A 144,179-nucleotide genomic window follows, 5' to 3' on the forward strand; every position below is an offset into this window, starting at 1 on the left:
AAATGAGACAGCAGAAAGAGAAATCAAGGAATCAATCCCATTTACAATGGCACCAAACCATAATATACCTAGGAGTAAACCTAACCAAAGAGATAAAATAACTGTACTCTGAAAACTGTAAAACATTGATGAAAGAAATTGAAGATGACACAAAGAAATGGAAAAACATTCCATGCTCATGGTTTAGAAGAATAAATATTGTTAAAATGTCTATATTACCCAAAGCAATAAACCCATTTAATGCAATCCCTATTAAAATACCACCAGCATTCTTTCACAGAACTAGAACAAGCAATGTTTAAATTTGTCTGGAACTACAAAAGACCCCAAATAGCCAAAGCAATCTTGAAAAAGCGAAACAAAGCTGAAGACATCACAATTCAGGACTTAAAGTTATATTACAAAGCTATAGTCATCAAGACAGTTTGGTATGGGCACTAAAACAAACACATAGATCAATGGAACAGAATAGAAAACCCAGAAATGGATCCACAATTCTATGGTCAACTAATCTTTGACAAAGTAGCAAAGAATATCCAATGGAAAAAAGACAGTCTCTTCAAAAATGCATTGAAAACTTTGGACAGCCACATGCAGAAGAATGAAACTGGACCATTTTCTTATACCATACACAAAAATAAATTCAAAATGTGTGAAAGACCTAAATGTGAGACAGGAAACCATGAAAATCCTAGAGGAGAACACAGGTAGCAGTCTCTTTCACATTGGCCATAGAAACTTCTTACCTGATTTATCACTTGAGGAAAGTGAAATAAAAGCAAAAATGAGTTATTGGGACTTCATCAAGATAAAAAGCTTCTGAATAGTGAAGGAAACAATCAACAAAAGTAAAAGGCTACCTATGGAATGGGAGAAGATATTTGCAAATGATCTATCTGATAAAGGGTTAGTATCCAATCTATAAATAAGTTATCAACTCAACACCCAGAAAGCAAGTAATCCTGTAAAAAAAATGGACTGAACATATGACTAGACATTTTTTCCAGAGAAAGCATAGAAATATAGCCAACAGACACATGAAGAGATACTCAACATCACTCATCATCAGGAAACCACAAATCAAAACTACGAGATATCAACTCATACCTGTCAGAATGGCTAAGATGAACAATGCAGGAAACAACAGTTGGTGAGGATGGGAAGAGAGAAGAACCCTCTTACACTGTTGGTGGAAAGGCCAGGCTGGTGCAACCACTCCAGAAAACACTGTGGAGGTTCCTCAAAAAGCTAAAAACAACTACCCTTCAAGCCAGCCATTACCCTACTAGATATTTACCGAAACAAACAAACAAAAAATGCTGACTGAAGGGATACATGTTTATAGCAGCATTATCAGCAATAGCCTAGGACTTTACCTAGGGATGCCAGATATACTGTTATTTGTTGTTATGGCAATTAAGAGTGAAACGTAAGTATCAGTATTTTCTAGGACAAATCATTTAAACTCAAACCAGGAAACTATGTCGAAATGTATGAGTACAAGAGATTATTAATATTGGTATTAATATTGGTGTTAGTTTCTTAGGGCTTCCATAACAAACTGCCAAACACTCAGTGACTTAAACAATAGAAATTTATTTTCTCACAATTCTGGAGGCTAGTAGTCTGAGACCAAAGTGTCAGCAGGCATGCTCCCTCTCAAGGCTAGGGAGGGATGTGTTTCAGAACTCTCTTTTATCTTCTGGTCATTCCTTGGCTTGTGGCAGTAGAACTACAATTTTCATGTATTTCACAGTATGTTATCCATGTCCAAATCTCCCCTTTTTATAAGGACATCAATCAAATTAGATTAGGGGTAAACCCTTCTACAGTATGACTTCATCTTAACCAACTGTATTTGCAATGGCCTTATTTACAAAACACGTCTGAGGTACTAGGAGTTAGGACTTCAGCATATGGATTTTGAGGTTACATATTCCACTCATAACAGGAAGCACAAGAACTAAGAGACAGTATGTGTCTTACAGATACTGAGGCAGAAGAAATCCAGAAATAAATCTTGAATTGGGTACAGGGGAAGTGGTTTGTTTAAATACTAGAGAGATAGCCAAGGCAAGGGATTAAAGTTGCTAATTTTTAAGGATGGATTAGACATAATAATATACTCAGATAGCAATAATTTAATGTTATCCATCTTTATATTATTTTAAAACATCTATATATTTAACTTTGCTGTTTAAAGTATATCTCCTAGTTTGATTTAAGCAGTACACATGTATATGTATTATTACATAAATATATGGCAAGTATTTTTTAAGTAGAAAAGTACTTAAAACTACTAGTTATAGTGACTATTTAGAAAGATTTTATTTATTTATATGAGGGAGAGAAAGAGCTTGAGAGAGAGAGAGAGAGATCATTAGTGGGGGGGTGGGTAGAAGGATAATCAGGGTCCTTACTGAGAAGGGAGCCTGATGTGGGACTTTATCCCAGGACCCTGAGATCATGATCTGAGCTAAAGACAGACACTTAACCAAATGAGCCACCCAGGTGCCCCTAGTGACTTTTGAAAAAGTAATTAAAAAATAATTTCTAGTTATTGTTCTGGGACTAGCGTAGAAAAGAGCAATTATTTTGTTTTAAATATTCACATAATGTATGTTTTCAGACAGGAAAAATCAAAATATGTGTAATAAATCATATGGAGAAAATGAAGGTAAGAATATGGTTTATTTTAGAAAAATTGACCTTCAGGTTACCAGTGAAGGCAGTGTCAGTTCAGATTAAATGTGGAATGAATCCCATTATCCTAGTTATCCTAGATTCTGTTTCCCTTCTAGGTTCCATAACTGCACACACAATCATTTTTAAAGGGTTCTATTTTGGTCTTTACATCTTGAACTACCAAAAACATTTACTTTCCTTTAAATATATAGTCAATTTTGAAACAAAAAGAGCAAAATCTTACACTTGAGAAAAGCTGCTAAAATACCAAAGTGAAACTAAGTTTAACTAAAAGGGATGATTTCTATAAATATAAAAAGAAGGCTGTACTTACATTGGAACTGCTACCATGATGGTTTTACTTCTTCACTGTAATCCATTAATTAGTATATTACATGAACATATATTTAAGTATTTTCCATTTGAAAAACATTTGTGGAATGAAGGCTTCCTTTGAAAAGATGAGAGAACAAGTGTCATTTGACACCTAACTGTGTAAACAATACACATCACAAAGAAATTCCAGAATTCCAGTGTTTGTAAATGAAGAAACACTAATTTTGACATTATCAGAACTATCCCCTACAAATACCTTAGAAGCTGATGGCATACATTTCTTAATTAAACTTTTAATTAAATTAAACTTTTTAATTAACATAATTTCAAGCTAAGAAAAAACTAAAAATAATAAACATGCCTACGCTTTTTACTAAATTTATCAACTATTTACATTTGCTCTGTATCCTTTATCATTCTGTCTTTTGATACATGTACAAATGTCAGCACCTATACCATAATATATCAAGAGTTATATAGATAAATAGAGAGAGAAATGTTAAATTTTCTGAACTGTTTGAAATAATTTGGGAAATCATGACCATTGTGTCTACATTCTTTGGTATGTATTTCCTAAAAGCAAAAATATTTTTAAAAAATAAGCTCTATTTTCAAATTTTTAAAAAATCAGGAAATTGAACTTTGTTGCAATATTACCTATTCTACAATCCATATTCAAATTTGCTAAATTGTTGAAATAACTAAAATAATTTGAAGAGCAAAATAGGAAATTGGTACTAGTCAGTTTCATAGAAATCCATTTGCTTGGATTTATGTCCTAAATAACATGGTTTTTCTTTTTATTTTTTTTAAGATTTTTATTTATTTGACAGGGAGAGATTACAAGTGGACAGAGAGGCAAGCAGAGAGAGAGAGAGGAGGAGGAAGCAGGCTCCCTGCAGAGCAGAGAGCCTGATATGGGACTCCATCCCAGGACCTGAGATCATGACCTGAGCTGAAGGCAGAGGCTTAACCCACTGAGCCACCCAGGTGACCCAACATGGTTTTTGAAAGTGGACTTTTAAGGGATTGGGCCTGACCAGATAGGGTTTTGAAGATTTTGAAGCACAGACTTCTTTGAGGTAGGGACACAGATGTCTTGGCCTTGTGACCTCACTAATAACTGAAGTAGACAAATGAAACACTGAAATACTGCTAGGTTAGGTTTCCTATAAGAAGCACTTGAGACTTAAACCCATACGCAATTAATTTATTAAAAAGTGCTTAGGGAAAGAAAGAGAGTGAGAGAGACAAACCAAGAAACAGACTTAACTGTAGAGAATAAACTGATGGTTACCAGAGGGGAGGTAGTTAGGGGAATGGGTGAAATAGGTGATGGGGATCACGAAGGGCACTTGTGATGAGCACAGGGTGAAGTATGGAAGTGTTGAATCACTATTTTGTATACCTGAAACCAATATTATACTGTATGTTAACTAACTGCAATTATAAAACAAACAAACAAAAACTTTAAAAATAAAGAAGTGCTTACAGAAGTAACTGGTGAGGGGCACCTGGGTGGCTCAGGTCATGATCTCAGGGTTCTGGGATCAAGCCCTTCTTTGGGCTCTCTGCTCAGTGGGAACCCTGCTTCCCCCTCTCTCTCTGTCTGCCTCTCTGCCTTCTTGTGGTCTCTTTCTCTATCTGTCAAATAAAAAAAAATAAACTCTTAGAAGAAGAAGAAGAAGAAGAAGAAGAAGAAGAAGAAGAAGAAGAAGAAGAAGAAGAAGAAGAAGAAGAAGAAGAAGAAGAAGAAGAAGAAGTAGTAGTAGTAGTAGTAGTAGTAGGAGGAGGAGGAGGAGGAGGAGGAGGAGGAGTATTGGTAGTAGTAGTAGTAACTGCTGAGGGAGTAACAGTAACAAGACAGGGAAGGATAAAGAATAATTCCCAGCATCAGCCTGAGGTCATAGTGAATTCTGCAACATAAAGCACATCTTAGAGTTCTTCTGACTACTAGAAAGAGAGTTGGAATTTTAGATTCAACTATCAATAAGTCATTTACACCCGAATGGGTGTAAACTCCCAGGCACTTCCAGCTCTCTCTGGCTGAAGGAGAATGGGGTTCCAGGACCAAATGACAAATCTCTGTAGATGATTGCAAGTGTCAACCATTAGAAGCAAAGCCCATAGAACCTGTAGTTGAGATCTGAGGGCATTTGGATGGTCAATGACAGTGTTGGTGCTAGTGCCCCTATGAGACAGAAAGGAAAACTGAATAGTCAGCTCCTGTCTTATGATTACTAAAATTCACGTTGTTAGTGTTACACTTCCCACTTGACTACTGGAAAGATAATTATACTTCATGATAGAAGATTGGTAGGTTAACTATTATCTCTGAATTGGAGAGTGGGAGTTGAATATGTTTTTACATGTTGAAATACTATTTTACAACTTTTCACATTGTATCATTTAATCATTCAAATATGTCACTTCTGTTACATCTAGCTCCAAACATTTTTTAGCATAAATAAGAATAGAATTGTTTTTACATATTTATATTCGTTTTCCATGGATATGTTGTTGAAAAGTTAATTGTACCTCCCTCTAAAGTATGAATAATCAGTGATTAGTAGTTCAAACATAAAGAAATGTTATTCAGGAAGGCCTAGGGCCAAATATTCCAGGTTGGTCAGGTGGAAGGTCCAGAATGCTCCGTCATTTTGTTTGTGTGTATATAAAATAGAACCTTGAAAGGGGTAGAGGCTGTCACATCTAAAATATAGCTATGAGCCCTGTGTGGGTAAGGAGAAACTAGGCTTTGTTTAGGTGGGAACTGGATAACTCTGCAGGTAGAAGCATTTCTTGTAAGTTCTTTGGCACTTGAGCTAAAACTTAACACTAGTATCTGGTTTATCAGGTTAGGTTGGCACCCATGGAGGGAGGGTTCAAATAGGTGTGACCAAGAGATGACGAGGTCAATATGTTCCTGTCAACATTCAAAAACTGAGTGTTCAGATGAGAACTAATCTTAAAAATGTTGTTTTTAAAATAATTCTGGTTATTTTTTATCAATTATTGATCAATTATGAATATCTGATATGGGGGCACCTGGGTGACTCAGTAGTTTAAACATCTGCCTTTGGCTCAAGTTATAATTCCAGGGTCCTGGAATTGAGGCCCACATCAGGCTCCTTGTTCTGCTGGGAGCCTGCTTCTCCCTCTGCCCACCGCTCTGCTCCCTCAGCCCAAACCACTGAGCCACCCAGGCTCCCACGTGTACACACACACTCTCTCTCTGTGTCAAGTAAATAAACAAAATCTTTAAAAATAAATAAATAAATAAATAGAAATCCCATATAATGCTTTAGGTGCATGGTGGTGATATAATGTTTAAATTGTAATGTCCCTTGGTTGAGTTGTGTCATCGCTGCCACCATGTTCTAGGACATTTAAATATATGGAAGTATTTGGGCACCGTAAATGGAAGCAGAAAACCAACAGCTGAGCTAACTTCCAGCAAGGGCATTTGCCTTTCAGGAAACCAGAAGTCTATAACACAGAAGTAATCCAGACTGCTGAGTGTTAATTATATAACACTGAATAATCAATTTTAAGCACAATGAAGAAAAGATGAACAGGAGTAAAGTCACAGGGCTGTTTTTAGGGTGGTGATAGAAGGCCTCTCTGTGGTGGTAACATTGAATAAGGAACCAAAATAAAGTGAACTTAGGGATATGATTATCAGGGGAAAGGTGTTTCAGGAAGAGGCAACCACGTACAAAGGTTCTAAAATAGCAGTATGCTTGTTTTGTTGGAGGAGCAAAAATGAGACCAGTATGATCCAAGCAGAGCAAAGAAGAGCTAGAGAAATATGCAAGAGATCATAAAGATAAATAATTGATTTATGTGAAACTTAAAGTGGTATGAATTTTCCATCTCAGTCTGAGTGAGTAGAAACTATTAGAGAGCAGGCATGGCCTGAAATCTTTAAAATCATCATACTGGCAGTGGTGGTGATTTTACTAGAGCAATCAATCTGGTTGTTGTAGTGCCTTCGATATTCACTGGATATTGGCCTTGGGAAAATTCATAGAGACATTTGAAATTCAGTTACATCATTAGAGAATTTTCAGAAATATTTATTGTAGTGTCTTCCTACACTACAAATGAGAACGTGAGATCAGATAACTTTGTCATGTATAAAGCATCAAATCAATACTAATTGTTGAGAACTGTATAATATTCTTTATACAAACCACCAGTGAAATCCAAGAAATAGACTAATTTTAACTGGGAAACACATAGGACTCAATATAGTTACTTCCAGCTAAACACCATGTTTATTAATATTTTCCCCTAATAGAGCATAATTTTCAACTAGGATATATGAAACATATATTTCACAAATAAATCTTTTATTCATTAACGCTTCTTTGCTTGTTAGCAGTTTACAAATTTAAGCACCAGAATGTTTGGCTTGTCAAGAACATAAGTGCAATTCTAACACATGAATCTACTAAGTTATTAGTTTTAAAAATGAGTTCAAGGATGCCTGGCTGGCTCAGTCGGTTATGCATCCAACTCTTGGTTTTGGCTCAGGTCATGGTATCAGGGCTGTGAGACTGAGCTCTGGGTCAGGTTTCACACTAGGCATGAAGGCTACTTAAGTTTCTCTTTCTCCCTCTCTTACCCCTGTTTTCCTACCTCCTGCTCTCTCTCTCTCTCTCTCCCCTTCTCCCTCTAAAATAAATCAATAAATCTTTTAAAACAAATGAATTCAGTTTTTCAAAACTTTTCATAGCACCTCAGTGGATCTTAACTATGCTTTAAGTGAAAAGTTAAGGTACTTACAACATTCCTATTTTAGAATTTTTGCCAGTGTAACAGTTATTAAAGAAATTTGCAATTATTTCTGAAAATGCTGTCTTTTTTACTTTGTAAATACTAACTTCAACATCTTCCCAATAATAAATTAAACCCGTAAGTGTAATTATAAGTGTGTTATTAAGGTAAACAATAAAAATGAGTCATAATGTTCAAAAATGGTACCAGTCACTTTGAGGAGTCCTTGATTGACCTCTGCAGAGTAAGTGAGGGCCTGGCAAAGAGACTATTGTTCAGTAAAATGAGTTATTTCACCTACAGAGACAGCATACATTTGCCAAACAATGTAGGTGGGTTTTCACCATTTCCTTTCATTTTAGCAATCAATTTGAGAGCTGTACTAAAAGCAGTATAAAGTTCATTGTCCTCTGGCACAGAATCAGGTGGCACATTTAAATTTGGCTGTGTTATAAAAATCATGTAAACAATAAATGCTTTTACATGAAAATATGCCCAAGGTAAAATGCTTTGACTAAGTTTTATAGTGAATTAGAAAATAGAGAGTTTTTTTTAAATATTTTAAAATTAAAACTTTCTGATTAATTTGGTGGAAAGGATGTAATTTAAAAGATTCTACATGAATCAGTTACACTTGCCTATATCTTTAACTTCAAAAATTCACGTAGGTTTACTACTTTTTTTTTTCAAAAAAATGTATAAAAGAATAGCTAACATTTTTCCAGCATATATTTTGAGGAATCACTCTCCTAAATTGTTATGCACATTATCTCAATTAACAGTCTCTTAGAGTTGGTCACAGTATTATACTGTAATATAGATAAGAAACTGAGGCATTGAGTTGAGTTATTTTCTGAAGATCTCACAGAGAGTAAGTTGTCATGCCAAGATTCAACCCCAAGAAATTTGCACACTAACTGTATATCATTATGCTTGTGAAGAATCATGGAAAAATGTGAAGTAAGGACCAACATGTGTATTAGACTTTTCAAATAATTAGATTTCTATTGTCAAGGTGGTATGTTTGAAAGAAGATAATGGCTTTTTGCTTATAAAATTGGCATGATTTTTCTTCCAAATCCAAAAGAGGGCTGGAAATCATATAATACAATCTTTCTGAAAGGAATTTTGGCAAACGAATTAAAAGCTTTATAAGAGGCATAACTTTTGACCCAGCAATTCATCATTTGGAAAAGTAATTATAGATTATCAATGGTCAGGGGAGTTGGAGATAGAAAGTCATGAAGGTGGATTGCCTAAGGTAAAAGCACTGGTTTCTGTGTTGATTCTGTGAAGAATCCAGAAACATAAACCCCAGATTAGGAAGGATACAAAGTTATAATTGTGCCCCCAAAAGAAAACACAGTTGTGTTCATACACAATTTTTAATTGAAACAATGTATTAACTGCTCAGAGAGAAATTGTTTTAGACTGAGGCCATAACCTTAAAGCCATTCAGATTTCCTGAAGGACTTCATGACCTGATTCTTAATCCAGTTTGCCCCCATTGTTTGAAACTGAACAATGTAATTTTAAGATACGACCTTCTTAGATCAATATCCCTTTTAGCAAATAAGGCATAGGATTTCATTCATTTCTAAGGTTCTCACCAGTCATCCACCTATTGAGCAAAAACATTGAAGTTTACACAGGAGAACTCTTCCTGGTCTTTGGCTAACCTGGATACCATAATAGATTGGATCTGAGGCTTTGGTTCCTTTTCTTCCACTTTGGGGCATATAATTTGGATCTTGATACCCTAGGGTACCTTGATGTCCCTGCATGTTCTGCAGTATCTCCAAGAGCTCTAAGGAAGCAGAAGGGTAATCTCAACCAATTGCAAAATTACTATTACTAAAATATACATTTACTGTTACTCTAATTTGATTATGTTTTTAGCCTTCTTATCTCAGGGGTAGCCTAACTCTACCTTTAAGCATAATGTTCTTTATGTTTCCTTGAAGTAGTTGAGTATGAAACTTCCCAGGGCATCAGAATTTGTTCTTCACTCTATCTGTGTTATCCATCCTTTGATATATTAATCGGTGAATCCCTCACTTCTCTCAAGACTTAAATGTCACTTTTCTAGTAAAAATTTTATAATGATACCATTAGTGTTAACAAATATGTAAATTTCATTACTTTCTTGAATAGACAGAAAACCATAGTACCCAATTAAATTACAGTCAGGTGTGACAATATGACAAATTTTGGCTTCTGACTTAGAAGAAATAAAGAGTGTCATGTTTAGAGGCAATCATGTTACAGGGGCAATGACCAGTAACCCATAACCAATACGGCGACTTGCTCATATCCATTCCAGCAAACATGAAAGTCATGTTGTTGGAATGGAGCCAGAATTTGGATCCTTGTGTCACCATTCAGGAAGAAGTTGCCATAAAGAGCTGCCAGATCACAGAAATTTACATGAGTCAAGAAGACACATTTATATGTTAAACCAATTAAAACCTGAAAGCTAATTTTTTTACTGCAATTTAGCCTACCTGATATACTTTCTTTAAACACTCAAATTAAAATTATAACCCCTTTCCCAAGCATTTTCTCATCTTCCTCCCTTTTTATTAATTTTGTTCATAGAATTTATCATCTAACATATCATGTTACTTAAGTTTTATTTTTTAAATTCTTGCTATCGCTATCACAGCATTACTCAACTTTAGCTACAAGAGGACAGAAATTTTTATCTGCAATGTCTCTGCTGTATCTGCAGCACAAAGCACGTGTTAAATAAATCTTGTAGAAAAATAAATTACTAAGAAAGTCTGAATTGATTTAAGATTTAGAAAATTGAGTTTGCACTTCTGACTTTTGACTATTTTTCTTCCTATGTTTATATATTTTTTAAGAAAGAATAGTTATTATTTATCTTTGCTGCATAATTCCTCATAGCTTGAGTAAAATTCAATTAATTAGATGGTGTTCATGAATCAAGAAGTAATTTGACAGTTCCTTTTTAAGTTATTACTATTGATATGGATACTGTAATTATTGCAATTCAGTCTAGTCATATGAACGAGTCTTAAATTTCCCTTCTTTGGGTTTCATCCCAAATTCATGATTTTCCACATTTATTCATGTTTTCAAATCCTTAACATTTATTCTATGATAGTGTGAAAGTGTATAGAAATTCTAGTTTATTGAAAAAAAATGAAAGTTCTGAGTTTAAAAAAAAATGTTGACTCAGTATTCATCTTTCTCATATACTTTCTTAGAAATGTTATAATATTCAACTTTTAATTTATCCTTAGAAGAGACATTGTTTATGAGAGTATCTAAACTGCTACATATTTGACATATTTCTTACTTCCTGCAAGTAAAACTTTGTGAGAGAACTTTGTTATATACAGTTCATTCAATTTTATGGAAAGAAAAAAAAAACAGAAAACATAGTATGAAAAGACTTACATATTTCTAATCATTTACTGCATATTTTGGAGAGAAAGCACTTGTCTTCTAAGAGAGTTATTACATTATTACCAGTTTGTCCTACTCTTTTTTTTTTTTTAAATCCTGGGTTCTTAAAGACATAGAATGACATTCAAAAACATTTTATCAGTAATTACTGTCATGGACTTTGTAGAAACTGTATAAAAATAAGGCACTTATTTTTACTTTTTGAACAATTTTTCCTTTTAAAACCAAAACAATAGTTTTAGTGAATTACATCATTTCGGTCTGCTATGTCTGCTACTTTTGTCTTACTCTGTCTTATCCTCATCTTGGGGAAGACAATTCAATAGCTATCAGACAAATATGTTCCTTGAGAAGATCACCTCTCTCCCTCTCTCTCTTTCTTTCTATATCTATCTATCTATAAATTTATATACATATGCATATTTATACAGAACTATATAGAAATAGAGATATAGACAATGGTATAGGTATATATACAACATAATAAATTATATACACAACATAATAATACATACTGCATAGTATATAGTAACAATATTATATATTATCTATTACCATATTATTTAAATGAAACAGTATTTTAAGATAAAAATAAATATAATTATTAGGTATTTTAACCTGTGAGTACATGAATCAAAAGGACAATTAAAAAATGGCTTTTATTGGGGCACCCGAGTGGTGCAGTTGTTTAAGCATCTTGACTCTTCCTTTCAGCTCAAATGCTGATCTCATGGTCGTGAGGTTAAGCCCCATGTTAGGCTTGGTGCCCAGCACAAAATCTGCTTTATATTTTCTCGCTCCCTCTCCCCCTCCCCCGACCCATGCATGCGCATGCTCTCTCGCGAATAAATAAATCTCTAAAAAAATGGCTTTTATATTTGATCCAAAACTATGATCTTTCTTTTCTTAAGTAAAAGTAAAATATGTTTGGGCGCCTGGGTGGCTCAGTGGGTTGGGCCGCTGCCTTCCGCTCAGGTCATGATCTCAGGGTCCTGGGATCGAGTCCCGCATGGGGCTCTCTGCTCAGCAGGGATCCTGTTTCCTCCTCTCTCTCTCTCTCTCTGCCTGCCTCTCTGCCTACTTGTGATCTCTCTCTGTCAAATAAATAAATAAAATCTTTAAAAAAAAAAGTAAATTATGTTTTTATGTTGAACATAGGTAACTACTCGATTAATACTGGATCATTTTCCTCCAGTTTTATACAGATTTATAATAAAATATTAAGCTTATGTAATATCAACACATGGACTTGTTTTACACATGCTCAGTTCCAGTCACTTAAAAATTACATAATTTAACTATATGTGATTAGCGATAATTACATATAGCCATGATTACATATAGCCATTATAGGATAATTTGATATTTCAAAGAATTGCTTTATCACTTGGAAAATGCATTTTTTAACTTTCTACATCCTCTCTTCATTTACTTTAACCAAAAACGGCCAATAACCAAACTCTCTGAAGCATAGCGCCCCCTTACTCATTCATCCATAAGCGAATTTCATATTATTCAGGAAATAAAGTTTTTCTCCATGATTTCAGTCACCCCTTAAAAATGTTTCTCTTTCTGTTTTCTGCATAGGATTTTATTTAATTATACCACTTATGTTTGTCTTTAATTATTTAGATTTACATTTTAAGAATGTGATAGGTGGAAAAGAGAAAATGCTGGATTATATAAATGTGTAAAGAGAACCTAACATATTATTTTGAGTATAGACAAAATACCAGAACACTTCTATATTGTTAAAACTACCAAATGATGAAGATCCTATAGGTGGTTGTCATGGTGTGGGGGCTAGGGTTTGGAATAAAGTGTTTTGGTTGTCATGGTGTGGGGGCTAGGGTTTGGAATAAAGTGTTTTGTTTTGTTTTTTAAACATTCTATTTATTTCAGAGAGAGAGAAAGAGAGACACACAAGCAGGGGAGAGGGCTCCCCACCAAGCAGGAAGCCCAATGCAGGGCTGGATCCCAGGACCCTGGGATCATGACCTGAGCTGAAAGCAGACACTTGCCCAACAGAGTCACCCAGGCATCCCAGGAATGAAGTGTTTTAACATGGTTAGTTCTTAAAATATATATCACAGAACCTCTGCAATATTATGTAGTATGCTTAATAGGAAACTTACTTAACTCAATATATTCATCCAAATTAATGTCCCTTTTAATATTTTCAGGAGCAATGAGATTTTTTTTTCTATATCTTAAGACTTACTTAGAAAATACATCTTTCTGTGTAATTCTGACTCTAGAATCTGTTAGTTTTCACACACACACACGAAAAAAACAAATAAAGGAGTGGAAAATGCAAAATATATTACAAACAAAAACAAATGAACCAAATCATGTTTCAAATAAATTACATAACTACCATGAAATTCATGGAAAGGTATTAACACAAGTGATTTTTTAATCAGCATTTGGATGGTATATCCTCAGGCTAAGAAAAATGAACTCTAAAAATATTGAACCCTATACTTAATACACAGAGTCATAGTTAGAAATTCTGAAACTACTTTTTGGATATTCAATGATTGAGTGATTATGTAAATTTACTGTGGATAATTGGAGCTTGGTTTCTCACTGTGGATATAGAAGCTATAAATATATAACAGAAGGATAGAATAAGCCTGGCTGTTGATTGGAATGGGAAGAGTCAGTATAAGCTCATGTGTTTATGCAGAAACACCTACTGATACATATTCAGATACAAATGTGTATAGGCATATTAAAGATACATATAGTTTTGAATACAGATTGATCCATAGATTCAGATATATCTCCATATTTACATATATATGTGTGTATTTATGTATACATGTATGCAGACAGATAAATATATATTCAATCTAGAGCAATGATTTTCTATTGTCTATGAACTCAACTCATGCCCAAGTCATGGTTGGTACATTGTATCCTTTGCTGAAAAGAACTGTTAGTCCAGTGTGCCTAGGTAGCTCAGTTGGTTAAGCGTCTGCCTTTGGCTTAGGTCATGATCCTGGGGTCCTAGGATCCAGCCCCAGGTCAGGCTCCATGCTCAGCAGGGAATTCGCATTTCCCTCTCCCTTTGCTCCCCCCACCCCCCGACTTGTGCTCTGGCTTTCTCAAACAAATAAATAAAATCTTAAAAAAAAAATCTGTTAATCCTTGGGGAAAGGCCTGATTCCAGGACAAGGGCAGCAAAAGTTCAAGATGAATCTGGAATCTCTTGTCTGGAAAGCAAGAAAGTGCTAAAGGAATAAGAGGGACAAGCCAAAAGATAGAAAAAGGAGCATGAAGGGTCTTACCTTCAATATGGGGCAATTGTGCCACAAATAAAGGGTTGTTACCTGCTAAATAATTTTAAAATCTTTGAGTCCACCCTGGTATAAAGAAATGAGAAAGAAAAGCCCTTCTTCACAGTACAAAAACAGACATAAATAAGCAAATATTAAAAGAAATCATTAAGAAATCACTACTTCAAAAACACTTGTAATAACTTACTTAGCCAAAAATCATCATGTAATAACTTATTTAGCCAAAACACTGTTGTAATAACTTATTTAGCCAAGAATCAGTTTTCACTAAAACTGTGAAAGCTTGAAGATTATGAGTTTATTGGTATAGGATTAAAGTATCTTGTCCAAAAATAGTTGTGAAATACAAAAAGAAATAAATAGTAACTCTCCACTAAAGAAATATCTCCAACCCTACCTTCATTATGTGAATAAAATTAACAGCACCAGTACTGAATCATATGAATTCCGTGAGTTTCCTGACACAATGAACTTTTAGAAAAATAAATATATATTGAACTAAAATCTATATTACTGAAATTGAGTGAAGTTATATTGAGATTTTCTTAATATGAAATATGTGCCACAGTATAAAGAATGTTCGCTGCTTTTTTATGGTTATAATCTTACTTGCACATTATTTGCCAAAAGTGTATCACTAGATCTAAAAGTGAGGTAACATTAGAAAATCCCAATGTGTTTGTATATATGTAGGGCATGAAATTAGTTTAAAATCGCACCATTTTAGGAATCTAGATAAAAAATTATATTAACCCTTTGACTCTTCTCAAAACTTTTCTCTGTGTCTTCAATTCTTAAAGTTAAAAGAAAGTATTGTTAGAAAAAAAGAGAACATTTAATATTAATGAAAGTTCAATACACATACACATTTTTAAAAAACCTTTTAATCAATTTTTTATAGTGAGATAATAATGTTTTTACCTTCTGCATTCTGACTGGTAAGTGAAGTTCATTAGTTATTTTGAATTCATTTTTTTTCTTGCAAAATATTATTAAGTGAAGCCAACAGTAACTATTACATGCTGCTATTAACTCAATTACCAGCCCTTCCCCTGGAGACAGACTTTATGGTATATTGTCTGCTTCACATGTAACAGAAGGCAATATTTGTATTCTAAAAATTACTTAAAATAGATTACCGTATTGCCAACACCGAGCATTTATTCCCATTCTGCTAGCCAATAAATGTTAAGATACTTCCACATATTATGTATTTTGCTTTATCAGTAGTCCATCACTAATAATATGTATGCCGGTCTGAATGGGCTCGGTTACACAGTAGTAATAAAAGACTGCAACATCTTTAGTGATTTTAAAAAAGCAAACACTTAGAGTGACTGGGAGGCTCAGATGATTAAGTGTCTGCCTTTGGCTCAGGTCATGATCCCAGGGTTCTGGGATTGAGTCCTGTGTTGGGATCCATGTTCAGTGGGGAGGCTGCTTCTATCTTTACCTTTTGCCCCCTGCTCCTGATCTCTTTTTCACTCTCTCCCTCTCAAATAAATAAGTAAAAGCTTTTAAAAAAGGACAAACATTTAATTTTGGTGGAAAAAGCATAACTACCACAGTTTTTTTTCTGAAAATTTAATTTTTAAAATTTTTTTTCTGAAAATTTTAATTTCTTCCTTAAAATATTTTATCATGTTTATAATGCTTGTAATAGTTTATGTGCATCAGTCAGTATACTTAACTGAATTCAGTGGTCTTCATTGAGTGCTATTCTTTATGCATTAAAAATAATGAAGTTTTGGAAAAAGTAGAGTTATTGTTCCTTATTTACATTATGACAGAAATGTAAGGTTAAATTTTAATGATTTTGATTAACTTATAATTGAATATTATTTAATGTAATATTTAATTATACAGAAGATGAGCAAGAGTTTACTAGTTGAGTGGATTCTAAAATGGTTATATTCATGCATATAAATAAATCATTAGTATGTACAAATACAATGAATATGATTGATTTTTTTCTCATGATAAACACCCTTCTCTTTACCTTAGAAAGCAAAGCTAGTGAAGCATTTATAAATATCCATATAAATCATAATATACATTTTAATGATATTACTCATGAGATTTTATGAGTGAAAGCACTCTAGATATTACTAATAATTATTTTTACTTATTTTTAAATTATCATTTACATTTAAGTATGATATATTACAAATATTATCTTCCAGTAACAAATTAGTTTGCTAGAGCTGCCATAGCAAATACCACAGATTGAGTGGTTTAAACAATACAAAGATGTATCCTTATAATACTGAAATCTATAAGTCCAAGATCCAGATGTCAGGACTGGTTTCATTCTGAGGGCCTCTCTCCTTGGCTTGTAGATCCATTTTCTTCCAGTGTGCTCATGATCTTTCTCCTGTGTATGTCTTTGTCTTGATCTCTTCCTTTTATAAAGATACGAGTCACATTGGATTAGGGCTAACCCTGATGACTTCATTTTAATTTAATTACCTCTTTAGATGTCTTATCTTCAAATATAGTCACATTTTCAGGCACTGGAGGTCAGAACCTGATCATATCAATTTTAGGGGACACATTTCAGCCCTTATCAGGTAACCAGAGTTATTAGGTTGTGTTATTTTAACTAAAATATACATTAATGTAGTTGGGCAAAGTTATATTAGGATACTCCTACTATCAATTAGGTGCCATGAATAAGAAATATTCACTGTTTTGTTGTTTGTAATCTGATAAGGAGATTTGTTGTAGGGAAAGATGTACCAAAAGGCATTTATTTGTGGAGTTATGAGTTGTGATTCCAGAATTTTTTTTAAATTTAAATTCAATTAGCCAACATAGAGTACATCATTAGTTTTTGATATAATGTTCAATGATTCATTAGTTGAGTATAACACCCAGTGGTAATCACATTGTGTGCCTTCCTTAATGCCCACCACCCAGTCACGCCAACCCCCAACCCCCTCCATTTTGCATTCCTATTTGTTTCCCAGAGTCAAGAGTCTCCATGGTTTGTCTCCCTCTCTGATTTTTTTTCTCATTCAGTTTCCCTACCTTCCCCTATTGTCCTCTGCACTATTCCTTATATTCCACATATGAGTGAATCTATATGATAATTGTCTTTCCCTGATTGATTTATTTCACTTAGCATAATGCCCTACAGAATTTCTGATAACCATGTCTATCCCAATTTGGGTTACCTGGAAGAAGACCTTAAGATGTAAATTAGCATAAAAAAAGATGTGGTTTTTATTCTTGTTTTGTGACCACTAACATACAGCTTAAAACAATAGAAATTTATTCTTTCGCAGTTCAGAAAGCCAGAGTCTGAAATCTAGCTATAGGTAGAGCTGTGCTGTGTTGCCTCCAGAGTTCCCAGCTCTAAGGGGGTATCCATTCCTTGCCTATTCCAGTTTTTGGTGTATGTTGGCATTATGGGTACCTCTCTCTGCTCTATCTTTATATCACATTTGCTGTGTCTGCTTATGTCAAAAAAGTCCCTCAACTTTTTCCCCAGCTCTATTGAGATATAAATGACATATAACATCGTGTAAGTTTAAGGTATATAATAACATGAAACAGTTAAAAATAGGATTAATTAAGAATTCTTTCATGTCCTTACTTGAGAATATATTTCTTCAAAATAGTTGCCTATTTTTATTGGATTATTTGTTTTCTTATTACAGAATGTTGAGCTATTAATGTATTCTAGGATTAAAACATTTATCAGATATATTATTTGCAAATATTTTCTTTTGTTTTTACTTTCTTAACATTGTGTTTTAAAAAACAAGACGTTCTTAATTTTGATAAAATCCAATTTATTAATTTTTCCTTTATTAATTATGCCTTTGATGTCATATCTAAGAAAATTTTCTAAACATAAGATCAAAAAGATTTCCTCTTACATTTCCTTCTAAAATGTATAGTTTTATGTATAAATCTCTTATCAATTTTGAGTTACTTTTGTCTATAGTAAGAAGTATTGATTATGGCTTATGGCTTATTTTTTAGAATGTGAATAATTAATTGTTCCACAAATCCTGTGTTCCAAAATTACTTATGAATTGCTGTTGCACCTTGTCTCAAATCAATTGACCACCTAAATATGGCCAATACTTATGGACACACTATTACTTTTTAAAATATAAAAAAAAAAAAATTTCTGGAGCACCTGGGTGACTTAGTCAGTTGAGTATCTGACTCTTGGTTTCAGCTTAGGTCATGATCTCAGGGTTCTGGGATTGGGCCCTGCATCAGGCTCCATGCTCAGCAGGGAGGTTTCTTGAGATTCTGTCTCTCCTTCTCCCTTTTCAATCTCTCCCAAATAAATAAATGTTTAAAAACAAAACTTTACCTTCTTAGCTCACAAGTAGTACAAAAATAGGCCACAACATAGATTAGACCTACTGAATATAGTATAACTGACAGAAATTATATATATTTAAGTTGTGTAAGTTAATGTTTGATATACATGTATATTGTAATATAATCACTACAATCAAGTTAATTAACACATCATCACCTCATATAGTTATCATTTTTTTTCTTTTTAGAGGGGGGCATGTGGTGAGAACACTTTGGATCTACCCTCTTAGCAAATTTCAAGTATACAATGTAGTATTGATTAAAGTGATGTTACTATACCTTGTTCTACAGAACTTTATCTTGCATTACTAAGATTTTGTCCTCTTTGACAAATCTCTCCACATGCCCCCATGTTCTCTAGCCCCTGGCTACTACTATTCTACTCTTTGCTCTATGAATGTGACTATTTAAGATTCTGCATACAAGTGAACTTATGCAGTATTATCTTTCTGTGTCTGGCTTATTTAGTTTAGCATCATGTCCCAGCTTTATTCCTTTTGTAAAAAGCAGGATTTACTTCTTATTCAGCCTAAATAATATTCAGTGTGTGTGTGTGTGTGTGTGTGTGTGTTTGTATGTGTATGTGTGTGTTTGAAAGAGAGAGAGAGAGATCAATTGATGGCCACTTAAATTTGTTTCCATATCTTGGTTCTTATTAATAACTTAGAAGAACAGATATATCTTCAATATAATGATTTAATTTATTTTGGTTATAAACCCAGAAGTGGAATTAATGAATTATTTAGTAGTCATATTTCTATTTTTTTTTTAGAAAACATCATACTGTTTTCCATAATGGCTATACCAATTGACATTCTCATTAGCTGTGTACAAAGGTTCACGTTCTCCACTTCTAAATGCTTTTTTTGCATTTCTTTAGATGATCGTATGGGTTTTTCTTTCATTTTTTAATATAGTGTATCACATTGATTGGTATATATTTAATTATCCTTGTATCCTTAGAATAAATCCCATTTGGTCATGGTGTGTGACCTTTTTAAAATGCTGTGAATTTGGTTTTTTGTCTCATCGTGCATTAGGGGTATTGGCCTATACTTTGCTTTTCTTTTATTGTCTTTTCCTGGTTTTGGTGTAAGGGTGATGCTGGCCTCATAAAATGAGTTTGAAAGTGTTCCCTCTTTTTTTATTATTTAGGAAAGTTTAGGACATATTGGTATTAATTCTTTGAATGTTTGGCAGAATTTACCTGTAAAGCCATCTGATCCTGGACTTTTTTGTTAGGGTTTTTTTGATTACTGATTCAATGTTACTATTTATTATGGGTCTGTACAGGTTTTCCTTCCTTTTTGATTCAATGTTGGTAGATTACATGTTTCTAGGAATTTATGCATTACATCTAGGTTATCTAGTTGTTAGTTGGCATAATTATATTTCATAGTAGTCTGTAAAGTCTTTTTTTCCCCGAGTCTTCCATTCTAATATTTTTAATATCTAAATTATTTTTTTGAGTCTTCTCTCTCTTTTTTTTTTTTTTTAGTCTATTAAGGGTTTATTGATATATCTTTTTACAAGGACAACTCTGAGTTTTGTTGATTTTTTTAACATGGCTAATATTGTTATAAATTTTGTTTTTCTAGTCTTTATTTTATTTATTTCCTATCTAACATTTCCTCCCTATGCTAACTTTGGGCTTAGTTTGTTCTTCTTTTTCTAATACCATGAGATGTAAAGTTAGGTGAGGGCTTGTGAATGTTTATATGAACAGTGTCAAATATATCTCTGTAATATTAAAAACCATGTCTGGATTATTTTATTTATGATTTTTCATTAAATATAAGCATATGAGTTTCCCCTTTCCCCTAATAGTACAAATTTAGTCTGACTGACTTCCCTTTTTATTAAAATATGACCCCAGTTTCTACTTAGTTTCTCCTGATCATTCGACCACATGATTGTCACCACAGGACTCAAATTGTTAACCTTCCTTGACAACATATTGAAGGAAAACAGGGATAGAATGTTAGAGTTTCTAACCCTCTATTTTAGAGAATGCTTTGATAATATGATTGAACTGCCTAGAAGTAATTTATATTTATCATAGTACTTAACTTGTTTTTATCTCTTGAAAGAAGGTATATTTTTCCTGTCAGAATCACACATTAGATTTGTCAAGCCATTGATAGAATTAAAAAAAATCATTTTCACTAAAAATAAGTAGAAGCATTCTTTTCTAAAGAAAAGGAAAGACTAAAATTCATGGTAAATTTGAACAAATAATGCAAGCTGAAAAAGTCATTCACTTTTATTTTCTATAACCTATAATTAAGTGATATGAATTCTGGATAATCAATTGATTGGGAGACTACTATAATCATCATGCCTTAGCTTTTCCTCCTCCTACGTGAATAATTAATACTCTTGAAACAAAAGCAGGACACTGCAATGATGATTTCAAATACTCTTCTATTGTTAAGATACCTAGCATAGCATAAAAATGATAAACAAAGCATGCAATTGAATTTAAATCTTTTATTTTTTGTATTGTACAGAACCAAGTATTTAAATTTGCAACTAACTGAGGAATTTCTCATATCATTCACATGTAAAATGTTGATTTTTCTTTAAAATTGAACTATTCTGTATAACAGTTCTTAAATATTGACAGTTGTTAATCTTTTAATATTTATATTGACACATATAATTAAGTTTTCAGCTTTTTACATTTCTGTATGATTTGGCTGTATTTTGCTTGATCAGTAGTTCAGACAACTTAAAATAATTTTATATGAGGAATCAGCTAAGTTGTTTAAATCACTGAGCTATTAAGGCCAAATCCACGTCCCTGACCCCATACAAAAATATGTTCTTCTGTGCACAAAGGCAAGATACAATGGTATGTCTACATATTTTCAAAATTCATGGTGATTACTAGAAAAACAATTTCAACTCTAATTTTTAAGGAAAATGAGCAAAAAAGATACAAGTTATAAAGACTTAAGAGCAAACTGGTAACCAATTATGGCCCTTTTTATGTTGCTATAATATAAAAATATAGTTCATTGAAGACTTTTTTTTCCCCCTCAGTAATTTACTTTTTCTCAATGCAAGGAGATAGCATGTCATTTTCTACTACTGTTTCTCAATAGAAAGTTGTGTATTTAGGACAAATGTAGAAGTTTTTAAGACTATAGGAAGTTTTATTTTAAAGATTAATTTTATTGGGTTTCAAGGGGGTGGAAGAAAAGGTGAGGTATACGAAGAGACTAAAATGCCTAAAAAAAAAAAAAAAAAAAAAGAATGATTGAATGCATGAGAGACAGGAAGATGCAAGGTTCACTGAAAGATTTCTAATAGATTAAAATAAGAAGTGCAATGAAGAAGCTGAGGGAGACATCTTGAGACTGGATTTTGGTCACGTGGCTCTTCAGCTTGATGTATACTTTCTTACACCTCAACAAACATGACAGCAAGAGAATTGAAGGTTGTCAATAGTCTCTTGGCTTCTAAAACATACATTCAAGTATCAAGCATGTAGTACTTGAGTCAGAAACCTTTTGTTTCACTTAAAAAGTATATCAAGTACCTATCATGCCTTATAGCACTAAGAAAAATGCACAAAAATTTTGTTTTTACTTCAAGGGCTGGGAAAAATAAGCCTATCAATAAGCTATGTAGTGTGTGCGATGATAAGTCTGGTGAAGAAAAAAGTTAAAAGAATAAAGAGTGATAGGGGAAGATGGATGTGGGGAATTGTTTTTTTAACAGATTGACAAAAGAAAGCTTCTCTAAGGCAATGTTTAAGCAAAGTACTTGAAGAATGGGAGATGCATATAATTCCAGGACCAGATGTTTCTGGAAAGAACATCAAACACAAAGTTACTTCAGCAGGGGCTCCTCTGGTAGATTTTTTTTTTTTTAAGATTTTATTTATTTATTTGACAGACAGAGATCACAAATAGGCAGAGAGGCAGAAGAGGGGAAGCAGGCTCCCTGCTGAGCAGAGATCCCAAAGTGGGGCTTGATCCCAGGACCCTGAGATCATGACCTGAGCGGAAGGTAGAGACCCAGCCCACTGAATCACCCAGGTGGCCCTCCTCTGGCAGATTTGAGGAACATATTTGAGGGCTACACATCAGACCTGAGTGAACAAGAGAGTGATTAAAAGTAAGGTTGGACAGGTAATGCGTGTGTCAATTTGTCTGAAGACTTTTAGCTTTTGCAACAGATTGTGGTACAAACCTTGGAAGAAGTGATGGATGCAATGACAGAGATGGAATTTCAAACTAGCCTAGAAGAAGGGGATTTTTGAAATCTTGTTGAATTTAGCTTGGGCATTGAAGGTGTAGAATCTAAGACAAGAAAATCTAAGTTTTAGAAAATAAAATAAAATAAAATAAAATGTTACTGATGTCCACTGCACATGTTTTCCTGCTGGTTTATTCTTGCACACCCGCCCAAGAACCATTCTTATGATGAATTAGGCATTTATTATTTATCTATATTTTAAAATATGTTTATATTTTAAACAACATATACAACTTTTAAACTTTACATATGTTCTTAATTTTAACTCTATGTTCTATTTATGTAACTTATTTATGTTGATATATATAGCTATAATGTATTCATTTTCATTTTTCCTGAGGAATCTTTTTTTGAACACATCACAGATAATTTACTTATACCTGTGTTGAGGGGCATTTAGGTTATTTCTAGTTTTCCACCAATATAGATGATGTTGCTATGGACTGTTTGCATCATCTTTTTGTTCCCAAGTGCAAGAGTATGTATCTAAGAGTGTAAGAGTGTAATTGTTAAGTCTAGGGCTATGTGCATTTTTAAACTTACCAATTCAGGCTATATATTTCTCTACACATTCATTTCACCAATGTACTTTAAACTCCACCCTCTAGGACAGATACATTTTTCTCAATCAATGTTTCTGAATGGGTTCAAGATTATAAGTAGAGGAGACAAATTCACAATTTTCTTAACTGTCTTGTACATATCGTATCATTCCTTAAGCATATCATTCCTGACCTTTGCCCACCAAGTGCTTCTTAAACCTTCAGTAAGATCTATTTTTTGAGATCCCATATGTCTATGTAATGAATGTGTAATGTAATGAATGTGTATTATATTTGACCTGAAATTCTTTAGTCTTTATATGAATGTAACTCATCCCCCTAAATATTTGATTTGTCTCATAATATGTGGAGAACACAGCAGTTTGCTATATTTTGAAATATTCCCTAGGTCATTCTTAGTAAGTATTTCTTAGCAATTTTTTAAATTGACATAGTTTATTAGTTTGAGGTGTATAACAATGATCTGACAATTATATACATAACAAATGCTTACCATGTGGTTACCATCTGTCATCAGACAAATTTATTATAATACTATTGACTACATTCCCCATGTAGTACTTTCCATCTTCATGACTACTTATTTTGTAACCAAAAGTGTGTACCTCTTAATCTCCCTCACCTGTCTCACCTATCCCCCGACTCTCCTCTTCTCAGGCAACCACTGGTTTATTCACTGTATCTGAGTCTGTTTCTCTTCATTGTTTTTGTTTGTTCATTTGTTTCATTTTTTTAGACTCCACGTAGAAGTGAAATCATGTGGCATTTGTCTTTTTCTGTCATCTGACTTATTTCACCAAGTATAATATGCTCTAGCTCCATACATGTTAGAGCAAATGGCAAGATTTTGATTGTGTAAATACCATATCTTCTTTATCCATTCACCTATGGATGGGCACTTAGATTACTTCCATATCGCAGCTGTTGTAAATAATGCTGTAATAAAGATAGAAGGGCACCTATCTATTTGAATTAGTGTTTTAATTTTTTTTTAGGGTGTGATTCCTAATACAGATTCCCTCTGATGAACTTTAGGTTTACCAATTTATCTGTCTTCTCTGTTGCTCTTTTGGCTGCCCATGTGGTGTCCCTGGGTTCTATCAGTTCCCTTTCTCCGTTCTTATATTACCTATGTTCAGATTCACTTATTTTTATCAAACCCCTTGTATTATGCAACATAAATTTTAATCAAATGCTATTCTTTAAGATCATATAATACTTATAGAAATATAATTTATCTTTGTATTATATGTCGTCCCCAGCGGTAGTGACTAATTTTATATAGTAAATAAAACCTAAACTGTTTTGCCAGATAATTTTATTTTACTTAAAGAGATAGATCAGAAGAAATAGAATAAATGCACATGCAGATTATGCAGGGAGGTAGATGAGTCTATTTGATCTAAAATAGCTTTCTGAGATTTGTGAAATATCTGAAGGAAATGATATTTCATAACCTCTTTAATATTCAAGTCTAAAACTGACTTGGATAGATTTGTGATAGTCTAGTCAGGATGGAAAATATTTTACATATGTAGTATTTGGAAGGTTCAAAATCAGGAAAGTTTAAATTTACTTAACAAAGAAAATCTTAAATCAGATGTACCTAAGATGGGTGATTTGAGAAAAAAAGATTACAAGATCATGGAATAGATAGACTTGAAGAACTCAGTTAAATTACATTTAGAACCAATAAATAGAGAAAATTACTTTTAAAAGGTGTTAGTGTTGAGATCCTCAAAATTTTATTTATTTATTTGACAGAGATCACAAGTAGGCAGAGAGGCAGGCAGAGAGAGAGAGGGGAGGAAGCAGGCTCCCTGCAGAGTGGACAGCCCGATGTGGGGCTCGATCCCAGGACTCTGGGATCATGACCTGAGCTGAAGGCAGCGGCTTTACCCACTGAGCCACCCAGGCGCCCCAAGATCCTCAAAATTTTAAACCTGCTTTACTTTGCTTCTGATCAGTATGTTAAAAAAATTCAATTTCTATGAATAAAGAATGCATCCTAATAACACTTTCCAGAAAATCCTTATCACCAGATCCAGAATTGTTCCAATATTTAATGCCAATGTAGTGGCAGCAACTGAGATAAATAATCTGTTGTAGAAATTTTAATGAATATTTATAGCCAAGTATTAGATAGTCTAAGTAGACTTCTGGTTTCAGATACTCACTAATACTGTAGTCAATAGATTATAATTGGAACCGTCTACTGAATAGCATATGCATATTTCATAGTATTATTTTCTTCTCTGGGTATTAAGTGTGAGGCTTTGCCAGCACATAAATTACATTCATTCCTGTGAAGACAGTAGATAGGTTTGTAACCATTTGACAAACTATAGGTCCATTTTCTTAAATATGAATTAAGAACTCACCAGGTAGTCATCAATTCTTGATACCAAATCTCAAGGCAAAAGACACAATCAACAATATCAGTAATGAAATTTCTTTTAAAAAGTCTAGAGTTTTATTTTCTCTTATTTTGTTAAAACAGGTAAGATTTATCATTGGTATTTGCCTTGTGCTAAGATGACAAGAATGTAAGCAATCTTATATATTGTATTTTCCTGTGTACAAAATCCTTCAACTATGTTTTGAATCTGAACTTTTAAACAAGAAAACATTGATATCTATGAAGATAACATATTAATCCCAATTTTATAGCTATTTCAAACTAGTTTTATAACATGAATTATAGGTACAAATTATCAATTAAATTCATGTTCTTCACATTTTAAGACCTGATAAAGGTCTTAAGACCTGACAAAGGAAAACTGTGAGAAACATCTTCCTTTAGCAGTGATATTATCAAGAATGGAAAGTAGAAAACTTTCTCAAAAGGAATTGTATAGTTCTATTTAAACAATTTATTTTGTATCTGTTTTTTAATAGAACCATTTATTTTATATTTGTATTAGCCTTTTATTTCTGCTCTAACATATTATTGCAAATTTAGTAGTTTAAAATAACACAAATTTATTTTCTTACAGATTTTGAGGTCAGAAGTCAGAGATGAGTCTTATGGGACTAAAATTAAAATGTTGACTGGGTTGCATTCTTTCTAGATGATCCAGTGGAAATTTCAGTTTCAGAAACTACCTATATTCCTTGGCTCATGGCCTCTTTCTCCACCTTCCAAATCCATCATTCCAACCTTTACCTCCTTTCTCATAGCTCCTGTTTCTGAGTCTGATAATCTTGTTTTTGTTGTGTGTGTGTGTGTATGTGTGTGTGTGTGTGTGTGTTTTAATAAAGACCATTGTGATCATAATGGACCCACTCAGATGATTCAGGATAATCCCCCCCATAATTCTTAAATTAATCACATTTGTAAATTCACTGTTGGTATGCAAAGAAACATGTTAGGATTGTAAGGATTAGGTGAAAAACATTTAAGGGGGCTATTATTCCACCTACTACAGTATCTGGTATCTGGGATGGCTCCAATATGTTCATGACAACTGGCAAGGTGTGTGTGCACATGTGCATATGAAGCAAAAGCAATATACCACATTTGCCTTTCCATAACTCAGCAGGCATTCATTGAGGTCAATAAGTGTATTGTTATTCATAATAATAGAAAATGGTTAGCTGTCCTCAAAGAACGAAATGTCTACCTTGTCATTTGTTGCAAAAGAAAGACTGACAATTGAGCAGTACTTTATCTTTAATATGTATGGATATTTTTAATGTTTTATGGATATGTTTCTTTTTATTCATTTTAAAGAGTGAATTTTCTATCATCTTTTTGAAACACTGAAAATATTTGGAGGCTCTGCCTCTTTACCATATCTAGGGGCAAATGATTACTTTTAAAGCACTGTGGCTTTTACCTTCAGAACTAAAATTTCCTTGATAAGAATTTCTGTTGTCTTTTTTCTAGTCTTCAACCCTAAATGATTCTGTTTTGGAAAATGCTAAAAGTCTCTAATTTTAAAATTGGTTCCTTAATGCTATTTTTACCAAAATCTTTGCAACTACTTAAAACATCCTGCAAAGCAAACTTTGCAAGTGATATTAATCTCTGTTCTTTTAGGACTATGTCAGTTGCTTCTCAAGAAGTACTTTTAGGAAGATTTAGGAAGTCCTAACAAGGTAGATTTCTAAAGCAGTTTTACTCATTGGTGGTTTATATTCTAATTTTTTTTATTAAATGAGGGAAACATACTTCACTAAGCTTTGATCTTCAGATACATTGTATTTTGCCTTCAGACTGCTTCTCTTTTCAACGTAAATCTTCCTTATATATTTCCAAATTTGAGTGCCCTGAAATGCGTGTTACTTTTATTTTACTATAGATGGACCTATGAGATTTTTTTTAAATGATTGATTAATTTCATCTTGTATGAATTGCATTTCTCATGAAAGTAGTCCTTGCAGTTTATTGCAATTTGATGGTATCTGTTTACCTTTATACTTTCAAGGTGTCCACTGAATTTGACAACAAACGAGACATCTCACTACTTTAAGAAAGAAATAGCAAAGATTGTAATAAGTAAGGCATCCCAATAAAGAAAACACCCTGCATTTTATTGGTTAAAAGATCAACTGCAAAGTAGTAACACTGATTTTGTTTTTTTTTAATCTGGAGTAAGAAAGTATAAGAGAGAGAATAATGAAGGAGTGGGGTAGAGTTGGGAAGGAGCAGTGTGGGGAAACTGGGTTTCTTTGGTTGGCTATTTGACATTGTTTAATTCAGTTTGCCTTTTTAAATTTTGTGCTTGATTTGTACTGTTTCATTGTAATTTTTGAGTGAGGAAGATATAAATCATGTTTAAATTGGTATTAATAACAAACTAGATGAATAAACTATTCTTAAATATTATATCTGTAGAAATAAATAACACACCAACACATAAATTCAGAGAAGTTATTATTATTTATTATTAACATCACATGAAAGTAGATTCAGTGAGTTTCCTAAAATTAGCGGAGATGGGACAGGATGCTGCAAGGTCAAATTAACTGACCTTCATATTTCTATCACAACTGCAAAATAAATGTGCAGTGAGCAGTACAAGAAACTTCCCTGGGTTTGAGAGTCACAATGAAGTTGGAGGTCTTTGGAACCTTGTGTGAATTCTAGCTACAGCAGTATTTTAAAAGCCCAGTCTGCCTCTCAGAAGCTAAGGAAATAATTCCAATAGGACTGGCAAATCAACATGTGATAATTAGTATTTATATTAATATTTATAAATGTTATAAACACAGAAATAAATGCTTCTGTCATCATTTTAGATTCCTGCAATAAAAGGTTTTGTTAATAATTTCTAATAAGCAATAGGGTGACCAAACATCCAGGTTGACCCAGGTCTGTTCTAGCTTTAAGACAGAAAGTAATATATATAATATAATAATTTATATATAATAAATGCATTATCATATATTATATATACATAATTAAAATTTATCATTTTTAATCACTCTGAATCATTAAATCCCCTATTTATAATCTCTTAAATGTCACAGATAATTGCTCGAGATTACCAGGGTCTAACCCTAGGTCTAAGTCTCTGAAACAAACTTGTATTGCTGCCACTTTCATCCAAGAGAGTAAATAATGAGTTTCCTAGGGATATGGTTATTTATGGAGATATAATTTTTATATCTCATAAGGCATCATTGGAGTAAAAACAGAAACAAAAACAAAAACAAAAGAAGGAAAAAGAACAAGAGGCTGCAGCAGCTTGGTTTGCTACACTGTGTATCACGATGAAGAACAGGAATTGTGAGAATAAAACATTTTTTTCTAAGCATTCTCTCTCTGTGGCAGCATCACTCTGATTCATACTGCTATCATGGTGGGAGAAGGTGACCTGAAGGCACATTTGTGATGCATTGGCTGTGCTAATTTGGAACTTCTTTGCCTGGTATGCAGTAATGATATAGAGTTACAGCGACTTGGAGTTCCTTAGAGATCTCACCATAGAAAAATGGATATCATTTGAATCTCGGATGCACTCATCCAATTTCTCTATTGTTCATTAAGCAGCACTGGTGGTGAGTTATAGGGGGAACGTCTATAAATATTAATATCTTATGTCGTTACAAGTAGTAGTTTGCAGCTTATTATTCTCAAATATTTTTTAGAACTGGAATTCTACTAAAGTTTTTAAAAAATTGTTCAAGTATAAAAGCATTGAAAAATTGATTAAATCAGATGATTATCACCGGTAACAATAGAAGTTACTTTACAATTAATAACATTTTTAGTCTTTGTTTCAATTCTTGCTGAATGTTCATCATAGTACAGTGAAAAATTACTATAACTTTTGGAATCACAGAGGCTCAAGTTCAAAAACTGACTTTTCAAATCAATATTTTAAACAATAATATCATTTCCCTAAGCCTCAGTTTCCTTAACTGACAAATGTTGAACTATTCTTAGGATTTACTTTGAAGATTACATGAAAACATATTCTAGGCATAAAGCAGGCAGCAAACGCTCACTCTTTACTTTTCAAATTTGCTCAAGACTCACTGACCAAAAAGAGAATGATCTTTCATCATCTGCTTACTACATATGTGAATTTTCTGAGGTTGTGAGATTCCCCTTGCTTGGGTTGAGATAGAAAGTGTTTCCTCCCTTAAGACATGGGCAGAAGGGGGAGATCAAGGGTAGTCTTAACCCATGAGATTATTGCTGACTGTCCTCCCTAATCATAAGTATTTTCCTGACTCCAGACCTCAGTCTTTAGGGCTATAATAAATAAGGTTGTATTATCTTTTCCCTAACTCTCTTATATTATCATTTTCATGGATTATTATGCAAGAAGTATGCACAAATATATTACAAAGTCTAGCATATCACATATAGATAGGGTATATTATTATACTTACCCTTAAAAGATAACAACTACTCTTTGCTCACTTCCTAGTACTTGCATAAAGATTAAGAAGCTCTCTGAAATCCTGAAAAATACTCTTCCTAAATCCCTAAAAAATAAAAACAAAAAAAAAAACACCACAAAAAATTGGACTGTTTAAACTTATTCAATCAATTCTAGTTTTTATAAAAGGGGTAGTTATAGCACTTAACTTCTCAATCTTTATAGCTAGATTTAATTATCTATGTGATAGAGATAACAAGATTACAGGATGGTATGAAGATCAAATGAATTATTGCTTTTAAAAATCAAAAGAGGGTCTTGGTTTCTAGTACTGGTGACTCACTAGCAGCCTATACTAACAGTAGAGATAATATAGGTTTATTCATTTTTATTTTCAGTATTTCTTGATTCACATTTTTATAGAAAATATTAAATATTCTAATCTTTCCCCTGGAATTATTTAAAATAATATTATTTACTCTAGGTAAATTGGCTCCATGTAGTAGTTAAATTATTTATACACTCCAACCCAAACCTCAAGCTTAAACTTTCTGCTTCTATATACTGTTGCTATAACACATTCTTGGTTTCTGGATCAATTAAGATTTTTTTGTTTGTTTTTTGTTTTGTTTTGTTTTGTTTTTGACTCTTACTCTTATCAGACAGGGTGTAACATGACAAACTACATCCCAGAGTAAATAAGAACTTCTGGATGAATGAAAGCAATTATAAATTTAAAAAATTATTAAACTCTAATTTCACCACGTTTTTACCTACATGATTTAGTCAAAGGGCATACAGACTTGGACGCTGGGTAACTAAACCAGCATATCTGTCTCCACATCTAGCTGAGATATGCCCACCTTTCATTCTTTCTCATTTCATTTCCCCTCACTTTTTAATGCCAGCTGATATACAATGATCCCATAACTTTTAGTGCTAGTGGGATTGGACCCACTGTGCACTCATAATGAGAATTTTAAAATGAAAGTCATTATTGGAAAAAAACGATAAGTGAATGGAGAAACAATACTTAATCAAAATTTCTCAAGAAGCAGAAGTATATTTTATATTGATTCTTAACTTTTGTAGTTATGTCTTCCATTCTAATACTGACTTATAAAGTTGAAATTCCTTCCCCTCTACATCCTGTTTCCTTTTGTCTTAGACTTTCCACTCTTCAGTCTCTTCCCAGCTCCCTGGTTTCTCTCTTAAAATCTTAATAACTGCTTAATTTTTAAAAATATATGGATATTGATTCTTTTAAAATTGTGTGAATATATTTGACAATCTCATGCTTTCAAGTAGAAAAGATAATACTTAGTTTGTGAGTATCTCATTCTTGTCACCAAAATTTCTAGGTATCCCTTATATGAAAAGTAGAAAATTCCACTGTTAAGTTTTTAATATTTTCTTTTAAGTATAGCAGAAGCATACTCCCTATAAAGTTATCCTAGATCTCAGTTGCAGGTGAAGGTCTTATACCCTAAATGGTAATATCAGAAAAAAAAAAAATCTCAACATTCAGATTTGCAGTAAAGTCTAATGGTAACAGGCTCATCTGATTCTGTATTCTCTTGACATCGTTTTCTTAATCAATGATGCAATCTTTTTACAGTGTCACCAAGCATGGAATGATGGTACATCTGATTTTCCCAAAGGATGCTAACATTACAATTACCAAATTGACTAAGACTTTTAGATGTGTTTGATTGTCATTCTATTAATCATACAGTATTAAATGTATACTACAAACTATTTTATTATGCAGTTTCTTATCCTATGTGTTTCATCCTTCTCGTGATGTTGAAACAGCTATTTTATTCACTTCTGAGTTCATTTTCCATAGTATTTTGTTTCGCTAGCTTGTTTTTTTCTTTTATTGCCTCCTCATTTATATTCCTTTTTTTAAAAAAGATTTTATTTATTTATTTGACAGAGAGAGATCACAAATAGGCAGAGAGGCAGACAGAGAGGGAGGGGGAAGCAGGCTCCCCACTGAGCAGAGAGCCTGACGTGGGGCTGGATCCCGGGACCTTGAGATCATGACCGGAGCTAAAGGCAGAGGCTTAATCCACTGAGCCACCCAGGTGCCCTCCTCATTTACATTCTTCTGATATATAGTTTAGATATAGATATAGTATAGATCTTTCTTCTGATATATTGTTTAATGATTATTTTCTTTTGCTTGCACCTTATTTTTAAAGATTGTATTTATTTATTTGAGAGAGAGAGAGAGCATGTGCATAAGCAGAAGAGGAGGGAGAGGGACAAGCAGACACTGTGCTGAATGCAGAGCCCAATATGGGGCTTATTCTCAGGACCCTGAGATCATGACCTGAGCCAAAACCAAGAGGCCAAAGTTTAACTGACTGAGACAGTTCTGGTGCCCAGAACTTTATTTTTTAAAACACTGTCATGTCCTGATTTCTTTAAGTCTACCATTTTCCTGAAATAAAATGTTCCTTTTTTATAGAAACCTCCCTTTCAAAAGATATTACATATTTAAAATTACTAATATTGAATATTACATATAATGCTTATCTTAACAAGAAAGTATTAGTAATTTTACTGTTCAAAATAGTCAAATCAAGTATCATTTTATACCTATTAATCTATTGTTATTCTTATTTCTACTTTATTATTGATTTTTATGGCAGAAACAGAGAACTTTAATTTTTCAGAAATCTACATTAAGTACAGATAACACTTCAAAACATGTGCAGACTGAATAAAGACTTACATACACATTGAGGCCACAAGTAGAAAATGTCTGGGAGGAATACCTGAGTGGCTCAGTCAGTTAAATATCTGCCTTCAGCTCTGGTTGTGGTCCTGGGATCCAGTGCCACATCAGGCTCCCTGCTCAGTGAGGAGCCTGCTTCTCCCTCTGGCTGCCACTTACCCTGCTTGTGCTCTTTTTCTCTGACAAATAAATAAATAAAATCTTTTAAAAAAAGAAAAAAGAAAATGCATGGGAAAAATCACTTCATTCTCACACCAGTTGTTTATTTGGAGGAAATCAATTTGGGGGCAATGTGGGGGAGAACTAATTGTAAACATTGTTTTCATGTGAGATTTCAGCAAAAATTACTTGAGACAAAAATGTATTAATCGTGGCACAAATTCAAACTTGTTTTTTTTTTCTTTTACCATTGTTCCAGTTACAAAATTTTTAAATAATTTAATATTCTTCTGTTCTTAGTAAATCTTACAATAACAAGCTAAATATCACAACATAAATCTTCTGAATTCATCCTCCTTGTTTATTGAAAGAATATATATATTTTTTTAATTAATTTTTTTATTATTTTTTTTATAGACAGGTATTTTTAATCCCCAAGGGTACAGGTCTGTGAATCGCCAGGTTTACACACTTCACAGCACTCACCAAAGCACATACCCTCCCCAATGTCCATAACCCCACCCCCCCTCCTAGCCTCAGCAATCAGACAACAAAAGGAAATTAAAGGCATCCAAATCGGCAAAGAAGAAGTCAAATTATCACTCTTCGCAGATATATGATACTATATGTGGAAAACCAAAAGACTCCACTCCAAAACCGCTAGAACTTGTACAGGAATTCAGTAAAGTGTCAGGATATAAAACCAATGCACAGAAATCAGTTGCATTTCTCTACACCAACAACAAGACAGAAGAAAGAGAAATTAAGGAGTCCATCCCATTTACAATTGCACCCAAAACCATAAGATACTTAGGAATAAACCTAACCAAAGAGGCACAGAATCTATACTCAGAAAACTATAAAGTACTCATGAAAGAAATTGAGGAAGACACAAATAAATGGAAAAATATCCCATGCTCCTGGATTGGAAGAATAAATATTGAGAATATGTATTGTTTTATAAAATTATTGAACATTTTCAGATTAGAAGGGAAAACAAAGGTTAAGAATGTTCTATATGTATACTTTACAAATAGGGGGAAAAGTCTGGAAGTGGTTAAGTAACTTGCCCAAAAGTGTGTCTAGCATGCCAGATAGTTTGATGTCAGATTCAGAACTCAGTAACTTTTTACACATCCTCTAGATGATAAAATATATGCCTTATTACATCGAGGCACCTAAATCAGAAGGTAATTCTGAACACATTTCCCCAGCTTGTTCTGAAAGCTTTAAAATGAACAGAGATCTAAAAAAGCCAAATGTTGCTTATAAAAATTAGAGTAGGAATCCAGAATTACTTCCCTGTTTTTTTTTTCTTTTGATCTATATTATCCTCATATACAAAATTGGAGATATTGCACATTTTTATACTGTAAACACCACTTGAGTTGCATGAATAATAATGAACAATGTCCTGAAAGGAAGACTTTCTCATTTCTCATTTCTCATTTCTCTTCATCTAAGGAAAAGTGTCTTTCTCTCTCGTTCTCTCTCTAAAATGTGCATATGTGTTTATATATGTGTGTGTATATATGCATGTGTGTATATCCCATACATACATATACATGCATACTTGTGTACTCGTATTACATATTCAAGTACATATACATGCATATTTATGTTATGAACTTGTATGTGTCATGATAATATATTTATGTACCTACAGACATTGAGACTTATTTTCAGAGATTATCAGACATACATAAATCAGTCAATAAAATTGAGAATAAGAAATATGTGTGTGCGTGTGTATGTGTATGTGTTCATAGTATTTTGCCTATTTAATCCTCAATCACTATCTTACCCTTTATCCTTATTCTTATTAAATGTTTATTTTGTTATCTATGAAGTCTTGATGTGTGAGCTCAACAAAGACAATTTCAGGTTAAATTTTCCCATTAAGCAATGTTCACAGCCTTTGAGTATTTTTATGATCTCTAGGACAAATTACATAACAACATTATGTATCTCATTTTTATTATGGAAATTACATGTTCCTAATTTTAAAGGTGTTAGTTATGATTAAATAAATCTATGTATTTGCTCAAAACAGATTTATTTAAAACACTTATGAAGTATACAAAATAATATAGAATAATAATATTCATGCAATGATAGTCTAAAAACTAAAAACAAAACAAACAAACAAAACAAGATTAATGAACCACTGGCTGAGGTGAGGGATGATCCAGAGTGACATTAGATAAGAATATGAATATAGCAATAATTTAAAGACATACTGGCATAAGGAAAGGCAGTCAAATAGAAAAAATGAATTCAGAAATACTCTCATATGTATGATAATGATTGCATTGACATCAAAACAGGGAGAAAAACTTGGATGGGTTAACAAATCATACAGAATTAGTTGGTATATCATTTGGTAATCATATTCACACGGATATTCAAATAATACAAAAGTTGCATTCTTTTGTCATTACATGTACAACACACCCACACACAATATTGAGATAACAAATAACAAAATATGACAATAAAAATACGTGGGTTTGGGAGAAGGGGGTGGGATTGTGGACATTGGTTAGGGTGTGTGCTTTGGTGAGTGCTGTGAAGTGTGTAAACCTGGTGATTCACAGACCTGTACCCTTGGGGATAAAAATATATGTTTATAAAAAATAAAAAATTAAAAAAAATTATTTTAGGATAATTTAGAAAATGTAATTTAAAAATAAATTTCTATTAACAAATCAAAAAAAATACAAGTAAGTTGATAAACAATCTAAGGTAGCTCTGTATGTATATGTTTAAAACATGCAAATAATACAAATTTTAAAAAATATTAAAAATGCGGTAAACATTTGAAAGACAAACAAGAAAATTATGTAATATGTATTAGAGAAATATTTAATTTCCCTAATACAAAAAAATCAAATCAAAATAAACAAGATCAACTTAATATTTAAAAAATCAAATTATGTCAATAGAATTGTCAAAAGAAAAATAAACATGTACAATAAATAATGTCCAATAACCAGAGAAATACACATAAAAACAATAATCATGTATATTTTGTGCCCATCCGTTTGATAAAGATATAAAGACTCAAAATACCCTGTGTGAATGAGAGTGACAATGTACACACTTCCTTGGAGAAAGATCTGTCTTGGTTTCAAGAGTAGAGTTTGACAATAGCATACAATGTGTGTGTGTGTGGTGTATGTTTGTGTGTGTATACACATGTATATACACTTGCATATACATATGTACACACACACATATATGGTAGCCATGATATATGTTATTTAGACAAAATAGTTACAGTAAAAATATTAGAGTTTCATCAAATTTATACAAATTGGTATTCTAGTATATCCATTAATGTTAATATTTTCATGGATGTCGACTAAAATATTAATGGTAGCTATTTTAAGGTAGTAAGATTTACTGTCACACTGTTAAATTCTTACTGAAAATACTTGTTTTCTGAAAATATTATACCGTAATTATAGTTCTTCTAAATTCCTAATTACTTTTTTCACAACTTTCAGGTATTGTCTTGATCATTGCTGGAAACTGGTTGTTATAATATTGTCTCAAGTTCATTTCTTTATCAGTATACTTAATATTTTATTAGTCTGGATCAAAATTAGAGTTCCAATCTTATTCTTTGGCTTGATAACTTTTCTTTAAAGTATATTCAAGTATAGTTTCATATAAGAACATTTAAAAATGAGTATTTCATACAAGCAAGAATGTTCAAACAATAAAGATTAAATGAGAAAATTGGTGCATGTGCTGGATTATTTATTCAGCATAATTTCAGAAAGAGTCATTAAATAATAAAAATAAGGAATATTGGGGCTCAGCAAAGCCATTATTACACTAACTACCAATAACTCTTCTCACTTTTCTTCTTACTTTTGCTTCTTTTACAAGCAATTTAAACAAGAAATGAAGTCAATATAACTTTTCTTAAAAAAATAACAGCATAGTAGAAAATATCATACAAGTTTATGTATTTTAACCATCTGATTTTTTTTTTAAATTTGCACAGAACTGGAGTGTATATATCATCTTTACTATATGAGAGTATAACTAAGTAGAACATGTTAGCTTCCTTAAAGCAGTACGATCTTGGGAGAATAGGTACACTTTAGTTGAGATACAACTGAGTTGACCTCAATTCTGAAATTAATTTTGTATGAGTTTATTTCCTGGCATTTTATTTCACAAATGAAGTTGAAAACTACCTGGGGTAGTGTGGAGGGTCACCAGGGCAGGCGTTGCCTGCAAAGAGAAAACTGCAGGAGAACAGTAGCCAGTGGGTGTGCCAGGAGAAGCAAGTTGATTATGAAATCAGTGTCCACATATTTTGGAATGATTTCTACAAAAAAACACGAAAACGGGTTTTTAAAGGGCATTGATTTTTTATCAAATTCCCAGAGCAGGCACCTAGCCCACACCAAAATCACTGGAAGGATTTGTTCTCAGTGAACAAGAGGAGTGAAGTACCTGAATGTCAGAGCAGTGACAACAGACCTGGTTTAAAAATAGAACACCACAAGTGTTCTTCAGATAGCCTTGCACATAAAACACGGATGCCTCCTATGGAAGAAAACGTAACTCACAGACTCAATCACCTGGAATCTGAGGACCAGAGGGATGATGTCCTCTTTGATACAGCTCAGCTTCCGTTTAAAAAAAAAAAGGTCAGTGTCTGTCTGATAATTTCTGTGTGAGAGGTGATGGTACTAGAGTTTATTTCTCTACACAAGATGAGCTGGATACACTTTTCCCTACTGCTGGGCTGAAAAGCTTCAGAACCTGGTACATCTCTGGTTGCGAGTAAACCAAGGGAAACATCTGAGAATGTACTGAGTTTGGAGTCGGTGCATATATGGCAGGCCTCTTCTGTCCAGCCCTGACTGAGAGGCAGCTGCTCTGGACATGTTATGAGTTCATTGAAGCTTTTTAAGAAGAATATTAAGAAATGGTGCCTTGCTGATGTTGGAAAATTCAAGGAATCAGACTTGAACTTTGAACTTGAAAAATTGCTTTTATCCAGATTCTAATAATTGTGTTTCATCTTTGTGAAGCCCCTTAATATATACTTAACTCAAGCTTTTTTTTTCTAACTTTGAGATTTTAAAGAATCTTTCTTGCCAATTTATCATAACTGAAATGTTCATGGGAATCATGAATTTAAAAGACATCAAAAATTTATTTCCATATGAAAGGATTATATATGATAAAGTGTCCTTTGTCAGTTGCATTAAATTATTTTGGAGCTCAAATACCTGGACTTGGCAGTTGATACATACAAAGGTTTGAATAAGGTCTTGCTAGGTGAAAAGCACGTCAAGAAGAATCATCTTTCTTTGGATATTTTCCTGACTCAAAAATACTACTTTAAACAGTATCAAAACATGTCCTTGTTAAGTATTTATTTGGTCATGGTGCCCTCTTAACCTTAGTCCTGTGGAATTTTAAGCTCCCTTCCCCTTGTAAGTAAACTCTTTCTAAAAAAATTAAAAGGATCTTGGACACCTGGGTGGCTCAGTCAGTTAAGCTGCTACCTTTGGCTTGGGTCATCGTCCCAGGTATGGGGATCAAGTCTCGCATTGGGCCACCTGCTCAGTGGGGAGCCTGCTTCTCTCTCTGCCTCTGTCTGCCACTCCACCTGCTTGTTCTCTCTCTCTCTGATAGATAAATAAATAAGATCTTTAAAAAATAAAAAGTTAAAAGGATCTTCACTTTAAGCAAAAAAAGGTAAAATAAAATAAAAAATAAAATAATTATATACTATACCAATATATCTCAGTATAAAAATATTTTTACAATATTTTTTATACCTTTATATAATCTCTGTACATCAACTATTAGCCAAAAACCAATTAAGTTGTTTCCGTATATGTCTAATACCTATTTGAGTCATGTGTTTACCAGGAGCATATGAGTCACCCTGATCCAGAAGTAAAATCCATTCTCTAAAATTTACCATTTCTCTTTATTGAGTGGTCAGCTAGAGAATATTTTCATGTTCAGAGATACTGTAAGATAAAACCATATATTTTTTCTCATATGAAAAGATACCCTACTCTTAGTGGAAAAAAATAGGGAACTCAAAGAACATACCCATTTAGTATTCATCTTGAGTCTCCTTAAATCCTAAAACAAGATCGAACAAATTATTATTTCTTAAATGTTTATATTTAAATGCATAAATGAAAATACATTAAATTGAATGGATTTTAAAGAAATGAACTAATCCAGAAATGGAAGCCAAATTTGCATTTATAATTGTTAATATTCATTAACACTGCAGTGTGACAATGCATTGTGTCTGAGGTTCAGGGGAAGCTGCCAGAGAATTAAGTCATTGCATTTGTTATCAGTAACTATGTATATTTATACTAAGTACTTTTCAAATGCTCAGAACAAAGCAATTTAGCCATTTTCTTCATTTTAGAAGCAGAAAATTAATTTATTCTAATTATCAACTTCTTATGCTGGTGGTATAAAGGATAAAAGAATAATAATTAAATTGGGTTAGCATTTGGTGTGCACAATGAGACAATTGAAGAGGAATTAGTTTCTGTGAAGGATGAGAGACATACGGAAAATTACTGTGGAACACAAATTTAAAATGTTATAAATCAATTTAAAGGACATTTGATTAGTTTGTCAAGAGGTTTAGAGAGCATGGTAGAGAATCAGAAAATATGAATAGGATCAAGCTTAAGTGTGTACGTGTGTGTTTACATACCAGCAATATGCGAAACTTATTAAGTTTATTCATGATTAATGCAACCTTTGAAAAGTAAACAAAAATATATAAGACTATTTTAAAAACTAGGACCAAGACTTTGACTCCAACAGAATTTTTTTGTATACTCTTTCCTTTTTTTTTTCAATATTTCTAACCCATTCAAAGATTTTACATTCCACTGCTGTTTTCCCATGTATTGTGAAATGTTTTTGAAAAATGTCATAAACTTCAAATTTACTTTTATCCAGTAAAACTCAGTTTGTTTGAAGCTGCATTTAGTATTAAGAATGATAATCACCAAAAAAAAAAAAAAAGAGAGAATATAATCACAGATCTGTAAAGTTCTATGTGCCTTACAGTTACTTACTCCAGAATACCAAGTTTAAATTACACTTAATATCGTTCATCTTGAGTATGAAAAAGTTTATGGGTCCATTCAAGAGTCAGAAATCATACCAGTAGGCCGAAGAGGATAATTTTTTTTTTAAATATTTTATTTATTTGAGAAAGAGAGAGAGAGATCACAAGTAGGCAGAGAGGCAGGGGAGGGGAGGAAGCAGGTTCCCTGCTGAGCAGACAGCCTAATGCTGGGCTCCATCCCAGGGCCCTGGGATCATGACCTGAGCAGAAGGCAGAGGCTTAACAAACTGAGTTAACCAGGCGCCCCCCGAAGAGGATAATTTTTATAGAAAGAAATTTTAACTAATAACAGGGAATCAGCTATTAGGAGGCTAGAGAGAACTCTAAACAGAGAAATAGAAATATGGGGAGCTGCCACAATCTCTAGGGTTTAGGGAGAATAGTAAAGAAAGAAGCAAACGTGAAACAAAGAGGGTCTTTTCTACACACACATACAGACCCCACTTGAGAGGGTGGGGCCCTGGTTCACCATATGGTAGAGAGTTTTGACCAACTGCAGCAGGTCAGAATTACCAAGTGAGGAACCCCAAATCGGATGCTGCAGGTCTCTGGGAAACAAGAAGGCAGCTGTCAGTGAAATTTGAAGACAGCAGCTAAACGCCACACTGTAGAAGACAACAGGAAAGCAAAAGAACTGGAAGAGAAAGCCCTTCCTCTTTGTCTCTCCACTCCTCTCTACTGACAGAACCTAACACTGTGGCAGTGAGCAAAAGGAGATTTAAGTGATGAAGTGATGCCGCCCCAGTATTACCCATCAGGAAAGAAAGGATGGATTTGGAATTGAGGGGCAGTTGATGCGTAGCATAGAGGTAAAGGATGGAATGTAAGCAGTTTATCGGAGTGTATTTGCTGGACTCCAATGGCTATTTGGTTTGTTTTTGTTTGTTTGGTTTTTGTATGGACGCCATTTGCTTTGAAGTCTAATGCTATTATTTCTGGCCTCTCATTTAAGGGAGACTTTAGTGTATGAGGAATAGTAGAGTCTTAACAGCACATTAATTTTCAGTGAAAATAATGTTATATTGCACTTCATCACACATTATCTCAAATATGTGTAGAATGCATTCTTATCCTGATTTTCTCAATGAAGAAAATACAGTTTATGGAGGCCAAATAACCATCCACAGCCTTAAAGCTAATTAGAAGTAGAGTTAATACTTGAGAAAAAAACAAAAAGGTACTTGCTGTGTCTTTTGATCATGACAATTTTTAGTTCACCCATGGAGCCTCTGCTATATTCAATGACTTTCTAATGCTCAACCAACTGTTTTAAGGGCAAAATATTAGTACGAGAGCTCATGCTGCTCAGTCTTTGCCTAGGCCCTTTTTTCATTCTGTCTTCCACTCCTGAAATACTGTGAGTGGCGTGTGCTATATAAAAGAGACAAAGGAAGGGGCAGTAAAAGAACCAATATGAAAATACTCTGCACAACTTAAAAATATACGTATCACAACCATTATTAGGTTAATGTTTATTGGGTATCTGTAAAAGTTGTAGAGTTAACATTTTTGTAAATAATATTCTTTGGGGCAAGGTTTGAGCTTTTTTTTTTTTTTAAAGATTTTATTTATTTGTTTGACAGAGATCACAAGTAGGCAGAGAGGCAGGCAGAGAGAGAGAGAGAGGAGGAGGAAGCAGGCTCCCTGCCAAGTAGAGAGCACAATGTGGGGCTCAATCCCAGGACCCTGAGATCATGACCTGAGCTGAAGGCAGAGGCTTTAACCCACTGAGCCACCAGGCACCCCAGGTTTGAGTTGTTTAAAATAAAATCCAAGCTTAGCTGTTTGACCCTAAAAGTAAACAGTGCGATAATAAGCATATGTCCAAATGGAAGTTACTGAAATGTTTGTATTTCTTTTTTTTATTCTGAGTGAAATAAGATCTATTAAAGTTGACTTCTGGCTAGAATTATAGTTTTATAAAATACCACAATAACAATAAAATGAAAAGAGAGTCTACTTAAAAAAAAAAAAAACAACAACAACAAGTCCTCTGTAAAATGGAAAAAAGATTTCTGTTTATCATAGGTGAATTATAGAGCATACAAAAGAAAGAGATTGTGCATTAAGATATTGACAACAGTTATCTAGGAGAATTTGTCCAAATTTTCATTGAAGCTCTGTTTATTTTACTAGTTAGGGCTTTAGGTTATTGGCATATGTTACTTCCTTTTGACTTTATTCTACCAATTAATCTATTTCTGTCATTTTGTCCATTCATAAAACCCATTTAGCTATGTTAATGTAACTTATTCAGTCATTGGGTTTTCTTGTAGTAGAAACAGAACCTGAAATGATTTTCCTTTAAGGATGATTATATACTTACATTACATATTAACTTATACTTTTTTATATTCAAATTTCTTACGAACATGATAATCTAAACCCAGTTATCTCTCTTATTTCCTATCACTATCACGTCAGGCACTAAAATCCAACCAAGAAGACTTTGTTTCTTTTTTTGAACATAAAAGCTTTACACTTGAGTTTTAGATATACTGTTCTCTTCTGGAATGGTCTCCCCTCAATACTTCATCTGGTTAGTTCATTCTCATTTTGTAACTTTCTGATAAAGTATTATCTGCTCCAAAGTAGTTCCTTACTACTCCAGTAGAGAGGAAACCCCCTTAAATACACACACACACACACACACACACACATACACACACACACACACTTCTCTCAACCCTGTTTTTAAATTCTTTCTCATCAGTATCCAAATCTTTAAGTCAAAAGTATTTTCCATTTTACTCTAAGTACTACACTTCTGACATACTGGAAAAAAACAGAAGTACCCAATTCATTTTAGAGTTTAGAAAGATCTTATTACATAGAAAACATACTGTATCAAAAGTAGAATCTAATAAGATTGAGAAAATGTGGTTCATAGACACTGTATAAATATGTAGGTGTTTTGACATAATTTTTACACCCTTATTATTGTTGATTCAGTGATTGGTATTATGTAGTTAACTTGCTCTGTGTCCTTGGAAAGAAGGCATTCAATTCGCTGATTTGGGTATATTTGTATATTCAAGTATTCCTCTTCCTGTGGTTTGTCAATAGCAATATTTGCAAAGTCGTCACTATTTCCTAAAATTTCTCTCATTTCTCTTATTAAAAATGAGTTGTACAAAACAGTTTCAGTCACTCAGCAATTTTGGACTCATTAACTTCTAGGCCTCCTTATTAATTAACAGCCTATTTTTGTATCATTGCTAATCCCCTAATGAATTCAAAACAATTCACATTCTTTAACCACTCTGCTAACACAAAACTTTTGCTTCTTTAATTGTTTCATCCTTGGAAGCTTTTCTATTTTCTTTGCTGTTTGAAAAATGCAGACTTTTTTAACCTTAAAAATTTCAAAGAACTCATAGTAAAAATATCTTTTTATTTTAACAATGACCTAACAACAACTGGAAAAAAAAAAAAAAGAAAGAAAGAGAGGGATTTATGTGCTTTAACAGACAGTTCATTAACATTTAAGGGTTGTCTGGACAGATTCACTGACTTCATTATTTGATAAAACTGACATAAGTAGGGTGTCTGGGTGGCTCAGTGGGTTAAGTCGCTGCCTTCGCCTCAGGTCATGATCCTGGGGTCCTGGGATCAAGTCGCACATCCAGCTGTTTGCTCAGCAGGGAGTTTGCTTCTCTCTCTGCCTCTCCCTGCCCCTCTGCCTACTTGTGCGCTCTCTCTTTCTGAAAAATAAATAAATAAAATCTTAAAAAACAAAACAAAACAAACAAACAAACAACAACAACAACAAAAACAAAAGAAAACATGACATAAGCAAATAGAGAAAATAAAGACAAAGATACAAATGACAGTAAAGAAAAATAATTTTAGGTCTAATCTAGGTTTGTGGTTGGTTGAATTTGTATTGAATGAATAAAGAACTAGGTAAACAGGATAAATACCTTTTGACTGTTTGATTTGCTCTCCCAAGAATCTATAAGTTACTGAACACTGAGGAACCATTTACAATGTGCAATATATACCCACTTTCTAAAGCATCATTCTTTGGGCATCTGGGTGGGTAACTTGGTGAAGCCTCTGATTTCATTTCAGGGTCCTGAAATGAAAGTGATTTCAGGGTCCTCAGATCTAGCCCTCTGTCCAGGTCCCTGCTCAGTGAGGAGATTTCTGGTCCTTCTCGTTTTTCCCCTCCCCCAGCTCTTGCCCTCTCTCTTCACCTTGATCTTTCAAATAAATCAATAAAATCTTTAAAAAAAAAATAAAGCATTGGAGCGCCTGGGTGGCTCAGTCGGTTAAGACCTCTGCCTTCGGCTCAGGTCATGGTCCCAGGGACCCAGGGTCCTGGGATCAAGCCCTGCATCGGGCTCTCTACTCAGCAGGGAGCCTGCTTCCTCCTCTCTCTCTCTCTGTCTGCCTCTCTGCCTACTTGTGATCTCTCTCTCTCTCTGTGTCAAATAAATAAATAAAATTAAAAATAAAATAAAATAAAGCATCATTCTCTTTCTTGCTTAACAATAAGCTTGGCTGTTAGCCACTTACGAAATAAATGAGAATAATTCCGACCATTTAATTACTGTTAGAGGGGATGATTATATCTCAACTCATGTTTTTAGGACTTTTTATTCTTTTAAATTCACAGTCTTGCAGGTTTGTTCTTATTGTTGTTTCTTCACGAATATCACTGAGAAACTCTCTGATACTACCTTCTTTTCTACAAACATTTCTATTAGCTACACTTGGTGAGACAATAAGGGAAGTGTTTAGTATTTACATTATATATGTTAATTTCATAAATTTATGATTGAACTTATTTAATATATAAGACACAACTGAGCTCTTGAGGACCAAAATGTCTTAACTGGTGCTTTTGTAGAGTCCATGACCTGATCAGTTTGATTTTAATTTGGCACCACTGTAAAATATAATTACATTGTAGTAAAATTATTTTTTTTATTTTTGTTTTTATTTTGTATTTTTTTTTACTTATCATACATAAAACTGATATGTTTGAAAGAAGAGCACAGTTTTATGAGCCTTAAACATGTAAGGGTTTCTTTAACCATCATCACAATACAAAATATTTCCATCACTCCATAAAATTCCTCATGTAGTCATATCATTCCCAACCTCTGGCAGTCATTGATTTTTTCTTTGTCATTCTAGTTCTATCTTTTCAAGAATGTCATATAAATGGAATTAAACACTAGGTAACCTTTTGAAACTGGATTCTCTCACTCATAATGCCTTTGAGTCAGGGTTTAGGCAAGAGATCTTGGACATGACACTAATAGCACAACCAATAAAAGAAAAAAATGATAAATTGGACTTCATAAAATTTTTAAAATTTGTGATATAAAAGATACTGCTAAAAGAATTTTAAAAATAGCTACAAACTGGGACATATTTATAAATTATCTGACAAAGGATTTGTATCCAGAATATTTTTTCAACAGTCTTGAAACCTGATAGAAAGAATCATATAACTTATTTCAAGTGTGGGGAAAAAAATACCAAAGAAATAGTTTTTACTTAAAACATTTTATGACTCAATGTTACAAAATAATATGGAATGCAAATTTAATTTTTAAAGTGTTTTTTTTCTTTTTTCCAACTACTGACATTTTTTGATATTTCTGTTCAACTTTTCTTCATTCATAAAATAAGACCCTTCATTTATTTTCTGAAGCATAGTTGAGCATCTGAATAAAGGAAACAAATATTAGGCTCACTTTGCATGCTTCAGAAAACTAAGTGGCATTATTTGTTAATTAAATGCACAAACCTAGAGATGTAGTCAGAAGACCTGTATTCTGTATAATAGGAAGATCTTAAAAGCTTTTAACTAGTTATACTATTTCTAGATTTATTCTCTTTCAATGTATTCATACTTCTAATATATCTTAATCTATAGACATTATGATCTGTTATTATTTGTTTTCTTTTTAGTGCTTTATATTTAGAGAATTGTAGCTATTTCTTCTGCTGTCTGTTTTTACCAACCTATAACCACTTGCACTTTCCTCTACCTCACTTTTTTTTTAATTTGAATATAGTTGACACACAAAGTCATAATAGTTTCAGGTATATGGTATGGTAATAATTATACGTTATGCTATGTTATGCTATGCTCACAAGCTACCATCTGTCACCTTATACTATTACAATACCATTGACTACTCCCTATGCTGCTCCTTTTATTCCCATGATTTATTCATTCCGTAGCTAGGAACCTGTGTCTTTCATACCCCTTCACTCATTTTGCCTATCCCCTCACCCTCTTCCCCTCTGGAAACCAGCAGTTTGTCCTTAGTGTTTATGGGTCTGTTTCAGCTTTCTGTTTGTCGGTTTATTCATTTGTTTTGTTTTTAATTCCACATATAAGTGAAATCATATGGTATTTTTCTTTCCCCTCTGACTTATTTCACTTCACATAAGACCCTCTAGGCCCATCCATGATGTCAAAAATGGCAAGATCTCATCCTTTTTTATAGCTGAGTAATATTTCATTGTATATATACCACATCTTCTTTATCCATTCATCTTTCAATAGACAGTTGGGTTTCTTCCATATCTTGGATATTGTAAATAATACTGTGATAAATGTGTAGGTGCTAATCATCAGATAAAGACAATCAAAACCAGAAAGAGATAATCATTAAAGAGAGAGAGAGAATCACTTTATATCTGCCAGAATGGCTAGAATCAAAAAGAAAAGAAATAGCAAGTGTTAGTAGGTATGTGGAGAAAAAGGAACTCTTCCTGCACTGTTGATGGGAGTGTAAATTAGTATAGCTACCGTGGTTAACAGAATGGAGCTTCTTCAAAATATTAAAGATAGAAATACCATATGATCCAATAATTCCACTACTGGGTATGATGATTCTTAATATATAATATGTACAATATATACATATCACTTGGAAAATTTGTAAATAGTTATTTACTTATTTCATGTTTGACCATTTCCATTAAGGAGATTAGTTCACTGAATCAATCTATAATGGCCCTCCAGCATCAAATACTTTTAACTCTGACATTCACTAATTACTCATAGGATTAAAAAATACCACTAGTTTTAATCATAAAATTATATTTTAAAATGAAAATCTATATGCACTTTTATATAACAATTAAACATCCACAATTTGGCTTACCAATCAAAAGTTTTCAACATTCTGCTCTTATTCTCAAATCTTAGTGCTATGAGTGATTGAGAATTTACTCTATTTAAGTGGATTTTTAAAAATGGAATATAAAATTTAGAAATGTATTGAACTGGTTAATACTTCAGGTTAAACTATGAATCTTTCATAAACTGGATTAGAGGGTCATTTTTCCCCAAGTATACTAATTTTATTTAGAAAATATTAGTGACAAAATTAAAACTGAAAAATTGACTAGAACAAACTACTTCACAGTGTAGAAATAATTACTCTATGGTTTTGTTTATGAAATTTTCCTGCAAATACTAATCTGCATGTCTGTGGCTAAGATCCCAGAATAGTAATTCACTCATTTGCATTAATGTTCTATGTGGAATATATTGATTCTGGCTCTAGTACAATAGCAAAAATAATTATAATATATGTACATTGAACATTATAACTAACTCACATCTTGTCTAAACTAATCTAGTGTCAAGTAATAAGGTTATCATTTGTCAGACCCAATTAAAGCAAAAATATTTTTGTAGTTGAAAATCCAGTGTAGGTATGCATGTAAACTGTATACATTTGCACACTGTTGTGGGTGTTGGTGAGATATGGCCATAGAAATATCCTAAACTGACATAAATGGAAACTCACAGGCCTAACAGAGCAGTGACAGGGTAGAAGATCTTGTCTCCTTATAAACACAGTAAACCGGGGTGCCTGGGTGGCTCAGTTGGTTGAGCGTCTGACTCTTGGTTTTGGTTCAGGTCATGATTTCATGGCTCTTGAGATCAAGCCCCGAGTGGGCTCCAGGTTCAGCATGGAGTCCACTTGAGATTCTCTGTCTTTCTGCCCTCCCCCGGTACACACATGCTCTGGCTCTTTGTCTCTCTCTCTAAAAAATAAAATCTTTTAAAAAATTAAATAAAGCACAGTAAACAATATAGGGCCTTGGCCTAAACATTTGATATTGTAAAGCAAATAACAAATAACCCCTTTTTTTTTTTAAGATTTTTATTTATTTATTTGACAGAGAGAGAAAGATCACAAGTAGGCAGAGAGGCAGGCAGAGAGAGAGAAAGAGGAGGAAGCAGGCTCCCTGCTGAGCAGAGAGCCCGATGCAGGGTTCGATCTCGGGACCCTGGGATCATGACCTGAGCCAAAAGCAGAGGCTTTCACCACTGAATCACCCAGGTGCCCCCCAAATAACAAAAAACCTTGAAGAGAGTCTGTTACGTTCCTTTTTTTGTTGCTTTTTTAACAGCATCATTCTTGAGCATGGACTAGAGTCTTTGGTTCAGCCTCCCATGGAGATAGTTTCCAAATTGCTATTCCAGTAAATAGAGCCAAATGGAGAAGGACTGCCTTACTACGGGGGGTTAGAATTTCTGGGGCAGTGCCAGGGAAAAGAGAATGAGAAAGAATCCTGGTAATCTGCTCAGAGGCTCCTCTCAATGCTAGCCTGAATTCTGAACTGCACATGTACAAGGTTAGACTGAAAAAGAACAAGGAACAGCAGCTGGTAGGTGGGAAAGAACAAAGATTTCAGAGGTAATGCAAAGCTGAAGAGACACTGGAATTCTGACCTAGATAGAACAATTAATTTTCCAAAATGATTTATTATTTAAAACACTATCTCATAATTTATTAATGAAAAGCAATAAAATATATTTTGGAACAACTGGAAAACATTAAATATTGATTGGATATTAGCTGTTAGGGAATTATTATTAATAATATTAAGTGAGATAATGGAACTGTGGTTGTTAAAATGCCCTTATTTGGGGACGCCTGGGTGGCTCAGTTGGTTAAGCCTCTGCCTTCGGCTCAGGTCACGATCCCGGACTCCTGGGATCTAGTCCCCCGACGGGCTCCTTGCTCGGCAGAGAGACTGCTTCTCCCTCTGCCTCTGCCTGCCATTCTGTCTGCCTGTGCTCGCTCTCCCTCTCTCTCTGACAAATAAATAAAATCGTAAAAAAAAAAAAAAAAAAAAAAAAGCCCTTATTTGGGCCACCAGGGTGACTTACTTGGTTAAGCATGTCTCTGGATTTCAGCTCGAGTCATGATCTCAGGGTTGTGGGATCTAGGCCTACACTGAGCTCCAAGCTTGGTGCACATCTGCTTGAAATGCTCTCTCTTCCTCTTCCTCTGCCCCTCTTCCCTGACTCTCTCTCTCTTTCAAAATAAATAAACTTTTAAAAATAAGAGAGTAAAAAAAAAAAAAATGGCCTTATTTGATATGTAAAGAAGCACTTATGAGGAAGTAATATGACTAGGAGTTTAAAAAAATAGTAGAAAAAAAATTTAAAAAAAATTAAAAAATATTAGAGCAACATAAAAAGAAATTGAATAAGAAGGATAAAACCATATAAGGGAAAAAGAAAGGAAGGGGGAAAAGCAAGAAGAAAGGAAAGAAAGGAAGATAATTGTTTGATAGTTTACAACAACAGTTTCTTGAGTTTGCTCACAAATTTGTAGATAAGCTGTGCTGTTGTTATCTGGCTCAACTCAGCTTAAATTTGATGTTATGTTGGTAGTTGGCTACAGTTCCTCGAATGACTGGATGGTCTGGGATGGTTTCACTTGTTCTGAAAGTTGGCGAGCTATTTGTTGGTCTTGGTGTTCCTGCATTTAGCCCCTCATCCTCTACCAGTCCAGCTCAATTTTGTCTGCACAGTGCTTTTAGGGTTCTAAATACAGCAAAAAAAGACAAAGTCCAATACGCAAGCTTTTGTAAAGGCTCTGCTTGGGTTATGTTAACTAAAGTCCCCTAGGGCAAAACAAGTCACAGGTGAACCCCAGATTCAAGGCAGAAACAGAATTGACCTCTTGATGAGAAAAATTACAAAATGGGATGCTAAAAGGTTGGGAAGATTACATAGTCATTTTACATTTGAAAGAAATGGAGGTGGAAAGGAGAGAAAAAAAAGGAGAGATGAACGGAAGGAAATGATAAGCAAGCGTGGCATAATGCTGGTAACTTGAATTTTGGGGTGGGATAGAGTCTCTTCTCCTGCCTACTTTGTGTATTTTGGAAGACTTTTAAAATATAGAAGTTAAGAAAAAGAAGAGTAATCCAACAACCATTTGTTAGTATCTAGCAGTTTTTATTAATTTCCCTCAATCGATCAGGTCCACATAAGTTCCATAAATTCCAGAAATATTACAAATGAGTGAATCAGAATAAATTAAACTTGCATTCTTATATATCATTCTTATAGCTATGTATTATAAATATTGCCATAACAGACAGCAAGAAAGATATCAACTAAAATATTTTCCAAATGAGCTGCCTCTGTAATATTTCTACCAAGTTCACAGGCCAAGTATATACCTGAGAGCTACCTTTGGTAGTAAAATAATAATCTGAGGAATATTTATATGACTTAACATTCAAAATTTTAAGAAGCACGTTAGGGTAGAGAAGTATTCACTGCATTTGACATCTTACTTATGCACCTGATAGTGCAGGGAGAATAATGTTCTTTTCTCTACAAGCTGTTGATCCTAGAGGAATGAACTGTCAGCAGCAGAGAAATCTGTCAGTGAAATAGAAACATTAAAATGGAATGGCTCAGGAAGTTACATATGGTAATTCTGACTGCTTTGAAAAATTGATACCATATTTCTGGGTAAAATGTATCATCGACCTCACTAAAATAATGATGTGATTACATAAGGAAGCATTACTTGTAATTAAGTGATTAATTCACTATAAACAGGATTTTGAAATACTTCCCAATATTCAACTATAGTTCAAATTTTCAGTACTAGAGCAGGGCAATTATTTTCCAAATATTTTTTTCTCACGATCGGCTTCCCCTTTCCTGGTTCTTAGACTGAACAGAGCAGGCTCTTGCTGGATTTTTGAGTTTGTTTTATTTTGTTTGTTTTTTGTTCATTTGTTTGTTTTTGCTTTTTGTCTGTACCCACTGCTATCTCCAAGTGGTTGGATTTTCAGCTCCAAGTCTGAAGATAGAAAGCACAAGGAAAACGAGGGAACACACCACCAAGTCATTTCTTGGGTCCCCAGTCTGACTCCTTGTCAGAGTCCTTGGGGTTTATTTGTACTTATTCCTGAAAAATAGGGAAACTTACAGTCTACCCCATCTTTCAAGAAGTGGAAGTATGTCCTATTATTTTTAATCATTGCTGCTTAACAAAATGAAAAGATCAGGAATATAGTGATTTTAAGTGTCAGTTGAAATTCTGTGGACGATCCACTTTCCCTAATCATGTGTCTCATGCAATCTATTCCAAAATTTAAAGTCTCATGGGGAAGAGACAGACAGCATTATGATTATAATTCACATAGCCTCTATATTCCTAATTTTCTTTACATTATATTTGTCAATAAAACATAAAAATACTAAAAAAATTGAATATCAAATATTTGCTAATGAGAAATGTAAAGAATCTATTTTTAGTGAAAACTACCTATCTAAAATAATGTGATTCTACCTTCTTCCTTATTTCTGATGTTTTTCCACTGATGGTTTTATTATAATTTTCTTCATCTGTATCTACTGAGGTCTCAGTGCCAAAAACAGCAGTCTGTTTTCAGGTGTCAATAATAAGGCAATGATGTCCCTAAATCTAGTATCTAGAGCCTTCCATAGAGAAATAAACAACAACAAAAAAACAGTGATTATCAATTTTTTTAAAAATATATGTGCATGTGTGTCCAAGTATGTGTGTGTATGGTTTCTGTGTATATAATATAGCTTGTCCCAGGTGGCTTCAGGCCAGGCAGAACTAACCAAAAAAAAAAAAAAATGCATTTAGCATTTTGGAAGTTTTGAATGAAGCATATTATGTGTTTATGAGAAATATAACAAATTGATAAATCTCAAGGAGGAGATGGAAAACCATATTTTAACTTCAGAGGAATGAGCGAAGATGAAGACATTTACTACAATTTTAAGAACACCAATCAGGAAATTTCTCAGTAGGAAACCTTGGAAGTCAATAAAAGCAAATTAACTACTGGAATGACTCTGTGGCAATCTGGGGAATGCTAGTTTTACTTTCACCTCTAGAAATGAAACTTTTTTATAAACAACAACAACAAAACTTTTTTACACATACTGCACACTCACACTGATGGAGAGGAAGAGAAGTTAATCGGGTACATTTGTCCATGTATGGAAGTGTTTTCCCATGAAGAGAATGCATGATTTAAATAGACTTCAACAGCTATATTTTTCTGTAATATTTTTACTTGGCAAAAGTTAAATATTGAAATGAGTATAATATTTGCTTCTATATGGTTTGGAAGAGTCAAAAATTAAAATAAATTCAAAGAGCCTTTTTTTTTAAATTAAATATTTAATTTATTTATTTGACAGACAGAAATCACAAGTAGGCAGAGAGGCAGGCAGAGAGAGAGGAGGAAGCAGGCTCCCTGCTGAGCAGAGAGCCTGATGCGGGACTCGATCCCAGAACCCTGAGATCATGACCTGAGCCAAAGGCAGAGGCTTTAACCCACTGAACCACCCAGATGCCCCTAAAGAGCCTTTTTTAATGATAAATCTCACTAGGGGAATTGATGTCCATTTACTTCTTACCTATTAGTGTACTGAAAGACATCACAGAAGTTTCTCTTAGATGGTATCTTTTAGTTTGATCTTTTTTTTTTCTTTTTGAAGATTTATTTGAGAGAGAGCACACATGTGTGAACAGGTTTGGGATGGGCAGAGAGAGGAGAGAGAGAGACAATCTCAAGCACACCCCCACTGAGTGTGAAGCACCATGCTGGGCTTGATTCCAGGACCCTGAGACCATGACCTGAATTGAAACCAAGAGTCAGAGGCTTAACTGACTGAGGTGCCCACATGCCCTAAGTTGTTTTTTTTTTTTTTTTTTTATTTTGAGAACTTGATTTTTTTTTTTAATTTTTTATTTTTTACAAACATATATTTTTATCCCCAGGGGTACAGATCTGTGAATCACCAGGTTTACACACTTCACAGCACTCACCAAAGCACATACCCTCCCCAATGTCCATAATCCCACCCCCTTCTCCCAAACCCCCTCCCCCCAGCAACCCTCAGTTTGTTTTGTGAGATTAAGAGTCACTTATGGTTTGTCTCCCTGCCCCTAAGTTTTTAAATATTCATAGCACAAACATAATTTGAAAAATTAGTATGCTTTTGTATTTAATCATTGTTTTTACTCCTGATTTATACCTAAGCCACAGACCTATATCATACATCCCAAAATGATAAATATGTTTATAATTATGATATAAAATACATTTATATACAATAATATATATATATTTTATATAATTTTGATATATATAATATATATTGAAAGGAAGAGTATGCATATATAAAAATGTGTTATATATTTTTATATATCATATATCATGTTATATATATAATATATATTTGAGAGAGAGAGAGAAAGAGAATGTGTGCACATGTGAGTGGGGGAGAGGAACAGAGAATCTTTTTTTTTTTTAAAGATTTTATTTATTTATTTGACAGAGAGAGAGAGATCACAAGTAGGCAGAGCAGCAGGCAGAGACAGAGAAGAAGCAGGCTCCCTGCTGAGCAGAGAGCCAGACATGGGGCTTGATCCCAGGACCCTGAGATCAAGACCTGAGCCGAAGGCAGAGGCTTTAACCCACTGAGTCACCCAGGTGCCCCAGGAAGAAAGAATCTTAAGCAGACTCCACACTGAGCGCAGAACCAGACTCAGGGCTCCATCTCACAACACTTCACCTGAACCAGAACCAAGAGTCAGGTGCCTAACCTATGCCTTGCAGGTACCTCCCCCAAGTCGCATTTTTAATTATATTTAGTTGAACCAGAATTTTGAGTATTAGACATAAATATTCAAATTTGGACTAAAGCATAGATTTCTACACAAGCTATGTAGTGCGTCTAACATTAAATACCTTAATTAAATACTTAGTAATAAATGATAATGAAGATTAAGTTGTTAACAAATTATAGAAGGTGACAATATATCTTTCTTCTTTTTTTAAGGTTGTGTTTGTTTTGTTTTCTTTTGTTTTAAGATTTTACTGTTAAGTTATGTCTGCACCCAACATGAGGCTCAGCTTTGTAATCCAGAAATTGAGTTAAGTGCTTTACTACTAAGCTAGCCAGGTGCCCCTTGCTTTTCAATTGAAAACAAAAAAGCGAGTTCAAGACATTAAATTTCCACAAATAATTTACACTAATACTCCTTTCAACATTTATAATTCTTAGAAAAGATAAAAGGAGAAGACATGAAAAAGAGAACATCTGTACTAAGGTATATTAAATGTTTTATTCTCTATTGGTTCTTACTTCACCAAAGCAGTGATTCATTTTATGATATATTGTTTATGTGGAAACATAAGGTAAAGGAATAAGAATCAAAAGATATCATTGTTAATATAACAGCGTGATATAATGGAAAGAATTGGGAGTCTGGAATCTGACAGAAATGAATTCAAATTCCAGCTCCTTTCTTACAAGCCCCGATATTATCAATAGATTACTTATCTTTTATCAAACCGTGGTATCTACATTAGGAAGAATAATAGCTGACAGGATTTTTTTTTTTTGAGGGGAAAACGTGATGATTCTTGGTTATTTTATTTGACTCACTGATGAATATAAATAACCCCAAATATATTTGTTGCTTATTAACTTTAATAGACCTGGTAACTATTGTCATTGTCATATCCTACTTCTTTTTAAATTATCTGTTGCTTTTGGTAATTTAGAGTTAGAAAAGTCAAATTATATATGAAAGAAGCTAAATCAGCATCATGGAATATATTGCTTTAGATTACTTAGTGTACTTCCCATTGAAATTACAGGCTCACTACAATAAAAATAATATAATGCGGAAGTTTTTTAATTAAATGAATATCTTGACTTAGAAATGTAGAGATCTGTCAATGCATTCAATGTTTCAGTTTTGCTTTCCATCTGAATACAACCCAAAATGAACTATTTATATAGTTCTGTAAATATACATTTAGTGTTATTGCTTATCGTTATAACCTGGTTAGTTTTCTACAATATCAAAACACCAAAAATAAGCTTTTCCTTCAATTAAAGTAATCAAAGTAAAAATGCTAATGACCACAAAAACACTTTTTAGATAAGAAAAGGAGTTCTATAATACTTGTGTGTATTTGAAGTAACATGTGACTATTCTGATAGTTTTGAAATATCTAGAATTAGACAAAAACTAAGTTTGCATTTTGAATCTGTTAACAACATGGAATTGAAAAAAAAACAGAAAACAGAAGAAAAATAATTGATAGCAGCATTGCAGAAGCTGAACAAATGCTTTATCACTAGTACTACACATATGTATTGCTGACCAAATGGAAAAGAACAAGGACTGAATGCAGAATTTATTTTTCTATTTTTTTCTGATATAACAAAAGAAATCCTTCTGAGCCTAAGTTCTACAACCAACTCAGTCCTGGAAGCCTATGTACTATTTTTTTTTATAGAATCTTGGAAGGCATAAACACATAGAATTAAGTAATACTGACTTATTCTTTTACATTGGGGTTCCCTCCACCTAACCATAATATAGAGCATTACTAAGACAAGTTGACAATTAAGATAAAATATGAATAAACAGGTGAACACATGTATGTATTACATTTCGGATTATGAATGTCTATTCATTTAATTACAAATTGTATTAAAATTATAAAACATTAATATGTCAAAATGTAGATTTCAGCAACACTAAATTAATAGTGTGCTGAATAATTTAATTAATAAAGTAAATAATATATTTTAAATTAGTGTGGTTTGTAATAAACCAAAGTAGATGCTTTAAAGAAGAGGAAGAATGCAAAATATTTTAGGAAAATGGATTTTTTTACTATTTTTAGGTTAGGACTATTTTTTAAAAAAGATTTATTTATCTATTTGATAGAGAGAGAAAGAGAGAGAGTGAGAGCTCGTACACATTCCTGAGTGGGCAGGGGGGCAGAAGGGCAGAGGGAGAAAATCACATGCAGACTCCATGCTGAGCACTGAGTCGTCATGGGGCTCCATCTCACCACCCAGGTGATCATGACCTGAGCCAAAACCAAGCGTCAGACACTTAACGGACTGAGCCACCCAGGCATCCGGGGGGTTACAATTATTTTATTACATGTATCTTGTTTGGGAAAATTTTTGTATTACTATACAGAGTCCAGTCCAGTAGTGTTTCCTAGAATGTCACAGAGGAAGCAGAATCATTTCTGTGATCCTGAGCTGGACCTTAGAAATAGGCCAAATGGAGAAAAACAGAGAGATTCACAAGAGATCAATTTCAACACATGATGACCAAAACTATGTTCTTACTTTTCTTCATCTCATTTTTCCAACATATATGGCTAGTCAACTTCCATGATTCACAAATGACTCCTAACAGTGTGTGTTGTGAGCATCATATCCTCACATGCACTTAATAGTATTTTTCTAAATTTTAGGGAATATAAGGAAAACATAGAACTTTAATTTGGGTTATGGAAAAGTAAAGTTGTTTTTGTTTTGTTTGTGTGTCTGCTTTGCAGTAAACATACGTGATATGTTGTTAAACTGTCCCAGCAATCCTGTAAGAAATTTAAAATTTTGCTTAGTTTACTAATGTTGGAATTGATTTTTAGAAGATATTGTCCTGAGATATTAAGCCATGGAAGTAAATACTTGAAACTATGTTTGGTTAGGTTCAAAGTCCAGATTTTCTTCTTAAACCTTGTGGCTGCCTGTTTTTATTTTTTTTTAAATGAGATGCAAAAAAAAATATGCAAGTATATGATAAACTAAAAATCTTCATTTTGGTCTTTGTTTCTTCAGTATAGGTAATATGGAACAAATATTTATGTATTTTAAGTGGACATTGGGAGATGCATTTAAGGGTTTTTTTTGTTGTTTTTTGGGGGTTTTTTTGCATTTAAGGTTTTTTAATGGAATATTTTTTTGATTTCTGTGGAATTAATTCAAAGGTGATTCTATATATAATCTTTCTCTGATTCTTTTAATCTAAGAAAATATAAAATTTGAGAGGTAAATTTTTAGTTCTACAGAAAATATTACAAATAAGATTATTATTCTCTTTACATCCCTGTATTCAGTTATTTTTTTTCAAAGATTTTATTTATTTATTTGACATAGATCACAAGTAGTCAGAGAGGCAGAGAGAGAGAGAGAGAGAGAGAGAGAGAGGAAGCAGGTTCCCTGCTGTTCAGAGAACCCAATGTGGGGCTTGATCCCAGGACGCTGGGATCATGACCTGAGCCAAAGGCAAAAGCTTTAACACACTGAGTCACACAGGTGCCCCTCAGTTATTATTTTAAAAAATATTTCAAAATGTCAATTATGTACTGGAAAACTGGTGAATAATAATAGACGTGGTACCCAGTCTCATGGTGCATACTATCTAGCAGGAGAGATGCATGTGTATAAAATAATAATGGAAATAAATGTAAATTTACAGCATTATGGTGGAGAGAATAAAAATACAAGTAGTAATCTGATGTTTTTAATTAAAAAATACTCAAAAATCAACACACATGCTTAAACAACATACAGCATTATAGTTTTGAAAGTACATTCTAGTAAATATTATATAGATTTTACACACACACACACACACAGATATTCTTTGGTTTATAAGACAGGACAACACCACAAGGGAATTAGTACAAATGCAAAATGAAGGGAGTCAAATTACTGAGCCTTCTGACAATAAAATTGAAAGGCCAGAGAGATGAGGAGGAAATAGTATTAAGTAATGATAGTAATTGTAAGTAGGTAAGCAGAAATTAGTAGTTACTAGTGAGTTGGGAGAAAAAAAAAAGAATATGTCAGCCTTTTTTATCTCCCAGTATGGTGGTATCAGTCTTCACTGCAATATTGTGAACCATATGTTTCTTCAGTCCATTAAACTGAAGCTTGACAATCATTTTTTAAGATATTATCTGAGTATGGTTGACACACAATGTTACGTTAGTATCAGGTGTACAACATAGTACATATACAAATACAACATAGTATTTGTATTATTCAACTTCTCTACATGTTATGCTATGCTCACCACAAGTTTAATTACCATCTGTCACCATACAACACTATTAAAATATAACTGACTCTGTTCATTATGCTGTACCTTTTATTCCCATGACTTGATTCCACAACTGGAAGCTTGTATATTCCAGTCCCCTTCACCCATTTTGCCCATTCCCTACCTTACCTTCCCTCTGGTAACCATCAGTTTGTTTTTTGTATTTATAGGTCTGATTCTGTCTTTTGTTTGTTTATTTATTTGGTTTTTGGTTTTTTGTTTGTTGTTTGTTTTTTTAGATTGAGCATATGAGTGAAATCATAGTATTTGTATTTCTCATTTTGACTTATTTCATTTAACATAGTACCCTCTAGCTCTGTCCACATTGTCACAAATGCCACAAACTCATTCTTTCTTATGGTTGTGTAATATTCCAGTGCGTGTGTGTGTGTGTGCAAGCGCATGTGTGCACGTGCGAGCACATGTGTGTGTGTGCATCTTCCTTATGCATTTATCTATCGATGGACACTTAGACTGCTTCTGTGTGTCAGCTATTATAAATAACGCTGCAGTAAATACAGGGAAGTATGTATATTGTTGACAATGTTAAGACTGAACAATATGAAAAAAGAGGATAACAACTGCATATAGTACATACTTAAGTACTGTAGTTTATTTATCCAAGCATTGTTTTTTTTTTATATTTACTCTGTGTTGGAATCTGTGTTAGGATACTGTGCATGGGCTACTTTGGTGATAAAAATAGATGAACTCTTTGTCCTGTGGATCATTTAGTAAATACAGCTGTAGTTGATGAAAAATGACCAAAAATTAGTGGCTAAATAGTAGGATGAATCACATCTTCTCTTGGCATTCTTATAAGTGACTGCTTCATCCTGTGCAAATAAATGAATGAAGTAGTGGGTGGAAAATATTTAGGAGATGGTTGAAAAGGAAGCTATGAGTGACTAATGGGAATGGCCATTTACAAAGGAGTAAATTTTATTTTTAAAAGCACTGTGATTAGCAACTTTTAAAGGAGTGAAAAAGAGAGCCTTATTTCTTATGTGATATCAAGGGTGGGTGTGTTTGCTTTTCTTTGCCAATGCCAACTGGATGAACTGCTGCTTAGTTAGCAGCTTAGCAGCACATTATATTAGAAATGTTTACTACATTATATAAATTCTCAAATATCTTCTTTTAATTCTTCAATGTTGCGATTTTGTCTTTTTGACAACTTTAACTACATTTCCTGGATCTTCCAACAGCTCTTCCTTTGTTTCCTTTTAATCAGCTCTTCCAATTCCGTTTAAATGTCATACTCAGTAATTTTACCATCTGCTTTACAAACAGTGTATTTTATTTTTAAGATGTTATTATCCCTTGAGATAATTTTATTTCTCTCCACAGAGCTCCTCAACATCATTCAATGTTCAGGACTCCCTTGATGTAGTGCTTCTTTTTTATGTATTTTCATTCAGTATCTGCTCGCATCATGCTCTATATTCAAAGAGCACACGCAGTCCTTGTACAATATGTTGAATATATGTACTGTGTCCTGGTCAGGAGGCTAGAGGTATATTATAAGGAGAACAATAAACATCTGAACATTAAGACACACTTGTGGCTTACAGATGACCCTGTATAATATCTGTTATCTGTTGAATGAATAAAAATGTTTTTGTGCTTCTATCCCCAGGCAATTAAAGGAGATTAGAAAGTTAATTGTACTTTTAGCTAATCATTCATTTTATTATATTTCTGGCATGTAACAAGTCACTATTCATAACGCCTTACTAACCTTTGGTTTGTAGAATAATTAGTAAGTTTCTTTTTTTTTTAAGATTTTATTTATCAGAGAGAGGTGGGGAGAGAGCGAGCACAGGCAGACAGAATGGCAGGCAGAGGCAGAGGGAGAAGCAGGCTCCCTGCTGAGGAAGGAGCCCGATGTGGGACTCGATCCCAGGATGCTGGGATCATGACCTGAGACGAAGGCAGCTGCTGAACCAACTGGCCACCCAGGTGTCCCAGTAAGCTTCTTTTAATCTAAATTTCAGTCATACTTCCCATAAACCAATGAGATGGTCTGCCCTTGACGTGCTTATCCTTAGATAAGCATGATTGAGAAAGTCTTACCTATATCTGTCTGCCTGTCTATCTATCTATATCTATCATATTACACTTCTCTCTAGGAGATTCTTTAATAGATTAGAATAATTATCTTGAAAATATGAACATATAATACCTCTTTTCTTGGTTTCCTATTATACACAGGAAATTTTATTTTAGTGTCTGAACAATCATACATTCATGTCAGTGCTTGCCAGCCTATTTGCCCTAAATGTCAGCTTCTTCATTTAATCAACTTGCAGAAGTTTGATTATTACCCCAGAATTGTGTTTCTATGAAAATCTCAAATTTCCCATTAATATCTTCCCATTAATATCTTCTAAGGGCACTATCTAAAATTGTGTGTGTGTGTGTGTGTGTGCATGTGTGTATAACATATCCATATAATGTTGCACAATTCAACTCTTGCATTTAAATTTATCTAACTTTACATAAAAATTTCCACTTCTGAAACTTCTCCACCATCATGAACAACCCTTCACTTGGATTTCCTTTTTTGTTTCATTTACATAAAAGAAAGTCATTTAAGTCCAATCACAAGAGGTTTAATAAAGGCAGAAACAAAGGAGGAAACCAGATTGACATGCATTGTAAGATGCCTGCTTAGCAACTAGGTTGACCATGTCCCTAGCCTACTGGTTCATTCTCATACAGAAGCTTCCTAAAAATAAATAAATAAATAAATAAACAAAACAAAACAAAAACCCAAAAATAACCCCATATCAATGACCTCTGGAGTCACTTGCAAATATCTCAAAGCTGGGAATGATAAGTCTGCATTTGTCAGGTTTCTATGATAAAATACATGCCATTGTATAGAAACATTATATTTCACTTCTTATCCAGTCTTTCTATATTATTTTTATCCCGAAATAATTTTTCCACTCCAGGTAGAACTTTTCCTTAATTAAAAAAAGAAGTCACATATCTTTAAGTACTTACTGGATAGTGAAAAGTTAATGTGGACTTCAAATCTCCTTCATAATTAGACTGGAGTGCATCTTATAAACAATAGTAATCTTTTTTAAGGATTCTATTTATTTATTTGAGTGAGAGAGAGAGTACAAGCTGGGGGAGAAGAAGAGGGAGAGCGAGAAGCAGGCTCCCTGCCAAGAAGGGAACCCAACAAAGTTTTTCAGTAATCCAGATACTGTTCTTTCTTGAACTCAAATACTGCATCTACAGAGGAATAAATCAGAGTGCTAAGCTATTTTTTTTTCCTGAAACATCTGAAGCTCTACATGGTTACTTTAAGCTCATAGCTTTTTATTCTCTATCAAGTTAATTCTAACTTTATATTAACTTTGTATCTGCTGTCAAATCAGTTTCAGTTACTATCAGAATGATAGTTTCAACTGTGTTTCAAAATCCCATGGCAAAATTTTGTTTTCTATTTCAAAAATGAATGATACTTGTTTGGATCGTCAACATGACTTCCAAAAAGAATGCATCCAGTATTCACAGCAGTATAAATTACTAAATAAAAATCATTTTCCTGTTGCTTGCTTTCACTTGTTTTATGAGAGACTAAGTACATTGGCCAATTTAACCAAGTTAACACTATGATTAAAGTATTTAAATATTTATTTCTCTGCTTCCTTGATGGATAGCCTCCTCCTTCTGCTTTTTATAAGGAAGATGATGACCAATGTCTGTGCTGTATAGACCCCATAATAGTCTTAGAATTCATAATACAAATATAGTAATTTAAGACTACACCTCCACACACACTTAGAGATCTATTATCAATACTCAGCAAACTTCCAGATCTGTGTTACATTGTTTGCCTCTAAGCCAGTGACTTCGACTTTTTTTTTTTAAGAGTTTATTTATTCATTTGAGAGAGATAGAGAGAAGGAGAGAGATAGTGAGAGAAAGCAAGAGCAGGGAGAAAAGGGAGAAACAGACCCTTCGCTGAGCAGGGAGCTCCATGCCAGGCTAGATGGCCTTATCCAAAGGCAGACACTTAACTGATTGAGCCACCCAGGCACACCAGTTTGTTTGTTTGTTTGTGTTTTGTTTGTTTTTATAAGAGCCAAACTGTTTACTCAAGAATAAAATGCTAAGTGAGATCCTGAGTGGCTCAGTCAGGTAAGCATCTGCCTTTGGCTCAGGTCATTTGCTGGAGTCCTACACCACTGGGCTCCTTGCTCAGTGGGGAGACTGCTTCTCCTTCTGTTCCCCCTGCCTGTGCTCCCTTTTTCTGTCTCTGACAGATAAATAAATGAAATCTTAAGAAAAAGAAGAAAATTTTAAAGGTAGATTCAATAAATGTCAAATGGTTATACACCGGCATCTCTGGTTCTCTAATTAGAGGTGGAGAGTTAGACCTAGATGGGCCAGAGACAGGGCAGAGCCTTCCTCTCCTTTATCTAAATATACAATGAAATTCTAGTAGGGAAAGCAAGCAAACAAACCAACCAACCTGCTTCCTAACAGCACAGTTTGAGCACTCTTGCTCTAGGTGTTTTCATGGCATAGAGGCAATATCTGAAAACTCATCTTGATGTTAGCTTATGTAAAAAGGGTAATGACATTTTCATTGTTTTTACTGCAGATTGCTCATCAAAGACTCATTTTATCAAGGTGGATAGCGAGATATTCCAAACTCAAATATAACTAAAATAATGAGTTTTCATGTATTTTTCTTAAGTGATAATTGCAACATGAAAAGACTCAAATGAGGGGTTGTTTGTTTGTTTGTTTGTTTGTTTTTAACGTAAAACAGTTTAGGTTAGGTTTTCAGTGAATACTTTTTATTATTGAGAGTATGGCCATTCTTCATATACAGCAACAGTCAAAGCTTTGTGGCAAACAAAATACACTTCAGGTAGAATAAATGGATTTTATGTGAGTGCTCAAAAATGTGACATATGTAAGTGTAAACTGATTTGACTTCTTCAGGTTGAATTGCAGGTCTGTATAAAAAATCAAGTATTTAGGATGAAGTTAGGGAGGCCAGACAGAAGGATTAAGATCATCATGCCCAATGATACGTGATATTAGTCTAAAAAGGGATGGAAATATTGAAAAAGAGCACCTTTTCAGGTCTTCATGGCTTACTTTAGTGTTGCTGATAATTTGAATTAAAGTATACCTTACAACTGAGGAGTTTTCCAGAAGCACATTAAAAAAAAAGAAAAAAAGGAAGCAGGTAGAGAGAGGGAGAAAGGATAAGCAAAAAAGTGAGTACAAGAATACTTCACAATAGGGGCACCTGGGTGGCTCAGTGGATTAAGCCTCTGCCTTCAGATCAGGTCCTGATCTCAGGGTCCTGGGATCAAACCCTGCATCAGGATTTCTGCTTAGCAGGGAGCCTGCTTCCCTCTCTCTCCACCTACCTCTCTGCCTAGTTGTATTATCTCTCTCTGTGTCAAATAAATAAATAAAATCTAAAAAAAAAAAAACACAACTACTTCACAATAATCTACAAATCATTCAAAATATGAGAATGGTAGCAATAATATCTGGTAAGGAGAAAAAGCAGGAAAGGTCAGAAAATAAAGGAAAAGGCAAGAAATGTAATATAGGAGAAAATAACTCTAAATGCTTTGTTTTCTTTTTTGTTTGTTTGTGGTTTGTTTTGTTTGTTTTGTTTTGTTTTTAATTAACACAAATTTGCTTCAGGGGTACAGGTCTGTGATTCATCAGTCTTACACAATTCACAGCACTCACCATAGCACATACCCTCCCCAATGTCCATCACCCAGCCACCCTATCCCTTCCCTCCACCCTCCCCCTCCAGCAACCCTCAGTTTGTTTCCTGAGATTAAGAGTCTCTTATGGTTTGTCTCCCTCCTGGGTCCCATCTTGTTCCATTTGTTTTCTAATTTTTGTGTTGGCTGGTGATTGAGGAAAACCCCAGAGAAGAGTTAGCCAGATAGCTGGCTGCTTGTTTGTGAGTATCTTTGTTTTTAGCTAATGTGCTACTAATGCCTTTGGTTTCCTTAGTCTTGGGCTAGGGTTTTCTACTCAGCAACACATTAGAATCAGGGGAGGATCTTTTAAGCATTCCAAGAATGAACCTCCTATCAGGTTCAGGGGTGAGGGTAGCATTCAGGGGTGGGGGTAGAGCAGGACAGTAGCTTTTTGTTATTACCATTTTAAATTCCGTGGGTTATTATAACATGAAGCCAGATGCAAAGTTTATAATCTAAGTAAACTAAGGCAAGTATTGAACTGAAATTATGAAGTGACTCTAAGCCTTTTTATGGTGCTTTAAATAGGGTCAGTCACTAAGCTAGAAGCAGTAATGGGAAAGGAAACTAGATAGAAAAGTTCAAAAGCTAAATAACTATGGTAGAATCAAAGAGATTAAAATATATTACATGTTAAATACTGCAGTCCCATTGTCAGACAAGAAGCTGACATCTTATCTATTGAGATTTGTTTATATCCTTACAGATTAAAACACAGTTTCTTCTACCTTACCTCTTCCTTGTTCTCTACTGCTGCTTTCTAACCAGTGACCACCCCTAACCTCCTCAAAGTGTTTTACTTTTGAAGTTCATACCTTTAGACTATAGCACTCTTGCTATAGATCATTACATATCTTTCTACTAAAAATCCTTCAGTAATTTCTGGACATGTCATAGTCCAGCCATTCTTCATTTGCAAATCCTTGACCCTGTCCTCTAATCCCAGTAATCCAATCCTAGTTCCTAACAATGTGCACTAGAGAATCCTGTGGGTTGCTTTTCCAAAACTGCAGGAGTAGATCAGAATCTCAAATCTTCTACCATTCTTCCTGTTTCGGATTCCACAATTCTGCCTTCTTGTCTGTTCACTGTTTTCCCTGTTCAGTCCATCATCAAGACTTCATTTGAATTTGAGCCTTATTCTCACTTATTCAAGAATACTGATTCTTTTAATATTTGCCTGTGTAACCTTAAGCATCAGTTTTCCCTCTTTACTGCACCTTCATCAAGATCATGCTAGGTCCCCAATTGATTGTTAGGCACAGACCAGTTGGAGAGTGTTATGTAACTTGATCAGATCCTATACAGAGTAGAATGTTAGTGATAGAAACTGTCTAATCACTAGATGAGTATTCTATTTACTGTACAAGACTCTGTAACTTCTGAGATCTTCATTCTTTTACTCCTTTACTTGTAGCTTATAAAGTGCCAAAAGAAAATTTTCATCATACAAAATTGATAAATGTAATGGAATTTTTAAAGGTCAATTTGGGTTTGCCTGATATATTAATCTTATCAGTTCCTCTGTTATCATTTAAAAAAAAAGTGATAGTCAAGAAGATTTTAATAGTTATTGATTTTTGTGTATAGAAAAGCATACAATTTCTATATTTTGCTAAGTACTGTAATTAGAATTTTCATTTAACTCTCATAGGTTACTTCTTGTGGCTACATAACATATTTAGAGTTTGGAAAATAGAGCCTTTCATTTGTCACAGAAATAATTTTTTTGCTATAATTATTGTAAAGTTTATTAGAATGTCTCTCCCTTGTCTGAGGTTTAGAAATATGAAGTTTTATTTTTCCTAAAAAAATAAAATCAAGGGCCAGTTTCAGAGATCAGAGTATAGCAACTCTATCATTTAAAAAAGTTTTTAAATCATTTTTTAAATTTATTTTCAGCATAACAGTATTCATTATTTTTGTACCACACCAAGTGCTCCATGCAATCTGTGCCCTCTCTAATACCCACCACCTGGTTCCCCCAACCTCTCACCCCCCCCACCACTTCAAACCCCTCAGAATGTTTTTCAGAGTCCATAGTCTCTCATGGTTCACCTCCCTTTCCAATTTCCCCCAACTCCCTTCTCCTAACTCCCCATGTCCTCCATGCTATTTGTTATGCTCCACAAATAAGTGAAACCATATGATAATTGACTCTCTCTGCTTGACTTATTTCACTCAGCATAATCTCTTCCAGCCCATCCATGTTGCTACAAAAGTTGGGTATTCATCCTTTCTGATGGAGGCATAATACTCCATAGTGTATATAGACTACATCTTTCTTATCCATTCGTCCGTTGAAGGGCATCTTGGTTCTTTCCACAGTTTGGCGACCATGGCCATTGCTGCTATAAACATTGGGGTACAGATGGCCCTTCTTTTCACTACATCTGTATCTTTGGGGTAAATACCCAGGAGTGGGTATTGCAGGGTCATAGGGAAGTTCTATTTTTAATTTCTTGAGGAATCTCCACACTGTTCTCCAAAGAGGCTGCACCAACTTGCATTCCTACCAACAGTGTAAGAGGGTTCCCCTTTCTCCACATCCCCTCCAACACATGTTGTTTCCTGTCTTGCTAATTTTGGCCATTAAAACTGGTGTAAGGTGACATCTCATTAATTTGAATCTCCCTGATTCAAATCACTGACTAGTGATGATGAACATTTCTTCATGTGTCTGATAGCCATTTGTATGTATTCATTGGAAAAGTGTCTGTTCATATCTTCTGCCCATTTTTTGATATGATTATCTGTTTTGTGTGTGTTGAGTTTGAGGAGTTCTTTATAGATCCTGGATATCAACCTTTGTCTGTACTGTCATTTGCAAATATCTTCTCCCATTCTGTGGGTTGCCTCTTTGTTTTCTTAACTGTTTCCTTTACTGTGCAGAAGCTTTTGATTTTGATGAAGTCCCAGAAGTTTATTTTGGTTTTTGTTTCCTTTGCCTTTGGGAGACATATCTTGAAAGAAGTTGCTGTGGCTGATATCAAAGAGATTACTGCCTATGTTCTCCTCTAGGATTCTGATGGATTCCTGTCTCACATTGAGGTCTTTTATCCATTTTGAGTTTATCTTTGTGGATGGTGTAAGAGAATGGTCGAGTTTCATTCTTCTACATGTAGCTGTCCAGTTTTCCCAGCACCATTTATTGAAGAGACTGTCTTTTTTCCACTGTATATTTTTTCCTGTTTTGTCGAAGATTATTTGACTACAGAGTCGAGGGTTCATATCTGGGCTCTCTACTCATTAAAAAAAGTTTTAAGGTATCTTTGTTTAAATCCTGTTTTGAATACCCCTATAGCTATGAACATCTGGGTGGCTCAGTCAGTTGAGCATCTGCCTTTGGCTCAGGTCATGATCCCAGAGTTAGACAGAGCCCACATCAGGCTCCCTGCTTAATGGGGAGTCTGCTTCATTTATCTCCTCCTTTCTTGTGCTCTCTGTCACTATCTCTGTCTCTCTCAAATAAATACATAAAAATCTTGAATACCTCTATAATTAATATAAAAAATAAAATGTTTTTGATTAAATTAAGATATCAATAACTTTATGAACCACAGCACCTTTCTGGATTTTAATAAAACAAAATACACACTTTTATAACAGAGAATCAAGTGCCAATGGTCCACAAAATTAGGTAAATTTTTGTAAGACAGTTCTGTTATCATGACTTTACTTTCACGTTTATCATAAGCCTTACAGAAAACTTAAATCTAGGATAAGTTGTCATTTTAAATACTCAGAGTACAACATAAAGAAAACTCTGTAGTAAGTTTAAAATATGATATTTTACTTTAATTTATAAAAAAGAAATGAGATGGGAACATTGTAGTATCTGTTCTACAACCTTATAAATCTGACTTGGTTTTCTGCTCAACAATTACAAATTTGGCTAAGTTATTTTCTTTCTGAGCACTGCATTTTTTAACTATAAAATTACAGTTTTTCTTATAAGAATTTATTGTAATTTAAATTAGAAAATATAGTAAAAGTACTAGGGGCTTCTGGGTGACTCAGTTGGTTAAGTGACCAGCTCTTGCTTTTGGCTCAGGTCATGACCTCAGGGTCATGAGATGGAGCCCCACTTGGATTCTGTGCTAAGTGAGCAATCTGAGATTCTCTCTTTCCCTCTCTGTCTGTCTTCCCCCTGCTCTCTCTCTCTCTTTCTCTCAACTAAATAAATAAATAAAATATTTTTCTTAGAAATATAGTAAAAGTACTTAGCTCAATAATTGGAACATAAGGAGAGCTTTATGAGGGTAGTGGTTATAGTTTTTAATTCAATAATTTATGTAATATTTCAAGGGTTCAATGAATAAGCTCATAACCTTGTAGCTTCTCTCTTTGCTTCATATATATGATCACCCTGAATGTTTCAAACTGTCATCTTGCCAAAGTGCAGACTTCAGCCAGCATTCTTTTAGTAACAACAAAAGAAAGATTTTTACTGCCTCTTGGGCTTCAGTACCTTTCACAGAGTGTTTCAGTGGCCTCACAAGAGAAGCCCATTGGTCCTGTGGCTTTTCTGTTTGAATAAATGGGAAGCCACAGGAACCCACACAATTCATTCCACACTGTTACCTCCAACCTTTTGTCAACACTTTTATATAGTTTATTGATTGGGAAAACAAGTGAAGCAGAGAAGAAGAAATAAAAACATACTTCTTGAGTCTGTATAGAAACGCATTACATTTAACCCATGTCCACATATGTGCTTATGGTATATATGCTCACATTTATCTACACATATATAAAGCAAATCCATAATACAGAAAATAGAAATGCACTTTAAGCTTCAGAATTTGAGGAAAAATGTTTCATAAATTGCTTTTGGAATATTCATTTGGGTGAAATACAAAAAATACCAGAAGAAATTTAAGATCAAACTGAAAATTGAAAAAATAAACAAATTCTGAGTTATCTAAGATAAAGCTCTGTTCATATCTCAAGTTTTATTATACTTAGAAGTCTGATGGACCAGGAGCGAGAACTAAATAAATTATAATATTAACTAAGGAGACAGATAGTTCAAAATGAAGTCACCCTTAATATTATCTGTCCAACCTAAACTGTGAGCTTGATAGACTGTTAAAAATAATCATAAATATGCTAAACACAAAACATGGAAATAATTGAAGTCTAACCTGAGCTGATGATACTAAACTTGATAATTACAGAAAATCCAGTAAAATATTAAGAAAAAAAAAACCCAACCTAGTGAGAGTTAAGTATTGTTCTCATTCTGGTCTTATCAAGAAAGCCATAAATATTATTTTGTAATGAAACTGCAGTTACTAGGTTTATGTTCCTTTCTCTCCAACATGTTACTACAGAGACAATAACAGAGAAGATAATCCTAAGCAACCAGACAAGAAGAAGAAACATAATAGGCAGTGGCTGACTGCTCTAAAAGCATAACTATTCATCAGGAGAAATACTCTTTAGTTAAATTCATGAGAGATAGAAACTTAATTTCCTGTTTCAGAGGTGGAAGAATCCCAAACTAAAACATACTAAATGTAGATGAAATCAATATCATTAAAATAAACATATTGCTTATATATAGCTCTTATTTTGAGACTCTATAGAACATGTATGTGAGTCATATGCCCCTATGCCATAATTGATGTCCCTACAGACTATTCAAAGAAATCCAGAAAAATTAAATCGTATACCATAAACAAAAAAAAGTTAATTTGAATATCATATAACTCCACATAATCATTATTAGTGGCTTCAGCTTGTAGCCCATCTGTGCAATAAATCTGAGTTTCTACTCTACAAGAAATGTTACCTCTGTACTTTTGAGATACCTTGTCCAGTTCTCCTCAGATTTCCAAACACCCACCTTAGTCCCACTGTCACTCATCTTGCTTTTGTTTTCCTTTTGCTCAGGAAGATTTTGAAGTACGTTCTACACTGTCTCTCTGAGTTCTAGTTGTGTGAAATGGCTCCCTATTTAATAATGCATCTTTTGGGGCACCTGGGTGGCTCAGTGGGTTAAGCTTCTGCCTTCGGCTCAGGTCATAATCTCAGGGTCCTGGGATCGAGTCCCACATCAGGCTCTCTGCTCAGAAGGGAGCCTGCTACCCTTCCTCTCTCTCTGCCTGCCTCTCTGCCTACTTGTGATCTCTCTCTGTCAAATAAATAAATAAAAATATTTTAAAAAATCATAATGCATCTTTTATTTCTTTCATTCTCTCTAACCTCTCAATTCCCCTCTCTCTTCCTGGTTCTCTATGAGATTACCTCATGCACTACTAGTTCACAATTCCTTTTTCAGGGTCTGCTTTTTGGGGACCCCAACTAAAAACACATGGATTTCAATTAAATGTATAAAAGATCCTCAGCACTGCTGCAAAAGTTAATAGTTACATAACAATATATATTCAAAAAAATAAAGTTTTTGTGATCTTTGTTAACTAAAGTAAAATTATCTTGTCTTCCACAAGCTATCATAGTGAATATAAGGAAAAACACAAATTTCTTAAAATGTTAAAAGAAATTAAACTTTAAATATAATGCAAGGGCACCTGGGTGGCTCAGTGGGTTAAACCTCTGCTTTCAGCTCTGGTCATGATCTCAGAGTCCTGGGATCGAACCCCGCATCGGGCTCTCTGCTCAGCAGGGAGCCTGCTTCCTCCTCTCTCTCTGCTTGCCTCTCTGCCTACTTGCGATCTCTGTCAAATAAATAAATAAAATCTTTAAAAATAAAATAAAATAAAAAAATAAAATATAATGCAAAATCACATATACTATCATTTGGTACTAGATATCTATATAACCAAACCACTTGCTGAATAAGTGAGTACCTTTAAAATTGCTGATGGTGGCTGCTGAAAATCATTTACATAAAGCTATATAACTTACATACTGTCAAAACTAGCTTTAGCAGCAAACTGAGAAATGAAGCTTTGGGGCTTAAAACCACCATTAGTATCCAGATCAATCTTCCAAATATTCCTTTAATTATAAAATGTATATGTGTTATCTATATGTATGTATACACACATACACACACACAATATGTATTTGTTAGAATTATATATACATTTGTTAGGATTGAATTCCCTGGTTTCACTTACTTTATGGGCTATGCTGATGATTGGCCTGCCTTTCATGGTTACCTCAGCATGTTTGATTTTCAGGAATTTTTACTCAATGTTATGAATCAAATGAGATTCTTCCATAAACTGTTTTAACAAGAAGTTGTTAAAGTTCAGTGTTAAGTTCAGTCCATATTAAGTAGAAGTTTACAATTAGGTTGCTAGTGCTGTCAATGGTTTTCTAAATACAAAAGGAATACGAATAAAATATTTAAGAGCATAGCAAATCATGTAATACACATTTTTATAAACTTCTAAAATAGTCCTATATTTGCAGAAAAATTATGAAGATTATACAGAATTCCTATATACCCATCACCTACTTTCCCTGATTGGTAATGTCTTACAGTTGCATGATATATCTGTCACCACTAATAAACATGTGGGTCGTATTATTCTAACAAAACTCTTCATGTTATTCAGATTTCCTTAGTTTTTGCTTTTTTTGTTTCAGAATTCCATCAGGATAACAAGTTACAGTTAATCATCATATCTCCTGAGGCTCCTCTTGGCTGTGACACATATTCAGGTATTCCTTATTCTTGGGCTTATATTTTGGCTGTGATGGTTTTGAGGAATGTTGGTCAAGAGTTTTGTAGAATTTCCCTCAGCTGAAATTTTTAAAATGTTTTTCTCATGATGAAAATGAATATTTGCAATATCATAGACAATGGAGAACTTTGTAAAGGAAGCACATAATTAAAATCTTGCTGACGCTGTGTTTATAACCCAGGATGGATGAGAGCAAAAGAATTGTAGGAATGGAGAGGTAAAGAAAGCTAAAAGCAAAATATGGATGTCTTGTGTGATTGATTGGTGTACTGTAAGGTAAAACAGCATATCTCCAACACAATTCCAAAAACTCAGCATAAAGCAGTAATGAGTAATAAGAAGGTATTTGATTCTAACCAAACTCAATACGGTTTAATTTTAGATCATTGTGATAAACCAATCTCTCGATTAGCTGGTGTCACTCATTAGGAAGTTTAGGAGTACCCTCAGAGGAACTCTATCAAATGGCTCATCCTGCCCCTCCTTTCTATTGGGTAAACAAACAAACAAACAAAAAACAAAAAAAACCTCCTGTGCCAGAATCTATGTGGTAGGTCCATTCAACACCTCACTCTTCCCATGGCAGGCTAAACAAAAAGATGAGGGGAGAGGATTTTAACTTAAAAATGAGTGTACAGTGCAAAATCAGCAAACATTTGAGGATACTCCACACTGTGAAAAAGGGACATCAAAATCTAGCAATAGGATGTCTTTCACACATAAGGGAAGCATTCATAGGGCAAGCAGGAAATGGCTTTGAAAAAGTAAGGATTCATGAATTTTTTAAAAGAATCCTTGGGTGTTACCTCTTGGTTTATTAACTTTAAGACATGTTTTCTAACTAAGAAAAAGAAAGCATTGTAATTAACTTTATCATTTGGAAATACAGGATTTTTTCTTGAGTCCTGAATTAGAGAATGGAATTTATTTGATGACAGTTTTTTTATTAAAAGATAATTTCTCACCAATTAGATAATTTCATTATAAAAACTCATTTCTTTGCTTTTGTTTCTGTGCTATTGTTTTTAGCTTTTGAACTTTCCAATTTCTTAGATTTCAAAAATTAAAAGCCTCAATAAGAGGGGATTCAAGGTTTTGTAGGGAAAGGAAAAGCAGTTTTCCCTCTAGCGTCTAACTTCTCAGCCTGGATCTCTGTAACAAAAGACAGATTAATAAGAGAAAAAAAAGAAGTATATTAACATACATATTTTATATCTACTTGGGAGAAACTCAGAGAGTAACTCAAAAAGATGGCCTAGAAGTCAAGCTTATAACATCTTCAGAAAAGAACAATAAGTGTATAGAAAAGTGAAAGGATAAAGAAAAGCAGTTTTAGGTCGCCACGGGCAGCAAACTGAGGGATGGTAATTGTATAGAAGGACAGTGATGGAGTAAGGTTTGTTTGCAGACTCTTCTGGTGCTAACTCTGGGATAAGAGTCCAGAGTCTCCCCAATAAAGGAGAATTCATATCCTACCTTTAAACAGAAAAAGGAGGAGGAGCGGAGAGAGAGCTTTTCTTGTATTTGCTGCTTCTTAAGTTGCCTTCAGCTCAAAATAGTATGTCAAAGAGGCAGATTTGGGGATAATATATTCTCATTTCCTTCAGTCCTTTTTTAACAAAATAGATTAATTAAAATCAGAAATAAACTCAAAGTATCTGCAAAAGAGTAAGGTCATAGCTTCTTTCTTCCCAGAAATTTTCTTCTATCACTTATACATTGAGTATAGATCCAAACTTTGACCTGAGTACATCCAAGAAGGGAAAACTGGAAGCTACTGTCATACTGGTGATATGTGAAATAGAGATTCTTATTCAGTCTTCCCAGTGTGTGTGCTAGCTTGATAGATGGACCATAGCTGAAAAGCTGTCACTTTTCCTTAGCTGCTTAATAATTATCCAGTCTCAGATGATTATAGCATTGTTTCCCTGTTTCTGGCAAAAAAAAAAAAAAAAAAAAAAAAAAGAAGAAGAAAAGAAAAAAGAAAAAATACATTTGTTTTGGCTGGAGTTGAGATTAAAGGAGTATTAGATTGCTTGCTGATATCTTAGGTAGGATCCTGGTATTTTCTTAGTTAAAAATGCCATCTTACTAGGACAAAGAAAAAGGAGAAAAAAATAGCCTTGTGGAAAGTTCAAAATAGCAAAGGCTAAGATTGGGAAGGGCAAGTTAGGGAAATAAGGCCTGAGAAATAATCTTACCAAACTATACTTGGAGAATGCTAACTTGTTTCCTTGAATTAAAAAGGAATAAAAAATCGAATTAAAGTTGCTTTATATGTAAGTAAGTTTAAGTCAAATAAAAACACTTAAAGACATCTGCAGTTTGCAAAATTAAATGTGTGTCTTGGGCTAGTTACTTAAAAAATGTTATGATTCTCAGTTTCCTTAGCTTCAGGAAAAAAGGTCAGGCCAGCCTGATACATACTACACACTGAGTATATATTTGTTTAATTAATGTATGATGACTTAAAGCTTTCTACATTATGTTCAAAATCTAGCAGTTTGTAAATTGCTTCCATCTTCTGGTTTAGTTTGTTTTTGTCGATGATAGTTTTCAATATCCATCTCTCCCTCCCTCCTTTTTTATTTTTTCCTTTAAATCTTACAATTCTATTGAACCTCTGGTAATCACAAACAGTTGTCATTTCCTCAAGTACATATTCTGACGATGTGGTTAAAGAGGAATGGTGATGAGGACACAATTTTGTTTTTTGTTTTTGTTTTCCTGATGTATCATCTAATAAAACAACAACAATATTAAAAACATAAATCTTTCTAGCATTTGTTATAAAAAATGAGTTTTCTGTATATGTCCAAATATCAATTATAACTTCACACTTGAAAATAGTCATTAATGCTTAGAGATAGTAGAAATGAAAAAATGAGCAATGTTAATACCAAAAAATATGTTTGCCTTGGTGGATGGCAAAATGTAGAAGGAACTACATTAGGTAATCCTGAGACTAATTTGCAAAAGCTTAGAAACTGAAATATGATGTAGCTTTATGACTTCAATGCTATTTGGAGGTTAGGAAGATCAGTCTGTAATTCAGAGCATAGCCTGGAAGTACTCTGTAAATATTAGCAAAAGAACTTACAGCATTCTATCAATACAAGTATGTGACATAATTCTCTAGAGCCAGTGAATTTGGCGTGAGGTCTACTTAAAACTAAGTGTGCTAATCAAATCAGAGCTAATAAGTCATGGAATACATTCAGGGCTACACAACTTACGGTATTTTGTTGTTTTTCTCCAAATGGTTCCTTGTTGATTTAATAAAACTAAAAGCTTGATTTTCTTATTTCTTAAGAGTTTATCAGAGACAATGTTTAACTAAGAGTTAAGAAGTGTTGCTATCCTTCAGGGTTAAATACAGGCTGCCTTTTTTCCAGATTCAAGGCACCGCTGGGACAACCATAACCTTGACTCAAATTGTAGCCAATAGCTTTACTTGAGCTTGTGGAAGAAATAAGAATGTTCTACACTAGCTCTCCAGAAAAGAAAAACATAGACATGGTATAGAGAGTTTACCCATAATCTCCATCATCACCTTAGGCTCTCAGATGAATGAATTAGCTTGAAAAGAGGAGCGCACTAGTCTAAAGGAATAATTTCAGTATTTTATAACTTGCTACAAAAATAAATGCTTCTTTATGTTTATTATCTTTCATTACGATCATCAGAAGATTTATGGTAGAAAAACAGTTAGAGGCTTTTCATGAAATGATGTGATGCACCAGACAGAAAACTCAGGTTCACTTTGTATTACATTTATTGATACATTTCTCCAAGATAGAGCTTGTGGTAAACTGAGTTAAGTACAAGACTGTGGAGTAAATGATTATTGTGTACACTGTACCCTATGGCTTGCAGAGAGTTTATGTATTTTACATCTAGTTATTATTTTATTATATGAAGGTACAGAACTTCAACTTGCTGAGAATATTTGTTATATTGACTGTTACATTACAATTGATTCCTGAGTTAATTATAATTACTGCAGAGCAGATGATGTGTAGAGTTTTATTTCAATCAGTTTTAATCCTCCTTTATATTGTATTGAAAAAATACTGATTATTAGATATGTGTGTTAATGAGGATATATTTTTTTAATTTTTAATTTTTTATAAACATGTATTTTTATCCCCAGGGGTACAGGTCTGTGAATCACCAGGTTTACACACTTCACAGCACTCACCAAAGCACATACCCTCCCCAATGTCCATAATCCCACCCCCTTCTCCCAAACCCTCTCCCCCAGCAACCCTCAGTTTGTTTTGTGAGATTAAGAGTCACTTATGGTTTGTCTCCCTCCCAATCCCATCTTGTTTCATTTATTCTTCTCCTACCCCCTTAAGCCCCCATGTTGCATCACCACTTCCTCATATCAGGGAGATCATATGGTAGTTGTCTTTCTCTGCTTGACTTATTTCGCTAAGCATGATACGCTCTAGTTCCATCCATGTTGTCGCAAATGGCAAGATTTCATTTCTTTTGATGGCTGCATAGTATTCCATTGTGTATGTATACCACATCTTCTTGATCCATTCATCTGTTGAAGGACATCTAGGTTCTTTCCATAGTTTGGCTATTGTGGACATTGCTGCTATAAATATTCGGGTGCATGTGCCCCTTTGGACCACTACATTTGTATCTTTAGGGTAAATACCCAGGAGTGCAATTGCTGGGTCATAGGGCAGTTCTATTTTCAACATTTTGAGGAACCTCCATGCTGTTTTCCAGAGTGGCTGCACCAGCTTGCATTCCCACCAAAGGTGTAGGAGGGTTCCCCTTTCTCCGCATCCTCGCCAGCATCTGTCATTTCCTGACTTGTTGATTTTAGCCATTCTGACTGGTGTGAGGTGATATCTCATTGTGGTTTTGATTTGTATTTCCCTGATGCCGAGTGATATGGAGACATTTTCATGTGTCTGTTGGCCATCTGGATGTCTTCTTTGCAGAAATGTCTGTTCATGTCCTCTGCCCATTTCTTGATTGGATTATTTGTTCTTTGGGTGTTGAGTTTGCTAAGTTCTTTATAGATTTTGGACACTAGTCCTTTATCGGATATGTCGTTTGCAAATATCTTCTCCCATTCTGTCAGTTGTCTTTTGATTTTGTTAACTGTTTGCTTTGCTGTGCAAAAGCTTTTGATGTTGATGAAATCCCAATAGTTCATTTTTGCCCTTGCTTCCTTTGCCTTTGGCGATGTTCCTAGGAAGATGTTGCTGCGGCTGAGGTCGAAGAGGTTGCTGCCTATGTTCTCAAGGATTTTGATAGATTCCTTTCTCACATTGAGGTCCTTCATCCATTTAGAGTCTATTTTCTTTTTTCTTTATTTTTTTTTTAAGATTTTATTTTTTTATTTTGACAGAGAGAAATCACAAGTAGATGGAGAGGCAGGCAGAGAGAGAGAGAGGGAAGCGGGCTCTCTGCTCAGCAGGGACTCGATCCCAGGACCCTGAGATCATGACCTGAGCCGAAGGCAGCGGCTTAACCCACTGAGCCACCCAGGCGCCCCTAGAGTCTATTTTCGTGTGTGGTGTAAGGAAATGGTCCAATTTCATTTTTCTGCATGTGGCTGTCCAATTTTCCCAGCACCATTTATTGAAGAGGCTGTCTTTTTTCCATTGGACATTCTTTCCTGCTTTGTCGAAGATTAGTTGACCATAGAGTTGAGGGTCTATTTCTGGGCTCTCTATTCTGTTCCATTGATCTATCTGTCTGTTTTGTGCCAATACTATGTTGTCTTGATGATGACAGCTTTGTAATAGAGCTTGAAGTCCGGAATTGTGATGCCACCAACTTTGGCTTTCTTTTTCAATATCCCTTTGGCTATTCGAGGTCTTTTCTGGTTCCATATAAATTTTAGAATTATTTGTTCCATTTCTTTGAAAAAGATGGATGGTACTTTGATAGGAATTGCATTAATTGTGTAGATTGCTTTAGGTAGCATAGACATTTTCACAATATTTATTCTTCCATTCCAGGAGCATGGAACATTTTTCCATTTCTTTGTGTCTTCCTCAATTTCTTTCATGAGTACTTTGTTGTTTTCTGAGTATAGATTCTTAGCCTCTTTGGCTAGGTTTATTCCTAGGTATCTTATGGTTTGAGGTGCAATTGTAAATGGGATTGACTCCTTAATTTCTCTTTCCTCTGTCTTGTTGTTGGTGTAGAGAAATGCAACTGATTTCTGTGCATTGATTTTATATCCTGACACTTTACTGAATTCCTGTACAAGTTCTAGCAGTTTTGGAGTGGAGTCTTTTGGGTTTTCCACATATAGTATCATATCATCTGTGAAGAGTGATAATTTCACTCCTTCTTTGCTGATTTGGATGCCTTTAATTTTCTTTTGTTGTCTGATTGCTGAGGCTAGGACCTCTAGTACTATGTTGAATAGCAGTGGCGATAATGGACATCCCTGCCGTGTTCCTGATCTTAGCGGAAAAGCTTTCAGTTTTTCTCCATTGAGAATGATATTTGCGGTGGGTTTTTCATAGATGGCTTTGATGATATTGAGGTATGTGCCCTCTATCCCTACACTTTGAAGAGTTTTGATCAGGAAGGGATGCTGTACTTTGTCAAATGCTTTTTCAGCATCTATTGAGAGTATCATATGGTTCTTGTTCTTTCTTTTATTGATGTGTTATATCACATTGACTGATTTGAGGATGTTGAACCAACCTTGCAGCCCTGGAATAAATCCCACTTGGTCGTGGTGAATAATCCTTTTAATGTACTGTTGAAATCTTTTGGCTAGTATTTTGTTGAGTATTTTCGCATCTGTGTTCATCGAGGATATTAGTCTATAGCTCTCTTTTTTGATGGGATCCTTGTATGATTTTGGGATCACGGTGATGCTGGCCTCATAAAATTAGTTTGGAAGTTTTCCTTCCATTTCTATTTTTTGGAACAGTTTCAAGAGAATAGGAATTAGTTCTTCTTTAAATGTTTGGTAGAATTCCCCCGGGAAGCCGTCTGGCCCTGGGCTTTTGTTTGTTTGGAGATTTTTAATGACTGTTTCAATCTCCTTACTGGTTATGGGTCTGTTCAGGCTTTATACTTCTTCCTGGTTCAATTGTGGTAGTTTATATGTTTCTAGGAATGCATCCATTTCTTCCAGATTGTCAAATTTGTTGGCATAAAGTTGCTCATAGTATGTTCTTATAATAGTTTATATTTCCTTAGTGTTAGTTGTGATCTCTCCTCTTTCATTCATGATTTTATTTATATGGGTCCTTTCTCTTTTCTTTTTGATAAGTCATGCCAGGGGTTTATCAATTTTAATAATTCTTTCAATGAACCATCTCCTAGTTTCATTGATTTCTTCTATTGTTTTTTTGGTTTTTATTTCATTGATTTCTGCTCTGATCTTTATGATTTCTCTTCTACTGCTGGGCTTAGGGTTTCTCTCTTGTTCTTTCTCCAGCTCATTTAGGTGTAGGATTAGGTTGTGTACCTGAGACCTTTCTTGTTTCTTGAGAAAGGCTTGTACCGCTATATATTTTCCTCTCAGGACTGCCTTTGTTGTGTCCCACAGATTTTGAACCATTGTATTTTCATTATCATTTGTTATCATGATTTTTTTCAATTCATCTTTAATTTCCCGGTTGACCCATTCATTCTTTAGAAGGATGCTGTTTAGTCTCCATGTATTTGGGTTCTTTCCAAACTTCCTCTTGTGGTTGAGTTCTAGCTTTAGAGCATTGTGGTCTGAAAATATGCAGGGAATGTTCCCAATCTTTTGATACTGGTTGAGTCCTGATTTAGGACCGAGGATGTGATCTATTCTGGAGAATGTTCCATGTGCACTAGAGAAGAATGTGTATTCTGTTGCTTTGGGATGAAATGTTCTGAATATATCTGTGATGTCCATCTGGTCCAGTGTGTCGTTTAAGGCCTTTATTTCCTTGCTGATCTTTTGCTTGGATGATCTGTACATTTCACTGAGGGGAGTGTTAACGTCCCTACTATTATTGTATTATTGTTTATGTGTTTCTTTGATTTTGTTATTAATTGGTTTATATAGTTGGCTGCTCCCACGTTGGGGGCATAGATATTTAAAATTGTTATATCTTCTTGTTCGACAAACCCTTTGCGTATGATATAGTGTCCTTCCTCATCTCTTATGATAGTCTTTGGCTTAAAATCTTATTTATCTGATATAAGGATTGCCACTCCTGCTTTCTTCTGATGTCCATTAGCATGGTAAATTCTTTTCCACCCCCTCACTTTAAATCTGGAGGTATCTTCCGGATTAAAATGAGTTTCTTGGAGGCAACATATAGATGGGTTTTGTTTTTTTATCCATTCTGATACCCTGTGTGTTTTGACAGGGGCATTTAGCCCTTGAACATTCAGGGTAACTATTGAGAGATATGAATTTAGTGCCATTGTATTGCCTGTAAGGTGACTGTTTCTGTATGGTCTCTGTTCCTTTCTGATCTACCACTTGTAGTATCTCTCTTTGCTTAGAGGACCCCTTTCAATATTTCCTGTAGAGCTGGTTTGGTGTTTGCAAATTCTTTCAGTTTTTGTTTGTCCTGGAAGCTTTTAATCTCTCCTTCTATTTTCAATGATAGCCTAGCTGGATATAGTATTCTTGGCTGCATGTTTTTCTCAGTTAGTGCTCTGAAAATATCATGCCAGCTCTTTCTGGCCTGCTAGGTCTCTGTGGATAAGTCAGCTGCCAATCTAATATTTTTACCATTGTATGTTACAGACTTCTTTTCCAGGGCTGCTTTCAGGATTTTCTCTTTGTCACTGAGACTTGTAAATTTTACTATTAGTTGATGGGGTGTGGGCCTATTCTTATTGATTTTGAGGGGCGTTCTCTGAACCTCCTGAATTCTGATGCTCGTTCCCTTTGCCATATTGGGGAAATTCTCCCCAATAATTCTCTCCTGTATACCTTCTGCTCCCTTCTCTCTTTCTTCTTCTTCTGGAATCCCAATTATTTTAATGTTGTTTCGTCTTATGTTGTCACTTATCTCTCGAATTCTCCCCTCATGGTCCAGTAGCTGTCTGTCCCTCTTTTGATCAGCTTCTTTATTCTCTGTCATTTGGTCTTCTATATCACTAATTCTTTCTTCTGCCTCATTTATCCTAGCAGTGAGAGCCTCCAGTTTTGATTGCACCTCATTAATAGCTTTTTTGATTTCAACTTGGTTAGATTTTAGTTCTTTTATTTCTCCAGAAAGGGCTTTTATAACTCCCGAGAGGGTTTCTCTAATATCTTCCATGCCTTTTTTGAGCCTGGCTAGAACCTTGAGAATTGTCATTCTGAACTCTAGATCTGACATATTACCAATGTCTGTGTTGATTAGTTCCCTAGCCTTCCCTACTGCCTCTTGTTCTTTTTTTTTGTGGTGAATTTTCCGTCTTGTCATTTTGTCCAGATAAGAGTATATGAAGGAGCAAGTAAAATACTAAAAGGGTGTCAACAACCCCAGGAAAATATGATTTAACCAAATTAGAAGAGATCCCAAATCATGAGGGGGGATAAAGGGGATAAAAAGAGGTTCAAAAAGGAAGAAAAAAAAAGAAAAGAAAAGAATTTAAAAAAAAAGAAAACGAATAAAGAAAAATATAAAAAAGAAAAAAAAATATATATATATTAGATAAACTAGTTAAAAAAGTTAAAAAATAAAAGGGTAAGAGTTAAAAAATAAATTTTACCAGAAGGCGAGAAAAAAAATGAAAAAGAAAAAAATTAAATAACTGCAAGACTAAAAAAAATCACAGGGACAAACCATGAGTCCGTGCTTTGCTTTCTCCTCCTCTGGAATTCTGCTGCTCTCTTTGGTATTGAAACCACACTCTTTGGTAGGTGAACTTGGTCTTGACTGGATTTCTTATTGATCTTCTGGGGGAGGGGCCTGGTGTAGTGATTCTCATGTGTCTTTGCCCCAGGCGGAATTGCACCGCCCTTACCAGGGGCCAGGGTGAGTAATCCGCTTGGGTTTGCTCTCAGGAGTTTTTGTTCCCTGAGCGCTTTCTGTAGAGTTCCGAAGGACGGGTAAACAAATGGCAGCCTCGAATACAAATGGCGGCCTCCAGGTCAGCGGCCTCCTGGTCTCTGGCCCGGAGGAGCCGATAGCCTGGGGTCCCACTCCACAGTGAGCCCTCAGAGAACAGCGCCCAGTTACTCCCGTCTGTCTGACCTCTGGCCGCGCTCTGAGCTAACCTAGCCTGTGGCCGTTTCAAGGTAACCCGGAGCTGCGAGCTTACTGTTGGCTCTGTCTCTGTAGCCCGTTTTCCTGTTCCAATACCCGCACGCTCTGCGACACTCAGACACCCCCGATCCTTCTGTGACCCTGAGGGACCTGAGGCCACGCTGACCCCGCATGGGCTTCGCCCCTGTTTAGCCTCTGGAGCGATGTCCCTCAGTGGAACAGACTTTTAAAAGTCCCGATTTTGTGCTCCGTTGCTCCGCCGCTTGCCGGGAGCCAGCCCCTCCCCCCGGGGTCTATCTTCCTGTCTCTTTGGATTCACATCTCCGCCTGTCCTACCTTTCAGAAAGTGGCTGTTTTTCTGTTTCCAGAATTGCTGTTCTTCTTCTCTTCGATCTGCGGTTGGTTTTGCAGGTGTTTGCAATCTTTAGGTAAGCTATCTAGCTGATCTCCTGCTAGCTGAAGTAGTCTCAACCTGCTACTCCTCCGCCATCTTGACTCCTCCCTTGAATGAGGATATTTTATACACAAATTTTATTTCAAGGCTTATTGTCATGAATTATTTATTTATTTATTTATTATTATTTTTAAGTGTGTAGTATATCAGATCTTAAATGGTTTAGGTCTTTCTCAAACTCATGCTATCCAAGACAATAGTTATGGATTAATTTGTTGCTCTGAACTGTGATCACATCTCTTTGTGTGGCTCCCAACATTTGTGATTTTACTTGTCAGAACTTGGAAGAGCTCAGGAAATCATTTCCATATACTTACTATTATCTTCACTTGGTGTGTCTTTTCTTTTATTCATTTTCTGGTTTAGTAGTAAAGGAAAGTGAAAATGAAAGTGAAAATAAATCACACTAACTATGAATCATTCTTTTTTAAAAAATATTTTATTTATTTATTTATTTAACAGAGAGAGAGAGAGAGAGATATCACAGGTAGGCAGAGAGGGGGGAAGCAGGCTCCCTGCTGAGCAGAGAGACCAACGCAGGGCTCGATCCCAGGACCCAGAGATCATGACCCAAGCTGAAGGGAGAGGCTCAACTCACTGAACCACTCAGGCGCCTCATGAGTCATCATTCTTAATCCAGATCAGACTTTGAATCTGCCCCTGGCCAAGCTCATATACATGTATCTTCCCCGATATTCAAAGCAACTGTATATATCAGAAAAACAAAAAAAAAATCTCCTGGCTACCATGCTTATCCTCTTATGAGTTTAAAAGTAGTGCATCTTTGAACAGCCAATAAGGCCTACTGTTTTATAGTTGATACTCCAACCAGGCCAAGGATCAAATTCCTATGCGTCATATAGCAGTTGACAGTGACTGAGATCCTTCAGCCTTACAATCATCCTATTAAATACTTCAGATTCCCATACACAAGGACAACTTTTAAAGCATTTCTCTAATCAGTAGATTTCTTTTTATAATATTTATTACATTATAAAACTTTGTAACATATAGTTAAACTGAAGTGTTACGTTTTATTCTGAATCACCACTAACAGATGAAAACATATGAAAAATAATGTCTGCTGATTTGTCAACAGATTTATAATTAGAATTACCACAATGATAGGTTAGAGCTATTATATTAAAGAAATCCCATACATCCTAAATGACTAATCAATTTGGCATTTTTCCTTAAAATAGAAATAGTGTAGTGAATAGACAGAAGGGATATCTACTGTTTCAAACCCGAGATCATGCTTTTCCTAAGTTGTATCTCAACGAATAACATTATGGTTAAGATGTATTTACAAGTTTATACATATTTAAGTATTTTCAAATATTATTTCTGGAATTAATATACCTCTTTCAGAGTGTTAACTATATACTGTACATGTGTTTTATGCATGTTAATATACACTTTTAACACTGTTAATATAAACTGTACATGTTTTAATTATCAATTGCCAAGTACCTTATCATTTTAACTGTCAATCATTGAGAAGTTTTCAATTATGTCCTTTCAAAGTCATGATTAAGCATTATGATATATGACCTAGTTTTTATATTAAATTTAAGGTACCAATACTTTGTTTTTCTAGAAATTCATATAAAATACCATTATTTAAACTACTCTGTGGTTTGAAATTCATCCCTAAACTCTTACATGAATTTTATTTATTTTATTTTTTCAAAAGACTTATTTATTTATCTTAGAAAGAGAGTGCATGATTGTGCAAGAAAGGGGGGTGGGGCAGAGGTCCAGCAGGTTCCCCACTGAGCACAGAACCTGACATGGGGCTCTATCTCAGGGCCCTGAGATCATGACCTGAGCCAAAATCAACAGTCTGATGTTGAGTTGACTGAGCCACCTAGGAACCCCCAACTTCCATGAATTTTAATGCTCACCTACTATCTCTAGCAAAATCTTTGAATCATCCTTTTAGTTTTTTGTGTCCATTCAGTCTACCAGAACATACACTATTACATTTTTTCTGTCTTACCAGTTTTACCAGAGCATTTTCTATAGAATAAAGTGTGTTTCAGTCCTCCCTAAGTGAAATATATACCCTAATCTCATCCATTTTTAAAATTACAATTCAAATACTAGTTCTTCCATCAATATATACTGAGTTTCAGTTGAAAAAAAAAGCTTGCCCCTCTTCTCATATATAGAATTTAATTTTATCACTAATTTTTACTTAGAACATTACATATGGTGTGCCTGGGTGGCTCAGTCAGTTAAGCCTCTGCCTTCGGCTCCGGTCATGATCTCAGGGTCCTGGGATCAAGCCCTGCATCTGGCTTTCTGCTCACCAGGGAGCCTGCCTTCTCTTCTCTCTCTGCCTGCTTCTCTGCCTACTTGTGATCTCTCTCCCTGTCAAATAAATAAAATAAAATCTTAAAAAAAAAAAACCTTATACACTAATATAATATAAATTTTTGAGGTTTGGAAGAGTTCCTAGGCTGTCTGTGCACCAAGTACTCACATTTTAGTGTTTTCCTTGTATTAATAGGGAATCAAGTTTGCAGCAAGATCATTTTATTTCTCCATATCCTAAAACGTATATAATTACAATTCTAGTTCTTGAGAAAAATTTTCTTTTCTATTATATCCTGTCTGTATTTCCATTCATTTATTTTTTTTTAAATTTTTTCCATTCATTTATTGAGTAAAGTATTTAGCAGTGGTTTTTGAATATTATTAACAGTTCTTAGAACAATGCAATTACCTATACTCCCTAATTTAATCCTGAACTAAGATTAATTCTTATTTCATAAGAGAGCAAACAGCCTGAAGGTAGTTATTTTCCCAGTATCACAGATCTACTATGGAACAAAACCTGACCTGCAATCCAGATTGACTTTTTATAATATGGTTTTATCATGGCATGATTCGACTTAATTATTACTATTATTATTATTATTATATTATTGTTTTATTAAAATTATAGAATGACTAGATGCACGTCTTTCCTCATTTACTTTATTTATTTTTGGGGTACCTGGGTGGCTCAGTTGAGCATGCAACTCTTGATTTCATCTCAGGTCATGATCCTGGGGTCATGGGATTGAGCCCTGTGCCAGTCTTCTCCCTCAGTGGGGAGTCGGCTTGCAATTCTCTCTCCCTCTCTTATTCTGTCCCTATCCGCCATGCTCTCTTTCTCTCTGTCTAAAATAAATAAATCTTTTTAAAAAATAAAAATTTTATTTTTATTTTATTTTATTTCATTTTATTTTCTTTTTATTAATATTTATTAATTTTAATAAATATTTTTATTTTCATTATTTTATTTCATTTTATTTCATTTTTTCATATATTTCACTTTTAAGTTAATATATTATTCTCCCTAGTACATATTTTAAGTATACTGATTTTGATAACATGAGATGCTATTATTTCAAAAACTTTGGATCCAGTAGCTGACATGATGAAAGAAAGGGAAGTAAAATGGTAACTAATCATCACTTCTGTGGTGTCTAAGTAAATTTACATTTCTCATTACTCTAAACAATTCAGTAGTTATTTCTACAATTCTTACAGCAAATCTAGATGAATTATCTCAAAAATCAAAAGAAAGATTATCTGATTTTAGAGAGGTAAAAAATTGGGCAAGAGTTGAATAGGCACTCCATGAAATAAAATGTTAAAGTGACTATAAATAATTAAACTTAATTTTATTAATCAGGAAAATGTTAATGTGTAACAATGGCTAATTTAAAATAGTATTAAAAATGGGAAAAAATGAACAGACATTGATCCTGACAATAGCTACTACCTATTTAAGATTCCAGTCCTAACACACAAACTATGCCAGCACACAAACCATACATAAATATATATATACAATCATTATACATACTTACAAATATATAATAATTGTAATGTAGATCTGTGTCCCTTATTAAATTCTTTCATATGCTTCAAGTCTACCTTAAAGTAATAGGTCCTCAAAGAGTTATTTCTCAGATTATTCCAGCCACAACATTGACTCTTTTCCCTGAACACCTGTTACTTTCAAGTTCAGTACACTGTGTTTGTTGATTCATATGCACAATCTGTTATGACAGGTTGATTTCTCTTGTCTATGAGACTTTATATAGTTTGATCCATTCAAGAAACATCTTGTGCTGCTCCTATAGCTTCATTAAAACAATACTGGGTATAAGGTTTTTGGTTAAATATATTTTTTGATTGAGTGATAGTTATCTCTATATTCAAGCTAAGGTTTTTGCAATTTAAAGAACATTCCTTTCAGTAAAATGATTACCTGAATCAAAAAAGAAAGTGAACAAATATAGGTACTTTACCCTTGTTCTATCAACCCTTTAATTTTTATGGGTGAGAAATTAGAAATTTAGAAGTTAGTGACTTTGTCCAACATTATAAAACAAGTGAGTGACAAAATTATAAATTGGATACAGGTACACTGAATTTTTAGGCGACTATGCCCTGAAATTTAATAAATAATTTTAATTAAAAAAGAGAATTTGGATGAAAAAAAGGCAAATTGAATGTGACTCCATGAATCAAATTTTATTTCCTTGAATGAAAACTGCTGCTTAATGTCTCTGTCCTTCTTCCTATGATATATGATGCTGAATGCTAGTTGACAAACTTAGCTGAAGAAAAAGGGTAGTAAATAATACAAAGAAAAATAAAACACAGGAATTGTATATTTCCCTGTGGCATAATAACCATGGCAAAAAACTCCTGACAGCCTAAAGGATAATAGATGTTGTATAGCCATCTGGAATGCTAAATGCAGTGCATCTAGTAAGAAGTGAAAGAAAACAGATGGGCACTTTGTTTTCCATATTGTATTCCCAAGAACCACAAGAACTTACTTGAATGACCAAGGGCACAATAACCTAATCTAATAGCAAAACACTGTGGTAATAAATGTAAAAAAGTGGGGGGAGTTGTTCCTGTGATAGAAAGTAGAGTGTAATCAGAATTTATTGTTAAGGAGAAATGAAGAAGAACAGAAAAAAACAAAAAAGTAATTCATATATAGTATGTGACAGAATTGTCTCTGTCCTCATTTCCTTAACGAAACGCCATCTACTTTTTCAAAGTTTCCAACAAGCGACCATTACTGTTTTTAATAGAAGACAAATACTTTTACTTGTTAGGGCACTCCTATGTTTATTAGGAATGGGATATACCTTATTTTAAATAATATTGGTGCTTTATTAGTCTTTTTACTGCTTTTGCTTTTGCTAGTGTTCCTGTTCCGAAGTTGCATAAATTTTGGTCAGTCTTTCTTAATCTAATCTTTGTCAAAACACTGTTCCTGGTGCATGATTTCATACAAAATAAGGTGTTTCAGAAAAGTATATGTAGTAATTATAGCAAAATGCCTAAATAGCAATATGCATGTCAGTTTTAGTTAAGAAACAGAAACGACTTTAAGGTATTTTAAGCGCCAGTGATTTAATCAAAGTATTGATATCTATAATATTGGAGTGTTGAAGTAGAAGGTCTAGACTTGGACTCCAGAAAAGATACCAGAACAACACAGAACTGAACTAGAAGACAATCTACCTCTGTGACCACTGTGAAGTTATGCTGGAATGCAACCATGCTAGTACTAAGGCTGCAGTTTCTTGTTACTCAGCAATCTAGAGAATGGACACCCCTACCTGTTACCCAGCTTGAGAAGACATATTGGAAAATAAACAAAACAACACCAACATTAACAAACACTAAAGTATTTGTTTTTTTTTAATCATTTAGGACATTGAAGTATAGGAATTGTAGTGTTTTTTCAGAGAACTCCCTCATTTGCAGAACTGTGCTTGTCACCAGATAAGCATGAGGTTATCTGTGATATGTATGGAGCCTTTAAAACCAGCTCCTCAGACTAAAAGGGGAAAAAATGAAGCTTAAGGAGACAAATGACAACGTGCAGCATGATATGTGAATGTTTGGAGACAACTACACCAGAAGACAGACTAGAGGAATCAGATGCTTGCATCTACTTACAGAGAGTAAGTGTGTATTTAAGTGATATATAAAGACAGAAGCCATTTTATTTCACATATGTTCTCACAATAAGGAGGACCTTAATTAGAAGTGTTGTGTCAATAAATACCTATCCTATAAAATGAGACAGAACGCATGAGAGAATAAAATCCCAGTGCTAAAATTCCACCACATGAGTACATATCAAAACACAATTGAAGTACTAACAGTGATTTAGCAATGGAGAAGTGTCAGGGATGTCTGCTTTACATATAGGCAATAAATATGTGCCTTGTCTATTACTACCTTTGAGTTATAATTAAAAAAAAAAAAGGCTAAGAAATTTTTTTATTAACCTCTGTACCAGCAATTTTGAATTAAATCAGAGATTCAAATATAGTTACCCAAAACCTTTTCCTGGTCTAGATTCTTAACAATTGTTATGATTACAGGTGAGGTTTGATTATAAATAGGTAAGCTTCAAATTAGTGTATTTTGTCACTTATGTTTTAATAACCATTATCTTCTACTTGCAAGTTAATTTGGAGAATTCTATTATAGTTAGCCCCCAGCACAATCACATATTCAGCTAGTTTTGTTTTGAGAGCAAGTTTGTAACTGGATCCTTACTCTGTTCACTTCTCCAATTCTGTGGGACTACATATTCCTGCATTCCCATCAAGGGGGAAAAAAAGCAGTTATAGTATAGTAGCTGAAAAAATGAAGGAAAGGGGCACCTGGATGGTTCAGTCTGTTAAGCATCGGACTCCTTCTTTCAGCTCAGATCCCGATCTCAGGGTCCTGAGATGGGGCTTTGGGTAGGCTCAGCACTCAGCGGGGAGTCTGCTTGAGATTGTCACCCTTTGCCCATTACCCCTGTGCTCCCATATGCATGCTATCTCTCTCTAATAAATAAATTACTCTTTAAAAAAATGAAAGAAAAGAACCTGTGTACTTCCATTATGATATCCTTTATGATTATGTCAGGTATTTATCTGTGTTGAAAATGTAGTACCCCAAAGTAGTTCAATCTTTTGTATATACGGTTTCTTTTTTTGTGATTACATTTTACTTTCAGTTATTGCCATCAAATTTAATCCTGAATTGGATTAAAGTGGACATGAACAATCAAATACAGAACAATTCGAATTTATTTAAAACTAGTGTATTTTTTACTTGCTTGATTCACATTTTTATAGTGTTAAATTCATGCTTGCTAGAATAAAAGAGTAATGGCATTGTTATTGGTGAGTCCTGTTTCCTAGCCTTGGTTCTTGAGTTCAGCCAAGAAAGAATTAAGAGTCACATTCTTAACCAAGTGTTTAATAGTGATGAAAGTGAACATATGCTCTCATAACATCTGAGTGGGACTCAGTTAAACGTCTGCCTTTGGCTCAGGTCATGAACCAAGGGTCCTGGAATTGAGTACCACATTGGTCTCCTTGTTCAGCAGGGACCTTCCTTCTTTTGCCTGTTTCTCCCCCTTCTTGTTCTCACACTCCCTCTCTGATAAATAAATTAATAAAAAAATCCTTAAAAAAAAAAGTACACTCTCAAGGTGGGAGAGTAGGTAGGCCCAGAGGTGGCCGATATGCTAAGGGTGGGGTTTGTCTTGTTTGTTATACTTGCTTGAGTTATGAGTCAGAGCTGCCTTCCAACATCTAAGGGGCTCCTCCTGTCTCTGGGGAGAGGGAGTTTTTGGCCCTATATGGTCCTTGTTGGAACAGTCATGACACCCATCCCCTTCGAGGGGAGTCAAAACTGCAATGTGAATGTATTATAATGAAGCTATAGGTTACTTTAGGGCAGTGGTTATAGGGAAGGCCACACGTGTGTCCTCTGGTGTATTTCCCAGCTGTTTTTGCTCCGGAGGTGACTGGCAGTTTCTGTCTTTTTCTGTCAGGCAGTCCCATTCCCTGCTCTTCTCTAGCTAACTGTCTACACTATCAGTATAATGAGTATCCTAGGCTTCACAAGATATCTGGTAAAAATTCACTTAGGAATCAACTTATTTTCAGGGCAGCTGTGTGGCTCAGTCGCAGGTCATGATCCCAGCATCACGGCATTGAGCCCCCTTCTCAGCTGGGAGCCTGCTTCTTTCTTTACCCCTCCCTCCTGCTCTCTTTCCTTCTCTCTTAAATAAATAAAAATGAAATTTTAAAAATCAACTTATTGCAGTTATGTTACAAATTTGCTTTCTAATCATGTATCTTTTGCTTGAGAGGATTTCCATTTACATCACACATTAGAGAATTAGCCTAAAAACCTAACAAAATTAAAATTCACAGCTAAAACTAAAAGAGAATAGAAAATACTAAAGAATGATTGACTGGATTCTCTCATGTTTTTCTGTACTTATTTTTGATCATTTGTCCGAATTTAAATGAGAGTGGAACAGAGCTTAATGTATGTTCAAGTTTTGACTTTTCTCATTGTCCACCCTTCAGTGCCTCTATTTTAAAAAATAAATTCTACAAGTTTAAACCACTGAATATCATGAAATATTAATATCAGTGTATTTTCTAGGGTCTCTGAGTATGTCTGAAACAATCTAATTCACATTTTCATGTAAAATAATTTTAACATATTTTCCTATCAAAAATAAAGTGATTTATTGTGGCTACATAAAGCTGCCAATTATTTAGAATCCAAAATTACTTTGGCATGCATTGGTGTGCTTGTGATGCTTGCTACCTTTTGAGGAATAAAGATAATCAGATGTTCTTAGAAAACTTTGTAGTATTTCATGATAAAGCCCTGTATTCTGTGTTTACTCATAAAATATTGGTATTTCAAATGTGATCTAAATCATACTTATCAGACCTTCATTTTTTATTTGAATTTCAATCTTAGTTTTCATTTTCAAATTCAATTTTTTACATTCTTTGGAAAAGGCAGACTACTTATTTCTCTGATATGGATGAGAAAAACTGATATCCATCATTATAATATATCACATTATTGTTAGAGTAATTATTTCCAGCAGTTATAATTGATGGTACTTGGATTTTTAACTGGTAAGAAAATGTTCCATTTGTTTTGTTTATGACTAGATCTTTGAAAGCGAACAGTTTTTCTTTTATACAATGTTAGTATTACAAATGAATTAGCTAAATTTCTCCTTGATAATGAAAGGCATACTCCATACCTTTCTGTGCCTAGAAGACATTAGAGAATGCTTCTCCTGTCACATTTTCCCTGCCTCTCAGCTGGTATTATATATGTCATGCAGTCCAGGACAATCCTTTCCTTTGTGTAAGCAGCAGTATCTAGGATTTATGGCAGCTACTCCCTCCTGCTAGTGAGGGGAGAGTAAGATTCAATATGTTTTAAAATCGGGTATAAATCAAAGTTGGTGAAAGGCAAACTTGAAAAAAATTCCATACTCCTATAAAAACACCCAAACATTTGTGAGGATTTCTCTTTATATTTCCACCAGATGGTGGAGAGCAGAAATGAGAGGAAAGAAAATTACAATCCATAATTTCAACAGACTTCAGAGATCTCATCATTAGTGACAGCTGAGGTATCTGAATGCTTTTTGATGTGATTTGGAACAAATCAACTTTCTCTGAGAGTCCTTTTTTTTTTTTTAATTATTTTACAAACAAAAAGGAATTTTGAACAAAAAGGCAGTTATGTGGAAAGTGTATGAGCTTTGATGTCTGAGGCCCTCATCCAAATTCCAGGTCTTTTATATATTTACTTATGATACTTAACTACAAGTTACTCAGTTTTTCAGAATCAGTTCTTACATCCACTCTGCTGGGGAATTGCTATGTACCTAAACATTTTCATTATGGAGAAAAAAAATTTCAATGTATAAACGCTACTTATTGGCATCACATTTTCCTTTAGGAGCCACGTCACACAGGTAAAGATTGCTTTTGGAGAAATAATACCAAAAAGAAACAGTTTCTCAACAGTGAACTATACAAGGGTCTCTGCCTAAGTCCTCTCTTTGTTAGAAATTCCAGCATAGTTACTTTTCGAATGTATGTCTTTATGAAGAGGTTAGGGTTAAATATATTCATTTATGTCAAAACTGAGTTTTGTCTTTATGTTTTGTTAGGTCCCCACATTTCTATCCTAGGATGTAATGTAGTATCAAATCACTTCTTGTTCTTACTGGCTAGGAGTTTGGTGTTCTGTTCAGTGGCTTTACAGAAGGTTATGTCCGGTTCTTAAGACATTCCTATTTATTGGGCACCTGGATGGCTCACTCAGTTAAGCATCTGCCTTCAGCTCAGGTCATGATCCTGGGGTCCTAGGATCAAGTACCCATTGGGCTCCCTGTTCAGGGGGGAGTCAGTTTCTTCCTCTCCTTCCCCCCCTCCCCCCACTTGTGTGTGGACACTCTCTTTTTCTCTCTCTCTCGAATAAATAAAAAAAATCTTAAAAAAACATCTAATTTAACACGGAATAGGGCATGTAATTATAAATGGTAGCAGCAATTATTAACACATTATAATGATTTGTTTTGAAATTTCAAGTGAAGAATTAGCTATATTTTTATTGTATGATACTTGTAGTATTTTCTACTGTGTTGAACACTATTAGTAATGTTTTATTGTGTTGACTTCAGAAGCTCTCTTACATAGAAACTGATTTTATTGAAATTATAAAGATGCCATGATTTTACCTGTATTAATACAATTTAAGGTGAAATGTGTAATCCAATTTTAGCTACATGTGTTACTCACTGATTAGACCATTCACCCAACAAATATAATTTTCAATCTAACTTTTTCAAATGTTGAGTAATAAAAAGTAATTGGCAGGGAAACAATAATAGTAAGAGCTGGTAATGTAGTACAGTATCTTAGACAAGCTGATATTTTCATTTCTTATTTTTTATTATAAAAATTTAACCATTTCTCATTCCTGTGAATAATTCATTTCCTTAGCTCCTTAACATTGAAATGTAGATATTTTTTGAGCATTGTTCTATTATTTCTTGACACTGTCAGCCATTCATCAAATAGAGCAGATATTATCAGTAAATTGAATGCCTCAAAGAAAGTTTTAAATTAAAAAAAAACACAGTTTAATATCCTATAGATAATAAGCTTTGAATTACTGTTATTTAGAACATATATTACTTAAATCAGCATACTCAAATGGAGAGAAAAAAATAGTAATATAATAAATAAGCTAAAGGTCAATTTTTGTAATCTTTATTTAAATTTGGTAAAGTAAATGGATTTTTTATATGTTAGGGATCACATAAACTGAGCATTTTTTTCTTCAGTGATTTTAAATATCCACATCTATTTTTGAAATTTTATTTCAAGAAAAAATACATTGTTCTCAATCTAACTTTAAATACACAGAGAGGGATGCCTGGGTGGCTCAGTGGGTTAAGCCTCTGCCTTCAGCTCAGGTTGTGATCCCAGGGTCCCGGGATCGAGCCCCGCATCGGGCTCTCTGCTCAGTGGGGAGCCTGCTTCCCCCTCTCTCTCTGCCTGCCTCTCTGCCTACTTGTGATCTCTGTCTGTCAAATAAATAAATACAATCTTTAAAAAAAATACATAAAGAACTTTGAATACTGCTAACCCAGGAAGGCATAACTAGTTCTTTCACCAACTTATCAACTATAAATACTATAATTAAACAGATTTTATATATTTATTAAATACAGCCTAAACAAAATTTTTTTGAAGATTTTATTTATTTATTTGACAGAGATCACAAGTAGGCAGAGAGGCAGGCAGAGGGAGAGGGAGAAGCAGGCTCCCTACTGAGCAGAAAGCCTGATGTGGGGCTCGATCCCAGGACTCTGAGATCATGACCTGAGCCAAAGGCAGAGGCTTTAACCCACTGAACTGCCCAGGCGCCCCAAGCAAGACAAACTTTAAGGTTTGATGTTTCTAAATGAAGCAAATTCGTTCTTGTGAACTGAGTGTTTACATTCTCCCCAAATTCCCATGTTGAAGGCCTAACCACTAACATGATGGTATTTGGAGATGCATCTTTGGGTAGTAATTAGGGAAATGAGGTAGTGGAGGTGGAGTTCCATGATGTGATTAGTATCCCTAGAAGAAGAGAAGGGGAAGCCAGAGTGCTCTCTCTCCATCTCTATTATTTCCCCATGTCAGGGTTAGTTGATTAGCAACCTTAATTGCATCTGCAACCTTAATTTCCTCTTGCCAGATAAGGTAACATATTCCAGATCTCAGGAATTAGGACATGGGTATCTTTTGGGAACCACTATTTTGCCTAGCACAACATATATTCATACAACAATTGCCAGATGATATGGAGCATTTTTTCATGTGTCTGTTGGCCACTTGTATGTCTTGTTTGGAGAAATGTCTGTTCATGTCTTCTCCCCTTTTCTTGACTAGATGTTTTGGTTTTTGGGTGTTGAGTTTGTTAAGTTCTTTATAGATCTTAGACGCTAGCCCTTTATCAGATATGTCATTTGCAAATATCTTCTCACATTTCATAGATTGTATTTTAGTTTTGTTGACTGTTTCCCTTACTGTGCAGAAGCTTTTTATGTTGATGAAGTCCCAATAGTTCATTTTTGCTTTTCTTTCCCTTGCCTTTGGCGATGTGTCTAGCAAGAAGGTGCTATGCCCAAGGTCGAAGAAGTTGTTGCATGTGTTCTCCTCTAGGATTTTGATGGATTACTGTCCCATATTTAGATCTTTCATCCATTTTGAGTTTATCTTTGTGTATGATATAAGAAAATGGTCCAGTTTCATTCTTCTACATGTGGTTGTCCAATTTTTCCAACACCATTTACTGAAGAGACAGTCCTTTTTTCATTGAATATTCTTTCCTGTTTTGTTAAAGATTAGTTGATCATACAGTTGAGGGTCCATTTCTACATTCTCTATTCTGTTCCATTGCTCTATGTCTTTTTTTTGTGTGTGCCAGTAACTATACTGTCTTAATGATTACAGCTTTGTAATACAGCTTGAAGTCTGGCATTGTGATGCCACCAGCTTTGATTTTCGTTATCAACATTCCTTTGGCTATTTGGGATCTTTTCTGGTTCCATACAAATTTTAGGATTATTTTTTCCAGCTTTGTAAAAAATGTCAGTGGTATTTGATGGAGATTGCATTGAATGGATAGATTGCTCTGGGTAGCATAGACATTAAAAAAAAAAAAAAGAAAGATGCGAATATATATATATATATATATATATACATACATATCTAGATACATATGCATACATATATATACACATATCTATCTATGGAAAAGGAATGGGAAAAAGACCCAGTATTCTTATATTATGTAAATATTTGTATTTGAATAAACTAAAATTTACAGTAAAATATCAAATGTGGGTTCTTGAAATAGTGAATCTCAAGAAATTCGGTGAAAGCAAAAGCTATGAAGTATTTTGAAATTGCTCTAATACTAATGTATATACTCAACACAAAACTATAGGGAAATAGTTTGGGTTTTTTTCCTGTGATATGTAAATATAGGGAATTATTCTTCCAAATTAATATGCACAGAGTGATTAAGAGATCTATGAATCTCTATGTTGAATAAAAGAATATAAATGAAAATTACACATTCTCATCCTCATTCTTGTATTCTTGTTTGTATATTCACATTGAACCAGCACTTCATGATTTGGATCTTTTTGTTGAAGAAATAATGATGCATTGAGTGGACGATGCATTATACTTTAGCATGAATGAGTACTTTTTTTCACAATATTGACTTATTTTCATAAGAAAACATTTTATAAAGGAGAATTCTTTAAGGAACTATCTCACTTAATTTTATTGTGTGACTCAAATTTTTACTTTTTACTCATTTAAGATTACTTCAGCATTCTTTAGCAACCAGTTTAAATGCCACCTCTGTATCATCTTACCTAAGTCTTATAATAATTTAAATAATTATTTTCTCATTGACCATAATGGTTAACTGGTATCATTTTGATTGTGCTGTTAATCTCTTTCTTGTGTTATTATGCAATGTTTACTTAACTTTAATTCCATACTAGGGAACAAGATATACTTTTTTTGAAGGTGGAGAATAATATAATTATTCCATTAACAAAATCATTCTTGCCTTGCTCCAATGCCCAGCACAGTGCCTTGCTCAGGATTGATGCTTAATAATATTTCTTCCATCCTGAACAAATAAGTATCCCCATTTGTGAGTATGTGCCTGGTATCATGGGAATTTCTTTTGCCTTGTTCATTTGTTTTGGTTGTGTTGACCTAGAACCTCCATGGGCACCTTTCCCTGGACTTCCAAAGCCCAGGGGAACCAGCTGTTCAGGGATTCTTTTGAACTTATAGCCATGCATTTAAAGAAATTGTGTAAAATGTGATAATGCAATTATGATGGGAGCTCAAAAAGAGTCATAATGTGTTATTTGCCACAAAATCACTTCTTTTCCTGGGCTTCAGCATGATGCAATTTTACAATAGCTCTTTTAAATGTGTGAAGGTATTGGATGAGGTATTTGTATCTTTGTTGATAAGCATGAAATATTTAGGATTGTGTACATGTGTCATTGGCTGACAATTATATTTAAATTTAAATTAGCTTGTGTTAGATATTTATTTTCTCCATGCTCATATATTATTATAATCATTTCCATTATCTTCATTAGGTTTATTTTCATGCCTTATCACTGTGAAAAATTAAGTCTGCAAGTTTGTTTTCTTTAAAGGTTGTGCTGCTTTTATCTGTAAAATTTCTTGAAGTGATTGAATATAGAGTACAGAACAATTCTTTCCTTTGCATAAAATGTATTTGAACATAAGAGTAGATATCGTCTTAAGAACAAATATATTAACTATGAAAGTATCTGCATATATTTATATATGAAATAGACATAGCTATATAGATATATAGATAAATTGGCCTAGATTAATAGACATAAAATCCATCAGAAGACTATATTTTCTGATACCAAAAATTCATCTCAACCCACACAATTTGAAATGTAGTACTTATCCTATCATATATTTATGTGCTGTTCTTTTAATGATCACTAAGACTCAAGGAGTACTGAAATATCATCGCTTTTAATTTGAAAAATTTCTTTTTTTTTTTTTTTTTTTTTTTTAAAGATTTTATTTATTTATTTGACAGAGAGAAATCACAAGTAGGCAGAGAGGCAGGCAGAGAGAGAGAGAGGAGGAAGCAGGCTCCCTGCTGAGCAGAGAGCCCGATGCGGGACTCGATCCCAGGACCCTGAGATCATGACCTGAGCCGAAGGCAGTGGCTTAACCACTGAGCCACCCAGGCACCCCGAAAAATTTCTATGAATCATGAAGAGATGAATGTGTCTATACTGTTAGAGGGAACATGTTTTTGGCCTAAAATTCTGGAGGTGCAAAGAGCATGTGTAAATCCGCCTTTTCAGGCTTTTCCACAAGAGACATGTTTTCAGAACATTTATTTATTTATTTAACACAGCTTTAATGGTACTTATTGTGTAAATATAAAAAATGCTACAGACACTAAAACAGGCTTGCCCATAAAGAATTCATAGGTAGCAAAACATCCATAAGATGCTTTAAAGTTCACAAATAAACTTTACACACATTTTTTCAGTTTTATTGTCAATTACAGAGTGATGTTGTCTCCATAAATAAGAGGACTGAAAAATTACCAGGTTTCAATAAGAAAGAAGTAAATGAAGTAAAATAAGTATGTATCAACCTAAAACTCAATAAAAACTCTCCTAGGCTAAACTGTGTTAGGGAGTTATTAACTCCAATAACTAACCAAATCTTGAAATAGTGCCCTATTTAGGAAGAGTGACCTATCTATCTAGAACAGCACAATTGAAAGAAGAATTTATAAAACATTCTACTAAAGCTTTGAGGAGGAAAGTTGAACAGTTTGAACATGTGTCTTCTTTCTTACTCAATATTCTCTTCCTTCAAATTCTTATCACAAGGGCTCAATTCTCCCCCTAGGTGATACCTACATGCTGATTATTCCTGTTCAACAGGTATCCTAGATACCTTCTATCTCCCCTCCCCTTGGCCATCTAAAAATCTTTTTCTCTCAGTTCCTCACTCCTAACATTTCTTGTCATGTTGTTAGGTTTCAGCTCCATTTATTAAATTAAATTATATTAAGTTAAATAATTATATATTAAATAAGTTATATATTAAATATATAGATCATATATTAAATAAATTAAATAATTAAAAATTATATTAAATAAAAAGATTTATTAAATTCTGGAATTCAAAAGGGGAAAGGAAAGGGGCTTTCAGAATTTTCTGCCCTCAGTATGTGATAACTGCAAGATGATTGGATCTTTCACACTGCTCAGATTAGCATTTATGTGGGTATCTCCTGTTCTGTATCATGCTAAAAGAGTATCGGTAACTGCTTCATCATGTATGTATAAAGCCCTTACATATTTCAGCAGGAAATAATTCAGTAGAGCAAATTAGTTGCTTATAACACCATTAGAATGTGTCAAAGAGAAACTGAACTTTCAGGAAATCATGAAAGACCAGAATCACAGGAAAGCCACCTCTGAAAATCTCAGCTGTATTTCATAAGTAAAGCAGGTGATTGACATCAATTTAACAGAAGACCGATGCAAAAGACACATCATCTGTCTACTGTCCTTTCAGTGAAACAATTCCTTTCTTGCATATAGGTCTAGCCACTCACAAGGGGAAGAGGTTACATGAGAGTGTGGATATCAGGAGGTAGGGATCACAGGGAACCATTTTAGAAGGTGTCTACCACACATATTTTTCAGGATGGCTTTTAATTAATTCCACTCATTATTTACTCACTTGCACTTAACATTGAGTTCATCGTCTTTAAGCTGGAATGTTTTGTTTTCTGGTTTTGGTATGTTACAAACCAATTCAGGGATATAATAGATTTAGAAAATGGTGGATTACTTGGAGCTATAACTAATATCCTCAGGTCAATTTCTATTCTACTCTTTTTCAGTTGAAGACTCTGAAGTGCAGTTAAAACACATGTTTTCAGCTTTATATTTAGCTCAACATACATTCTAAGCATAAGCTATAACCAACAAAATGGTCTTTGCTGGTGCCATGACACATTATACCTAAGGCCAACGCTTTAGGACTGTTGCAGTAACCATTTGTCTCTTGAACTGCTCAGAGCTCTTTATGATGACCCAAAATGCGGATACCTTCCAGTTTCTCGTCTGACATGTAAGGGGCTTAGAAGTCATCACATCATCTGTACAGGGAGATACAAAGAATCATGATGTAATAGGGGAGAAATCCCCATAGAGAAGCCACCACAGGAATCAGTATCAAAATAGGAAAACCTAAGCTATAACTGAGACTTTCTGGAAGCTCAGTGGTCAAGTCTGAGAGTTCAAAACTCCAGTGGGACCCAGCCCTCATACTTTTATGGATTTTATCTCAAGGACCACTACCAAGTTGTCACAGAGATGATCAAAGAAAAAACCCTGCAGCTTTTGTCAGGAATTGGGGAAAAGTAACCAATTGAAATACGCCCAAGTATTCCATTCTTCTTGCAAAGATGTACCCTCCAGGCAAAACTATTTTATTACCACTTAACCTATTGAGGTTTTATTAGAGTATAATTTTTTTTCGGGGGAGAAGGAAATACCCAACTCCAGGTTCCTCTATCATCTTGTCCAACCTAAATGGATGAGAAAATGAGAAGGAAAAAAAAAAAAAAAGGCTGAGATGCACTAGTGAAGTTCAAACCCCAAGGCACAGGTTCTTAAAAAGCCTGAGACCTGGGCACCTGGGTGGCTCAGTGGGTTAAGCCGCTGCCTTTGGCTCAGGTCATGATCTCAGGGTCCTGGGATCGAGTCCTGCATTGGGCTCTCTGCTCAGCAGGGAGCCTGTTCCCTCTCTCTCTCTCTGCCTGCCTCTCCGTCTACTTGTGATTTCTCTCTGTCAAATAAATAAATAAAATCTTAAAAAAAAAAAAAAAGCCTGAGACCTAATCATAGCACCTTAGAACACTGACTCTCTCCCTGAACTTTACCACTGTATTACTCCTTTCAACCTGTATCATATCTATGTTCATCAGGAAATTAGAAGGCAAAATTAAAAAGTAAAACACAGTTTAAAAGAGACATAGCCATCATCAGGACCAAACTCAGATATGGCAGAGATGTTGGAATGATCAGATCATGAATTTTAACCAACATGCAAGTGCAGATAGAAAATATAAACAGAGAAATGGAAATTCAAAAAAAGAATAAAGAAGAAATGCTAGAGATTAAAAAATATATCCCATACTAGAAATAAATGCCTTAAAAAAAAGATTTTGTTTATTTATTTGAGAGAGAATGAGTAGTAGGGTGATAGAGGGAGAAGCAGATTCTCTGTGGAGCAGGGAGCCTGACGCAGGGCTGAATCCCAGGACACTGAGATCATGAACTGAGCCAAAGGGAGATGCTTAACAGACTGAGCTACCCAGGATCTCCAAAGTGAATGCCTTGATAGACTCGTTAGTTGACTAGACATGGCAAAGGAAAGAATGTCTAATCTTGAGGATATGAAAACAGAAATCTCCACAACAAGAAAGCAAATAAAAAAAATACATTATGTTGAACAAAAGAAGTCAGGTACAAATTAGTATGCAATAAACAGTATAGTCCCATTTTATCATAGTCAAGAATGAGTTAATATAGTTAGTGGTGAGATAAATCAGAATAGTGGTAACTTCTGGGGAAGTACTAACTAGGAAATATTTAAAAAGGAATATTCTGAGGTGCTTGAAACATTCTCTACCTAAGTCATGGTTGTTTCAAGAGTTCCTGTGTGTCCACACACACGTATTTCAAAAGACATGATTTACTGAAGACATCCCAAAAGCCAGATTACTCACATGATAAAAACTGTAAAGTGATGTGAGACAAAATAAATACAAATATGGGTTAAATATATGAAAAGATGGTTACATTTATTACATAAGATAGAAATGCAGAGTAGTGTGGTATTTTTATCTTTGGAAAGTATTTAAAAATATTCACTGTTTACATCTGTGGATTCAAGCCATGTGATGTACTATTGGTAGAACTATAAATTAATAATGTTTTTCTAGAGAGCATGTTGGTATTATCTATGAAAATTAAAACATGAATTTTTTAAAAAAAGAAGTACCGTTTCTAAATATTCTAAAGCAATAGTGAAAGTGTTCATGTTTATTGTAAAGTAATTGTTTTAATTATCAACAGAAAACATGAGGAATTTTATTAAAAAGCACATTTAATTAAAAATAGGATCTTATGTAAGAGAAATACAAACAGCTGGTTGCAAATGAGAAAACCAAAATTTTTGGTTGTTAATACATTTACTTCATCTATTTCTTCTATTTCTTTGTAACCTCTGAGATGAGAGAAAGCAGGCAGTGGGGGGATTACGGGTATCTCTGTTTTGTTTTTCATCTCTACTAATGTTCTGATCATAATATGGTTTTTAACAACTTCTCTTATAAACCTCATCAATTAACAATTCCTCATTTCTCAAATACGGCATTTCTCAAATGCATTTAGTCATTTAGAGTAAGAGTAAGCAAAGATGCCATCAATCACATCAATCTCACAACCCTGAGATCATGACCTGAACAGAAACTGAGAGTCAGGTGCTCAACTGACTCAGCCACTCAGGCATCCAGAAAGAGCAAAGACTTGAAGGTGGCAAAATAAGTAGCTATTTGGATATCTGGGAAGAAAATAATGCAGGCTGAGGGAATAAGCTGCCATTTAGGAGCGCTGACAAATAGAATGAGAAGACCCATGTGAGGTGACAGGAATGGGTGAGAAAGCGTAGAACATAGTAGCGACAGGTGATACCGGGCCAATTATGAGGACTTCAACTTTCACTCTTGAGTAAATGGGAACAACCACAGGATTTTGAGAAAATCAGAGGTCTCTCTCATCTGGGTTTTAGTTTGAATAAATGACTCTGAGAGCTATGTTATGAATAGCTGGGGGAGGGCAAATTAAGGTGGGAACAATAGAAACAGGGAGCAGTGCTAGGGTTCTAGATTAAAAACACAACGTTTTTGAATTAAAAAAGGGAGCACGAGAGAGATGTGTGTGTGTGTGTGTGTGTGTGTGTGTGTGTATAGGTTATATACATATATATATACTGTTTAGCAGAACACATTTCTCTTAAACTACCACACATTTTCATATTCTTGAATATTATCTAGATCATTTTAACATTGTCATTCCATCCTATTACCTTATATTTACGCATTAAGATGTTTCTTATATTTAGCTGTTCAGTTAAAATTTTAAACTTATCTATGGATATTTGCTATGGATAACTTAATAGAAGGAAATTTACTGGATCAAGGGATTTACATAATCTAAATGGTTTAATCCTCCCCCCCCCGGGCCTCACTAAGAGTATGATGAATACATGTCCATAAGAAATATCTAAGAGAGCTCAGAAAGGTGGAGGAAGACAATTAGATATTATTGAGGTTACTATCTCAATTTTGCAATTTTGTTTCAAGTGGTAGAATATTTTTCATATGTTTGTTTCTCTCTTTCTCTCTGTTTCCCAATAGGTAAATTTATTATACATTATTTTTAAGAATAATACAAAGAATAGGAATCTGAGTGACTCAGTCCATTAGGTATGTCCAACTCTTGATTTTGGCTCAGGTCATGATCTCAGGGTCATGACAACAAGCCCTGTGTTGGGCTCCTGACTAGGGTGAAGTCTGCTTAGGTTTCTCTCTCTTCTTCTTTCTCTGTTCTTTCTTTCTCTCTCCCAAATAAATAAATAAATAAATAGGATAATGTCTTTAAAAAAAAAAGATTCTACAAAGAATTAAGAATCTGAAATTCAGGAAAAGACAGAATAAAAAAAAAAAAAGCAGTATAGTTCTCCAAGTAGTTAATAGAAAACTAAATTACCCATTCAGAAAAATCTAGAGTAAACAGATCTCAAAAAGTAACTAGCCGAATGCTGCAGTTAAAAGACAAACCCTGACACCACACAATTGTGACTCTACCTTAACTACAATAGAGCTATGGACAGTTTCCTGGCTTCCTCCTGTTTGAAAATTTCCCTGGCTTCTCTATCTCAACTTAATACTATTTTATAGCAAACCACTATCACAGCAGCATACCACATATTTCCATCGAAGCATCAAGCTTTTAAAAAATTGGGAAAACATTATATGTGTTGGTGGAAATCCATTATTACAGAGCCAAATTAAAAAGATGGACATACTGTAATTTTCTGACACAGTAGGAACCCTGATGAAAAGGATCTCTCTCGAAGCCCCATCTTCCTTGCTAGTCATAAAGTGTACTTTCTAATTAAAACTTTTAAATGACTTTAATTACTGAAATAAATAAGGACCTATGTAAAAAATTAGCCCTGTGTACACAGACTAGTCTTTAACGTGATGTAATAAACTTCTTTAGCAGAAATAAAGATAATATTCAGCATGAAATCTGAAAATAAAGGGGATAATCTTCTATTATGGTTGTTTGAGTTTAGCTAGCCCTGTATTAACATTGACCACTGTGGTTTTCAAATATAAATTACAATCTAAGCAAGATAAATTAAGGTTTTTGAGAAACAAAGACAGAGTGATGAGAAGACTAAGAGGGATATTTGTTTCAAAGAGAAAAAGTAACTTACCTGGCTAAAATGTACTACTTCATACTCTAAACTGTATGACCTACCTGGCCATCTTTGGGAAGAAATTTTTTGGTAGCAAAATGTATGAGTTGCTGTGAAGTTGGTTCCACATGCTTTAAAAATAAATTGTGGGATTAGATCTGCCTGAGATAGCTGTCTCCACATTGTTCACGGATATTGAATTGCCTAATCAGACAGATGGAAAGAAGAATATCACCAAACACGAAAGATCACTCTTCTGTAAGTAGAAATAAGCACTTGCTATGTTCTTTTGCTAGCAGCATAAAATGAATATATTCTCCATATTTATTTGAGCATTATAAACAGAAGACAGCATTTAATCAATACAGGAAATTTCCATGATCTTTCATATTATTCCTTATATAAATTTATCTCTGACTTAACACAGAATCTACCAAAAACCCATGGAACATTCATACCTTGTTATGCATGACATGCCCCACCAAGCCCTCATCTTTACCTAAACTCAGCTTTTACCTCTTCACAGAATATAATACCCACAATGCTCCTTTCTCTCTAGAATCATTTTCAAAGTAAACATAACAGAGTCATCATTCTATCAGGAAATAATGAACAGATTCACAGTTAAAGAAATTAGTCCAGAGAGCTTTTCAATAGGATACCACCTGACTCTCAAAGTATGTTTGTTTGCTTATTTGTTTGTTTGTTTTGGTCTTTCTGTATTGTTTTGTTTTGCTTGGGGTGGTAAAGAGATATGTGTGTTTTTTTTTTTTTTAAAGATTTTATTTATTTATTTGTCAGAGAGAGAGAGAGGAGTGAGAGTGAGCACAAGCAGACAGAGTGGTAGGCAGAGGCAGAGGGAGAAGCAGGCTCCCTGCTGAGCAAGGAGCCCGATGTGGGACTAGATCCCAGGATGCTCGGACCTGAGCCGAAGGCAGTCGCTTAACCAGCTGAGCCACCCAGGCGTCCCTAAAGAGATATGTTTTAAGTAACGGGTATCATTTTAGTTACCATGCTCCTTGCAACAGAAACTGACGTTTGTGTATGTTCAAGTCCAATACTGAGGTGCTATGAAAGGTGAGGGGGGATATAGCTAGAATTGCTTTGTCAAATAAGTGGTTCTCTCATATAATATTTATGTTGTTGAGAAATATCAATGCCATTCTTCTCCACCTCCACCTTTCTCCAATATATTTATTTATTTTTTTCTTTTAGAATAGTTTTAGATTTAGAGGAAAGTTGTGAGGACAAAAGTTGCTCATATCCTACACCCAATTTTCCTAAATGAGTAACATCATACTGTGGTAAGATATATTTCTCACAATTAATCAGTATTGGTACTTTATGATTAATAAAAATCCACATTTTATTCATACTCCCTTAGTGTTAATTTTTCTGTTGTAACATCTCTTCCAGGATGCATATCTCCTTAGTATTTTTCTGGCTTTGGCAATTTCTCAGAAATTCCATTGTTATTGATGACCTTGACAGTTTTGAGTACTGCTCAGGTATTTTGTGGAATGTCTCTCAATTGACGTTTGTCTGATACTTATTCAAGTATTAACTTGAGTTTATGTGTTTTAGACAAGAAGACTACAGAAGCTAAGTGCATCTCTTATCACATAATATATATTACCAAAATGATATTCATTACTGCTTCTGTTAACCTTGACCACTTGGCTAAAGTGACATTTTTCAGTTTTAGTTCTGTAAGGTTAGTCTCTTGTTGACCTTGTGCGTACTCAGCTATTTGGAGGGATGTCATTATGTGCGGGCCACACTTGAGGAGTGGGGAGTTTAGCTCCATCTCTTTGAGGATAGAATATCTATATAATTTTAAAAAATTATTTGGCATAGTACTTTTTTCTATTTATTCATTTATTTAAATATTAATATTAGCTAATGGAAATTTATTTTGGATTATAATCCAGTACTAATTTATTTATTTTGTTGCTCATGTTGAAAGCTTTTCAGTTATCTTTTGAGTTCTATTGACATTTCCATCCATTGCAGTGTTGGGGTTTTGTTTTTTGGGTTTTGGATTTTTCATTTTGTTTTGTTTTAGGTTTGGGGTTGTTTGTCTTGTTTGTTTGTTTGAGGACTTGACTTTGCTTCACTACAAGATGCTCCAGGCTCATCATATCTATCTCTTCCTCAAAGGTGAAATCAGTCTTCTCACCAAGGAGTGCTGATTTCTTTTATTGGAAAAATGGTATTAGAAACCAAGATATGGATGCTAGGTGTGCTTTTTGATACTGTGAATGCTTCTAGGCTCTCTGAGGGCTCAGAGAAGGAAAATATCTGTGTAGATAACAACCAGTGTATATATGCATATCTATAAAAATCTGTGTATGTTTTCAGTTATATCTATATTATACTAAATATACTGATATCTTCAGTATGATCCATGGATCATTCTAGCCTCTTCCCTTTGCTGGTCTATAACTTCCCCATTTAATTATGAGAAAACTGGCTCCCACTATCTGCAAGCTATTTATTTTATTGTTCAATTTTAAAGCTTATGTATAGTCATTTCATAATCTTTACCTTTTACTCTCATGAGAAGTATTAATCAACTACAATATCATACTTACATATAATTTCTTTTGCCTTCAGTCTTATACACTCCACTCAGTTCCAGTTACTTAGGTCAGCATCTTGTTTCCCCATCTCCCTTCAGTGAGACGTTTTTATATATTTGATTACAGTTAGATTCTTTTGTCATATTCTCCATTCCATTTTGGGAGTCACAGACGTTCTAAAAGACTTTTTTAAAAGAATATTTTATTTATTTGTTAGAGAGAGAGAAAGTGAGAGGGTGAGAATACCAATTGAGTGAGGAGGGGCAGAGGGAGAGGAGAAGTAGACTCACTACTGAGCAGGGCTCAATCCCAGGACCATGAGATCATGACCTGAGCTGAAGACAGATGCTTAACAAACTGAGTCGCCCAGGTGCCCCTGCTAAAAGACTTTTTAAAGAAATGTCATGCATTAAATTTTACTCTTGTATATTAATGTATAAATATTTTTTTATTGTCCCTCAAACATGGAATCAGCTAGGGTTAATTCCATCCATATTAGAAGCTAGCCCTTAGCAGAAGTGCTCAGTGGGCTCTTCCATCTAGCTTCTTAACTCTGACAGAGGGGAGTTTTAAAGCTTTGGCTTATTTCATATCACTTTTTATTCCTCAAAGACAAGCCTACAAAAACCCTTGTCTGGCTGACTTTTCCAATTTGCATTCTTCCTCATAACCTCCAAACCCCTATTTGGGTTGATCTCAAACAGAATGACTCAAAGTTTGCATTCCTTAAATTGATAAATATCATAAAATAGCAAGAACTCTCACTTTAGAATTTCATGTCACAAATTTTCATTACGAAAGAGATTTTTGTATTAGCATCTGTGTGTATGGATGGATGGGGTGTATGCTACGATGTAAGACATGAGATTAAACATAGAATTGAATTATATGTCATTATGTAAAGTTAGGCATGCTATATTGAAAAAAATTAAACAACCTTTTGTCAACTATTGATGTTTGTGGTTAAAATGTAACCGTTTTTAAAAAATCTATTTTCTGGGTCTTACCCATTAGTTTATTCTTGACAAAATAATTAATAAATATACATAGCTAATCTGTATACATTGCATTATCTGTCAATGGTGCAATAACCATTGTGGAGCCACTGAGGAAGAAAAGGGAGAGGTTGCCTGGCTGGCTCAGTCTGTAGAGCATGTGACTCTTGATCTCAAGGTCATGAGTTTGAGCCCTACTTTGGGCATAGAGATTGCTTAAAAACAAAACAAAACAAAACCCTTCAGCTTAGCCCTGCCTGGTCTCCACAGCCCACAGACCTTAATGGCTACTCTACTGACACCACATATGGTGCCCCACGACCTTTAGAATAAAGACTACAGGGGGCAGCTGGGTGGCTTGATCGGTTAAACCTTTTACTTTAACTAATATGATGTCAGGGTCCTGGGTGGGCTTGAGCCCTGCTTTGCGCTCCCTGCTCGGCAAGGAGTCTCCTTTTCCCTCTGCCTCTACCTCTAGCCTGTGCTCTGTCTCACTCTCTCTCTATCTTTCAAATAAATAACTCTTTAAAAAAAAACACACACATTCTTTAAAATAAATAAAGTTTAAGTAATTAGCTTAAACATTTTATAAAGATTATATACTATAAAATTGTTTTAACATTAAACGCATTAAAATTTACTAATTTTGTTATGAGGAATATAAAATTTTTAAAATCTCTTTCACATGTTGATGGATGTAGACAGAGACTAATTAGATGATTTGCTTAAATGTCAGACACAACTGTAATGCCAAAAAATAAGCTGAGAGCATATTCATGTTAATTGCATGTTACTTTTCATTTTGTTCAACAAAGAGAGAATTATTTTAATAGAAAAACTGAAAAACAAGAGGGAAAAAACAATTCCAGATGGATGACTATGCTGACAACTGCACTGACAATCTGTCTCTTTAACTCAGACATCAGCTTTACTCCCAAGGCTAAAATTATTAGTCATTCTTGAGCTAAAACTTGTTTTCTTAATACATTTTATCCATATTCTTAAGATGCTGTTAGGCTTATGCATAATCAGCAATCATTCTTACCTTGACCTGCCCATACCTTAATTCTTGCTCATGCTGTAATCAATCTTCACCTAACTTTATTTCATTCTCCTAGAATTTTCAGAACTCTTGATATAAATTTTAGCTATAGTGCTAAGGGTTTACTTTTGCAAGATGCAAACTTTTCAAAAATAATTTAAATGTAAGGTTTCTGAACCCAAGTAAAATAATTTCTGTAAAGATAATTTTTTTCAATTTGAAAAATCCTTATGTGCTTTTCTTAAAAAGAGTTAGCTTTATATTTAATTCAGACATTTATATTTAATTCAGTACATATACTTTAATAAGCATATTAACCTATACTCAGAATTAGCTAGAAATTTATATTATAGAATGGCTTTACTTTGTATATTATTTTAGCATGAAAACATTATAATACCTTGCTTAATAACATTTGATGTTTCTTAATGGCATTTAAATAGTTAAAAATATCAGTTACTTCATGATATTCATTTTATATACACTTTATTCAGAGGATTTTTGAGCCTTTATCTGAAAAGATGTAACTTCTGTTATCTATTATTTATCTATATAGCATCTATTATTTAAACACTACCTATTTTATTTATTTATTTATTTTTAAAGATTTTATTTATTCATTTGACAGAGAGAGAGAGAGCACAAGTAGGCAGAGAACACAGATGCGAAAATACTCAACAAAATACTAGCCAATAGGATTCAACAGTACATTAAAAAGATTATTCACCACGACCAAGTGGGATTTATTCCAGGGCTGCAAGGTTGGTTCAACATCCGCAAATCAGTCAATGTGATACAACACATCAATAAAAGTAAGAACAAGAACCATATGATACTCTCAATAGATGCTGAAAAAGCATTTGACAAAGTACAACATCCCTTCCTGATCAAAACTCTTCAAAGTGTAGGGATAGAGGGCACATACCTCAATATCATCAAAGCCATCTATGAAAAACCCACCGCAAATATCATTCTCAATGGAGAAAAACTGAAAGCTTTTCCGCTAAGGTCAGGAACACGGCAGGGATGTCCATTATCACCACTGCTATTCAACATCGTACTAGAGGTCCTAGCCTCAGCAATCAGACAACAAAAGGAAATTAAAGGCATCCAAATCGGCAAAGAAGAAGTCAAATTATCACTCTTCGCAGATGATATGATACTATATGTGGAAAACCCAAAAGACTGCACTCCAAAACTGCTAGAACTTATACAGGAATTCAGTAAAGTGTCAGGATATAAAATCAATGCACAGAAATCAGTTGCATTTCTCTACACCAACAGCAAGACAGAAGAAAGAGATATTAAGGAGTCAATCCCATTTACAATTGCATCCAAAACCATAAGATACCTAGGAATAAACCTAACCAAAGAGACACAGAATCTATACTCAGAAAACTATAAAGTACTCATGAAAGAAATTGAGGAAGACACAAAGAAATGGAAAAATGTTCCATGCTCCTGGATTGGAAGAATAAATATTGTGAAAATGTCTATGCTACCTAAAGCAATCTACACATTTAATGCAATTCCTATCAAAGTACCGTCCATCTTTTTCAAAGAAATGGAACAAATAATTCTAAAATTTATATGGAACCAGAAAAGACCTCGAATAGCCAAAGGGATATTGAAAAAGAAAGCCAACGTTGGTGGCATCACAATTCCGGACTTCAGGCTCTATTACAAAGCTGTCATCATCAAGACAGCATGGTACTGGCACAAAAACAGACACATAGATCAATGGAACAGAATAGAGAGCCCAGAAATAGACCCTCAAATCTATGGTCAACTAATCTTCGACAAAGCAGGAAAGAATGTCCAAGAGAGGCAGGCAGAGGGAGAGGAGGAAGCAGGCTCCCCGCTGAGCAGAGAGCCCAATGCAGAGGTTGATCCCAGGACCCTGAGATCATGACCTGAGCCAAAAGCAGAGGCTTAACCCACTGAGCCACCCAGGTGCCCCAATACTACCTATTTTAAATCATTAACTCAAACATTTTGTAGTAAATGGAATTATATAAAAACTATTCTAACCAAAAAAGTTATGATTTATATGTCCACTATCTATTATAGTAAATAATACTTTGGATAGTGATCAGTGCAAATTTCTAGATAGTTCATAATATTTACAAGATAAGTCCATTCTCTTTCTGAAATCATAATACATTTTTCTTTTCCAATTAATTTGGCATGTAAACTATTCAAGAATTCAAAACAAAATATGCTATCCGAAGTCATGTGGTTTTATGGGTGGGGGGGCACATGTTTATACATACAGAAAGAAGAATTCAAATTTTTAGATCTAAAGTTAATAGGAATCCTTGAGGTAATTCACTTCTTTAATTTTTTATTTTTTCATTTATTTTGTTTTTAGATTTTATTGATTTATGAGACAGAGAGAGAGCAGGGGGAACAGCAGAGGGAGAGATAGAAGCAAGCTCCCCACTGAGCAGGGAACCCACTGCAGGGCTTGATCCCAGGACCCAGAGATCATGACTTGAACCTATGGCAGTTGCTTAACTGACAGAGACACGCAGACACTCCTAAAGTAATGCACATCTACAATAGATTGTCAGGGTGCCTGACAATCCTTGGTTAAGCCTATGACTCTTGGTTTTGGCTCAGGCCCTGATCTCAGGGTTGTGAGATGGAGACCTTTGCCCAGCTTCACACTCAGCACTCAGCGAGGAGTTTGGTTAGTTTCTCTCTCCTTGTCCCTCCATTTGTTCCCCCCACCCCTTTCTCTAAAATAAATAAATCAATCTTTAAAAAATAAATAAAATAGATTATCTTTTTTTTTAACTCTATTTTTTACCTTTAGCTTGGTCAATGCAACTTAAAGTTATTGTAAGAACATGTTAAAAAAAAAAAAGAACATGTTCAATCTATTTTCTGAGGAGCTAAAGAAATACATATATTATATAACATACAAATATATATTATGTAAATAAATATATAATACATATGCATATTATATATAATAAATTATAAATATATGGTGTGTGTGTATATATACAGCGTACACACATACACACCTAAGTTTGTACTAATTGAATACCTGTGATTTCTATTAAGAAATAGTATGGGGCACCTGCGTGGCTCAGTTAAGCATCTTCCTTTGGCTCAGGTCATGATACCAGGACCCTGGGATTGAACCCCATCCAGGCTCTCTCCCCAGTGGGAAGCCTGTTTCTCCCTCTCATCTACATCCCACTTGCCTGCCTGTGCTCTCGCTGTCAAATAAATGAATAAAATCTTAAAAAAAAAAGAATTTTTTTTCAGTATCAGTGTTAGTAATTGCTAGCTGAGTTCTAAAAAGCTGTGCTAGCTACAGTATCGGTTCAGCAACAGAAAGGTTTCTCCAGTGACCATATGCTTGATAGTCAATGAATGATCTTTGAATTTTTCTGCTTTTTCTTAAACAATTAAGTATATTTGGCATGTAAATGTATTTCTTCTGTTAACTTTTATTTAATTTTAGGGTTACTAGGTTTTACCTGGGCAAAAACATATTTCAAATGCAATCACATTCAAGAACCTGCATATTGGCTTAACAAGTACTCTCTTTGATAAATGTCAGTTTTCTTTTTTTCTGTCATAGAGTCCCTGTACAAAAAAAGCTAACAAATATTTCCTAATACTTCCTAACCAAAATATGTCCCACATTTAGCTCTCCACATGATGTTTTCTGGGTGCATTATGACTGCACATGCTTCTGTTGTGGAAAGTGGGTTCTCACCAACTGCTTGTTCAAGTAGCTAAGCTTATTAATAACACTTTTTTCTGAAGTGGAAAGTCTTTTATATCAATAAATGCTGGTCAACCCAAGCCACTCAGTACATATAGAAGAAAAAAAAGTATAACAGTATAGGAAATAATATAATAATTTAATTGTATAATAATTATAAATCTATTAAGGGTTAAAATATATTAAATTATGTTATATAATACATACATATAATGCATGTATTATATATATTAATAATTACAATAATAATGTAAAAGATTTTGACTGGTGATTATGGCTCATAGTTAAAAGCAAAGAGGCACTAAATATCCAGGTTAAAAGAGAGATTCAATTATTTGGACCGGATACTCCGTTCACAACTTTTGAGAAGTTAAAAAAAATTCATGTTGCCAGCAAAGAGCACCATCCTAGCTTTCCCAATACCTTCATTTATCAAAGTAAATCAAGCAAAGAGTGGAACAAGATTGAAACAATAGTGAGGCCCTGAGTGAACTCCAAGAGACTGACGGTGTGCTCCAGAAGAAGAGAAGGTAATTACAGCTACATGTCTGTTAAGTTGAGAAATCTATAGGCCCACTCTTGGTGTTCCAGTCAGTAGAGAGAACCTGGTGAGAGAAATTCTTCGGGGAATGTAACTTGTATCCCCTTTAGTGTGGAAGAAAATATTTAAAACAGGGAGTGGTGTCCATTTAGAGGTAGACATCAGGAAGTGGTTTTTAGCAGAGCAGTGTGAAAACCACATGATTAATAGTATGCAGTGGAAGACCATGAAATGGCTAATTTCAGCTACTTATGATCTTTAGAATTCAAGTGAAGGACTTCAGATTTTACTATGAATCTTCCTAAAGAAGCATAGTAATTTTGAAGTAAAAAGAAAACTTAGAGATACTCAAGGTTTGGCTCAAGGAGTGGTTGAACTAGCATGGTCTGATCATGCTATATATTGTGTTGAAATGAACTTTAAACCCATATTAATGATAATGAGTCAGACAAAATATCTTTTTGGAGAACTTTCTCATACCTGAATTTTCAGTGCTTATAGCCATCATGTGAATAAGGCATTGTTCCTCTAATGGTCAAACTGTAAACCAGAGAATTAAAAGAATTTCTCAGAGCCATAGAGTAAGAAGGGCCCATGAGTTTTCAATGCAGAATTATTGGTTATATCCATCCTTTTAAATCATAAACTTGTCTCTTTTCTATTTTTATATGTAAGTTTACATATCATCTCTTCATTCACTTTTAGAATTCAGAGATGTAAAACAAGCCATAAATTTCAAAATTTTTAAAAATTTTCTTTTTAGTAGTAGATTTCACATGCCATAAAGTTTATCATTTCAAGGTATAAAATCTAGTTGCTTTCAGTATATTTATAAAATTGTACAATCAACACCACAAAATAATTTCAGAATATTTTTATCATCCAAAAAATAGAACAAAACAAATCCAGTAACCATTAGAAGCTACTTTGTATCTCCTCTACCCACAACTTATGAAAACAACTAATTTACTTTCTTTCCCCCTACATTTGTTTATTCTGGACATTTCATATAAAAATATATAAAAATAGGGACGCCTGGGTGGCTCAGTTGGTTAAGCAGCTGCCTTCGGCTCAGGTCATGATCCCAGCATCCTGGGATCGAGTCCCACATTGGGCTCCTTGCTCGGCAGGGAGCCTGCTTCTCCCTCTGCCTGCCATTATGTCTGCCTGTGCTTGCTCTCTCCCCATCTCTCTCTCTGATAAATAAATCAAAATATATATATATATATATAAATATATTTTTATATATTATATATAATATAAATAAAATATAAATATATAATATTTATATAATTTACGCAATATATAATTTATAGTATATAGTATAATATATAATATTTATATAATTTATGCAATATATAATTTATAGTATATAGTATAATATATAATATTTATATAAAATTATACACACACACACACACTAGTAACGCACTAGTATCATATTACTATTCTTACCAAAAGAGATGTTTTCTATCTGTTAAGTCAAAAACGTCTTTCTTTTTAGCCTCAAGTTTTATTCAAGATCATGCCAATTTTTACTTTGCTTTATTGGACTATGACTATTAGAAAATTATGTAAAATATGACTGTATATGGTCAATATAAATAATATATATACTGTTTGAGATATCTAACTGTCTTTCTTTTTTCTTGTTGTTTGACTTCTGTATAGGTTCAAGACTATCACCAGTTTGCTCAGATCAAAATCTTTGAAGTCATTTTTTATATTTTTTTAAAAATCTCACACGTGAAATTCATCAACAAATCCTGTTAGTTCCACCTTCAAAAGGTGTTCAGAATCCACCCATTTCTTTCCATTAAAAAAAAATTATTTATTTATTTGAAAGAGAGAAATCAAGAGACAGAGCAAGAGCAGAGAAGGAGGAGTAGAGAGAGAGGAAGGGGAAGACGGAGAAGGAGAAGCAGGCTCTCCACTGAGCAGGGAGCTTGATGGAAGGCTCCATCCGGGGACCCCAGGATCATCACCAGAGTTGAAGGCAGATACTTAGCCACCCAGGTGCCCCCAAGAATCCATCCATTTCTAATATAGATCAAGTCCACATCTATTAATTTCTTTCTAGTCTCGATCATTGTAAAAGTTTTCATAAAGGCTCTTGCTGCCATTTATCTGCTATTTATGCTCACAGTCTATTCATGATACAATATTCAGAATGTTCTTTTGAAGACAAGATTTGCCACTGATTGGATCAAATTCCACTTTTGGACTTCTGTCCTTTTTTCAGAACACTAAGTGAAAGGCTTTTTGTGGATCTAAATGACTTTACATTAGCTGGGCTCTGCTACTTCTCTTATTTCTTCTCCTTCCCTTTGTCCTTTTTCCACTCTAACTCCACTTGCCTCATATTTTTTTCTGTTTTTCTTCATTTTGCCTTCTTAAATTCCTCATTGTTATTTAATAAAATATGACAGTAAAATTTTGTGTATTTCATCACCCTTGAATCTGAATTCTCAGGTTTTTACTTTTCCATTTAAATCAAAATGCATCTATTGAAACCAATTTCGGTTTTACTCATGTTAAAGAGCATCACCACAAATATTATTAATCTTAACACCAGCTGTGTTAACTGTTAAGTACAAGTGTATGAAAAAATTACTATTTTTGAAACATGGCAAAAGTCAAATTGTGATCTATTTACTGAAAAATTAAATGGCTTACTGCTTCTATTTCATTCAGAAACATAATTTATTTTTTTCCTATTTCTGTAATGACCTTAAAATAAATGCTGTATGTCTCCAAAAGTACATTTTTATAATAACTTGATTTTCACGCTTTTGCAAAATAAATTCATCATTCAATTGATGAAACAATCCGGATTGAAGACTTTGTTGACAGATTTTAGCTGTCAGTGTGGGCATGCTGCTTTATATCTGTGTAGCTTTGTGCAGGTCATTTATATTTTGAGGTTTGCTTTCCTCATATATAACATAAAGATAACAATACCTACTTCCAGTTCTATTAAGCAAGTTCAACTAGGTAATGCATTTAAAGTAATGCATTTAAAATCTCTACCACAGAGCCTAGCATTTTAGAGATTACACTTCCCCCTTTTGTCCTTTTCACAAATCTTCATCAAGTGTAATGTTTTTAATTGCATTAATGTTGCTTTTGTGCCTTAAAATTAAAATATCATATCTTTATGAGATTGTTTTATCATTGCTATATTTCTAACTATTGCTATAATGCCATGCTTTTCATAATGACTAGAAAACTTTTTTTTTTAATATTTATGGGAGCAGGTTTAATTATCTTTTGGTCTAAATAGGGGATGGAAGAAAACAATAGTATTTTGCCTGCAGAAACATGACACAATCTTATGAAGGTTGATTGAAGCATTTGATTTAAGAAAATTACTTTCCTACATTAAGAAAGATATTTATATAACAACTTGACTATTAACTATCAAGCATGGCAATTTCATCACTCCACCAGCTGTTCACATTTAATATTTGCATAACAGAATGAATAGTCCCTATAGTTATTGGTCTAGATTTTCATCTCTATTCCATGTGGACATACTTTTATCAAAATAACACTTCTTTCATGAGCTTTCTGTTGGGTATAATTTACTTTTCTTTTGTAGTTATATGGTTATGAGGACATAAACTTTTTCATACAAGGTAAGTCTGTTGGGGATTATAAAACTATATTGAGTTTCATTCTAGTGATACACAGAGTGAAGACTATTTGATTCAAAATTTAATAAATATTCAGCGTGGCACAAAACACTTGTGCTTAATGGTTTGTAGAAGGTGTTTATATTTCTAATAGCATGTTGGACCTGCTATCTCCTTTGAAATGTTGAAATAGCAATCAAATTACTTGTTCTCCCTGAAGTATTATTCATCATTCAGATTCTTATGTATTTACTTTTGATATACATTTGTAAATTGTAATGAAAAACAATATATTATTATATGTACTCCTCCATATGACTTAGTTCAAATAAGTTGTGAAGGTGTGTGTACACACATACATATATGCATATACATATCTTCATACATACATGGATTTTACACCTACTCTGTGTAACCTTTGAGCTATGAAAAAGAGGGATTGAAGTGAATATTTTTATCTCCCTTTCTATGGTATACTAGATGCTCAGAATAAACCTGACAATTAAAATTTAAATACAGCATGATTAAACTTTTTTTTCAATCACCTGTACACTCAGAAAGACGCCAAGATGAGATGAAAGTGGAAGCTCTGGGAACTGGTGAAATATAAGTGCCTATTCAATAATATGTTGATGAGTCTTTGTCATATTGAAAAAATAGATTTAAGGAGACATGTAATAAAAAGTCTAGTACCTAGCCCAGATGAGAAGGCTAATAAGATAACCCAGAATAAAGCAGAAACTCCAAAAAAAAAAAAAAAGTACCTTAATTTTACAGGTGAAAAGGCATTAGCAAGAAACTTGCTCACCTTGACCTTAATATTGGCTTCAGGGATCTGAGTCTCCATTAAGAATCCATGATCATAAGCTGGCCCTCACACAAGTTTCACCTCAGAGGTGTTGGTATGTGGAGTCCAAACAGATAACTTTAATTTAACATGATCTACAGTCATTTCTGTTTCTCTCTCTCTGGCAGGGGCAAAGGCAGACACTTTTGGAGTGATAAAATTCCAACTCAGCTGTAAACATTTCCATGAATTAAGAATTCAATGAAAAATCAGAACACCATAAAGAAAGAAGCATCATGAGACTGAGCCAAAAGAAATAATTGTGAGAAGAATAAGAGCAAAATATATTTCCAGTATTGGAACTAGATACACACAGATGTGGCAGAGATACCAATGTTTAACACATGATACATCAATAAAAATTACAGTATTATTTTCTATTCATAACAACAGAAATTGTTCTTTGTGTGTGTGTGTGTGTGTATCATATATTATCAATAAATGGGGTGGTGAATAGAAGCCTGGTAAATTTTAGATTCTCATCCTCTTTTTGGAAATACTGTTGCAGATATCACAGTGTAGGATTGTACAGACAAGAGTTTCCAGGTGTGGTTATGGAATTTTGCCCATCTTTCTTAAAGGAGATGAGACAGTGCTGTTCTTTTTTTTTTTTAATTAATTTATTTATTTTCAGCATAACAGTATTCATTATTTTTTCACCACACCCAATGCTCCATGCAATCCGTGCCCTCTATAATACCCATCACCTGGTACCCTGATCTCCCACCACCCTGCTGTTCTTTTATCAGTTCAATGCCAGCAGTTTCACCACGGGGAATATGGTAAATAACACTAACCAGGAAGATGTTAGAGAAAAATAGACATCACACTGTCCAGTGAGTCCTGGACCAAAATCTTTCTACAAATTCACTATCATAGTAGACACTTCTAAATTCCCAATAACTGTCCTAATTGCCTTCCAAAGCAAAAATAAATCTTCCTTGCAGAATCCTCAAATTATCTCTATGATTTTGTAAGTAATGTACCCATCACTTAAACAAAAACTACTTGGAATAAGAGAAAACAGGACCAAAATACAAAATTGAGAGATGGGGAAAAAAGGAAAATAATTCTATAAGCAATCCAAATTTGGTGTTATTGAGAAATTGAAAACAATATAGAGAATTTTAAGAGAAGAATGCAGTGTTTAAAAAAAATAAAAATGTTAGAACTGAGAAATACAATAACTAAAATTGAGAATTCAAAATATGGGTTTATCAGAGGGTTAGACATCATAGAGGATAGGATTAATAAATTAGAAATAAGTCACTAGAATATGTTAAATACAAAGAAATACAGAAGGAGAGAAACTGGGGGAAAGTAGTATGTTATCTAAGGACACTTTATACAATAGAATATTATTCAGCAATAAAATATCTCACAAAATTTTATTGAAGGTCTAGAAGGAAAGAAGATAGAAAAAGATACAAAAGTGATGCATGAAAGATAGTGGATATCAGTTTTCCAGAGCAATCAAAACATCAAGCCACATGGTCAAGAAGCAAAATTCAGGCAGGATAACCACAAAGAAAACAACATCTTGGAGATATCAGAGAACTACCAAGAGAGCAAAGAATTAGGAAGACAATATAGGAACTAGAGAAGGAAAACCAAATACCTCGTGAGACTATAATTCAAACTGAAGGCATAATAAAGACATGCTGGGGTCAAGAAAAAAAAAAAACCTGAGAAAATAATAAAAATATATGTTAAGAGCAAAAATGAATGAAATAAGGGAAAAGGACAATAAAGAGAAAGAAGAAAATCAATTTTGTTTCTTTGGAGACATTTTTTTTAAATTTTTTATTTTTTATAAACATATATTTTTATCCCCAGGCGTACAGGTCTGTGAATCACCAGGTTTACACACTTCACAGCACTCACCAAAGCACATACCATCCCCAATGTCCATAATACCACCCCCTTCTCCCAAACCCCCTCCCCCAGCAACCCTCAGTTTGTTTTGTGAGATTAAGAGTCACTTATGGTTTGTCTCCCTCCCAATCCCATCTTGTTTCATTTATTCTTCTCCTACCCACTTAAGCCCCCATGTTGTATCACCACTTCCTCATATCAGGGAGATCATATGATAGTTGTCTTTCTCTGCTTGACTTATTTCGCTAAGCATGATACGCTCTAGTTCCATCCATGTTGTCGCAAATGGCAAGATTTCATTTCTTTTGATGGCTGCATAGTATTCCATTGTGTATATATACCACATCTTCTGGATCCATTCATCTGTTGATGGACATCTAGGTTCTTTCCATAGTATGGCTATTGTGGACATTGCTGCTATAAACATTTGGGTGCACATGCCCCTTTGGATCACTACGTTTGTATCTTTAGGGTAAATACCCAATAGTGCAATTGCTGGGTCATAGGGCAGTTCTATTTTCAACATTTTGAGGAACCTCCATGCTGTTTTCCAGAGTGGCTGCACCAGCTTGCATTCCCACCAAAGGTGTAGGAGGGTTCCCCTTTCTCCACATCCTCGCCAGCATCTGTCATTTCCTGACTTGTTGATTTTAGCCATTCTGACTGGTGTGAGGTGATATCTCATTGTGGTTTTGATTTGTATTTCCCTGATGCCGAGTGATATGGAGCACTTTTTCATGTGTCTGTTGGCCATCTGGATGTTTGTTGTTTAATTTAAATTCAAATAGCCAAGTTATAATACATCATTAGTTTTTGATATAATTTTCAATGCTTCGTTAGTTGAGTATAATACCCAGCGCTCATTGTATCCTGTGCCCTCTTTAATGCCCATCTCCTAATGTCATATTCTTTTTTTTTCCTTTTCAGCATAACAGTATATAAAAACCTAACAAAGCTGATTTAGGAAAAAAAAAAAAAAAGAGAGAGAGAGACAGAGGAAATATCCACAAAGAATATCCACACTGTCAATATTACTATTTTTTAAAAGGACATCACTTACAGGTCCTACTAAAAATAAACAGAGTTATAAGAGGATATAATGAACAACTTTGTTACCAATACATTTGAAAAATTTGATGAAGTAAACAAATTCCTATATAAATTCCTACATATATAAATAGTTTGACACAATTTAACATTTATTTATAATACAAAATCTGCATTAAATAGCAGAAAATTCTTTCTTGAGGGGAAGATAGAATTTTTTTTTTTGTTTTTTTAGGCCACACAGGTTCAGCCACAAGTACTCAGTACTAAGATTATAGAATAAAATAGGTCAGAAAACATGCAAATAGTCACTGTTATGCTCCAGTACAACTTAATTTATGAAAACAGGCTATAGCTCGCTGACCCTGCTCTAAATAATTATGAGTTACAGGGAATTATGTTAACCAGATAAATGGTACCTATTAAAAACTTAGAGCAAACATCATATTTAATCATGAATTATTGAAAGCTTGCCTCCTTGAGATAAAACAGAAAAGGAGGTTCACATTCACCTCTTCTATGTAGCCTATACTGGAAACTTAATATGAACTATTCATATGGTATATTTTTAAACGCAATACTAAAGGCATGATCTGTGAAAGAAAGAATCGATAAACTGGACTTCATTAAAATTATAAATGGCTCTACCAAAGGCTGTTTCAAGAGACAAGCCACAGATTAGGAGAAATATTTGCAAAACACATATCTGATAGAGAACATTTAACCAAAATATGTAAAAACTATTAAAACTAAAAGATAAGAAAATAAATAACTATATTAAAAAATGGAGAGGAGACCTCTGAACAGGCAACTGAACAGACAACTCACCAATGAAAATATATAGGTGACCACTATATATATGAAAATATCTTCATTGTATATACTAGATATTTGCAAATTAAAAAATGAGCACAGAACCATCATCAAAAATATTTCTTAAAAAAGCATTTGCATAGAAGACATATCACCTCTTCTTTTTTCATTCCTATTATGGGTTAAATGTTTCTGTTACTATATGTCTGTAGCATTTCTGTGAAAGGATAAATATTTATAGAATTGTGATATGTATAAAACCATGGAAATAAAATACTTACATTTTAATTTACTTGATAACTATATAAAACTAAAAGACTAAATGACATATAGGTTGATATATAGTTTATTAAAGAAATTATCCTTCTTTTAGATTTGAGAGAAGTATAATTCCAATCAATAAATTGTATATTTTTCAAAGAAAATAGTTATCTATTTACTTAGGTAGTGAAAACAAATATCTTAGTTTCATATTTATGCGGAAGAAAAACAATTACTCTTGGTTTCTTAGTTCAAGAACATTTAAAGAAACCTGAAATGATGTCCCAGTTCATCATTCTTATGAATTTACTGTTCTCTTCTTTTTGGGAAAACTAAGTCTCCTGCAGAAGACATTTTGACTTTAAGGTAGTTGTGTTTATTAGTTCTCATTGCTATTAAAATTTTCCTTCTATGCCATATTGCCTGAGTGGAACAATAAAGTATTGAGGAGAGGCATATGGTCTTCATTAGTTTAGGCATTCCGTCTATGTGGTCTGTTATATCTCAAGCATCCTGCACAGCACAAGACATATAGATATTCAATAGTCATAGTTTTTTTGTCTAATAATAAGTTAAACTTAATGAAGTATGCTCTTTTCTGTTGAACTCTTCTTTTTTCTTTTTAGTATATGTTCCAAATCTACTTTTTAAACAATGAATGTTAATACTTCTAAAAAGTCATGACTCATTGGGAAAAGTATGGATTTAGAAATGTCAGATGTCATGAACAGACATTTCTGCAAAGAAGACATCCAAATGGTCAACAGACACATAAACAAATGCTCTGTATCACTCATCATTAGGGAAATACAAATCAAAACCACATACCATCTCATCCGAGTCAGAATGGCTAAAATTAGTAAGTCAGGAAAGAAAAGATGTTTGTGATGGTGCAGAGAACAGGGCACCCATTTAAACTGTTGGTTGGTGCAGCCACTCTGGAAAACAGTATGGTGGTTCCTCAAAAAAGTTGAGAATAGAGCTACCCTGTGACCCAGCAATTCTACTACTAGGTATTTACCTCAAATTTGTAAATGTAGTGATCTGAAGTGGCACCTGTACCCCAATGTTTACAGCAGCAGTGTCCACTATAGTCATACAACGTCATAGTCAAACTATGGAAACAACCCAGATGTCCATCAATCAACAGATGAATGGATAAAGAAGGTGTGGTGTATATATAAATATATATATATATATCCTGAAGATCCTTACCTTAATTACAATGCACAATTCCTTTGCAATGTAAAGTAACATAATCATGGTTTCTGAGGATTAGAATGTGGCTACCTTGGAAGAGGAAGGGGTGCATTATGCAGCCTGATACAATAACACTTACCTTAAAAGGTTTTTAAAAGGATTAAAGGATTTTGAATATATGAACATTTGGTATAATGGATTGCCCTTGTGTGATGCATTTTGTATACATCTGTATCTATCTATACCTACCTATCTTTCTATCATCTATCTACCTACCTACCTTTTATATCTTTTTATTAAAGTTATCTGTAATGAAGAAATTAAGTAATACTTCAATTTTTTAGTGCATTCTACTGTATTTTCATATGGTTCACTTATGACAGCATGTTTATAGGTATGAATGCAATATTAATTTATAGAAAACCTTTGGAAGTTGACTTTTGGAAGGTTGAAAGTTATAATGTTAACATTTTAAAGTAAAGCAATAAAATGCTCAAATAGGCTTGGGGACCTAATAGGAACATTTACTGAAATCACTGGAGTATGATATATTTTCAGTGTGTTTAATTTTGTACAGTAATGGATTGCACCCAAGTGCTACACCTCAGCCTATTTGGCCAGAAGTTGTAGTCTTTACTGTATGTGTGTTGTTAAGCTTTACACCATGCCTTTCTTTCCCCTTTGCAAAGGACTAAAATAACTAAATACTGTGTTTTCTTTAATATGACAATTTACACATTTGTCTTTTTTTATAGTAAAACAATCCCATAAACTATATTTCTTAAATACATTTGTATACTCTGGTTGACTTTTTTTTTTTTTTTAGATTTTTATTTATTTGACAGACAGATCACAAGTAGGCAGAGAGGCAGGCAGAGAGAGGAGGAAGCAGGCTCCCTGCCAAGCAGAGAGCCCGATGTGAGGCTCCATCCCAGGACCCTGGGATCATGACCTGAGCCGAAGGCAGAGGCTTTAACCACTGAGCCACCCAGGCACCCCTCTGGTTGACTTTTTTTTAGCAAGTTATACATCATATGACTTTATGTTCCATGACATAAGTTCCTACTAATATCTACAAACTTTTTAACAAGCCACAATATTATATCTAGAAAAGTGGTGGAACAAATTATAATTTATTGAGTTTTTAAACATGTGTTTGACAGTATGTATGACAATATAAACTGTTGTATTAAAGTTGACATGGAGGAAATCACTGTGTCACACTTAAAAACAAGGATGCAATGCCTATTTTCCTTATAAATATACTTCCTTTTTATACACATGCCATAAAATCTAAATTCACAGGATATATTTATGAGATTTATTTTATATTATAGCTTCCTACACTTTCTACAATCTATGAATTGAACTGTAAAACATCAGTTGATTCCATGGTGTGAACCAAATCAGTGTATAGTACAGTGGTGAATATTTAGGATGCGGAACCAAATGCTAAATACATACTCTTTTTCTCTCTCTCTCTCTCACACACACACACCCCTACCATTTAACCGGTCATCAATCAGATAACTAGAAACATATATTGTACATTTAATACATTTAGTTTCTTATATATAGTATACAATATATAGATATTTTGTATTCCAGTAGATAGGGTACATTAGTAGACAGGTTTTCTTTTCAATAGGTCTATGAATATATGTTCAGAGTAGAACAAGAAATATTTAGAGTGATATAAATATTTAGAACAAGAAATATTTAGAGTGATATAAATTGAAGAAGACAACTCAGTGCAAATCTGTAAGAAATATTTGGAATGAAGATCATTATTATATTTTGCCACATGTAAATATACATGTGACTTTACTAATATGTGTTACATTATTTTTCATGATTTCTATTTATTTCTATTCTACGTTCATGATTTCTATTATTATTTCTATTATTTTTCATGAAATCCACAATAATTGCTTTTTAAAGAAAATAAATTCAATATTAATTCTTATGTGGAAATTTTAGAAAATTTTGTACACTCTAATAATGCCTTATTATTCTTACTAAAGTTACCTTAATGCTTATTATTTCATGGTCATTAAATTACAAAGAAGAAAAAAAATTGTAAAGATACATAAATATCCACTTGTAGTGAAGTGAAAAGGAAGGAAAACCTTTTCATGGGGATGTGAATAGACTAGTCACATTCTGAAATATAGTTTTAAAAAGGAGAGTTTTTAGAAAGTAACAAATTTTTCTTTCATTGTATTTTTTCAGGCCTACTACTCATGATTTTGAGGAATAATATCTATTCTAATAAATATTAGTTTATACTAAGCAGAAAATTATATTTTGTTTATTCTTTAAACAGTAAATGTTGAGAGTATTGGTCAGAAAACCTTAATCTTTCTAAATGTCAGATAATCCCCACACAATGCTCTCCAATTGAGATTCTAAACAAAATGTTTTGGTAAACTGAAGATACAGAGAATTAGAAATTAAAAGTTTATTTAAAGCATGAGTTCTGGTTCTAGACTGACTGAATTAAAACTCTGGTTCTATTATTTTTTACTTGTGTAAACTTGGGGAATACACTTACTCACTTTTTGGCTATTTGTTCATTTATAAATGGATTAAAATAAATTTCTGGAGATATTTTTAGTTGTCTCACTGGATAAGTGGCTTTTATTGGTATTTACTGGATAATAGCTAGAGATGCTACACATCCTACAGTTTACAAGGCAGTTGCCTACAACAAAGAATTATACAATGCTATTGAATGGCAATAGTGTTGCTGTTGAGAAACAGTGATTAGAAGAGAATTTATGATTTGATGTCATGGTAATTTAAAGGAATAGATTCTAGAGTGTGTGTGTGGGTATATATATATTTTCTTCTAGTTATATAACATATAATTAGAAGAGTAATACCATTTGATATTTGTGGTATTTGCATAAAAATATAAAATGGAGAAAATTTAAGAGCCAGTAAGATCAAAGAAAATGAAAATTTTTAGGAAACAAAATGCTTCCCTTCACTACTAAAAAGAAAAATCCAGTAAGATTCTATACTTTGCTACACTGATTAAAAGAAGTCAATATTAAATAAGAATATTATAATCATGACAAATCCTCAGAATGGACCAAAAATTGAAAAAAAAAAACTACACAAATTTCTTCTAAAAAATCAGAATATGAGATCAACATACTTTATTTGATGAAAAATCCTTTGCCAAAATCTATAAGGAAACAGAAAAACTCTGTAAGATAGCACTTTGCACTGAGTATACTCAAGCCAGAATTTGTAGATATGCAAAACACACTCTTACAGGATTATTTTAAACTCAGAACAGAAATGATCAAAATATACACACACAAAAAATGAAAGCTTCTTAAACTCAGACAATAATGAAAAAGATAAACAACTCAGAAATAGGAAATAATAAGGTGACTAAGGAGAAATTAAAATTTGATAAAGGGTATTGGATAAAAAAGAGAAAGAATAAAGTGATTTTTTTTTAAGTGTTAAACATTTCTGAAAATTTGTTAAAAAGGAAAACAGAAAAAGGTAACATTTGTATAACTGATGTCCCTGGGAAATGTAAGGGAGAAGAAGCAAAAACTAATCAATTTAACAGAACTAATGTCTGAAACTAACCTTCCAGAAATTAAAGACTTGAGTCTTGGTATTGAAAAGAGCCAGGAGTCACCTGTAAATATTATCCTAGAACAATCATCTACAGTATAGAACCTAGGGGGAAAGAAGAAAGAAGAAAGAAGAAAGAAGAAGAAGAAGAAGAAGAAGAAGGAGAAGAAAGAAAATACTAGATTTTGAGATAAAGAAAAACAAAAACAATTCTCAGAACGCTAGGCAAAAATCAAATAACATACAAGAATAAAATAATCAGAATGACAATAAACATGTAAAAACATAAGGAATTCTGTACCCATAAAATTGTCTTGAGAAATGTCCTGGAGGTTGCACTTTACCCAACAAGACAGGACGGGGAAAACTTTGGCAAAAGGACTATTGTGAGCACTTAATATTTATGTATTAGTATATTTTAGACTAAATAAAAGATGATTATGATGTTGTAGGTCTAATGCACAAATGCATATGCTTTGACAAAATAATTTAACTAAGAAACAAGTGTAGTAGAGAGGAAAACAGGGAAGAGCAATTTCATTGATTTTTTATACAAAGTAGATGAGATTTAAAATGTACCATTTAGAGGTCCTTTGGTGGGTTAGTCAGTAAAGTGACCAACTTTTGATCTCAGCTCTGGTCTTGATCTCAAGAGTCATGAGTTCAAGCCCTGTATGGTTTCCATGCTGGGCACCATTTAAAAATGGTAAATAGTTAAAAACAAAACAGAAAACTTCATGTCTTAAATTACAATTATAAATATAAGCACTGGAATAAAAATACAAGCCTTCTTAAAACCTTTAATTTAATACACATCTGGTAAAGAAAGAAACAAGGCACATAGAGTATATTATATATAATTATGAAACAATATGAAGCAGAGATCAAATATATTAGCCATATAGGAGTTAGGAGTAGGAATAGGAATTTCCATTGGTTTCAACAACAACAACAAAAATTAAAAAAATTTTTAATTGGGCTCACAAAGGAAAATGTAACTGATCTGTATAAAAGAGGTAAACCTATTAAAAAAGAATCAGAAATGCTAAAGTAGAAGAGTAGCCAAAGGTATACCTGAAAGAAACCGGAATAAAGTAGGGCTACTGAACTTGATATTTAAAATAAAGTACAGGGGTACCTGGGTGGCTCTGAAAGTTAAGCATCTGACTCTTGATCTCAGCTCAGGTCATGATCTCAGAGTAATGAGATCGAGCCCCAGTTGGGCTCTGTGCTCAGCATGGAGTCTGCTTGTCCCCCTCCTTCCGCATCTACAGCCCACCCCCCCCACTACCTCTCTTCTCTCTCTCTCTAAAATAAATAAATAAATATTTAAAAATAAATAAAATATAATTCAAGGCAAAAAGTATTAAATGTTAAAAGAAAAGAACATTTTGGGGCACCTGGGTGGCTCAGTGGGTTAAGCCTCTGCCTTTGGCTCAGGTCATGATCTCAGGGCCCTGGGATGGAGCACCTCATCAGGCTTTCTGCTCCTAGCAGGGAGCCTGCTTCCCCTTCTCTCTCTGACTGCTTCTCTGCCTACTTGTGATCTCTCTTTCTCTGTGTAAAATAAATAAATGAAATCTTTTTAAAAAAGAAAATAAAATAAAAGTACATTTTAATGCTAAAGGTCATAATTCACAATGAAAATTTAATGCCCATCGATATTTATGGACTGAATTATCCAGAATTTATCTTTATGATGGAAAAGCTACAAAAAAAGCAGTGTAACATACGTAGAAATATACTAATGTTAGGAGAATCCATGAAGCAAAAATGAAGTGAACAACACAGCAGATAAACAAGTGCAAAAAAGACCGAAATGTAATCAATAAAATAGATGTCGTAGCTATATATAAACCTTAATTTTCATTTTTTTTTAAAGATTTTATTTATTTATCAGAGAGAGAGAGGGGTGGAGAGAGCGAGCAGAGGCAGAGGCAGAGGGAGAAGCAGGCTCCCTTCGGAGCAAGGAGCCCGATGTGGGACTCGATCCCAGGACGCTGGGATCATGACCTGAGCTGAAGGCAGCTGCTTAACCAACTGAGCCACCCAGGCGTCCCTAAACCTTAATTTTCAATATTTGAAAAGATACTTTCTTATCAATAAAAAGCAGATACTCTATGGCAAACACTGCTGGTGGCGTAGACCATAGCTGTTCTCACACTTTTATTATTATTCATTTCCCTATAAATTGGGTCACATGGTGATCATGTGACCCAATACAGTCAGTGGGTTATAAGGCAATTTTGTATGGGATTTCCAAGATACCATTCTTGCTGTTATTGTATAATTTTGTTCTTTTAATTTTCTCAAGGAAAAAGCCTAGTATTTTTTTTAAACATCTTGCATTTTACCTTTTGAAATCAGAATCATGAAGCTGCAGGAACCTTTATAGCAGCATAGAAATAAATGGCAAAGTTAAAAATGTTAGAGCAAAAAGGTGTAGGAGGCTCCAATATTTGCAACACTGCAAAGCCTCCACCACTTTTGGACCACCTATTTGAAGAGACATTTTGTTATGTAAGAAGAAAAAAATCCTTATTTGTTTCAACCCTTCAAGTTGAATATACATTATTTGTGCTATAATCAAACATAGTGTTAAATGATATAACTTAATAACTACAACTACCTTCTGTTTGTAGATGTTCAATTTTATATATATTAGGTTAGCAGATAGACTGACTTCAGTAAAATCAGAGGTTCTAAGAAACATCAGTGATCTGTGAAATTTTTATATTAAACTCCCTTCAGATACTACACTGATTTCCCTTTGAGATGTTAATGCTCAGTTTTGAAGTGTTCTGCTTTGGAAGAAAAGTAGGGGTCTTTGAAGTGTCCTGTGTTTTCTTCAGAACTGTGAATTACCAAACGAGAATTTCATTTCACACGGTTGTTTCTCTTGGAAAATTTGCTTTTCATTCTGCTCAACTGACAATTAGCAACAATATGATAGGGATTAATCCCTGTTTTTTACATAACCTCACTACTCTAAATAACTCTTTTACTTAATTCTTTGTAGAATATTCCCTCAAGTATTTATCCTGTTCATTAAACTTTCTCATAGTTTAGCTGAGAGGACCAAGTAGCAAAACAAAGATATTTTTCTTCTTATTCCTAAGCAATTGTTATGAAAATCAAGTTTAATTTCAGTCTAATTCAATATTCAAAATACATACTAAAATGTATTTGAAATGATAATTATGCTTAATATATGGATTAAACTTGCTGTTTCTTTGAATATGAAACTGTGAAAATATAAAATTTCTATTTGTTTTTATCCCTCAGCATTCTTCCTTTATCTGACTTATTTCCTTAATTAAACTAAAAACATAAGAATTAAGGGATATATATTATCAAAGACTATCGATGGAGAGTAGTTTTAGATACTAACAAATTTTAAAGGTTTTCTCTATGACCTCTCATCTACTTTATATAGATGATAAAATTAAAACAGAAACAGGGGAACAAACAGCTGAAGAAGGATTACAACAGTGACAGGAGTCACAACATATTTTCGTTAAAACATACTATCCTTTCAGGGTTGAAATTGTGAGCTTAAAATGATAGCAAGATTGAAAAAAATTTTCCAGCAGTTGCAAAGATATTGGGATTTAAGTAGACTTCAGCAATTTTGAGAAAGAGATATTGAGTTACACATGGCATACATGGAAATACATTAAGCTTTGAGAAATGGAGATTATTAGGATTTATGAAAGAAAATTGAAAACTATAAAATCTATTGAGAGTATAACATTCTATCCGGTGTGGAGGGAATGTTTAAGATAACCCTGAATATGTCCTGAGTTTGGTGAATAATACATATCCCAGCATTTTAGTGCCTTTAAGGAAAAAAAAAAGAAAAAAGAAAAAAAGAAGAGGAAGAAAGAACAATGGAGAAGCATAGGTATGCTACTTGCAAATAAAATGAAATCTCAGTATCTCTTTTGATGAAAATACTTCTATTTGTTTAATTAATGTAAGAGAAAAGATGCCAAGAATTTTTTCTTTGAAATATATTTCCCATCTCTCTTTCAAAGTATGTGCATAAATTTATATTCAGATATATTAATAATTTTTGATGACATTTAAGATAATGGAAGTCTGAATATATCAGTTTAGAATAGAATCCTTTTCCCCAAGCATTGCTGCATTAATTCATCACATATTTATTCAACCTCTAACTATCTGTATGCATGAGACACATCCATGAGCAATGCAAATGAAGATCCCTTCCATCTTATATAATGAAAGAACAGGACAGACAGATAGCAAGAAGAGATAGATAATAAATAGTAAATATTAAGTTAGCAAAGCATGTAGTATGCATGAAGTTGATAAGATCTTTGGGAGTAAAAAAGTATAAAAAGAACATGCAAGAGACATTAGGCATGTTGTAAATATTTAATCCACTGGTATCATCATTTACTTTCTCTTAGAAATTAGATTGTAACTTGGATTATAGCAGTTCCAATGATATCAACGACATGACAACAGAACAAAACCAACCAACCAACCAACAAAACCTCTTAGTAAACACTAAGATGACAATTGAAATAAAATTGAGAGGATAGTGGCTTGTTCTGCTTGAGGAGAATGTGGTTTAAGATGAAGTGGATATCCATTCTCCTGTCAATAATATAGCAACTAATTATTCTACAGTGGATCTAAATCGCAAGCACCAGACCATAGATAACTATTTCAAATATATTTTATAATAAGACAAAAACAGGCTAAAACCCTCTGTCTTAAAACTGACTAAAAGAAAAAGGGGAAGTGGGAATTACTGTATAGAGTATTTCTTAAAAAAAAAAAAAATTAGGAAGGATCAGTAGAGGGGTTCCCAGGTGGCTCAGCTTTAAGCATCTGACTTTGGCTCAGGTCATGGTCCTGGCATTGAGACCCACATCAGGCTCCCTGCTCAGCAGGAAGCCTGCTTCTCCCTCTCCCACTCTCCCTGATTGTGTTCCCTCTCTCGCTATGTCTCTCTCAAAAAAATAGATAAAATCTTAAAAAAAAAAAAAAAAGAAGAAGAAGAAGAAGAAGGATCAGTAGAGTTTGGTGTTTTTTTAATATATATATTTATAAGATTATTTATTTATTTATTTGACAAAGATCACAAGCAGGCAGAGAGGGAAGAAGGAAGCAGGCTCCCTGCTGAGCAGAGAGCCTGATGTGGGGATCAATCCCAGGACCCTGGGATCATGACCTGAGCCGAAGGTAGAGGCTTTAACCCACTGAGCCACCCAGGCACCCCCAATCAGTACAGTATTGAAGCATCACACACATGCTTAATTAAAGAATCTAGATCACATTTTAAATGAATTATTCCTCGTGAACATTGCGAAGGAGATTTCTACCTATCACTGAATTTATTTAAAAGAGATAAAATAATGTTATGAGTATAGGTAGTTTACTGAGGTATGATGTATCTGATAAGTAGCACATTTCAAAAATGAGACATGGCATTCAAAAGTTTTAAGTCAATGAGAGGAAAAAGCTCATCTTGAATCTGAAAAAGCAGATTTGGATTTTCAAAAAGGTAATTTATAAGCACATCTTAGCTACTATGAAGTTTTCACCACTGATAATGAAATCACTTTCCAGGAGTTTGCAAAACTCTTCTCCAGCAAATATTAGAAAATCAAGTGCCTAAGAGTTTAAGCATAAAATACATAGAATTACTAGTTGTATGATTTCATAAAATAAAAGAGGTAATCTGACTGGTTCTATCATTATAGAAATATAGGCTTCAGTTATTAAAGTCATTTCTTAGTGTAAAGTTATGTTATTTTCACAAAGGAAATAAAACATGTGGCTAGAAAGTCTTTATTATAATACTGCCTCCCAGATTAATTTTAAAGAAATATATTTACCAGATTAATTAAAACATAAAACCTCATTAGAGTTTATTTTAAATTATTTGATAATGATAGTGTTATTAATCAGTATTTTAAATCTATAACAGGAAATAATTATTTAAAGAATAATAAGATTTACCTTGAAATATTTTCCATATATTTTTAATTTTTTTTTTTTTTTAAAGTAAGCTCTACACCCAACATAGGGCTTGAACTCTTGACCCTGAGATCGCGAGTCTCATGTTCTGCTGACTGAGCCAGCCTGGTGCCCCTCTTGAAATCTTTTAAAATCAATTGATGAGAATAGACCAAATTTAACCTCAGTAAGACATTTTTTTTTTATAAATGTCATCTGGTGAATAATATCTTCAGATTTTCTAGAAAGTAAATCTTAACAGAAATACCTAACACAGTATACTATGACTACTTTGTATTAACTCCACGAGAGTAGACTTGCTATTTAAGAAATATGTGTAAATGTTGAGAAGATGTCTGTGGTTCCATTGAGTTAGATAAAAAGGCTGAAGGTAGTGTTTCAAGGGGCATACCAAATCTGAGACCACTATATAGCAATAATGAACAAATAGGATTTAGTGGTTTTAAAAATACAAACCAAGGGTTTCAGAAGGCAGGAGTTTGGGAGGATGGGGGACCAAGGTGATGGCTATTAAGGAGGGCATGTGTGGTGAGGAACACAGAGTGTTATACACAACTAATGAATGGTTGATCACTACATGCAAAACTATTGATGTACTATATGGTGGCTAATTGACCATAATAATAAAAAAAAATTAAAAATTTTTTAAAAAACTCAAAAAGACTAAGTTCAGAAAGCTTCTAGGATGATGAACACATAGAGATTTGAAAAACTGGTACACCTGGAAGTCCATGTCCTTTCCCCATCTCTTGCCTGTGTTTCTCTTCATCTGGCTGTTCATATATTTTATCATATCCTTTAATAAACTGTTAAATTTAAAAAAATACATTTCAGGAAGAGGAAAAATAAATTATAGGAATGAAACACTCACCTTTGATTCAATAATAGTTTTTGAAAATTTCAGTCAATTTTCACGAATTTATTCATCTGCATATTCTTTCTTTATGGAAATAATTTTTTTAAAATGCTGAATTAGAAAAGGCATACTTTTTTCTCAAAGTAATAAATTTCTAAAAAAAATCCAGTTTCTAACTTCATTAATTCTATACTTATGTATATATGTATGTATGTATGCAGGCATGTATTTAGAGTAGAGCTGACACACAATGTTACATTAGTTTCATGTGTACAACTTAGTGATTTGGCAAGTTTATACATCATGCTGTGTTCACTCCAAGTATAGCTACATCTGTCCCATTATGTCACTCTTACAATATCACTGACTGCTTTTATTATACATTGCTTTTTTTTTCCTGTGACTTACTCATTCCATAACTGAAGGCCCATACCTCCTTCTCCTCTTTGCCTATTTTGCCCCACCCGCTACCATCCTCCCTTCTGGCAACTACCAGTTTATTCTCTGTATTTATAGTTCTGAATCTAGCTGCTTTTTATTCATTTTTTTAGTTTTCCATATATTACTGGGATTATGTTATTTCTCTTTCTCAGTCTGGCTCATTTCACTTAGCATAATATCCTCTAGATCCATCCATGTTATTGCAAATGATGAGCTTTCATTGTTTTATATGACTGTGTTGAGTTGTAGAAGTTCTTTCTGTAAATATCTTCTCCCATTTAGAAGGTTGTCTTTATGTTTTCTTTCTTTCTTTCTTTCTCTTTCTTTCTTTCTTTCTTTCTTTCTTTCGATCTTTAAATTTTTTATTTTTTATGAACATATATTTTTATCCCCAGGGGTACAGGTCTGTGAATCGCCAGGTTTACACACTTCACAGCACTCACCAAAGCACATACCCTCCCAATGTCCATAACCCCACCCCCCTTCTCCCAACCCCCCTCCCCCCAGCAACCCTCAGTTTGTTTTGTGAGATTAAGAGTCACTTATGGTTTGTCTCCCTCCTAATCCCACGCCATTTGCAACAACATGGATGGAACTAGAGCGTATCATGCTTAGCGAAATAAGTCAAGCAGAGAAAGACAACTATCATATGATCTCCCTCATATGAGGAAGTGGTGATGCAACATGGGGGCTTAAGTGGGTCTTTATGTTTTCTTAATAGTTTCCTTTTCTGTGCAAAAGCTCCTTATTTTATTGTAGTCCCATAGTTTATTTTTGCTTTTGCCTTAGGAGACATATCTAAAAAAATGTTTCCATGGCCGATGTCAGAGAAATTCCTGCGAGTTCTCTTCCAGGATTTTTATGGCTTCAGATCTTACGTTTAGATCTTTAATCTATTTGAGTTTATTTTTGTGTATGGTGTTAGCATTGTTCGGCATTCTTTTGCTTATAGCTGTCCATTTTTGTCAAAACTATTTATTGAAAACACTCTCTTCTCCCCATTGTATATTTTTGCCTCCTTTGTCATAGATTAATTGACCGTATATATGTGGGTTTACTTCTGGAGTCTCTGTTCTGTTGATATACATGTCTGTTTTTGTGTCAGGACATTACAGTTTGGATTACTACAGCTTTGTAGTGTATCTTGAAATCTGGAATTGTGATACCTCCAGCTTCATTCATTCTCAGGAATGCTTTGGCTATTTGGGGTCTTCTGTGGTTTCATACAAAGTTTAGTATGAGCTCTTCTAGTTTTGTGAAAATTGCTACTGGTATTTTGATAAGGATTGCTTTGAATATGTACATTACTTTGAGTAATATGGACATTTTGACCATATAAATTCCTCCAGTCCATGAACAAGGAGTATCTTTCCATTTGTTTGTATCATCTTCAATTTCTTTAATTAGTATTTTATACTTTTCACAGTACAAGTCTTTCATCTCTTTGGTTAAGTTCATTCCTATGTATTTATTCTTTTTAGTACAATTGCAAATGGTGCTTTAAAAAAATTCTCTTTCTGTGATTTCATTGTTAGTATATAGAAATGCTACCTATTTCTGGATATTAATTTGTATCCTGTCACTTCACTGAATTTATTTATCAGTTCTGGTAGTTATTTTGTGGAGTCTATAGGATTTTCTATGTGTAGTATCATGTTGGCTACAATTAGTGAAAATTTGACTTCTTTTACCAATATAGATGCCTCTTATTTCCTTTTCTTGTCTGATTGCTGTGGCTAAGACTTCCACTACTATGTTGAATAGAAGAGGCAAGACTGGGCATCCCTGTCTTATTCCTGATCTTAAAGGGAAAGTTTTCAGGTTTTTAACATTGAGTAAGATGTTAGCTATTGGTTTTTCCTATGTGGCCTTTATTATGTTGAGGTATATTTCCTCTAACCCCATTTTGTTGAGAGTTTTGATCATGAGTAGATGTTGAATCTTATCAAATTATTTTTCTGCATCAGTTGAGGTGATCATATAATTTTTATCCTTTGTTTTGTTGATATGGTATATGACATTGATTAATTTTCAAATATGAAACCATCCTTACATCCCAGAAATAAATCCCACCTGATCTTAGTGAAAGACTTTTTTAATGTATTATTATATGTGGTTTGCTAATATTTTGTTGATGATATTTACACTTATGTTTATCAGGTATATTGGCCTGAAGTTACCTTTTTTGTAGTCTTTGTCTTGTTTTTGTTTCATGTAATATGGTCTCATAGAATGTATTCCCATTGAAAGTAATTATTGATAGCTATATGCTTATGACCGTTTTTTAAAAATTTTTCTGTGTTGTTATTGTTATTGTTGTTATTGTTTGTAGGTTTTTGTTTTCTTCTCTTGCTTTATTTCTCTGTGATCAGTGAGTATCTATAATGTTTTGTTCAGCTTTCTTTCTATTTTTTGTGTATCTATCATGGGTTTAAGATTTATGGTTATCATGAGTCTCATATATGACATCCTAATTTAAATAGCAGTTCATATTAATTTGATGGTCATTTAAAAAATAGTGATCACTTAAAAAAAACTTTGTTTCTTTTTTCCCCTTTTTTTCCTTTTCTTCTTTGTATTCCCTTTTATTTTTTTCTTCACATTTTATGTATATTTTGTCATATTTTACAACTATTTATTAATGTCTGATTATGTCTGATTATGGCCATTTCTTTTCCACTTAACGAAGTTCCTTTAACATTTTCTATAAAGCTGGTGTAGTGGTGGTAAACTACTAATCTTTTGTTTGTCTGGGAAACTCTTTATTTCTCCTTCAAATCCGAATGATAATCTTTTTATGCAAAGTATTCTTGGTTGTAGGTTTTTTTGTTTTGTTTTGTTTTTGTTTGTCCTCTCCCCCTTCAGCTTTTTGAATATATTATACTACTTTCTTCTTTCTGGCTTGCAAAGTTTCTGCTGAAAAATTGGTTGACAGTCTTATATGTTTTCTCTTGTAGGTAAATTTTGTTTATCTCTTTCTGCTTTTAAGATTTTCCTTTTATCTTTAAAATAGATTAATTATTATATACCATTGTGTAGACATCCTTGTGTTCATCTTGTTTGGAGCTCTTGTTGCTTCTTGGACTGGGATGTCTTTTACAAGCCTCCCTCCAGTTTAGGAATGTTTTCAATTATTATTTGTTTAAATAAGTTTTCAACACCTTTCTCTCTCTCTTATTTTTCTACAACCCCTATAATATGAATGTTTGTTCACTTGATATTGTCTAAGAGCTCTCTTAATCTATCCTCATCTTTTAAAACTTTCTGTTTTTGCTGTTCAGTAGTTGTTTGGTTTCTGTTACCCTGTCTCAGAATGCTGATGCATTCTTCTGAATCCTCGAATCTACTGTTGATTCCCTCTAGTGATTTTTTTTTTTTAATTTCAGTTCTTACATTCTTCAGCTCTGCTTTGTCCTTTTAAATATTTTTTTTCTCTTTATTAAAGGTTTTACTGAGTTCTTCCATTCTTTCCTCTACCCCAGTATCTTTATGATCATTTCTTTAAGTTATTTGTCAGGCATATTGCTTATCTCTGTTTCATTTAGTTCTTTTTCTGATTTTTTTTTTCTTGTTCTTTCTTTTAGAGCATATTCCTCTGTCTCCTCATTCTGCTTTACTTTCTGTGTTTGTTTCTATCAATTAGATAAAATAGTCACTTCTCTTATACTTGGAGGAGTGGCCTTGTGTAAGGTATTCACTTTGCAGACTATGTGTGCTTGGTGACTTTTGCTGTCTGGCTGGAGCTATAGCTGTATATGATCATTACTCTTTTAAACCATGGCTGTGTCTCTGTCTCTTTTGCTATTCTCTTGGTATTTTCTCTATCTTTGGTTGTCCAGTAGTTCTTCAGTCATCCTCAGTTCTTCTTCAAGAGGAATTGTTCTACTAATAGGTGTAATTCGGTGTCTTTCCCATGAGGTGAGTTCAGAGTCTTATTACATCCATCTTAAAAAGAACTTTCCCAATTATGTACCTTTTAAAATTACAACACAGTCTACAGGATAGTTCAATAAATGAAGTATTTAGAGAAGCCAAAATAAACACTTAAGACATGTTTACAACTGCAACACACACATTTAATATTCCCTTTTTCCAGTATGCAGATCACATGTACTTTTCAAGGTCACTGTGATGTCCCTGCTTCTTCCAAATAGATATTCTGGCTGATATTAACTTCCTCTTAGCTTATATTTTGTAGAAAAAACATTGTTATCCTTTTATGGCATTATTCACTTTTTACTATGCACTGTAAGCATTTGTGTATTTCTCTGATCCTTTCTAATGTTCCAGAAATCTTTCAAAAACAATAAGCTTAACTGAAATTTAAAATTTCATATGCATGCATTTGATGCTATTGATACATTTAAAAGATAGTAACATATTTGTAAGTTATGAAGTGTAACACAAAGGACAGAAGAAACAAACAAATAAAGGAACTACTAAAATTAAAAAGGCTAACACTATAAATAACTAACACTATAAATAACTTGAACCTGTTTTACCTTATCCTACTTTCCTAACTTTGTTGATCAAGGATGTACAAAAATTTGTGGTTTTTATTCTTTTATACCTTATAAAAATAATATGTAATTGTATCACTATGCAATATAGTGTTTGTTTGCCTTTTCTGTTTTTAAAATTTTGTAAATGGTATCATAATTTACATAGTATTTGTGGATTGCAATTTTACCTTGGGCATTTTGACTCAATGATTTACTGCCACAGATCTATAGACTATACAGGTTACTGTTTATAGTATTATTTTTTCATTTACTTGTTATTAAAATATTTCTTTTCATATTTTCTATGTAAACATTATTATACAGTTTTCCTGGAGCAAATTTACACTGATTTCCCTCCCTAGATTGTGTAGACAAGAATGGAGTTGTTGGAGGCATAGTTTAAGTGACCACATTTTTAAAAGTTGTATCAATTTAGCATTCTTAGTAACGGTGTATAAAAGTTGACCAACATCCTCACCAATATGTATCATTATCAAACTTAAATTCTGACCAATCTAGTGGATATATAATGTTATTTAACTGTGATCTAAATTTGCATTTCTGTGATTACCATTGTAGCTGAACATTTTTTTCATGTGGGTACTTTTCCTGACTTTATTTGTAAAATTCCTGTTCATGTTATTTACCTATTTTTCAATTTGGTTGTTATTTGTTTGTAGTTATATTGGAATCATGATAAACTCTGAGTGGTGGAATAATGGTTGCTTGATATGCTGCAAATGTCCCCTCTCAACATATGGATTGTCTTTTCATGCTCTTTAAAATGTGTTTTAACTATAAGTGGTTTTTCATTCCAATTAATCTGAATAATTCAGTCTCTTTCTTTATGATTAGAGCTTCGGAGTTCTTAAAAAAAACACTCATATGTACTTATTTTAAAGATGTGTTGTATATTACTTTAGATTTTTAAAATTGTGTTTTATTTGTAATTGTTTAATCCATTGAAAATTAATATTTATATACAGTATGAGGTAGGTCTCCAGTTTCACTTCTCTACATGGATAACCAGTTGTCTCAAAGCATTTATCTGTTAGTCTCTCCTTTTCCCTGTGATCTACATTGCCATCTTTATCATAAACAAATTTTCTGAGTTTTTCCTGGGTTGTTGGTTCTCATGATCAGTTGCCTATCCTCGGATTATACCACATGGTCTTCATTACTTTTAACCTAATAACAGGTAAAAATTAATATCAGTAGAAATGGTCCTATCCCACCTCAATCCAAGAGCATTGCTTTTTTTTTTTCCTCAAAGGTATTCATTTATCTTTTTGTCTTTTTTTTTCATATACATTTTAGAATCCTTTGTTAAGTTTCTTTAAAAAAAAAAAACCTGGTGAAATTTGAGGATTTTCTTGGAATCACAATGAATTTATAAATTAACTATCTGAAATCAAAACCACAAATACTGTGAGTCTCATTATTTAGGCCATTTTTTACTGATTTTAATGATACATTTTTTTCTAATTAATAACATAAATATTTTCTTATATATTACTATCTACCTTAATTTTCGGTATTATTGAAGTATTATCATTTTCAATTATAGTTTTAACTATTTTGGGTCTCATTACAAAGTCCGTTGTTTTGTACAATTGGTTTATTTTATAGAGTGAAATATTTGTTTTCTTTAGCTAGATGTATTTAGTTAATACTATATTAACATTTTATTTTTTTAAAGATTTATTTATTTAAAGAGAGAGAGAGTGAGGGTACACATGCGCAATGAAGGGGCAGAGGGCAGAGAGAGAATCTTAAGCAGGCTCTCTATCAAGCCTGGAAACCAACGAGGGGCTTGATCCCAAGACCCTGAGGTCATCACCTGAGGCAAAATCAAGAGCTGGCCACTCAACTGACTGAGCCACAAAGCACCCCATATTACATTAATATTTTAAATATATCTCTAAGGCCTGCAATTTTTCTTTCTCATCATATCATAATGTGGTAGTTATATCAAGATTCTTTTGTTTCATGAAGGAGATAGAGGAAATAATCCTCTTCTTAGAATATGCTGAATATGGTGCCTGGGTGGCTCAGTTGGTTAAGCCACTGCCTTTGGCTCAGGTCATGATCCCAGGGTCATGGGATCGAGTCCTGCATCGGGCTCCTTGCTCAGTGGGGAGCCTGCTTCTCTCTCTGCCTCTGCCTGCCTCTCTGCCTATTTGTGCTCTCTCTCTCTCTCTCTCTGATAAATAAATAAATAACATCTTTTTAAAAAAAAAAGAATATACTGAATAATTTATTTTTGAATCTGATGATTTGATTTATTTGAGCATTCACAGGAATTTATCTAAGAAGGTATTTAACCTGGGGTTCTTTGTGGGAACATTTCAACTGCTGATTTTTTTCTTTAATGGTTATAAGAAAAATCAAGCTTTGTATTTCTGCTTGAGTTAATATTGCTACCATTTTCCCCAAGAACCTATAATCTAATTAAGTATTCAAATGTATAGATGTAAGATTATTGTAGCATTCTTTTACTATAACTTTAATCTCTGCTATAATTTAATATGATTTTATTTTCTAGGATTATTTATTTTACCTAGTATTTTCATGATTGAACTTTAAAATTTAATCACATTTTTTCTTATACTCATGAATTAGAAATGCCTTTATTAACCTCCAACAAATGGGTAATGTATTTCTAATTTATTACAGATTTATTGTTCTTTGTTCATAGAACATCATCTACATAATACAGGGTATTTGAAAAATTGTTTGATGATCCTGTCTTTTGTTAAAATGTTCTGTGTGGCTTTTGAGTCATAGGTTTTCTTTAATTTGGTTGTGCCAGAATCTACATTTTTTTTAAGATTTTTTTTTTTTTAATTTGACAAAAAGAGAGAGGGAAAGAGCAAGCACAAACAGGGGGAGCAACAGAGGGAGAGGGAGAAGGAGACTCTCCACGGAGCAAGGAGCCCAATGTGGGGATTGATCCAGGACCTTGGGTTCATGACCTGAGCCAAAGGCAGATGCTTAACTAACTGAGCCACCCAGGTGACCCAGAATCCACATATTTTAAAAAAAATTATATCTCTGTATCTGTTCTTCAGATCTTTACTGTGTATCAGTTTTCTGCCTGTAGTTTTATGAACAAATTAAAACCTGTTTTTAAATCTACCTTTAAAATGGTGGGTCATTGTGTAATATGATAATGTTTATGCCATGGGTTGTTAGTCAGTTCCTTAAATACAAGTAATTGTAGAAAGTAAATTAAAATTTTCTCATATGTAATTAATATTTCTATTCCCTAAAAATGTCTTGTGTTTTAAAATCCCATTTTTTCTGATATTTACAGTTATACTTGCCTTGTTTTCTATCATATGGATCTTGTATATATGATATTTTTGATTTATAGGCTTTATTATTTTTGAGTAGTTTTAGTTTTACAGAACAAAATTGAGCTGAAAGTACAGAACTTTCATGCATTCTCTTACCTCTTCTCCCCACACAGTTTTCCCTATTACTAACATTTTGCATTAATATGGTACATTTGCAACATCATGGAGCACCTAGAAGATATTATGCTAAGTGAAATGAGTTAGACTGAGCAACACAAATACCATACAATGTTATTTATATGTGAAAGCTAAAAAAACAAATAAACCAAAAGAAGCAAAATCAGAACTATAAATATTTAGCAACATTTAAATGAGAGTAACTTGTTAATTGAGTAAGAGTAGTAATAAATAATTATAAGTAATACATAATAATAAGTAGAAAGAGTAAACTTGTAAATTGAAATTAACCAAATGAGAGTAACTAAATGAAGTAACTTTATTTAAACATTTTTTGTTCTTTTTGTCCACGAGATTATATAATAGAACCTTTATGCTTTATTTAAAGGAATTATGATTATTTAAATAAAAACATTAAAATAATGCTAATAGGATATATAATTTCAAAACCAGTGATGGAATACAGTGTTGCAAAACAATCTAAATAAGTCAGTTACATTTAATGCATCTCACCCTGTTTTATAACTGTGTAATATTCCATAACACACACACACAGATACACACACCCTATATTGTGTATGTGTGTACATATGTATACATTTATATACACACCGCAGCTTTCATATTCATTGGTGACAGATGGTAGCTACACTTGTGGTGAGCATAGCATAACATAAAATTTCAATCACTATGTTGTACACTTGAAACTAATGTAACATTGTGTGTCAACTATACTTAAATTAAAACAAAAAATTGGATGTTGACTAGTAAGCAGTATTTTAAAATAAATATTATTTTGAAATATAAGAAAAACATGAGTACACAATTTACAAGTACAGAGTTTGGTGAATTATAACAATATGAGCACATCATTTTACCCACCAAACAGATAAATAAAAAAAATAGAACACTACCAACATTTGAGAACCTCAACCCAATGCCTCATTCTTAGTCATTGCATTTTCTTTTCTCCACAAAGTCAGCCATTTTCCAGACTTAAATATTATAACACTACAATAGTGTTTTGCTTCTTTTTGAACTTTATATGAATGAATGAAATCAAGCAATATACACTCTTCATATTTAGCAACTTTTGTTCAATGTTATAATTTCAATACCCATTTATTGGCTTGCTTTCCATTTCATTCTTATATCTCATTTTTTTTTCTTTTTAGTCTTTTTGTACTCTTGATGGATGTTTTCTTTTGTGGGTTGTTATGTTGCTATGGGCATTCTTATATATATCTTTATGTAAACATCTGCATGCTCCCCTACTTCTATTCATTATGTACTGGTAATAGAATTGTTGTGTCAGAGGATCTGCTTTATCTACAAAAGGTAAATCACTTCAAAGCATTTTTAAAAATATTTGCATTCAAGTACCCTCTCACCAGAAATCTATGACAGTAGAATTTACCAATATCCTTTTGAAATGAACTGCTTGTCTTTCAATTTTAGGAACTCTGGTGGGATGTTGTAATATCTCACTGTGGTTTTAATTTGTATTTTATTGATGCTATCAAAGTTGACCAAATTTTTATAAGCTTATTGGGCATTTGTATATCCTATAATGTGAAGTGCCTGTTTAAGGTGTTCCCCACATTTTGTGTTGAACAGTGGTATTTTGCCTGTTATTATTTACAGATATTAATCCTTTATTGTATTTATTAGAAATACATTCTTCCATATCATGTTTTGAATTTTCAGTCTTAAAGTCATTTTTTTCTTTTTTGTTTACTTTTTAAAATAAACAGATAGTTGTAAAAAAAATAAACAGATAGTTCTCTAATTTGTCAAGTAAATTACTTATATTTTCATTTATGCTTAAGGTTTTTTGTTCTGTTAAAATATTAACCATTACAATGTCACAAAAACATTTCATATGTCATCTTCCAGAGGTTTGATTTTTATCTATTATACATAAATTTACGATCCAATGAATTTCATTTCTTATGTATGATGTGAAATCAGATTCAAGTTACACTGGTTTTCATAAGAATACCCTTTTGAGTTGGCATCATTTACCTAATATGCAGTCTTTTACTCTTTACTGTTTGTACCACATTGGCATAACTCATGTGTCCACATATTTAGGGTTGATTTCTGAACTTTTAATGTAATTACTTTGACCTACCTTTCTGTCCTTGTGCCAATTCTACATTTCCTTAATTACTGTAAGTTCATAATATCTCAATATTTAATAGTGTAATCCTTCAACCTTATTTATTTTCTTCATTTTTTTCTTGGCTATCATTTCTCTTTTAGACTGTTATAAATT

General features: G+C 33.7%; 1 long non-coding RNA gene across 1 annotated transcript; it reads left to right on the forward strand.

Moving 5' to 3' along the window:
* The first annotated feature begins 38,014 nt into the window (after positions 1-38,014).
* LOC101676194 lies at positions 38,015-118,187 on the forward strand. Its single transcript, XR_200948.2, has 3 exons — positions 38,015-38,124; positions 72,151-72,225; positions 117,944-118,187. It is a non-coding gene; the product is annotated as an uncharacterized LOC101676194 (long non-coding RNA).
* The last annotated feature ends 25,992 nt before the right edge of the window (positions 118,188-144,179 follow it).

The sequence above is a fragment of the Mustela putorius genome, unplaced genomic scaffold (assembly GCF_011764305.1).
Source record: "Mustela putorius furo isolate JIRA1106 unplaced genomic scaffold, ASM1176430v1.1 tig00003834_pilon_pilon_pilon, whole genome shotgun sequence".
Lineage (NCBI taxonomy): Eukaryota > Metazoa > Chordata > Mammalia > Carnivora > Mustelidae > Mustela > Mustela putorius.